Here is a 144,179-nt window from a genome sequence, read left to right on the forward strand (position 1 = left end):
AAGAGGATCAGGAGCCGGGTTACTGTAATAAGAGGTTACAGGGTAATAAGAGGATCAGGAGTCGGGTTACTGTAATAAGAGGTTACAGGGGTAATAAGAGGTTACTGGGGTAATAAGAGGATCAGGAGTCGGGTTACTGTAATAAGAGGTTACAGGGGTAATAGGAGGATCAGGAGCCGGGTTACTGTAGTAAGAGGTTACATGGGTAATAAGAGGATCAGGAGCTGGGTTACTGTAGTAAGAGGTTACATGGGTAATAAGAGGATCAGGAGCCGAGTTACTGTAATAAGAGGTTACAGGGGTAATAAGGGGATCAGGAGTCGGGTTACTGTAATAAGAGGTTACAGGGGTAATTAGGGGATCAGGAGCCGGGTTACTGTAATAAGAGGTTACAGGGTAATAAGAGGATCAGGAGCCGGGTTACTGTAATAAGAGGTTACAGGGTAATAAGAGGATCAGGAGTCGGGTTACTGTAATAAGAGGTTACAGGGGTAATAAGGGGATCTGGAGCCGGGTTACTGTAATAAGAGGTTACAGGGGTAATAAGGGGATCAGGAGCCGGGTTACTGTAATAAGAGGTTACAGGGTAATAAGAGGATCAGGAGCCGGGTTACTGTAATAAGAGGTTACAGGGGTAATAAGAGGATCAGGAGCCGGGTTACTGTAATAAGAGGTTACAGGGTAATAAGAGGATCAGGAGCCGGGTTACTGTAATAAGAGGTTACAGGGGTAATAAGAGGATCAGGAGCCGGGTTACTGTAATAAGAGGTTACAGGGGTAATAAGAGGATCAGGAGCAGGGTTACGGTAATAAAAGGTTACAGGGGTAATAAGAGGATCAGGAGCCGGGTTACTGTAATAAGAGGTTACAGGGGTAATAAGAGGATCAGGAGCAGGGTTACGGTAATAAAAGGTTACAGGGGTAATAAGAGGATCAGGAGCCGGGTTACTGTAATAAGAGGTTACAGGGTAATAAGAGGATCAGGAGCCGGGTTACTGTAATAAGAGGCTGTGAGGACGGTTTCAGTAAGTACAGGAGAGATGTGTAGCTGAGGTACTATTATAAGATGGATTATAACACTTGAAAGTTGCCCGTAGATCTTTTCCCCTCAGTGAAGTAAAATAAATAAAGATGTATATAATAGGGCCATATGGGGAATTCCAGACATATACTCTCCTTATAAGTCCAGATCTTTATATACAGATATGTATTTGAAGTGTGGATGAGACGCGATCCTGGATGTGTGGGATCTGGAGCTGGCTGTGGAGGTTGGGACAGGATGTGACTTGTGCTGCGGCGCTGACAGTCTGCTCCTTTATTCTCTATGTTGGTAGCACATCGTCCGCCTTCGTTGTGTTGTCAGTGCTGATTAGCTGTCATTTAGCTCAGTAACTTCTCGTATTTATGATTTCTCGCCCCGTCTTTCCCTCCTGCCTTGATTTAACCCTTTCATCATCTGATCCTATTACGTTACGCGCCTTCGCTCCCCATTCCCTATCTTCATTTTTCAGTCCTCAGTCTGGCTTTCTCTCTTCCCCCGCCCTCGTTCCCTCTCTCTCTGCCATCATCAGTCCAAAAAATTCCAAAGTTGGAAAATCTGACACAGTCCTGATATATCTCACTGTATAAATATATATATATTTCATTTTTTTTTTTTAATACCAACATGTTGACATCACAGGGAACAGCGCTCTACAATTGGCCACACACTGAGCCAATCCCCAGCCCCTCCACAGACACACGGCTCCCGGAGAATGGGACATTTAAAAAGTTGAAGGGAAGATTTTAAGAGCATCTTCTGAAGGAGCGAGGCTACAGGACAGATCAACATGGCTGCTGCTCACTTCGTCAGGGGCCCGGCCTATGGACTCAGTGCAGAGGTTAAGAACAAGGTGAGGAGCTCGTCCCAAGAGCGTGCAATCAAAATCCGAATGTGTAGAGCGGTCACCACGGAAGCCAACGAGTCCTTCCATTATATTTTCATATCCTATAATGCCATGGACTTGTCACAAGTATCTGTATCTGTCCGCAGAGCTGACGCTCCGTATCTGTATCTCTGTGTCTGACCGCGGAGCTGACGCTCCGTATCTATATCTCTGTGTCTGACCGCGGAGCTGACGCTCCATATCTGTATCTCTGTGTCTGGTCTGCAGAGCTGACGCTCCGTATCTGTATCTCTGTGTCTGGTCTGCAGAGCTGACGCTCCGTATCTGTATCTCTGTGTCTGGTCTGCAGAGCTGACGCTCCGTATCTGTATCTCTGTGTCTGGTCCGCAGAGCTGACGCTCCGTATCTGTATCTCTGTGTCTGACCGCGGAGCTGACGCTCCATATCTGTATCTCTGTGTCTGGTCTGCAGAGCTGAAGCTCCATATTTGTATCTCTGTGTCTGGTCTGCAGAGCTGACGCTCCGTATCTGTATCTCTGTGTCTGACCGCGGAGCTGACGCTCCGTATCTATATCTCTGTGTCTGACCGCGGAGCTGACGCTCCATATCTGTATCTCTGTGTCTGGTCTGCAGAGCTGACGCTCCGTATCTGTATCTCTGTGTCTGGTCTGCAGAGCTGACGCTCCGTATCTGTATCTCTGTGTCTGGTCTGCAGAGCTGACGCTCCGTATCTGTATCTCTGTGTCTGGTCCGCAGAGCTGACGCTCCGTATCTGTATCTCTGTGTCTGGTCTGCAGAGCTGACGCTCCGTATCTGTATCTCTGTGTCTGGTCCGCAGAGCTGAAGCTCCATATTTGTATCTCTGTGTCTGGTCTGCAGAGCTGACGCTCCGTATCTGTATCTCTGTGTCTGGTCCGCAGAGCTGAAGCTCCATATTTGTATCTCTGTGTCTGGTCCGCAGAGCTGACGTTTCATATCTGTATCTCTGTCTGATCTGCGGAGCTGACACTCCATATCTGTATCTCTGTGTCTGGTCTGCAGAGCTGACGCTCCGTATCTGTATCTCTGTGTCTGGTCTGCAGAGCTGACGCTCCGTATCTGTATCTCTGTGTCTGGTCTGCAGAGCTGACGCTCCGTATCTGTATCTCTGTGTCTGGTCCGCAGAGCTGACGCTCCGTATCTGTATCTCTGTGTCTGGTCTGCAGAGCTGACGCTCCGTATCTGTATCTCTGTGTCTGGTCCGCAGAGCTGAAGCTCCATATTTGTATCTCTGTGTCTGGTCTGCAGAGCTGACGCTCCGTATCTGTATCTCTGTGTCTGGTCCGCAGAGCTGACGCTCCATATTTGTATCTCTGTGTCTGGTCCGCAGAGCTGACGTTTCATATCTGTATCTCTGTCTGATCTGCGGAGCTGACACTCCATATCTGTATCTCTGTGTCTGGTCTGCAGAGCTGACGCTCCGTATCTGTATCTCTGTGTCTGGTCTGCAGAGCTGACGCTCCGTATCTGTATCTCTGTGTCTGGTCTGCAGAGCTGACGCTCCGTATCTGTATCTCTGTGTCTGGTCCGCAGAGCTGACGCTCCGTATCTGTATCTCTGTGTCTGGTCTGCAGAGCTGACGCTCCGTATCTGTATCTCTGTGTCTGGTCCGCAGAGCTGAAGCTCCATATTTGTATCTCTGTGTCTGGTCTGCAGAGCTGACGCTCCGTATCTGTATCTCTGTGTCTGACCGCGGAGCTGACGCTCCGTATCTATATCTCTGTGTCTGACCGCGGAGCTGACGCTCCGTATCTATATCTCTGTGTCTGGTCCGCAGAGCTGATGCTCCGTATCTATATCTCTGTGTCTGACCGCGGAGCTGACGCTCCATATCTGTATCTCTGTGTCTGGCCTGCGGAGCTGACGCTCCGTATCTGTATCTCTGTGTCTGACCGCAGAGCTGACGCTCCATATCTGTATCTCTGTGTCTTGTCCACAGAGCTGACGCTCCATATCTGTATCTCTGTGTCTGGTCCGCAGAGCTGACGCTCCGTATCTATATCTCTGTGTCTGACCGCGGAGCTGACGCTCCATATCTGTATCTCTGTGTCTGGTCCGCAGAGCTGACGCTCCGTATCTGTATCTCTGTGTCTGGCCTGCGGAGCTGACGCTCCGTATCTGTATCTCTGTGTCTGACCGCAGAGCTGACGCTCTGTATCTGCATCTCTGTGTCTGACCGCGGAGCTGATGCTCTGTATCTATATCTCTGTGTCTGGAACGCAGAGCTGACGCTCTGTTTCTGTATCTCTGTGTCTGGTCCGCTGAGCTGACGCTCCTTATCTGCTGGGTTGTGGTAGATTTTGGATGGGATGTGAAGAGCTGACAGTCTAAGGGTATGTGCACACACGTCTTTCTGAGGCGCAGTAATGTTGAAATGACTTGCCTTTCATTTATTCCGTTATTTTGCGCTTCCTTTAACCTCTTTAGGTTTCGTAAGTTATGAAGGACGGGACTTCTCCATTCTTGTGCGATTTGGACGGTTATAGACATAGTTAAAAAAAAAATAAAAAGTTGCTGATGTCTATTAGATGTGTGTACATACTCTTACAGGTCTTCCATCAGTCTTTTAGTAAATGTTAGTGTCATTATTTTGCACACCAAGCATCAATGTCATTATCCTGTACCCCAAGTGTCAGTGTCATTATCCTGTACCCCAAGTGTCAGTGTCATTATCATGTACCCCAAGTGTCATTATCCTGTACCCTAGTGTCATTATCCTGTACCCCAAGTGTCACTGTCATTATCCTGTACCCCGTGTGTCAGTGTCATTATCCTGTACCCCAAGTGTCAGTGCCATTATCCTGTACCCCAACTGTCATTATCCTGTACCCCAGTGTCATTATCCTGTAACCCCAGTGTCATTATCCTGTACCCCAAGTGTCAGTGCCATTATCCTGTACCCCAAGTATCAGTGCCATTATCCCGTACCCCAAGTGTCAGTGTCATTATCCTGTACCGCAAGTGTCAGTGCCATTATCCTGTACCCCAAGTGTCAGTGTCATTATCCTGTACCCCAAGTGTCAGTGCCATTATCCTGTACCCCAAGTGTCATTATCCTGTACCCTAGTGTCATTATCCTGTACCCCAAGCATCAATGTCATTATCCTGTACCCCGTGTGTCAGTGTCATTATCCTGTACCCCGTGTGTCAGTGTCATTATCCTGTACCCCAAGTGTCAGTGCCATTATCCTGTACCCCAAGTGTCATTATCCTGTACTCCAGTGTCATTATCCTGTAACCCCAGTGTCATTATCCTGTACCCCAAGTGTCAGTGCCATTATCCTGTACCCCAAGTATCAGTGCCATTATCCCGTACCCCAAGTGTCAGTGTCATTATCCTGTACCGCAAGTGTCAGTGCCATTATCCTGTACCCCTAAATTCAGTGCCATTATCCTGTACCCCAGTGTCATTATCCTGTACCCCAAGTGTCAGTGTCATTACCCCCAGTGTCATTATCCTCTACCCCGTGTCATTATCCTGTACCCCAGTGTCAGTATCCCGAGTGCCGGTGTGTAATTCTTCACTCTACATCCCAGCACTGGTTCTCCCCTTTGATGTCGGTTAGTGATACTTTGCCCGTGGAGCTTGCACTCTTCTGCCCTCTGTGCAGCACTTCGTCTCTCCGCCGGATTCTCGTTATGTGATGATCGCTCTCACAACAGAGGAATACAATTGCTTGATGACAGATTGTTGAATCCACTTGAGAGTGCGTCTGATGCTACTGCTGTCTGCTCCTCTATAGCGGGCGCTGTGGTCCTGTCTACACCGAGCTGCGCGTCATTCATTCGTTGGCATCAGATATGCAGAACCTCTAATAAGTGTTATCTGCTGCGACCTCTTATGGGCTTATGGGGACAGTAATGGAAGATTTACCAATTTATCTCATCCTCAGGCTCAATCATAGTTTAAGGCAAGAGTCAGGCTAAGGAGTTTTTCTTTTTTTTTAAACCACTGTTGACAAAAATTTAAGGGATATGGACACTTTAAGTACAATTCTTTTTTCTTAAATGCAAGTATTTTTGTCTAAAAATTAATTTGCACTTTGGTTTAATTAAAAATGTAGTGCCACTTGCTTTCAATAGTCTCTGCTCTGGCTGCAGAATGAGTTAACTGAGAAACCATTGGTGAGCTCATTGTGAATGGAGCGCTTGTAACTCCTTATCTGTCTTTTTCCAAGTTCCTCTCTGCTGATTCCTGACTACATAAAAGTACAGTTCAACTTACATGTGGTCTGTGATTATAAATCAGCAAATGAAGAGCTAAAAAAAAGAAAAGACAGATAAGGAGTTACAAGTCAGAATGACCTTACTAAACTTATTCCAAAGGCAAAATATAGATAACACATCACAGAGGCTATAGAAGGAAAATGGTGCAACATTTTTAATGAGGCTCAATTGGAAAAATAATTTTTAGGCAAAAAAATAGCATGTATTTAAATGGGTGGTCTTATAAAAACAAATTATCACCTGTTCACAGGATAGGTGATGACTTGCTGATCGGTGGATGTCTGACCACTGGGATCTGCACTAATTGGCAGAACGGGGAATTTTTATCCTTGTAAGAATGAAGCAGCAGTGAGTATGTGCGACCTGTGCTCCCGTAACAAGGAAGCGGCAGAGAGCATGTGCGACCTGTACAAATGAAGCAGCAGTAAGCATGTGCGACCTGTGCTCCTGTAAGAATGAAGCTGCAGAGAGCATGTGCAACCTGTGCTCCTGTAAGAATGAAGCGGCAGGGAGCATGTGCAACCTTGTGCTCCTATAGGAATGAAGCAGCAGTGAGCATGTGCGACCTTGTGCTCCTATAAGAATGAAGCAGCAGTGAGCATGTGCAACCTGTGCTCCGGTAAGAATGAAGCAGCAGTGAGCTTGTGCGACCTGTGCTCCTATAAGAATGAAGCGGCATTGAGCATGTGTGACCTGTGCTCCTGAAAGAATGAAGCAGCAGTGAGCATGTGCGACCTTGTGCTCCTGTAAGAATTTAGCTGCATTGAGCATGTGTGACCTGTGCTCCTGTAAGAATGAAGCAGCTGTGAGCATGTGTGACCTGTGCTCCGGTAAGAATGAAACGGCTGTGAGCATGTATGACCTGTGCTCCTGTAAGAATGAAGCGGTAGTGAGCATGTGCGACCTGTGCTCCTGTAAGAATGAAGCGGCTGTGAGAATGTGCGGCCTGTGCTCCTGTAAGAATGAAGCGGCAGTGAGCATGTGCGACCTGTACTCCTGTAAGAATGAAGCAGCAGTGAGTATGTGCGACCTATGCTCCTGTAAGAATGAAGCGGCAGTGAGCATGTGCGGCCTGTGCTCCTGTAAGAATGAAGCGGCAGTGAACATGTGTGGCCTGTGCTCCTGTAAGAATGAAGCGGCAGTGAGCATGTGCGACCTGTGCTCCTGTAAGAATGAAGCGGCAGTGAGCATGTGCGACCTGTGCTCCTGTAAGAATGAAGCGGCAGTGAGCATGTGCGACCTGTGATCCTATAAGAATGAAGCAGCAGTGAGCATGTGCGACCTGTGCTCCTGTAAGAATGAAGCGGCAGTGAGCATGTGCGGCCTGTGCTCCTGTAAGAATGAAGCGGCAGTGAGCATGTGTGACCTGTGCTCCTGTAAGAATGAAGCGGCAGTGAGCATGTGTGACCTGTGCTCCTGTAAGAATGAAGCGGCAGTAAGCATGTGCGACCTGTGCTCCTGTAAGAATGAAGCGGCAGTAAGCATGTGCGACCTGTGCTCCTGTAAGAATGAAGCGGCAGTGAGCATGTGCGGCCTGTGCTCCTGTAAGAATGAAGCAGCAGTGAGCATGTGTGGCCTGTGCTCCTGTAAGAATGAAGCGACAGTGAGCATGTGCGACCTGAAGTGGCAGTGAGCATGTGCGACCTGTGCTCTTATAAGAATGAAGCAGCAGTGAGCATGTGCGGCCTGTGCTCCTGTAAGAATGAAGCAGCAGTGAGCATGTGCGACCTGTGCTCCTGTAAGAATGAAGCAGCAGTGAGCATGTGCGACCTGTGCTCCTGTGAGAATGAAGCGACAGTGAGCATGTGCGACCTGAAGTGGCAGTGAGCATGTGCGACCTGTGCTCTTATAAGAATGAAGCAGCAGTGAGCATGTGCGGCCTGTGCTCCTGTAAGAATGAAGCAGCAGTGAGCATGTGCGACCTGTGCTCCTGTAAGAATGAAGCGACAGTGAGCATGTGCGACCTGAAGTGGCAGTGAGCATGTGCGACCTGTGCTCTTATAAGAATGAAGCAGCAGTGAGCATGTGCGGCCTGTGCTCCTGTAAGAATGAAGCGGCAGTGAGCATGTGCTGCCTGTGCTCCTGTAAGAATGAAGCGGCAGTGAGCATGTGCGACCTGTGCTCCTGTAAGAATGAAGCGGCAGTGAGCATGTGCGACCTGTGCTCCTGTAAGAATGAAGCGGCAGTGAGCATGTGCAACCTGTGCTCCTGTAAGAATGAAGCAGCAGTGAGCATGTGCGACCTGTGCTCCTGTGAGAATGAAGCAGCAGTGAGCATGTGCGACCTGTGCTCCTGTAAGAATGAAGCAGCAGTGAGCATGTGCGACCTGTGCTCCTGTAAGAATGAAGTGGCAGTGAGCATGTGTGACCCTGTACTTCATTTGTTTCCTATGGTGCTACTGAGACATTTGCTCGTCTTTTTCTGGCAGCCCCCAGAAAATGAATGGAGCCATGGTCAGGAGTCTCACCTGCATTAGAGCAGGGATACAAAGTTCCCTGATCAGTCTATTATTTGGGATCCCCACCATCCTCTGGATTTGTGATACCTTGTTTTAACCTGACAACTCCTTTAAGTAAAAAAAAGTCAGACGTGTCTATATTCTTTAAGAAGAATGGATTCTCTGTTTCCAGTGATATTTTTTGAGCTTTTTGGTAGTCTTTTTCGGTCACAAATATTTTTGCAGTACCAATAGTCACCTCTACCAGTGGCACATATTTTCCCATAGACAACAATGCAATAGCGCCCCCTCCAGTATGACTAACCAGAAAAATGATAAGTTGTGAGTGACAATTGTTTGGTATAGGCTGTCATAACTTGGAGGTGGTCATTGTTGGCAGAGCTAATTTAAGCACTGGGAATTTCGGGGATTACAGGCAGCAGCAGATGTGAGGATTTAGCCGATAATACAGATGGGATCGGGTCAGTGACAAAGCATCGAGGTGGGATAAGTTGGGTCGCCCTCCCAGGGCTGTGGGGTACTCGGTACCGGGCCGGTATCAGTGGGATGTGTCACAGCAGCGGTGACCCGGACCGTGGCCCTTGGCGCTCAAGTAATAGGAAAATGTGAATGGTGGAATGTAGTTAGATGAATAGTTCGTGACGCCACCTGTGGTGTTCAGCAAGGGAGGTGTTAAGCCGACGCTGCAGACAGATCCTCTGGGACTGATAGTATGGTTCACTAAAGATGTAAAAGCTCCCCACAGGTGAAGCTATAGTCCCAGGGCAGTGTAGATGTGGTTGGCACGGGGATGTAGTGGTTCCGGAATGGTAGGAAGCAGACAAAGACACAGCGGGGTGCAGTTTCTGTACCTTTACTTGGTAACTGCAGTCCAGGGTCCTGATTACAGATGGTACTGGAGCAGGCTAGCCTGGAAGCAACTCAGGGATTCTCTCTCAGCAGATGGGCTGTGCAGTCTCCTTCCTGGCGCTCACTTGAGGGACATCCAGTACTGTGTTACACTGACGTTCCTCCTAATTCTCTTCTCCTCACACTCCTCATATGGCAGACAGCTGTAGCCGCTATTCCTCTCTTGGCTCACTTCGTGCTGTTGTGCCCCGAGTCTTAGATGGGAGTAGTGCATTTACAGCCTCCTACTCCTCTGGTGTCTGTTGCAGGACCGTCAGTATCTGTACAACTGTGGAGACCAGGCTCCAGTTCATGCGCTCACGCTGGAGATGAGCCTTTCCTCTCTGCTCGATCTCCGCACTTCTCCACATCTGCACACTTCACCCTCCTCAGACTAACTAACCACTCCTTCCTCTTGGCCCTCAGAGAGCACTCCTCCGCTTAATTCTGGTTCAGAATCCCCCCTGCTGGCCTAGAGTGGAACTGTGTTGCATGTATAGGTTAACTGCGAGAGAGACCCTTCACTGCTTCCAAGCCTGGCATTACCCTCCCTGGAGGAAGGCAAAGCCACTGTGTGACGACCAGGAAGGTTACGTCTGAGAGTGGACCCTCTGGATTGCGGCACTGGAGCTCCCGGGGGCGAGCTATACAGGGGCCGTTAGGGGCAGACCCTCAGAAGACAGATGCCGCGACTGTTAGAACCAAGAGGGGCAGCTCAAAGGACTGAGTGAGAGGTACAGGACAGAGAATGGAATGCAGAACGGAGTATAGAATGGTGACACAGAGTACTGGGTGCTGGAGTACCGGACTGGGTACTGGAGTACAGGACAGAGACACGGGGGCCAGGACTGAGCACTGGAGTGTAGGACAGAGACACCGAGTACAGGACTGGGCACTGGAGTACAGGACGGAAGCACGGAGTACAGGACTGGGTACAGGAGTACAGGACGGAGACACGGAGTACAGGACGGAGGCATGGGGTACAGGACGGGGCACTGGAGTACAGGACGGAGGCACAGGAGTACAGGACGGGGCACAGGAGTACAGGACGGAGGCACTGGAGTACAGGACGGAGACACGGAGTACAGGACGGAGAGTGAAAAGGGGGAAACCCCTAAACACCTGGCCAGGATATCGCACGGGAAAGGCACACGATAATCAGGCGTCTCCACCATGTTGGAGACGCCTGATATACCACGTGCTGCCGGCTGACTGGGCGCTCAGGCTTCTGGGCGGGCGCTGCAGGCTTAAGAAACCAGCAGGGCGCGCGACCGCGGCCTAAGGCGCCCGCATGAAGCAGGCATGCGCCGAGCAGAGGCAGAGGGGAACGAGGAGGAGGAGGCGGACATAGTGTGGCATGGCAGGCGCCGGTGAGTATAGGCCATACTCCTGGGGGCTCCACATTAGCAGGGTATAGCTGGGGGACAGGGACAGCTGCACGCAAGGAACCCTTTAGAAATTAACTTCTAGGTCCTTAGCTATCTCTGCCATTCATTCAAGACCAAAGCTGGTACGAAAATGCCTATTTGACCCATTTCTATTCCTTCTGAACTCCGTCATACACATGCACACTCAGTTTAGACAAGCAGGCATGTCTCCTAAATGGGGAGAGGGGAATAATTTGCTGCCTCATCTCCATTGATGACAAAGTATCCTCTCTTCCTTTGACATGGGTCGAAAGAAAATTGGCCGAACTTCAAACGCACGATGACATTGGATTAAGGTTTGTCCACCTTAGTCCAACGTCATCGGCAACCTTAAAGATCTTACAATCCCAAAGGCTTCACTTGTCTTCTACAGATGCTTGAGCTTATGTATCTCTTCATTTTATGACAAAATGATAACTCTATAACTGTTAAAGATGGTTGTTGTCTACTTCCTGGACCAAGATATGAGAGGAAGACATCTTCAGGAGCATTTCTAGCTGACGTGTCTACCATGCAGTTTGGTGGACATGTTTTATCTGAACGTATGATCCTAAGAACAGTTTTTTTCTGATGGTCCGAAGGTAAAACAGCCCTTTCCTTTTCGTTATGTCCCATGTAGATCATCTGCCGAAGCCAGTATGGTTGAGTGATTTAGACCAAAAGGTGGTTGTCCAATTTCTAGGACCACATTTTACATTACATGTCCTACATCCAAAAGCTGAACATACTAATAAGAGCCATCAAAATCAGTTGTTTCAATCAACAGAAAAACCACTCTCTCCATTGTCTCCTACTCCCTGGAGGACCTTTTCTGTGGTCCTTCAGAGAGTAACTAGATTCTAGCTAATGTGGGTTGGTGGGATCTGAGTGGGTGATTCCTCCCACCTCCTACCCAATAACTAAATTTTCCTTAGAAGGCATCTGAAAAAGGTTTGTGCAGAGCAGACCTCCCATCAAATTCATGGGATGACTGACTAAATTTCATTCCAGGTTCGCATTACTCCTATCCAACCAACACGCTCCTCTAATCATTAGACAATGGCGTAGGTGGATGTATTGTGTCATAATGATTTCCGGAACGGGCACATGTGGTTTGGCAGCCTGTAGACATGTGGTTTACTGCAGTTTATGAATGACATATGTCATGTATAGCTGGCACAGGCAGAAGAATTGTATGGATGACTTAACAATGATACAGTATTGTATGGTGAAGACCAAAAAGAGTACAAGTTCTTCAGATAAGCCTTGTTCAACGTCAATGATGTAAATAATAGGGGTCAAATAGCTAGTTCTGCCATCTGCTCTGTCTCCTCAGTTCCCTCTCAACTTCCATTGACGGTTCAGCCAAGCGTGTGTGTTCTCTATAGGGAGAGGGGAGTAAGATGTTGCCTCACCATCTCTCATGGATGCTTGAAGATCCTCTAGTCATCTTTGACTGGACTCTTCTTTAGACTGAAGTTGACCAAAACTGCTGATTTTAGAAGGATAAACTGACCCCAATGAGAATGGGGGTCTCCCAACATTCCCTTCACAGAAGATGCCAGAGTTAAAAAGGAGTGGGCAGACGACATGCCCCATCCTTTGTGGCAGGAGATAAGATGCTGCCAGAATCCTCTGCCTACTGAATACATCTGCTCGCCTGGCTGAGCGTCTACACATATGGCAGATCAGACGGACATCCCACCGCCAATAGGTTTAATAGCCGGTTTAACCTGGGTATCTCCTGTATATAATTATATATGTACAGCTGGTATAACCTGGGTATCTCCTGTATATAATTATATATGTACAGCTGATATAACCTAGGTATCTCCTGTATATAATTATATATGTACAGCTGGTATAACCTGGGCATCTCCTGTATATGATTATATATGTACAGCTGGTATAACCTGGTCTTAAGCGCATGGAAGGCTCTTTATCTGGCAAAAATAGTATCTTGTTGTTTGCTGATGGCTGGTAAACGGTCTACGCATCCGGTAATCTCCATGACGCTAAAAATATGGAGTGAGTTATACAGCTTCTATGTAGTGATATAGGCCATACAGGTATAACCTGGGCATCTCCTGTAAATAATTATATACTGTATGCACAGCTGGTATAACCTGGGCATCTTCTGTATATAATTATATACGGTATGTACAGCTGGTATAACCTGGGTATCGTCTGTTTATAATTATATATGTACAGCTGGTATAACCTGGGTATCTCCTCTATATAATTATATATGTACAGCTGGTATAACCTGGGCATCTCCTGTATATAATTACATATGTACAGCTGCTATAACCTGGGCATCTTCTGTATATAATTATATACGGTATGTACAGCTGGTATAACCTGGGTATCGTCTGTTTATAATTATATATGTACAGCTGGTATAACCTGGGTATCTCCTCTATATAATTATATATGTACAGCTGGTATAACCTGGGCATCTCCTGTATATAATTACATATGTACAGCCGGTTTAACCTGGGTATCTCCTGTATATAATTATATATGTACAGCTGGTATAACCTGGGCATCTCCTGTATATGATTATATATGTACAGCTGGTATAACCTGGTCATCTCCTGTATATAATTATATATGTACAGCTGGTATAACCTGGGCATCTCCTGTATATAATTATATATGTACAGCTAGTATAACCTGAGCATCTCCTGTATATAATTATATATGTACAGCTGGTATAACCTGGGCATCTCCTGTATATAATTATATATGTACAGCTGGTATAACCTGGTCATCTCCTGTATATAATTATATATGTACAGCTGGTATAACCTGGGCATCTACTGTATATAATTATATATGTACATCTAGTATAACCTGGTCATGGGCTCCTGTATATAATTATATATGTACAGCTGGTATAATCTGGTCATCTCCTGTATATAATTATATATGTACAGCTGGTATAACCTGGGCATCTCCTGTATATAATTATATATGTACAGCTGGTATAACCTGGGCATCTCCTGTATTTAATTATATATGTACAGCTGGTATAACCTGGGTATCAGTCTGTTTATAATTATATATGTGAAGCTGGTATAACCTGGGTATCGTCTGTTTTTAAGTATATATGTGGAGCTGGTATAACCTAGGTATCGTCTGTTTATAATTATATATGTACAGTCAGCTGGTATAACCTGGGCATCTCCTGTATACAATTATATATGTACAGCCGGTATAACCTGGGCATCTTCTGTATATAATTATATATGCACAGCTGGTATAACCTGGGCATCTCCTGTATATAATTATATATGTACAGCTAGTATAACTTGGGCATCTCCTGTATATAATTATATAGGTACAGCTGGTATAACCTGGTCATCTCCTGTATATAATTATATATGTACAGCTGGTATAACCTGGGCATCTACTGTATATAATTATATATGTACATCTAGTATAACCTGGTCATGGGCTCCTGTATATAATTATATATGTACAGCTGGTATAATCTGGTCATCTCCTGTATATAATTATATATGTACAGCTGGTATAACCTGGGCATCTCCTGTATATAATTATATATGTACAGCTGGTATAACCTGGGCATCTCCTGTATTTAATTATATATGTACAGCTGGTATAACCTGGGTATCAGTCTGTTTATAATTATATATGTGAAGCTGGTATAACCTGGGTATCGTCTGTTTATAAGTATATATGTGGAGCTGGTATAACCTAGGTATCGTCTGTTTATAATTATATATGTACAGTCAGCTGGTATAACCTGGGCATCTCCTGTATACAATTATATATGTACATCCGGTATAACCTGGGCATCTCCTGTATATAATTATATATGCACAGCTGGTATAACCTGGGCATCTCCTGTATATAATTATATATGTACAGCTAGTATAACTTGGGCATCTCCTGTATATAATTATATAGGTACAGCTGGTATAACCTGGGCATCTCCTGTATATAATTATATATGTACAGCTGGTATAACCTGGTCATCTCCTGTATATAATTATATATGTACAGCTGGTATAACCTGGGGATCTCCTGTATATAATTATATATGTACATCTAGTATAACCTGGTCATGGGCTCCTGTATATAATTATATATGTACAGCTGGTATAATCTGGTCATCTCCTGTATATAATTATATATGTACAGCTGGTATAACCTGGGCATCTCCTGTATATAATTAGAATCATAGAATCATAGAATCGTTGAGTTGGAAGGGACCTCCTGGGCCATCTGGTCCAACCCCCTGCTCAAAGCAGGGTTCGCTAAATCATCCCAGTCAGATGTCTGTCCAGTCTCTGTTTGAAGACTTCCATTGAAGGAGAACTCACCACTTCTCGTGGCAGCCTGTTCCACTCATTGATCACTCTAACTGTCAAAAAGTTTTTTCTAATATCTAATCTGTGTATAGAATCATAATTATATATGTACAGCTGGTGTAACCTGGGCATCTCCTGTATATAATTATATATGTACAGCTGGTATAACCTGGTCATCTCCTGTATATAATTATATATGTACAGCTGGTATAACCTGGGGATCTCCTGTATATAATTATATATGTACATCTAGTATAACCTGGTCATGGGCTCCTGTATATAATTATATATGTACAGCTGGTATAATCTGGTCATCTCCTGTATATAATTATATATGTACAGCTGGTATAACCTGGGCATCTCCTGTATATAATTAGAATCATAGAATCGTTGAGTTGGAAGGGACCTCCTGGGCCATCTGGTCCAACCCCCTGCTCAAAGCAGGGTTCGCTAAATCATCCCAGTCAGATGTCTTTCCAGTCTCTGTTTGAAGACTTCCATTGAAGGAGAACTCACCACTTCTCGTGGCAGCCTGTTCCACTCATTGATCACTCTAACTGTCAAAAAGTTTTTTCTAATATCTAATCTGTGTATAGAATCATAATTATATATGTACAGCTGGTGTAACCTGGGCATCTTCTGTATATAATTATATATGCACAGCTGGTATAACCTGGGCATCTCCTGTATATAATTATATATGTACAGCTGGTATAACCTGGGCATCTCCTGTATATAATTATATATGTACAGCTGGTGTAACCTGGGCATCTTCTGTATATAATTATATATGCACAGCTGGTATAACCTGGGCATCTCCTGTATATAATTATATATTGTGGGGATGTGACTCGCTCAGGTGCAGCGGGAGACAATCAGGAGACCGGTTCTTCCAAAGTTCATGAGGTTTATTTCTGTCATAAACCATAAAACAGCGTATCACCAAAAATAGCCTCTAGCTTAGGCAAACAAAACATAAACCTTCGTGGTTGCAGACTCAGACCGCGAGTCTCAGCACATGCTGGGAGGTGTAGTCCTCCCCACATACAGCTCCCTGGTTCAGGAGCAGGTCACATTATAAGGCTGTAGCCACACCCACGTTCCCAGCAGCTGACTGGTCACATGACTGTGACCTCACCACAGGTCCTTCAAACAAAAACAAGAACAATATCTGGTATGCTTTACTTCTGCCTTACATTATGGAGATAAGCCATTTATGAGACACATATCTCCCATCAATTACACGACCCTTAGCCCTGCCACATACCTCCCCCCTCTGCCTAAAGCCGTGGGGCTTGGCACTTTCACCTACCAGGCAAGGGATTCTGGAGAGGGCATCGGCATTCCCATGTAGCTTCCCGGCCCTATGCTCTACATGGAAGCTGAAGTCTTGTAGGGCTAAGAACCAGCGGGTGACCCTAGCATTCTTGCCCTTGGTTTCCCTCATCCACCTGAGTGGGGCATGGTCGGATATTAACCTAAACTTCCGTCCCACCAGGTAGTACCGTAATGTGTCCACTGCCCATTTTATGGCCAAACACTCCTTCTCTACAACTGAGTAATTTCTCTCACAAGAAGTCAACTTCCTACTCAAGTAAAGAACAGGATGCTCCTCCCCACGTATCTCTTGGGAAAGGACTGCACCTACCCCGACATCTGAGGCATCTGTCTGGAGGACAAATTCACGTTTAAAGTCTGGGGCCACCAAAACGGGCTGCTTACAAAGAGCTCCCTTCATTTCTTGGAAGGCTGACTCTGCTTCTTCGGACCAGCTGACCATCTCTGACTTTGTCCCTTTAAGCAGATCAGTTAGAGGTGCAGCCATTGTGGCGAAGTTTGGGATAAACCTCCTGTAATATCCCACAATCCCCAGGAAGGCTTTAACTTCCTTCTTTGACAGAGGTCTCGGCCATGTTTGAATTGCCTCCACTTTATTGATTTGGGGTTTGATCTCGCCATGCCCCACTACATATCCGAGGTACTTGGCTTCTTCTCTCCCCAAGGCACACTTCTTCGGGTTTATTGTAAACCCCGCCTCTCTTAGAGCGTCAAACACTGCTTGGACCTTTTCCAGGTGAGTCTCCCAGTCCGGGGTAAAGATGACGATATCATCCAGGTATGCGGCAGCGTATAGCTTATGAGGTGCAAGGATTCTATCCATCGCCCTCTGGAAGGTTGCTGGAGCTCCCTGTAGGCCAAACGGCATCCGGACATACTGGAAGCACCCGTCTGGTGTGGAGAATGCCGTCTTCTCCTTGGCTTCCTGTGCCATGGGGATCTGCCAATATCCCTTGGTCAGATCCAAAGTGGTTATGTACCTGGCAGGTCCAAGTCTCTCGATGAGCTCATCAACGCGTGGCATGGGATAAGCGTCGAACTTGGAGACCTCATTCAGCTTCCGGTAATCGTTGCAGAACCTCCATTCACCATCAGGTTTTGGGACCAGGACAATCGGGCTCGACCAGCCGCTCTTGGATTCCTCAATGACCCCGAGCTTCAACATACGCTGCACCTCCTTGGAGATTACCTCTCGCCGGGCCTCAGGAATACGATATGGTTTCACGTTCACCCGCACATGTGGCTCGGTCAGAATTTCGTGCTCCACCACCTTCGTGCACCCCGGCAACTCTGAGAACAGGTCGCGGTTTTTCTGGAGTAACTCCCGGCACTGCTGCTTCTGGGCCTTCGATAGAGTCTCCGCTATGGTAACGGCTCCAACCTCCCCTTCTAGGTTGCCCAGCAAGCACGGAGTTACCGCTGGCTCTCTATCTTGCCACGGCTTGATAAGGTTAACATGGTAAACCTGGTATGGCTTCCGTCTTCCGGGTTGGTGGATCTTGTAGTTTACGTCTCCCAGTTTCTCCACCACCTCATATGGCCCTTGCCACTTGGCCAAGAACTTACTTTCCACCGTCGGTATTAGCACGAGAACTCGGTCTCCCGGATTGAACTGCCTCACTCTGGCTGAACAGTTGTAGACCCTGGCCTGAGCCTCTTGTGCCTGGCGGAGATGTTCTTTAACAATGGGCATCACCTTTGCAACCCTCTGCTGCATCAGTGCCACATGCTCAATGACGCTTCTGTGGGGCGTGACTTCGGCTTCCCAGGTTTCCTTGGCTATATCTAGGAGACCTCGCGGATGCCGGCCGTACAGAAGCTCGAAGGGGGAGAACCCCGTGGAGGCCTGGGGAACTTCACGGATAGAAAACAGTAAATACGGTAAGAGACAATCCCAGTCTCTATCATCTTCCTCTATGACTTTTCTCAGCATGCTCTTCAGGGTCTTGTTAAACCTCTCAACAAGGCCATCTGACTGTGGATGGTACACTGAAGTCCTCAGCTGGGAAATTTGCAAGACTCTGCACAATTCTCTCATCACCTTGCTCATAAAAGGTGTCCCCTGGTCGGTCAGGATCTCCTTCGGCAAACCCGTCCGGGAAAACACATGGACCAGATCACGGGCTATACTCTTCGCAGAGGAGTTTCTCAGGGGAATGGCCTCAGGATAGCGTGTGGCATAGTCCAGGATGACTAATATACACTCACTGGCCACTTTATTAGGTACACCTGTCCAACTGTGTGTTAAGACTTAATTTCTAATCAGCCAATCACATGGCGGCAACTCAGTGCATTTAGGCATGTAGACATGGTCAAGACAATCTCCTGCAGTTCAAACCGAGCATCAGTATGGGGAAGAAAGGTGATTTGAGTGCCTTTGAACGTGGCATGATTGTTGGTGCCAGAAGGGCTGGTCTGAGTATTTCAGAAACTGCTGATCTACTGGGATTTTCACGCACAACCATCTCTAGGGTTTACAGAGAATGGTCCGAAAAAGAAAAAAAATCCAGTGAGCGGCAGTTCTGTGGCCGGAAATGCCTTGTTGATGCCAGAGGTCAGAGGAGAATGGGCAGACTGGTTCGAGCTGATAGAAAGGCAACAGTGACTCAAATTGCCACCCGTTACAACCAAGGTAGGCAGAAGAGCATCTCTGAACGCACAGTGCGTCGAACTTTGAGGCAGATGGGCTACAGCAGCAGAAGACCACACTGGGTACCACTCCTCTCAGCTAAGAACAGGAAACTGAGGCTACAATTTGCACAAGCTCATCGAAATTGGACAGTAGAAGATTGGAAAAACGTTGCCTGGTCTGATGAGTCTCGATTTCTGCTGCGACATTCGGATGGTAGGGTCAGAATTTGGCGTAAACAACATGAAAGCATGGATCCATCCTGCCTTGTATCAACGGTTCAGGCTGGTGGTGGTGGTGTCATGGTGTGGGGAATTTTTTCTTGGCACTCTTTGGGCCCCTTGGTACCAATTGAGCATCGTTGCAACGCCACAGCCTACCTGAGTATTGTTGCTGACCATGTCCATCCCTTTATGACCACAATGTACCCAACATCTGATGGCTACTTTCAGCAGGATAATGCGCCATGTCATAAAGCTCGAATCATCTCAGATTGGTTTCTTGAACATGACAATGAGTTCACTGTACTCAAATGGCCTCCTCAGTCACCAGATCTCAATCCAATAGAGCATCTTTGGGATGTGGTGGAACGGGAGATTCGCATCAGGGAGCAGCCGACAAATCTGCGCCAACTGTGTGATGCCATCATGTCAATATGGTCCAAAATCTCTGAGGAATGCTTCCAGCACCTTGTTGAATCTCTGCCACGAAGAATTGAGGCAGTTCTGAAGGCAAAAGGGGGTCCAACCCCTTACTAGCATGGTGTACCTAATAAAGTGGCCAGTGAGTGTATACTGATGGCCCCGAGCTGATTTAACTAAGGGACCGACCAAGTCCATGGCAATTCTCTCAAATGGCACCTCAATAATGGGCAGTGGCACAAGAGGGTTCCGAAAATGAGATGTGGGGGCAGTTAACTGACATGTCGGGCAGGACCTGCAATAGTTTACTATTTCCCGGTGACACCCAGGCCAATAGAACCTCTGTACAATCCGTTCCTGGGTTTTTTCCACCCCCAGGTGTCCCCCCAAGATGTGTGAATGGGCCATGTCCAACACTTTTCGTCTATAGGGGCCTGGTACTATTAACTGCTCTGCCACCTCCTCCCTTATTTTTGTGACCCGGTACAACAATTCCCCACTCAACATAAAATGGGGAAACCTTGTGTCTGCTCCCGGCTCTTGTGCAACCCCATTAATGACGGTGACATTGTTAAAGGCTTCCCTTAGTGTGGGGTCCCTATGTTGGGCAGTCCCAAAATTCTCCCCGGCCACCCCTAACTCCGGGATGTCAGGTACAGGGGACCCTTCCTCTTCATCCCCAACAAGGACACATAAAGGGAACTCGTCTGCCTCTGGTGGTGGCGATACCTCAGTGGGGTGGATTGGTTCCCTGCTCTTGCTAGCACACTCAGAACCCATCCCCCACAGATCCCAAAACAGACAGAAATCCCGGCCAATAATTATGGGATGCAACAAGTCTCGAACAACGCCAACTTCATGCGACTCGGTGCCATGCGCCGTTTCAATCTTCACACTAGCCATAGGGTAGTCCTTTGCATCGCCATGTATGCACCGAACACCAATCTTTTTACCCGGGAGTATGTTTAGAGGAAAACTGGCCCTCACAAGGGTCACCAAGCTCCCGGAGTCCAGAAGCGCCATTACTGCTCGACCGTTCACCTTCACGGGACACGCTTGTGGCCCCTTGTTAGGTAGCGAGTTCACACTGCAAGCTGGATAAGCGTAGTATGAACTACGGCGTCCCATGCTGCAGTCCATCTGCTCGGTGGTCTGGGGACAACGGGCCGCTATATGTCCTGGCCCATGACACTTCCAGCAAATAACACCCGAGGGGACCTTGGGCACCGCCTCCCCCGCCCCTTTTGACCTTGGACGCACCACCCCTTTTTGTGACTCCGCCCCCTGCTGGGACCCCCAATATGGAATGGGCTGCTTCCCCAAGGAACCTTCCATCCCCTGGTATCTCTCGACCAGCCCAACCAGTTCATCAGCATTTTGGGGATCACCCTGGGCAACCCAAGTCTGTAGAGGTCTCGGCAGAGAATGCACAAACCGATCCATCACAACTCGCTCTACCATCTGTGTAGGGGAAGCCGACTCTGGCTGCAGCCATTTCTGGACCAGGTGCAACAGGTCAAACATTTGGGAGCGCGGGGGTTTGTCCCGGTGATAGGCCCAGCGATGAACTCGCTGTGCCCTGGTAGTCATTGTTACCCCCAAGCGGGCGAGAATTTTCGCTTTTAATTTGGGATACTCTCTGGCATCTTGTACCGTCAGGTCAAAGTACGCCTTCTGGGGCTCCCCTGTTAGGTAAGGGGCCAGTACCTCCGCCCACCGCTCTGGCTGAAGTTTTTCCCTCTCAGCCACCCTCTCAAACACCGTCAGGCAGGCCTCCACATCATCCTCAGGGGTCATTTTTTGTAATGCACGTCTTACCGCCTTCTCGACGTCGGTGGCATCAGCCCGACCTGGGGTTGGGGCGCTCGTCCTGCCCTCCTGGATGGTGGTTGCCAGAAGCTGCATCTGCTGCCGTTGTTCCTGCTGGCTCTGCTGGAACTGCTGCCGCTGCTCCTGCTGGCTTTGCTGGATCTGCTGTAACAACAGCTTGTTGGTTTCCTGCTGCAGTGCCTGGGACTGGACCAGGTGTTTCAGCAGGTCCTCCATGATTCCAGGCAATGCTTGTTGCCCCGCTGCAAACTTCACCCAGGACATGCAGCAACTGTCTCAAGTCTCTGCTGGGACCGCTGCCCGCACGTGTACCACCAATTGTGGGGATGTGACTCGCTCAGGTGCAGCGGGAGACAATCAGGAGACCGGTTCTTGCAAAGTTCATGAGGTTTATTTCTGTCATAAACCATAAAACAGCGTATCACCAAAAATAGCCTCTAGCTTAGGCAAACAAAACATAAACCTTCGTGGTTGCAGACTCAGACCGCGAGTCTCAGCACATGCTGGGAGGTGTAGTCCTCCCCACATACAGCTCCCTGGTTCAGGAGCAGGTCACATTATAAGGCTGTAGCCACACCCACGTTCCCAGCAGCTGACTGGTCACATGACTGTGACCTCACCACAGGTCCTTCAAACAAAAACAATAACAATATCTGGTACGCTTTACTTCTGCCTTACATTATGGAGATAAGCCATTTATGAGACACATATCTCCCATCAATTACACGACCCTTAGCCCTGCCACAGTATGTACAGCTGGTATAACCTGGGCATCTCCTGTATATAATTATGTACAGCCGGTATAACCTGGTCATCTCCTGTATATAATTATATATGCACAGCTGGTATAACCTGGGCATCTCCTGTATATAATTATGTACAGCCGGTATAACCTGGTCATCTCCTGTATATAATTATATATGCACAGCTGGTACAATCTGGGCATCTCCTGTATATAATTATATATGTACATCTGGTATAACCTGGTCATCTCCTGTATATAATTATATATGCACAGCTGGTATAACCTGGGGATCTCCTGTATATAATTATGTACAGCTGGTATAACCTGGTCATCTCCTGTATATAATTATATATGCACAGCTGGTACAATCTGGGCATCTCCTGTATATAATTATATATGTACATCTGGTATAACCTGGTCATCTCCTGTATATAATTATATATGCACAGCTGGTATAACCTGGGCATCTCCTGTATATAATTATGTACAGCTGGTATAACCTGGTCATCTCCTGTATATAATTATATATGCACAGCTGGTATAACCTGGGCATCTCCTGTATATAATTATGTACAGCCGGTATAACCTGGTCATCTCCTGTATATAATTATATATGCACAGCTGGTACAATCTGGGCATCTCCTGTATATAATTATATATGTACATCTGGTATAACCTGGGTATCGTCTGTTTATAATTATATATGTGAAGCTGGTATAACCTGGGTATCATCTGTTTATAATTATATATGTACAGTCAGCTGGTATAACCTGGGCATCTCCTGTATATAATTATATATGTACAGCTGGTATAACCTGGGCATCTCCTGTATATAATTATCTATGTACAGCCGGTATAACCTGGTCATCTCCTTTATATAATTATATATGCACAGCTGGTATAACCTGGGCATCTCCTGTATATAATTATATATGTACATCTGGTATAACCTGGGCGTCTCCTGTATATAATTATATATGTACAGCTGGTATAACCTGGTCACCTCCTGTATATAATTATATATGTACAGCTGGTATAACCTGGGCATCTCCTGTATATAATTATATATGTACAGCTGGTATAACCTGGTCATCTCCTGTATATAATTATATATGTACAGCTGGTATAACCTGGGCATCTCCTGTATATAATTATATATGTACATCTGGTATAACCTGGGTATCGTCTGTTTATAATTATATATGTGAAGCTGGTATAACCTGGGTATCATCTGTTTATAATTATATATGTACAGTCAGCTGGTATAACCTGGGCATCTCCTGTATATAATTATATATGTACAGCTGGTATAACCTGGGCATCTCCTGTATATAATTATGTACAGCTGGTATAACCTGGTCATCTCCTGTATATAATTATATATGCACAGCTGGTATAACCTGGGCATCTCCTGTATATAATTATGTACAGCCGGTATAACCTGGTCATCTCCTGTATATAATTATATATGCACAGCTGGTACAATCTGGGCATCTCCTGTATATAATTATATATGTACATCTGGTATAACCTGGGTATCGTCTGTTTATAATTATATATGTGAAGCTGGTATAACCTGGGTATCATCTGTTTATAATTATATATGTACAGTCAGCTGGTATAACCTGGGCATCTCCTGTATATAATTATATATGTACAGCTGGTATAACCTGGGCATCTCCTGTATATAATTATCTATGTACAGCCGGTATAACCTGGTCATCTCCTTTATATAATTATATATGCACAGCTGGTATAACCTGGGCATCTCCTGTATATAATTATATATGTACATCTGGTATAACCTGGGCGTCTCCTGTATATAATTATATATGTACAGCTGGTATAACCTGGTCACCTCCTGTATATAATTATATATGTACAGCTGGTATAACCTGGGCATCTCCTGTATATAATTATATATGTACAGCTGGTATAACCTGGTCATCTCCTGTATATAATTATATATGTACAGCTGGTATAACCTGGGTATCTCCTGTATATAATTATATATGTACAGCTGGTATAACCTGGTCATCTCCTGTATATAATTATATATGTACAGCTGGTATAACCTGGTCATCTCCTGTATATAATTATATATGTACAGCTGGTATAACCTGGTCATCTCCTGTATATAATTATATATGTACAGCTGGTATAACCTGGGCATCTCCTGTATATAATTATATATGTACAGCTGGTATAACCTGGGCATCTTCTGTATATAATTATATATGTACAGCTGGTATAACCTGGCCATCTCCTGCATATAATTATATATGTACAGCTGGTATAACCTGGTCATCTTCTGTATATAATTATATATGTACAGCTGGTATAACCTGGTCATCTCCTGCATATAATTGTATATGTACATCTGGTATAACCTGGTCATCTCCTGTATATAATTATACTAGCTGAAGAGCCCGACGCTGCCCGGGCATAGTAAGTAACTGTGGATAGTTATAACAAATTATAATTCTCCTCCATCCCATAGTCCCGTGCCCATATACATATCCGCCATCCCATAGTCATATGCCCATATACCCATCACATATCCTCCATCCCATAGTCCCGTGCCCATATACCCATCACACATCCTCCATCCCATAGTCCCGTGCCCATATACCCATCACACATCCTCCATCCCATAGTCCCATGCCCATATACCCATCATACATATTCGCCATCCCATAGTCGAGTGCCCATATACCCATCATACATCCTTCATCTCATAGTTCCGTGCCCTTTATACATATCCGCCATCCCATAGGCCTGTGCCCATATACCCATCATACATATCCGCCATCCCATAGTCCCGTGCCCATATACCCATACATATCCTCCATCCCATAGTTCCGTGCCCATATACCCATCACACATCATCCATCCCATAGTCCCGTGCCCATATACATATCCGCCATCCCATAGGCCCGTGCCCATATACCCATCATACATATCCTACATCCCATAGTCGAGTGCACATATACCCATCACACATCTTCCATCCCATAGTCATATGCCCATATACCCATCACAAATCCTCCATCCCATAGTCCCATGCCCATATACCCATCATACATATCCTCCATCCCATAGTCCCGTGCCCATATACCCATCATACACATCCTCCATCCCATAGTCGAGTGCCCATATACCCGACACACATCCTTCATCTCATAGTCCCGTGCCCATATACATATCCGCCATCCCATAGGCCCGTGCCCATATACCCCTCACACATCCTCCATCCCATAGTCATATGCCCATATACCCATCATACATATCCGCCATCCCATAGGCCCGTGCCCATATACCCATCATACATATCTTCTATCCCATAGTCCCGTGCCCATATACCCATCATACATATCCTCCATCCCATAGTCAAGTGCCCATATACCCGTCATACATATCCTCCATCCCATAGTCAAGTGCCCATATACCCATCACACATCCTCCATCCCATAGTCCTGTGCCCATATACCCATCATACATATCCTCCATCCCATAGGCCCGTGCCCATATACCCGTCATACATATCCTCCATCCCATAGCCCCGTGCCCATATACCCATCATACATATCCTCCATCCCATAGCCCCGTGCCCATATACCCATCATACATATCCTCCATCCCATAGTCCCGTGCCCATATACCCATCATACATATCCTCCATCCCATAGGCCCGTGGCCATATACCCATCATACATATCCTCCATCCCATAGTCCAGTGGCCATATACCCATCATACATATCCTCCATCCCATAGCCCCGTGCCCATATACCCATCATACATATCCTCCATCCCATAGTCCCGTGCCCATATACCCATCATACATATCCTCCATCCCATAGTCCCGTGCCCATATACCCATCATACATATCTTCTATCCCATAGTCCCGTGCCCTATATGTACAGCTAGTATAACCTGGGCATCTCCTGTATATAATTATATATGTACAGCTGGTATAACCTGCTATCTTCTATTCATAATATATGTACAGTTGGTATAACATGGGCATCTCCTGTATATAATTATATATGTACAGCTGGTATAACCTGGTCATCTCCTGTATATAATTATATATGTACAGCTGGTATAACCTGGGCATCTCCTGTATATAATTATATATGTACAGCTGGTATAACCTGGTCATCTCCTGTATGTAATAATATATGTACAGCTGTTATAACCTGGGCATCTTCTGTATATGATTATATATGTACATCTGGTATAACCTGGGAATCTACTGTATATCATTATATATGTACAGCTGGTATAACCTGGGCATCTCCTGTATATAATTATATATGTACAGCTGGTATAACCTGGTCATCTCCTGTATATAATAATATATGTACAGCTGGTATAACCTGGGCATCTTCTGTATATGATTATATATGTACATCTGGTATAACCTGGGCATCTCCTGTATATAATTATATATGTACAGCTGGTATAACCTGGGCATCTTCTGTATATGATTATATATGTACATCTGGTATAACCTGGGAATCTACTGTATATCATTATATATGTACAGCTGGTATAACCTGGGCATCTTCTGTATATGATTATATATGTACATCTGGTATAACCTGGGAATCTACTGTATATCATTATATATGTACAGCTGGTATAACCTGGTCATCTCCTGTATATAATTATATATGTACAGCTGGTATAACCTGGGCATCTCCTGTATATATTTATATATGTACAGCTGGTATAACCTGGGCATCTCCTGTATATAATTATATATGTACAGCTGGTATAACCTGGGCATCTCCTGTATATAATTATATATGTACAGCTGGTATAACCTGGTCATCTCCTGTATATAATAATATATGTACAGCTGGTATAACCTGGGCATCTTCTGTATATGATTATATATGTACATCTGGTATAACCTGGGCGTCTTTATTATATGATGAAACATATAGTGCGATGTCGATGTGCATCTAACAGGTAAAGGATTTTAATTCACATAAATTCTGTAGGAATAAATGTTAGGAATCACTAACAACACAAAGTGGGCAAAGCCTGGATGGTTTTATAGACCTGTCTAGTGCATCACATAAAAGTCTTGTTTTATAGGGAATTATTAATAACATGCAAAATTATTTGTTATTATGTGCAGTTGCGGCTGCTTCTCAGGTTCTGTACGGTGTCTGATGGCCTAAAGTACAAGGGAGGTAATTAAACACTTATTAAATAATATAGCAATTTCCTAGAGTCCCCCCTTCCCAACCCAGGAGGACACAAACAAGAGGGAGAAACCATATAATAGGCATATGGACCACCCTCTTATGGGCAAAAAAGACAGGAGGGAGCAGCTATGCCACTTGCAGTCTGGTCCTCCTACTTCAGGGTAATAAATTTAGAGGGAGGCGCTATGGGACATGGAGTCTGCTCCTCCCATCACAGGGTGACACAGTCAGGAGGGAGGAGCTATGTGACATGGAGTCTGCTTCTCCCACCACAGGGTGGCACAGTCAGGAGGGAGGAGCTATGTGACATGGGGTCTGCTCCTCCCATCACAGGGTGACAGTAGGGAGGAGCTATGTGACAGAGTCTGCTCCTCCCACCACAGGGTGACACAGTCAGGAGGGAGGAGCCATGTGATATGGAGTCTGCTCCTCCCACCACAGGGTGACACAGTCAGGAGGGAGGAGCTATGTGACATGGAGTCTGCTCCTCCCAGCACAGGGTGACACAGTCAGGAGGGAAGAGCTATGTGACATGGAGTCTGCTCCTCCCACCACAGGGTGATACAGTCAGAAGGGAGGAGCTATGTGACATGGAGTCTGCTCCTTCCACCACAGGGTGACACAGTCAGGAGGGAGGAGCTATGTGACATGGAGTCTGCTCCTCCCACCACAGGGTGATACAGTCAGAAGGGAGGAGCTATGTGACATGGAGTCTGCTCCTCCCACCACAGGGTGACACCGTCAGGAGGGAGGAGCTATGTGACATGGAGTCTGCTCCTCCCACCACAGGGTGATACAGTCAGAAGGGAGGAGCTATGTGACATGGAGTCTGCTCCTCCCAGCACAGGGTGACACAGTTAGAAGGGAGGAGCTATGTGACATGGAGTCTGCTCCTCCCAGCACAGGGTGACACAGTCAGGAGGGAGGAGCTATGTGACATGGAGTCTGCTCCTCCCAGCACAGGGTGACACAGTCAGGAGGGAGGAGCTATGTGACATGGAGTCTGCTCCTCCCATCCCAGGGTGACAAACGAGAGGGAGGAACTATGGGACATGGAGTCTGCCCCTCCCACCACAAGGTGATACAGTCAGGAGGGAGGAGCTATGTGACATGGAGTCTGCTCCTCCCACACAGGGTGATACAGTCAGAAGGGAGGAGCTATGTGACATGGAGTCTGCTCCTCCCACACAGGGTGACACAGGAGGGAGGAGCTATGTGACATGGCGCCTACTCCTCCCACCACAGGGTGATACAGTCAGGAGGGAGGAGCTATGTGACATGGAGTCTGCTCCTCCCACACAGGGTGATACAGTCAGAAGGGAGGAGCTATGTGACATGGCATCTGCTCCTCCCACACAGGGTGATACAGTCAGAAGGGAGGAGCTATGTGACATGGAGTCTGCCCCTCCCATCACAGGGTGATACAGTCAGAAGGGAGGAGCTATGTGACATGGAGTCTGCCCCTCCCATCACAGGGTGATACAGTCAGAAGGGAGGAGCTATGTGACATGGAGTCTGCTCCTCCCACACAGGGTGACACAGTCAGGAGGGAGGAGCTATGTGACATGGCGCCTATTCCTCCCACCACAGGGTGATACAGTCAGGAGGGAGGAGCTATGTGACATGGAGTCTGCTCCTCCCACACAGGGTGATACAGTCAGAAGGGAGGAGCTATGTGACATGGAGTCTGCTCCTCCCAGCACAGGGTGACACAGTCAGGAGGGAGGAGCTATGTGACATGGAGTCTGCTCCTCCCAGCACAGGGTGACACAGTCAGGAGGGAGGAGCTATGTGACATGGAGTCTGCTCCTCCCAGCACAGGGTGACACAGTCAGGAGGGAGGAGCTATGTGACATGGAGTCTGCTCCTCCCAGCACAGGGTGATACAGTCAGAAGGGAGGAGCTATGTGACATGGAGTCTGCTCCTCCCACACAGGGTGACACAGTCAGGAGGGAGGAGCTATGTGACATGGAGTCTGCTCCTCCCAGCACAGGGTGATACAGTCAGAAGGGAGGAGCTATGTGACATGGAGTCTGCTCCTCCCACACAGGGTGACACAGTCAGGAGGGAGGAGCTATGTGACATGGCGCCTACTCCTCCCACCACAGGGTGATACAGTCAGGAGGGAGGAGCTATGTGACATGGAGTCTGCTCCTCCCACACAGGGTGATACAGTCAGAAGGGAGGAGCTATGTGACATGGAGTCTGCTCCTCCCACACAGGGTGATACAGTCAGAAGGGAGGAGCTATGTGACATGGAGTCTACTCCTCCCAGCACAGGGTGACACAGTCAGGAGGGAGGAGCTATGTGACATGGAGTCTGCTCCTCCCAGCACAGGGTGACACAGTCAGGAGGGAGGAGCTATGTGACATGGAGTCTGCTCCTCCCAGCACAGGGTGACACAGTAGACATGCTATGGTGAGCGGCAGTGTGCTCCTCAGAGGACAGGGATCAGAGGCAGCCAGTATATAATACATGACATTTACCAGCTTGGAATCAGGCAATGACTAGCGGAGGATTTAACCCTGTGCGCTCCAGCAGGGAGCTGTGTACAGCCCAGGGGGAATGTGCCTTGGATGAGAGTGCAGACCATATAAGGCCGGCTGCTCTCACATGAGACGTCTCTACTATATAAGGGTATTGGTGAAATCCATAGCCCAGGTGTAAATTGACTCCGTCCTCGCCTGTCCCAGTTCCCTCACATCCCCCATTCATTGTGTCTGCCCTGTCTGTTAATTAGCAGCTGGCAGTGACATGTGGTGCTGGAGCCTGACATTCCTGCATGTGGGGTGCTCCGCCGCTGCCCCTGTCCTGCGCCCTGCGTCTTAGGACGCTGTCTCTTTTCTGGCGTAGGGCGATTGTGGGGGATATCTGGGCTCTCACAATGCATCTACCCAAAGGGACGGGCAATACGGAAACGTGCAGACCACAGGGGTATAGTGATGGGGGAAACAGCAGCACCCAGTATGTGCAGCACATGAGGGCTTTTTTAGACAGATCCGCCCCGTAACCCGCCTGAAAAAGCGCTACATAAATGCTAAAAAGAATGTTATGTGTGTTGTGGTGTACACATGTGCAGTCAATGAAAAAAATGGAAAAGACCAAAAAGCAGCAAAAAAAAAGTTGGTTCAGAACATAACGATGGCATGCCTTGAAGCGTCTTCCGCGTGAAAAACTTGCAGGGGTCTCGGACATCTAAAGGACAGCAATGTTGACATACCTTAAAAGTGAAGCTACCCTTTAGCTATAGTTAAGGCAACCATTCACATTAGACTAAAGTTGTCCAAATTGCCTGATATCAACAGGTATAGGGGCCTGTGACCCATAATGTCGGGGGAGATAAGGGTCCAGCAGGGCTGATTTTGGACTTCAGATCCTTTTGTTTTCTAAGTGATAAGCTACCGCCAGAGATTTCTATCAGCGCAGCTCTCTCACAGAGAACACAGGAGCGCTCTCGTAGTGAGTTGGATAAGATAGTAGGCAGCGAAATTATTGGAGAGCTGTCTATAGTTTATGGAGGCTTTATTCAAACATTTGTTCAGCTGACATATGGCCTCGTTCAGATGACTGTATTTTCAGTCCTGCACACTGACTCTATAATATCCTTTTATCATGTATAATACATTAAAGATTAATCTTTATAATAATAACAATAATCTTTATATAGCGCTAACATATTCCGCAGCGCTTTACAGTTTGCACACATTATCATCGCTACCCCCCATTGGGGCTCACAATCTAAATTCCCTATCAGTATGGTCTTTGGAATGTGGGAGGAAACCGGAGAACCCAGAGGAAACCCACGCAAACACCGGGAGAACATGCTGATGTTGTCCTTGGTGGGATTCGAACCCAGGACTCCAGCGCTACAAGGCTGCAGCGCTAACCACTGAGCCACCGTGCTGCCCTAAGATTACAACATTTACATTAATACAGGACCAAAATCACCATCAGTCCATGAACACAACACTAGTACTACCATTATAATGTACATGACTACATCACCAGAACCACCATCAGTACATGACTACAGCACCAGAACCACCATCAGTACATGACTACAGCACCAGAACCACCATCAGTACATGACTACAGCACCAGAACCACCATCAGTACATGACTACAGCACCAGAACCACCATCAGTACATGACTACAGCACCAGAACCACCATCAGTACATGACTACAGCACCAGAACCACCATCAGTACATGACTACATCAACAGAATCACCATCAGTCCATGAATACAGCACCAGAACCACCATGAGTACATGAATACAGCACCAGAATCACCATCAGTCCATGAACACAACACTAGTACTACCATTATAATGTACATGACTACAGCACCAGAACCACCATCAGTACATGACTACAGCACCAGAACCACCATCAGTACATGACTACAGCACCAGAACCACCATCAGTACATGACTACAGCACCAGAACCACCATCAGTACATGACTACAGCACCAGAACCACCATCAGTACATGACTACAGCACCAGAACCACCATCAGTACATGACTACATCAACAGAACCACCATCAGTCCATGAATACAGCACCAGAACCACCATGAGTACATGAATACAGCACCAGAATCACCATCAGTCCATGAACACAACACTAGTACTACCATTATAATGTACATGACTACAGCACCAGAACCACCATCAGTACATGACTACGTTACAGCGATCAATTGCAATGTCAGGTCAGCCTCGTATACCATTGTTTCCCCACGTTTCTAAGGGGCCATTTGAGTGACTGATAGGGATCTCAGGACCTGGTCCCAAATTGATCTGCTCAGAATAAACGGGCTTAAAACATATAAAAAAAAATTTCCCAAAAGTTTTGATACTAATCAAGGTGCTCTCTACCCAGGCTGTCAATCAATCACCTGATGCATCTGATGCGCAAGCAAAATACTCATTCATCGGGAGAAATGATTCTTAAGCTTACTTATATCTCATCGCTCTCTGCAGCTCATCGGGTAAATGTGATACCAAGAACAATGCTACTCTATGCGCACACAACGATGTCGTATGGTAAGCAATCGTCCTGGGCACATGAAAATGTGGTCAGCTTGTCTAAAAATGGCTATTAAGCGCCTGTCAATTGGCTTCATATAGCCAGTAGGCGGCTAATTAAGGCTGTGATTGTCCAGGGGAAATGCACCCATAGATGCAGGTATCTTATAGGTGACGTCTTCTCTGATTGGTGCTGCTCTCATCCCTTTCTTCTTCATCTGCTCCTGAGACTTTTCACAGCATCAGCTCGTCTCCGCAGACTTCCTTCTTCTCTAGCTTTCTGCAGCACATCCCGGCAAACAAAATAAACATATTATTGTAATGCTTGTATAAAAATAACCACGTATGCTGTGCAATAAATCCAGGAATAAATAATTGCCCCTCACTGTGCTCTCTGCACAAAAATGACCCCAGCAGTATCCCACTGATGATACCTAGTCTGAACTCTATCTTCTCCTATTTAATACTCCCAGTACACTGTCCTCCCTTATATACTACTAGATGTTGGCCGATTCTAAAGCATCGGGTATTCTAGAATCAACTTTTTACTATTGAGGCTGCCTATGCAGCCTCAATAGTAAAACATAGAATGTAAAAAAAATAAAAAAAAATAAAAAAAAGTATATTCTCACCTTCCGACGGCCCCCGATCTCCTCTCCATGCTCCCGGCATCTTCTGGTCCCAGTAATGCTAAGCACGGAGGACCGGAGATGACGTCACTCTCGCGAGAGCGCGACGTCATCAGCGGTATTTTGCACAAAGCATTACTGGGACCAGAAGATGCCGGGCGCGTAGTGAGAGGAGGGAAAGAGTCCGGGGGCCGTCGGAAGGCGAGTATATCACAATTTTTTATTTTAATTCTATTTTTTACAGGTTTATGGTACCCAGGGTCCGGAGGAGATTCTCCTCTCCTCCGGACCCTGGCTACCAACCGCACATTGGGCCGCGACCAATCAGTGATGCGGGATTTCTGTTACAGAAAGACAGACAGAATTAGACAATTATATAGTAGATGGCCACCACACCATCCTGCTGATATTTTATAACTGTCACACTGTCCGCCATTATACTAAGACCATCAAACCTTCCCCCTGCCGCTGTTCTATGACTGCCACACTGTCCGCCCTTATATACTAAGACCACCACACCATCCCCCTGCTATTCTGTAACTGCCACACTGTCCGCCCTTATGTACTATGACCACCAAACCAACTCCCTGCTGTTCTATAACTGCCAAACTACCCCATTATGAACTAGTTGTACCCACCACACATTCCTCCTTTATGAACTATGACCTCGACACTGTCCCCCCATGTTGCCCTTCTTGGCGCTGCCCCACAATGCTACTCCCCACTCCGAGAGACCACTTTTTATACTGTCAACAAACACCACCCCTTCTCCATACTTAGCTGTTTCTTCACACTTTCCCCTCCATGCCACCCCACTCCATAATTAGCCAACTCCTTGCACAGTCTCCCAACTCCATACTGAGCCACCTCTTAACATTGCTCCCCCACTCCATACTGAGCCACCTCTTCATATTGCCCCCACTCCATACTGAGCCACCTCTTCACATTGCTCCCACTCCATACTGAGCCACCTCTTCACATTTCCCCCACTCCATACTGAGCCACCGCTTCACATTGCCCCCACTCCATACTGAGCCACCTCTTCATATTGCCCCCACTCCATACTGAGCCACCTCTTCACATTGCTCCCACTCCATACTGAGCCACCTCTTCACATTGCCCCCACTCCATACTGAGCCACCTCTTCAATTGCCCCCACTCCATACTGAGCCACCTCTTCATATTGCCCCCACTTCATACTGAGCCACCTCTTCACGTTGCCCCCACTCCATACTGAGCCACCTCTTCATATTGCCCCCGCTCCATACTGAGCCACCTCTTCATATTGCCCCCACTCCATACTGAGCCACCTCTTCACATTGCTCCCACTCCATACTGAGCCACCTCTTCATATTGCTCCCACTCCATACTGAGCCACCTCTTCATATTGCCCCCACTCCATACTGAGCCACCTCTTCATATTGCCCCCACTCCATACTGAGCCACCTCTTCATATTGCCCCCACTCCATACTGAGCCACCTCTTCACATTGCTCCCACTCCATACTGAGCCACCTCTTCATATTGCCGCCACTCCATACTGAGCCACCTCTTCATATTGCCCCCACTCCATACTGAGCCACCTCTTCATATTGCCCCCACTCCATACTGAGCCACCTCTTCATATTGCCCCCACTCCATACCGAGCCACCTCTTCATATTGCCCCCACTCCATACTGAGCCACCTCTTCATATTGCCCCCACTCCATACTGAGCCACCTCTTCATATTGCCCCCACTCCATACTGAGCCACCTCTTCATATTGCCCCCACTCCATACTGAGCCACCTCTTCATATTGCCCCCACTCCATACTGAGCCACCTCTTCATATTGCCCCCACTCCATACTGAGCCAACTCTCCATATTGCCCCCACTCCATACTGAGCCACCTCTTCATATTGCCCCCACTCCATACTGAGCCACCTCTTCATATTGCCCCCACTCCATACTGAGCCACCTCTTCACATTGCCCCCACTCCATACTGAGCCACCTCTTCACATTGCTCCCACTCCATACTGAGCCACCTCTTCATATTGCCCCCACTACATACTGAGCCACCTCTCCATATTGCCCCCACTCCATACTGAGCCACCTCTTCATATTGCCCCCACTCCATACTGAGCCACCTCTTCATATTGCCCCCACTCCATACTGAGCCACCTCTTCATATTGCCCCCACTCCATACTGAGCCACCTCTTCATATTGCCCCCACTCCATACTGAGCCACCTCCTCACATTGTTCCCTCAATCCATACTGATCACCCTCTTCTTCAAACTGTCCTGTCACGAATTACATGAATAAAAATGAATGCAGTGATCCTCCAATCGTCCCCACCAGGGGACAGAGGGACTATTTAATATATATATATATATTTATTTTTCCTGGCAAGTCAGTGCCATCCTCTTCCACCTGCCACCCTAGTCATAGTTCCTCCATTGCCTAGTGGCAAATGCGTCCCTTCCCATGGCATACAGGGGTCCTGGTGTGGGATTTGTGCCCAGAATTTCTGGCTGTCCAATATAGGACTAGAGATGAGTAAATTTGTTCGGATTTGGTTCCGAATGCGTTCGGAATCGAATATTGTTTTTGCAATATTCGTCGAACACACAGGAACGTCATTGGGAGTAGAAATTACCGAATATGTTCAGAACCGAACATAAGACATATATTCGTCCCGAATAATGTTCGAACATGGCCCGAGTATGTAAAAAAGAGATTCGGGGCCAAAATCTGAACAAATTCGCTCATCTCTATATAGGATGTTCATTTCCTTACCATTTTCTAAGCCCGAGCTTGCTGTCGGCGAATAGGAACATACTTGTTTACATCCATCTTTTTTTTCAGGTTTTCTCCAAATATAGATGTGAACCTTTTCTTCCAATTCTTCACCATTTTTTAGAATCTCTAGACATTTAGTGGTAGCAGCAAACCTGTACATAACCCAGCCCTGCAACCAATGAAGAAGCAGATACAGTTATATCCAGACTAAGCAATACATCTCTCTGCTAGTTTGCTACAATGTATCAGTCTGGAATGTGGGATGTTTAGATCAGAGGGATGACTACATGGGATATAATTGTATCTGCTTCTCAGTCCATGGTTGGGTTCGCCTACCTTCACACGTGCAACAGAACCTTCTTCAGGGTCCTTAGTCACAAGATCCAACACCTTTACCGAAAAAAGTACAGAAAACTGCGCTCTTTTTCCAACAAAGTGACGGAAACTGCTATAGTGGGATCAATCTGGTGCTAATTGTATTTATCATAGAACACAAATATTTTGATATTTTTTTTCAGTTCCCTCTTTCTGTCCCAATAAAGTAAGAGAAAGACAGAAGTCCAAACACCAGTGTGATCCCGGCCCTAGTGAGATAAGTGTTTTCTACATCTGAATGGAAGGAGGAATGGTCTTATTCACTAAAGTGATGAAGAATGAAACATAAAGTATATTTGGTGTTGTCTGTTCGGGTTCTCACGTCGTAGAGCTGTCGTTTGGTGCTGTAATAATGGTGGTTGTTCTTTAATCAGCATTTGAAGTTTTGGTGTAATATGACTTTGGTACGTAGGGGCAGGACTGTGGGTAGGGTCTCCGATTCTTGTCCCAGGCCCTCGGCCTCCCTCTGGTGTGTGTATGACAGGTCACTGCTTTTAGAGTGATCGGCCTCCGGTTTGACATTTAATGTCGGCGCCGTCCTCGCGGCAGGCGGCACATGAGCAGACTGATCTCCCGGCAGTCTTCAAAAAGTGGCGACGGTGGCAGCACTTGTGCAAGTTGACCTCCCAGCAGTTTTCAATAAAATGGTGAAGGTGGTGGCGCATGCGCAGATTTATGTGCCACTTTACTGAAAAGTAGAGATTAATCTGCGCATGCGCTGCCACTTGTGCCACTTTATTGAAAAGTAGAGATCAATCTGCGCATGCGCCACCACTGGTGCCACTTTATTGAAAAGTAGAGATCAATCTGCGCATGCGCCGCCGCTGGTGCCACTTTATTGAAAAGTAGAGATCAATCTGTACATGCGCAACCACTGGTGCCACTTTAGTGAAAAATAGAGATCAATCTGCGCATGCGCCACCACTGGTACCACTTTATTGAAAAATAGAGATCAAACTGCGTGTGGTGCCACTTTATTGAAAAGTAGAGATTAATCTGCGTATGCGCCGCCACTGGTGCCACTTTATTGAAAAGTAGAGCTCAATCTGTAGATGCGCAACCACTGGTGCCACTTTAGTGACAAATAGAGATCAATCTGCACATGCGCCGCCGCTGGTGCCACTTTATTGAAAAGTAGAGATCAATCTGTACATGCGCAACCACTGGTGCCACTTTAGTGAAAAATAGAGATCAATCTGCGCATGCGCCACCACTGGTACCACTTTATTGAAAAATAGAGATCAATCTGCGTGTGTGCCGCTGCTGGTGCCACTTTATTGAAAAGTAGAGATCAATCTGCGTATGCGCCACCACTGGTGCCACTTTATTGGAAAGTAAAGATCAATCTGCGCATGTGCCACCCACAGCAGGGATGGCGCAACATTTTAAAGCACTAGGCAGGTTTTTGACAGTGCAGTGACCTGTCATACAGACACCAGAGGCAGGCGGAGAGGCTGGGGCAGGAGCCAAAGACCCTATCCACACATTCCTGCCCCTATGCACCAAAAGCTAATTGTCTGAAAATTTGAAACATGGATCAATGAACAACCACCATGCAGATTTCTTCACTAAAGGTATGGACATGATCAATATTACGGCACCATTATGGCCATGCCTTTACTTTACAATGCTAAATCATACTGACAGGTTCTCTAGAAAGGAAGTCTATCAGCAGGTTTTTGACACCTAATCTTTGAGCAAAAAAAAATAAATGCAGAGACAGAGACCTTGATTCCATCGATGTGTCATTTTCTGTTTGCTGTAATTTGAATATAATCCCTGTTTTGTCAATAGGAGATTATCACTAGAGGACGAGTAAACCTGCTGCCATGTAGTCCTCTACATTCATGAGCTCTGTATAACCCCGCCCCACCACTGATTGGTAGCTTTCTGCTTATGCACAGTGCACACAGAAAGCAGCCAATCAGTGGTGTGGGTGGGGTTACGTAGAGCTCGGCATTCAGAGAACTTCTATATCTGGGATTTTATCAAAGCTGCAGCCAGCAGCTCTGCAAGTGATACATTTTCAGAATCAGGATCTCTGCCCCTTCATTATGCTGCTCACAGCCAAAATCTGGTGACAGATTCCCTTTAAATCTAACAAAGGGGTGTTTTTTTATTTTTATGTATTTTTTTCTCTTTTTATTCTTTTACAAATACTACTAGCAATCATGTATCGCCACAAAGTGATGACATATGGCAGTGATCATATAATGTTGCAAGGGCGTGCCTAAATAATACAACTATATATTGCAAACCTAGTGGTGTCAAAGAGTGGGCTAAAAGACAACATACAACAACCAACATAAAAGTGCCATAGAATAAACAAGTATGAGCGCAGCCCAAGTAATAAGGCGCTAAAAAAAATAATGCAATGCCTAAAGAATCAGCTGAACATACCAAAAAAAAAAACAAGATATAAGACCCCCAAAACATGAAAACTCCCCTCATACCCCACTATAATAGCATGCCAGATAAAACTAACACATGAATAGTATACAGCGCAGACACAGGCGCAAGTGTTAATGTTATGGAAGGGTCCACTGATTTTAAGACAAAGCTAATTGCTCTCATTTTGCATTTTTTCAGACAGATCACAGTGTATACAGTGCAAACATATGTCATGTGCTGGGATCTGTCGGCCCAATGACTGCCATTGGCAAAACCAGGTACTGTGACATTAAATTACCTCCAGTGCCGAATACTTTCCGCCCCGCACCTAAAAATCAAGGTTTTGTATAGACGATGATTTGGTGACTATTCTGACCACCACAGTATCTGCCAGGAAAATACCGTACTATAACCTGTGTCACTTTTTCAATACAAAAAAAAAAATAATTTAAAAAAATAACATATTTAGTTTAAAGTTAATAAGTTAATAATTGTACGTGCTTCCATGGCCGGAGACTATAAAAATATTCAACTTTTTTTTTTTTCAAAGCGATTACAATGAAATAAACTCATGTTTTTATTATAATCCAGATTACTTCAAACAACCAATATCTCTCTCTCTCTCTCTATATTATAGAGTGCCTTGAAAAAGTATTCATGCCCCCGTGAACTTTTCCACATTTTGTCTCATTACACCCACAAACTTACATGTATTTTATGAAAGTTTTTGTAAAGTGTAAAAGGAAATGATGCAGGGTTTTCTAATTATTTTAAAAATGTAAAGCAAGGACCTCCAAGGTGGTATTTTCGGAAATACTTCCTGTGCCACGCCAGAGAGGCAACGGGAGATTAGGGAGGTTAATAAGTGGCTCAGGAATTGGTGTAGGAAGGAGGGGTTTGGGTTCCTACAGAACTGGGCCGACTTCTCAGTTGGCTACAGGTTCTACGCTAGGGACGGGCTGCACCTCAATGGGGAGGGTGCAGCTGTGCTGGGGGAGAAAATGGCTAGAAGGTTGGAGGAGTGTTTAAACTAGGGACGGGGGGAGGGTATTCCTTTTTTAGGAGGGGAAGACAGTGCAGATAGAGACCTGGGCACAAATAATGACATTGGGGGTGGGGGTGGCATGGGGGTGGGGTTAGAACAGTTAATAATTTAAGGAAGAATAGAGGTACAGAGAGATACATAAAGTGCATGTATACTAATGCCAGAAGCCTCGACAACAAAATTTAGGAATTGGAGTTAATGTTGTTGGAGCATAATTATGACATGGTGGGGATATCTGAGACATGGCTGGACGAGAGCCACGACTGGGCGGATAATTTACAGGGCTATAGTCTGTTCAGAAATGACCGTACAAATAAGCGAGGGGGAGGTGTGTGTTTATATGTAAAATCATCCTTAAAACCCATCCTTCGTGATAATATATATGAATCTAATGAAAATGTAGAGTCCCTCTGGGTAGAGATAAAGGCAGGGGGGAAAAATAATAAATTACTGATAGGGGTTTGTTATAAGTCTCCAAAAATAATGGAAGCAACAGAGAATTGTTGTGAGTTCATTCTCTGGTCCACCAGTAGTGAGTTCTCCTTCCAGACTCCCTCCGGTAGTAACAGGAAGTAGTGAGGCTGATTTAATACCACCTGATAATGAGGATGACGATTGGACCTCAGGAATCTTAGACTGGATTTAAGACAGCCGACGCCCTAAGTCAGTGCTGGTGATTGCTTCTGGCTTCTGAGGTCTTGGTTTTCAGCACTATTACAGCCTTTTCAAAGCTAAGTGTTTTTGCTAATGTTCACACTTGATTTTGTTGGTCTATTCAGTTTTTTGTGTGTTCAGCCAGTCCCGGCTGGGGCTGTGCTGAGTTTCCACTCTTATTTATCTGTATTTGCCAATTTGCTTTTTAGTCCCTTATTAGATTGGCCTCTTTTTTGCTCTGTCTCAGAATATTTCAGAGTGCTGATATAGTGGGTGAAGTCTAGTGACTTCAGGGTTAATTTTGTTATCAGACGTGTTGGACATTATTTTTGTAGGAGTTTTGGCAGATTGCAGACAGTGTCTTTCCTATCCTTTATAGTTAGTGTGGGCCCCATCGTTTGCTCAGCCTATTTTCCTGCCTGTGTTTTTGTTTTCATCTTTTTTCACCGTCAATACATGTGTGGGGGCTGTGTTATGATTGAGTCACTGTTGGAGGCAAAAACAAAAATGCTAGCTAAGTCCAGAAAACCAGAGAGGTTTGCAGCTATCGATTTGCAGACCCCTGATCCTATCACAACAACTAACAGTAGCCGTGGGGGGTTCCAACGATGCCCTAGACCCCTCGATCACAGCCGGAGAATTAAATAGGCCTAAAGAAAGAAAGGGGAAATCTAAACTGCCCCAGAGCAGACCCCAAAGCAATAGGCAGCCCCCAACATATAATGACGGTGAAGCAAGATGAAAACACTAACACAGACAGAAAGATAGACTGAGCAAAGACGGGGCCCAAACTACCTAGATAGGAAAGGACAGGAAGGCTGCTGTCTGCAATCCGTGAAAAACCCTATGAAGATAAGAGCCAACCGACTGACAGTGAAAAAGGCCCTGAAGACGCTAGGCTTCAAAAAAGCTATGTCAGTACTCAGGAATATTCTGAAGACAGAACAACCGGCAAAAGGAGATTCAGCTCATCCCAGCAGGGAATGGCAGAATCCAGAAAAGCAAGGAAAACAAACACAAAACATAAATGCAAACAGGCAAAGCAGAAACTTAGCTTTGGGGAAGCAGGAATCAGACTGGTGTCCTAGAAGTCCACAGAGAAATCACCCGCAGGGCAGAAGGGCGTCGGCAGCCTTATATCCAGTCAGTGACTCCACTCAGCCAGTCATCCTCATTAGACTCAGGTGCCTGATAATCAGGCTCATTACCTTCCTTTACCAGAATAGGGAGTTCACCAGACCTCAGTGACGAAGGGGAAAATGAACTCACAACAGTACCTCCCCCTTGAGGAGGGGTCACCGAACCCTCAACCACGCCACCAGGGCGATCAGGGTGAGCCCGATGAAAGGCACGCACCAATCTTTTGGCATGAATATCAGAGGCAGAGACCCAGGAATTATCCTCCTGACCATAACCCTTCCACTTAACCAAATACTGGAGTCTCCGTCTAGCCAGACGGGAATCCAGTATTTTCTCTACCTCATATTCCATGTTACCTTCAACCAATACAGGGTCTGGAGGTGCCACCCCAGGAACAACTGGTTCAACAAACCTCTTCAACAACGACTTATGGAACACATTATGGATTTTAAATGTGACAGGAAGATCCAAACGAAAAGAGACCGGATTAATAATCTCCAAGATCTTGTAAGGTCCAATAAATCTAGGCTTAAACTTAGGAGAAGCCACCTTCATAGCAATATTTTTTGAAGATAACCACACCATATCACCAATCTTAAACTGGGGACCAATGGTCCTATGTCGATTGGAAAACCGCTGGGCCTTTTCCTGGGAGAGAGATAACTTATCCATCACTTGGTCCCAGATCTGGTGCATTCTCTCCACCACAGTGTCAACACCTGGGCAGGCAGAAGGCTCCACCTGCCCTGAAGAAAATCGAGGATGAAACCCAAAGTTACAAAAAAAGGTGACATCAAAGTGGCAGAACTAGCTCTATTATTTAAAGCAAATTCGGCCAAGGGCAAAAATGAAACCCAATCATCCTGATCAGCGGAAATAAAACATCTAAAATACGACTCCAAGGTCTGGTTTGTTCTCTCTGTCTGCCCATTGGTCTGAGGGTGAAAAGCAGAGGAGAAGGACAACTGAATTCCCAGCTTGGAACAGAAAGTCCTCCAAAATCTAGACACAAACTGAACTCCTCTGTCAGATACAATGTTCTCAGGAATCCCGTGTAAGCGAACCACCTGTTGCAAAAACAGGGGCACCAACTCAGAGGAAGATGGCAACTTAGGGAGTGGTACAAGATGAACCATCTTAGAGAACCTATCACAAATCACCCAAATAACAGTCATTCTTTGAGAGACCGGCATATCAGAGATGAAATCCATTGAAATATGGGTCCATGGCCTCCTGGGGACCGGCAAAGGCATCAACAACCCACTAGAGCGAGAACAAGATTTAGACCGGGAGCAAGTCCCACAGGACTGCACAAAATTCCTGACATCATGAGACAAGGTGGGCCACCAAAAAGAGCGACTCACCAGATCTCTAGTACCAAAAATACCTGGATGACCAGCCAATGCAGAGCAATGAACTTCAGACATCACTCTCTTCTTCCACTGGTCAGGAACATACAACTTTCCACTGGGACAACGCTCAGGTTTGTCCTCCTGGAACTCTTGCAGAGCAAGTCTCAAATCGGGCGAGATGGCAGAAAGAATTACCCCTTCGCCTAAGATGGTAGCAGGCTTGGTCACCACAGGAGAATCAGCAAAGAAACTCCTAGAGAGGGCGTCTGCCTTGACATTCTTAGTTCCAGGAAGAAAAGAGACCACAAAATCAAAACATGTAAAAAACAAGGCCCACCTAGCCTGTCTAGGGTTCAAGCGTTTAGCCGACTCTAGGTAAATCAAATTCTTGTGGTCAATGAGGACCACAACTTGATGTTTAGCTCCCTCCAACCAATGTCTCCACTCCTCAAATGCCCATTTCATGGCCAACAGTTCCCGATTCCCCACATCATAGTTACGTTCAGATGGAGAGAACTTTCGGGAAAAGAAAGCACAGGGATTCATTTTAGATGTTACAGGATCCTTTTGGGACAAAACAGCTCCTGCACCAATCTCAGAAGCATCCACCTCTACCTGGAACGGGAGTGAGACATCCGGTTGTCGCAAAACCGGGGCAGAGGTAAATCTTCGCTTCAGCTCCTGAAAGGAAGCAACAGCCTCCGGAGACCAATTCAACACATCAGCACCCTTCTTAGTCAGATCAGTCAATGGTTTGGCAATACTAGAACATTTTGCTATAAATTTCCGATAAAAATTAGCAAACCCCAAAAACTTCTGGAGGGCCTTCAAAGAAGTGGGCTGAACCCAATCATAAATGGCCTGAACCTTGGCCGGGTCCATTTCAATAGTTGACGGAGACAAAATAAATCCCAAAAATGAAATCCTCTGTACTCCAAAAAGGCATTTCGATCCTTTGACATACAGGGAATTCTCCCTCAAGATCCGGAACACAGTCCGAATATGTTCCACATGAGAATCCCAATCCTTGGAGAAGATCAAAATATCATCCAGATAGATAATCAAAAATTTATCGATAAAGTCTCTGAAAATATCGTTCATGAAGCACTGGAAGACAGAAGGGGCATAAGTGAGCCCAAAAGACATCACCAGGTACTCAAAATGTCCCTCCGGAGTATTAAACGCCGTCTTCCATTCATCCCCCTGCTTAATGAGGATAAGATTATACGCCCCTCTGAGGTCAAGCTTGGTAAACCAGCAAGCACCTCTAACTCTAGAGAATAGATCCGAAATCAGGGGTAACGGATACTGATATTTAATAGTAATTTTATTGAGGGCACGATAATCAATACAAGGCCTTAAAGAACCATCCTTTTTGGCCACAAAAAAAACCCCGGCACCTAAGGGTGAAGAGGATGGTCTAATATGACCCTTCTCCAACGCCTCCTTAATATAGGACCGCATAGCCTCGTGCTCGGGTACAGATAAATTGAAGAGCCGACCCTTGGGAAATTTACACCCCGGGCTTAGTTCAATTGCACAGTCATAACTCCTATGAGGAGGCAAGGACGCAGACTCATTCTCACTAAATACATCATAAAAGTCCGCCAAATAGTCAGGAACATCATGCGACTGAGGAGAGGTGGAAAAAACCGGAGCCTCACTAAAGGCACACCGACAACCCCAACTCACCACAGACACAGACTTCCAATCCAAAACTGGATTATGAATTTGCAACCAGGGAAACCCCAGAACAACGGCATCATGCAAACCATGCAACACCAAAAATCTGCAATTTTCTTGATGGTCTGGGGCGACCCGCATGACCACCTGGGTCCAAAACTGAGGTTTATTTTTAGCCAAAGGAGTAGCATCAATCCCCCTCAAAGGGATGGGTGTCTGCAGAGGTGTCATCGGAAATCCACAACGTTTAGCAAAATCCAAGTCCATTAGGATTAGCGCTGCTCCCGAATCCACAAAAGCCTTGGCGGAAAATGTGGACGGGGAGCAGATCAGAGTAATTGCCAGAAGAAACTTAGGTTGAACACCACCAACAGAAAACGTGTGTGCAAAGCGTTTCTCTCGTTTAGGACAAGCAGAAATAATATGTGAGGCATCTCCACAGAAAAAACACAGCTTATTACGCCTTCTGAACTCCTGACGTTGCGCCTTAGACAAAACTCTATCACATTGCATAGGTTCAGACATTTGTTCAACAGGTGGCAACATCTCTCGTGTAGTTTTGCATTCACGTAAACGCCGATCCACCTGAATGGCTAATGACATAGAATCGTCAAGACCAGAGGGAACAGGAAATCCCACCATAGTATCTTTTACAGTTTCTGACAAACCCTTCCGAAAGAGGGCTGCCAAGGCACCATCATTCCAGGTAGTAAGGACCGCCCACTTTCGGAATTTTTGACAGTACAACTCTGCCGAATCCCGACCCTGGCTTAATGCCAACAGGGTCTTTTCAGCCTGATCAATAGCATTAGGTTCGTCATACAACAACCCCAAAGCTTGAAAGAATGCGTTCACATTAGTCAGAATAGGATCATCTGGTTTCAAAGAAAACGCCCAATCCTGGGGATCGCCACGCAGCAAAGAGATGACAATTTTAACCTGCTGCACGGAGCTCCCTGACGAGTTAGGCTTCAAGGCAAAAAATAATTTACAATTATTTTTGAAACTCAAAAATTTAGATCGATCCCCAAAAAATACATCAGGTGTAGGGATCTTTGGTTCAACAGCATGCGAACGAGCAAGGTAGGCAGAAATTTCCAGCACTTCCGCAGTGAGCTGCTCCACACGATCAGACAATTGCTTTATCTCCATTGAGAGAAAAAAAAATTCCCCCTACGGCCTCAGAGATATAGAGGAAAGAATATACACACACCTTTTTTTTTTTTTTAAACACAATTCTTTCCTGCTATTGAGTACCCTAGGATCTGCGGTATGGCGGGTGATTCTGTTATGATTGAGTCACCGTAGGAGGCAAAAACAAAAATGCTAGCTAAGTCCAGAAAACCAGAGAGGTTGGCAGCTATCGTATTGCAGACCCCTGATCCTATCACAACAACTAACAGTAGCCGTGGGGGGTTCCTACGATGCCCTAGACCCCTCGATCACAGCCAGAGAATTAAATAGGCCTAAAGAAAGAAAGGGGAAATCTAAACTGCCCCAGAGCAGACCCCAAAGCAATAGGCAGCCCCCAACATATAATGACGGTGAAGCAAGATGAAAACACTAACACAGACAGAAAGATAGACTGAGCAAAGACGGGGCCCAAACTACCTAGATAGGAAAGGACATGAAGGCTGCTGTCTGCAATCCATGAAAAACCCTATGAAAATAAGAGCCAACCGACTGACAGTGAAAAAGGCCCTGAAGACGCTAGGCTTCAAAAAAGCTATGTCAGTACTCAGGAATATTCTGAAGACAGAGCAACCGGCAAAAGGAGATTCAGCTCATCCCAGCAGGGAATGGCAGAATCCAGAAAAGCAAGGAAAACAAACACAAAACATAAATGCAAACCGGCAAAGCAGAAACTTAGCTTTAGGGAAGCAGGAATCAGACTGGTGTCCTAGAAGTCCACAGAGAAATCACCCGCAGGGCAGAAGGGCGTCGGCAGCCTTATATCCAGTCAGTGACTCCACTCAGCCAGTCATCCTCATTAGACTCAGGTGCCTGATAATCAGGCTCATTACCTTCCTTTACCAGAATAGGGAGTTCACCAGACCTCAGTGACGAAGGGGAAAATGAACTCACAACATGGCTGTCTATTCCTTTGGGGTCTGCTCTGGGGCAGTTAGTTTTCCCCTTTTCTTGCTTTAGGCTGATGTAGTCCTCCGGCGGTGACAAGGCGTCTAGGTCATCGTAGGAACGCTCCACTGATACTGCTAGTTGTGTGGATAGGATCTGGGATCTGCAATCTGCATAGTTACCAACTTCTCTGGTTTTCTGGGACTTGGCATTTTTTTGTCCTCCTCGGTGACCCATTCATAACAGAGAATATCCTCATAAAGCAAATAGATGAAGCTGCGACTCAAGGAGAAGTCATTATTATGGGGTACTTAAACTACCCTGAAATACATTGGGGAACCGAAACCTGCAGTTCCGGCAAAGGTAATGGGTGTCTGACAACTATGAGAGACAATTACCTTTCACAACTGGTTCAGGACCCAACAAGAGGGGGGGGCACTGCTAGACCTAATATTAACCAATAGGCCAGACCGCATATCAAATGTAAGGGTTGGGGGTCACTTGGGTAATAGTGATCACAAATTAATAAGTTATCAGGTGTCCTTTAATAAGATGTGTAGTAGAGGGGTTAGAAGGACACTAAACTTCAGGAAGGCAAATTTCCAACGGATGAGAGATGATCTTGGTTGTCACGGTCCATTTTGGAGCCGTGGCAGAATGTGGATTCTTATAGAAACCTTTTTCCTTTTTCCCCCGGTGGCCGCCAGGGTTACTACAACTGTAGTTGTTTTTGGTGCTGGTTTTGCCCCCGGTGGCCGCTGGGATTACTACACGTGTGAATTAACCAACAGGTGGTGGAAGTGTGCTGCAGGGGTCTGGAGTTCTCGAGTGATCGGGCTGTATCGGGTGTCGGCCATCCTCAGCCCGGGGACTTACCAGCTGGAGCTACCCCCAATAATGCCTATACACAACTTATTCCCCAGGCCGGCGCTGTGGAGAGTTGTGGTGCCTCCGGAGCATACATTGCCATTTCCATTTGCCCACGTTTTCCATAAACCTGCGAGTCAGGTGGTCGCTGAGGTAAACTCTGGTGGACCTAGGCGTCCGCACCATAGGTGTTCTTCGGGTGAGGTGCAGTGTTGAGGGTCCAGAGGCCCCTCATTGAAGGAGGGGTACTGTCACGGTCCATTTTGGAGCCATGGCAGAATGTGGATTCTTATAGAAACCTTTTTCCTTTTCCCCCCGGTGACCGCTGGGGTTTACTACAACTGTAGTTGTTTTTGGTGCTGGTTTTGCCCCCGTTGGCTGCTGGGATTACTACACGTGTGAATTAACCAACAGGTAATGACTACTCCCCCCTCCTTCCTATAAAAGGTCGTCATGTGCAGTAATCACTTTTGGTAATATTGTTCATTTGTTATCCAACCGTGGTGAAGACTGGACCTACCTGGTGGAGAGGGGGTTCAGCTTATCTGGAGCAGTGGAGTTGCTGCTGGATGCTGATCGGATCCTTACGCTGTTGCTTGGAGCATTTGCAGCAGAGCAAAGCTAAGTTTTGTGTGTTAGTTGCTTTAACCCTGTGGTGTCTGTTTTATTTTCCTTTGTGTGTTATTGGGTGCAGTTCACTTTATTCCCTGTCTCACCTCCTGGGGAGGGGGTTGGTGGTTTAGCTCAGGGCTAAATAGGAGATAGGGACAGGTCGGGGACTTGGGCTTCACTACCTTCAAGTGTACCCCCAAGTTAAGGAGAGTCAGGGCACCCCCTTAGCCTGAGGGGCAGTTCAGGGGCCCAGGTTCCACATCTCCTGCTTTTTTCCCTACTGCCCCGTGACATTGGTGCAATTAACTGGGACGATATCCTGAGACATAAAAATACACAAAGAAAATGGGAGACGTTTATTAGCATCCTGAATAGGACCTGTGCACAATATATACCGTATGGGAATAAACATGCTAGAAATAGGAGGAAACCACTATGGCTAAATAGAGCTGTAAGGGGCGCAATAAGAGATAAAAATAAAGCATTTAGAGAATTAAAGCAAGTAGGTAGTGATGAGGCATTAACTAAATACAGAAAATTCAATAAATTCTGTAAAAAGCAAATCAAGACAGCAAAGATTGAGACAGAGAGACTCATTGCCAGAGAAAGTAAAAATAATCCCAAAATATTCTTTAACTACATAAATAGTAAGAAGCTAAAAAATGATAGTGTTGGCCCCCTTAAAAATAGTCTGGGTGAAATGGTGGATGAGGATGAGGAAAAAGCCAATATTCTAAATGACTTTTTTTCAACAGTATTTACACAAGAAAATCCCATGACGGATAACATGATCAGGGATAAAAATTCTCCATTTAATGTCACCTGCTTAACCCAGCAGGAAGTACGGCGGCATCTAAAAATCACTAAAATTGACAAATCCTCGGGCCCGGATGGGATACACCCCGAGTACTGCAGGAATTAAGCACAGTCATAGATAGACCATTATTTTTAATCTTTAAAGATTCCATAATAACAGGGTCTGTACCACAGGAATGGCGTATAGCAAATGTGGTGCCAATATTCAAAAAGGGGACAAAAACTGAACTTGGAAATTATAGGCCAGTAAGTTTAACCTCAACTGTGCATAAATGTCATGATCCAACCTTTTTTTTTCCTAAGCTGTGCTTAAGGTTGGTTTTTGCACTCGGTGGCCATTAGGATTATTGCACTGTGATGTCGTTTGTTCTAAGTTTGCCCCCGGTGGTGGTGAGCGTCATTGCACTCTAGTTTCTAGTTAAGTGCCCATGATTATTATGCAGGTGTGATTGCTGGCTCTGCTATAAAAGAGTCACAGGTGTTACAATCAGTATTGGTGATAGTGTTCATTTCAACCATCCTTGGTGGAGGAAGGAGCTGGAGAGCGTTCCTTGCAGCACTGTCTTAGCCTGGTGTGAAAGGAGTCATATGGGATTTCCTTGTAGCTCTGTCAGAGCTTGGTGGACTCTGTTACCAGGAGCAAGTGCAACAGAGTAAAGCAGCGATTCAGGAGGCAAGCTGCATGCTGGTGGTGGACTCTTGCCAGGAGCAAGTGCAACAGAGTAAAGCTAAGTGGTGTCTCCCTGTTTGTGTTTTTCCTTAGTGTGTATTAGTACAGCAGTGGGGCCAGTGCCTGCGCCACCCAGTTCCCTAGCAAGGGATAGGTGTAGGGTGTGCTAGGGTGACAGGTTCCTGATTGGCGCCCATGCGGAACGGCATAGGGAACGTTAGGACTCAGGATCGTTAGGGACACTGACTCAGGGGAGTGCAGGAGGTCTCCACGTCCCCTTTCCCTATCGCAGGGCCCACCGTTGTAACTGTTTCCCTTCCCTTTGTCTTGTTGTTTTAGTTACCGGCCTGCGAGCCGTGTCACACAGGACAGTATCACGTGCCACGTCCTGTTGGTCGCATCACACAGGACGGGTCCATGTGACAGTAACATCCTGGAGGGTTTTCTAAGAGATACTATACTGGAGTATCTGGAGAAGAATAACCTCATGACCCAATATCAACATGGGTTTACAAGGGACCGTTCCTGTCAGACTAATCTGATAAGCTTTTATGAAGAGGTAAGTTCAGGACTGGACCAAGGGAATGCAGTGGACGTGGTGTACATGGACTTTTCAAAAGCTTTTGATACGGTGCCACACAAAAGGTTGATGCATAAAATGAGAACAATGGGGATAGGGGAAAATATGTGTAGGTGGGTTAAGATCTGGCTCAGGGATCGGAAACAAAGGTTGGTTATTAATGGAGCACACTCTGACTGGGTCACAGTTAGCAGTGGGGTGCCACAGGGGTCAGTTTTGGGCCCGCTTCTTTTTAACATATTTATTAATGACCTTGTAGGGGGCATAGAGAGTAGAATTTCAATATTTGCAGACGACACTAAACTCTGCAGGGTAATCAATACAGAGGAGGACAACTTTATATTACAGGAGGATTTATGTAAACTAGAAGCTTGGGCTGATAGATGGCAAATGAGCTGTAATGGGGATAAATGTAAGGTCATGCACTTGGGTAGAACGAACAAGATGTATAATTATGTGCTTAATTGTAAAACACTGGGCAAAACTGTCACTGAAAAAGACCCGGGTGTATGGGTGGACGACAAACTCACATTTAGTGGCCAGTGTCAGGCAACTGCTGCAAAGGCAAATAAAATAATGGGATGCATTAAAAGAGGCATAGATGCTCATGAGGAGAACATAATTTTGCCTCTATATAAGTCACTAGTGCGACCACACTTAGAATACTGTGTACAGTTCTGGTCTCCGGTGTATAAGAAAGATATAGCTGAACTGGAGCGGGTGCAGCGAAGAGCGACTAAGGTTATTAGGGAACTAGGGGGTCTGCAATACCAAGACAGGTTATTACACTTGGGGTTAATTAGTTTGGAGAATCGAAGGCTTAGGGGTGATCTTATTACAATGTATAAATATATGAGGGGACAATACAAAGACCTTTCTAATGATCTTTTTACTCTTAGACCTGTGACGGGGACAAGGGGGCATCCTCTACGTCTGGAGGAAAGAAGGTTTAAGCATACTCACAGACGCGGATTCTTTACTGTAAGAGCAGTGAGACTATGGAACTCTCTGCCATATGATGTTGTAATGAGTGATTCACTACTAAAATTTAAGAAGGGACTGGATGCCTTTCTTGAAAAGTATAATATTACAGGGTATATACACTAGTTTCCTTAATATTGCGTTGATCCAGGGAGCTAGTCTGATTGCCGTATGTGGAGTCGGGAAGGAATTTTTTTCCCCAATGTGAAGCTTACTGTTGCCACATGGGCTTTTTTTGCCTTCCTCTGGATCAACATTTTAGGGCAAGTTAGGATAGGATATGGGTTGAACTAGATGGACTTAGTCTTCCTTCAACCTTAATAACTATGTTACTATGTTACAAAATCTGAAAATTTTGCCATGCATTTGTATTCAGCAGCAAAATAGAAAAATCCAGCATTCGCAGGAAATGAGGTAAGTATATCAAAACCTTATTTTATTAGGAACATAGTTAAAAAAAAAAAGGGAAAAATTAAAAAGCAAAACTTATAAAGAGAATAAAAAGACAAGGGTCTGCGAGTTTTGACTAAGAGCAGTTATGCTCGAAACGCGTAGACCCGTGTGTTCTTTTATTCTCTTTGTAGGAGTTGATTTTTTTTTTAGCTATGTTGCCAATAAAATAATGTTTTTATATACTACCTCATTTCCTGCAGATGCTGGATTTTTCCATTTTTTTTGCTATATCTACACCCAGAAGTTGGTCTTGAGCCGTCATGCACCATACATCGATTCAAGGCATTTCAGCCCCTATTCAGTAAATACTTTGTAGGGCCACCTTTCGCCGCAATTACTGCTGCAGTCTTTTGAGGACTGTCTTTACCAGCTTTGCACATCTAGAGGTGACATTTCTAACCCTCCTAATTTGCACACTCACTGTCGCACAGCGAAGTTGGATGGAGGCGTCTGTGATCAGCAATTTTCAAGTTTTGTCACAGATTCTCAATGAGATCTAGGTCTGGACTGAGACACACACATGAATATGCCTTGATCTAAACCATCGATTGGAACTTCGGCAGTATGTTTAGGGTCATTGTCCAGCGGGAAACATGACCCTACTCCCCAGTTTCGAGTCTTTTACAGGCTCTTAGGCTGGTTTCACATTTGCGTTTTTTAGCGCTGGAAAAAAACGCTAACCTGCGCATGCGTTTTTTCCCCTATATTTAACATGGGTGCGCATACCTGCGCGCTTGTAAGCGCATGTATGCGATTTTCATGCGCTGCGTTTTTTTGGGGTGTGCGATTGGATTTTCCAGACGCATCATGTTGCATTTTTTGGCCCTGCAAAAAAGCGCATGCGCACATATGCGCACGTTTTGCGCTAAAAATGGCCATTATAGCCTATGGATGCGCATATGTGCGCACTGGCATGCTCATGTAAGCGTTTTTTTGCATATGCGTTTTTTTTTTTTAACCATGGAATTTAGGGGTTTGAGTTAGAGTTAGGGTTAGTTAAGGGGGTTTAGGGTTAGGGTTAGGGTCAGGGTTAGGGTTGGGTTTTGGGTCAGGGTTAGGGTTAAGTATGGTTTGGTTAAGGGTTAGGGTCAGGGTTAGGGTCAGGATTAGGGTTAAGTATGGTTTTGTTAAGGGTTAGGGTCAGGGTTAGGGTCAGGGTTAGGGTTAGGGTCAGGGTTAGGGTTAGGGTTAAGTATGGTTTTGTTAAGGATTAGGGTCAGGGTTAGGGTCAGGATTAGGGTTAAGTATGGTTTGGTTAAGGGTTAGGGTCAGGGTTAGGGTTAGGGTCAGGGTTAGGGTCAGGGTTAGGGTCAGGGTTAGGGTTAAGTATGGTTTTGTTAAGGATTAGGGTCAGGATTAAGGTTAAGTATGGTTTGGTTAAGGGTTAGGGTCAGGGTTAGGGTCAGGATTAGGGTTAGGGTGAGGGTTAGGGTGAGGGTTAGGGTTAAGTATGGTTTTGTTAAGGGTTAGGGTCAGGGTTAGGGTTAGGGTCAGGGTTAGGGTCAGGGTTAGGGTCAGGGTTAGGGTTAGGGTCAGGGTTAGGGTTAGGGTTAGTTAGGGTTTAGGGTTTGGGTTAGGGTTAAGTATGATTTGGTTAAGGGTTAGGGTCAGGGTTAGGGTTAGGGTCAGGGTTAGGGTCAGGGTTAGGGTTAGTAAAGTCATGGTTTGGGTAGTGTGAGGGGCCACCTAAAAATGTTGGAAAAAAACGCAAACGCGGTAAAAACGCGCTAAAAACGCATACAAACGCATAAAAACGCTGCGTTTTTTTCATGCATGCTCATAAAAATGCTTGAAAAAGACGCAGCAGTTGTATGCTTATGTATGCGTTTTTTCAATGCGTTTTTTTGCGGGAAAAACGCGCTGCAAAAAAAAGCAAGTGTGAAACTAGCCTTAGAGGTTTTCCTCCTGGATTTCCCTATATTTTCCCTGTCCCTACGGAAGAAAAGTCTCCCCACAGCATGATGCTGCAACCACCATGTGTGATGGTGTTTTCAGGGTGATGTGCAGTGTTAGTTTTCCCACACATCGCGTTTTACATTTAGCCCAAAAAGTTCTACTTTGGTCTGATCTTATCAGAGCTCCTTATTCCAGAAGCTTGCTGTGTCTCCCACATGGGGTTTTGCAAACTGTAAATGGGACCTCTTATGGCTTGCTTCAAAAAATGGCTTTCTTCTATCCACTCTTCCAAAAAAAAGGCCAAATTTGTGGAACATACGACTAATAGTTGTCCTGTTGACCGATTCTCCCTCCTGAGCTGTGGATCTCTGCAGCTCCTCCAGTGACCATTGGCCTCTTGGCTGCTTCTCTAATTAGTGCTCTCCTTGCTTGGGATGTCAGTTTAGGTGAACAGCCATGTCTTGGTAGGTTTGCAGTTGAGCCATACTCCTTCCATGGTTGGATGATGGATTGAGCAGTGTTCCGTGAGATGTTCAGAGCTTGGGCTATATTTTTATACCCTAACCCTGTTTTACTCTTCTCCATAACTTTATCCCTGACCTGTCTGGTGTGTTCCTTGGTTTTCATGATGCTGTCTGATCAGAACAGCTGTAGTTATATTGAGAATAAATTACACACTAATTATTAAAAATTATGTGACTACTGGAGGCAATTGGTCATTCAGGATTTTATTTAAGGGTGTCAGAATCGAGGGAGACAAAATACAACAGCACGTCACAATCTTCATATTTATATTTTTAAAATAATTAGAAAATCCTTTATCATTTCCTTTACAATTCACCAATACTGGCTACTTTGTGTTGGTATATCGCATAAAATATATTTAAGTTTGTGACTGTAATGTGGAGTGGAAAAGCTCACAGGGTATGAATAATATCGTTATACAGTGCAGTTATTTTTATTTTTAAAGCACCAATGAGTCCATGGTTCTGTACATGTGATAAGGGGTTACATACAAAATACAAAAATAAGCTTAAATGAACAGACCAACAATGACAGACTGGTACAGAGGGAGAGAGGGCCCTGCCCTTGTGGGCTTACAGTCTACAGGGTAATGGGGAAGGAGACAATAGGTTGGGGTTTGCCGTTGTTCCGGTGGTGGCGAGCTGGCTGTGGGTTCATTGCAGGCTGTAGCTTTCTTGAAGAGATGGGTTTTCAAGATCCATCTGAAAGTTCTGAATGTGATGGATAATCGGAGCACAGAATTCCAGAGGATGGGAAATACTCGGGAGAAGTCTTGCAGGCGATTGCGTGAGGAATATACAAGTGTGGAGGAGAGAAGGAGGTCTTGGGAGGACCGGAGATTGCATGTGGGAAGATATCGGGGGAATAGTTTGGAGATACTGTATATGGAGGAAACAGATTATGGATGGTAGCTGATTTAATTGGGGAATTGTGAGCGAATGAAGGGATGACTAGAAGCAGAGCTGTAGCAAAAGAGAGAGATGCATTAATGAGGCAGTAGAGTTAAGGACGGACTGGAGAGATGAGAGAATGTTGACTGGAAGGACACAGAGGAGTATATTGCAGAAGTTGAGGAGGCAGAAGATGAGGGCACTAACATTTTAGTAGATTTAGGGTTGAGAAAAGGACGGAATCTGGAAATATTTTTGAGCTTGAAGTGGCGGGAGGTGGCAAGGTCTTGGATGTGCCGTTTGAAGGACAGGGCAGAGTCAAGAGTTACTCTGAGGCAGCGGACCTCTGGAACAGTGCAAAGCATGATATCATCTATTGTGATAGTTAGATCTGGTAGGGGAGTGGAGTGGAATGGAGGAAAAATGATGAATTCGATTTTGGCCACATTGAGTTTTAGGAAGCAAGAGGAGAAAAAGAATGAGGATATGGCTGATAAGAGGCACCGACAAATAAAAGGCAGAACAGGGAGGTCATATGGGAATGGGAGACGCTAAATGTGTGGTCAGTGAGGTAAGAGGAGATCCAGGAGAGAACATAGGCAGCAGAAAGGTCTAGAAGAAGGGGTATAGAAAATTGTCTGTTAGCTTTGGTGGTAAGCAAGCCGTTAGTAATATTGGTTGGGTCAGTTTTGGTGGAGTGGTGGGGGAGAAAGCAAGATTATAGATTGTCGAAGAGAGGCTGGGTTCAAACGTGGCTTTTTTTCGCGTTTCCGCGGCTGTTTTAACCGCGTGATTTTGCCGCGAAAACGCGAAAAATAAGCATCCCATGCATTCCTATGGGATTCCGCAATGCTGTGCTAATGCTGCGGTTTTTACCGTGGCGGAATCGCTTCGCGGTAAAAACCGCAGCATGCTCATTAATTTGCGGAACCGCGGCGATCCCGCACCCATAGGAATGCATTGTTCCGCTTACTTCCCGCATGTGGCTGTGCACAACATGCGGAAAGTAAGCAGAACATTTGCGGATGGTACCCATGGTCCGGAGGCGAGGAGACTGTCCTCCAGGCACCATATCCCTGTAAAAAAAAGAATTTAAAAATAAAAAATATTGTTATTCTCACCCTCCGACGTCCCGCACAGTCTTTCCGCTTCTCTTCACGCTCCCGTTCCCAGTAGTCCTTTGCGAAAATGCCCGCGATGGCGTCCGATCTCGCGGCATCGCGAAGTCTCGCGGTCATTCGCGCGACGTCATCGCGAATTACCGCGAGACGTCGCGATCCCGCGAGAACTGACGTCATCGCGGGCATTTTCGCAAAGGACTACTGGGAACGGATGCGCGGGACGTCGGAGGGTAAGAATAACACTATTTTTTATTTTTTTTTTACATTTTATCTTTTACTACTGATGCTGCATAGGCGGCCTCAGTAGTAAAAAGTTGGTCACACTTGTCAAACACTATGTTTGACGAGTGTGACCAACCTGTCAATCAGTTCTCCAAGCGATGCTACAGATCGCTTGGAGAACGCTAGCATTTTGCAAGCTAATTACGCTTGCAAAATGCTAGTTTTTCCGCGGGAAAATCGCGGGAATTTAAAATGCGATTTTCCCGCGGACTGGAATTCCGGAATTCTCGCGGTAATTTCCGCGAGAGTTCCGGTACGTGTGCACTTAGCCTTAGTTGGATGAGAGGTGGGATGAAAATTCAATGTGAGTGTGCTGTTCAAGGAGTTTGGAAGTAAACGGGAGCACTGATACGGGATAGCTGGATGCTGAGGTCAGGTCCAGGAATGGTTTCTTCAGGGTAGGTGGGATTGTTGCATGTTTTAAATCACAAAAGAACGTGCCAGAAGTTAATGATAAGATGAAGAGATGTGATAGGGCTGTGATAAGTGTAGTAGAGAGGTTGGGGAGGAGGTGGAACGGGACCTGGTTAAGTTTACAAGTGGTGAGGTGCAATTTGGAGAGAGGATGAGTAAGCTTTCCTTCAGAGAGGGAAGGCCAGTGGTCTGTTATATATAGGGGTTGTGGTGGTCGATCCAATAAAGCAAATGGATAAAATATAACTTTTATTCGAAGGACTAAAAAAATTCACAAACAAACATCACACTTGTGACAGAATCAACCACAAAAAACGTAGACAAAGATAAAAAATACCCACAGGTGACCTGTGCAGTATTGGGTAAAGAGGCCTCCTTTAACAAAACGGTATGGCATATGTATAGTCAGGTATAATATGCATCACTTGGGTACCTTGCCCATTTAAAACTATCATTGGAGCAAGGTATAATTATTGCCACATATCAAAGTAGCGGCCACCAAGACTAATGTATGCGCACAATAGCCCTTTTCTGTGTCCCTATAAAGTGCTTAGCGCATCCTTTTACCCTTCATTGGGGAAATACTTAATATTGCACTGAATAAATAATCATTCATAACTGACACACGAATTTGCATTCCGTATATAACAATTGTGCATCTAACAATTACCATCCGTAGAGACCTGTGATAGAATCAACCAAATCTTAGCAGCAAAATAGGGAAGGCAAAATCGTGAGATCACTCTCTATATAGTCACAAAAACAGGACCCTGCTACCTCACTAATTCAGTGAGCGTTCCGAATGACCAACTTTTATATATACATTAATCATGCCGTATGCTCTCATGCCCTCACGGCTTTATATTGTCTGATCTCACCCGATTAGAGGAACCCCGTCGCTCCACATTCACTTGTCATGACCACGAGCCTGCAAAGTGTGAATGGTCGATATTGCCTCCCTCATATATTGTGTCTCCCGACGCGTTTCGTTATATTATTCACTCATCAGGGAAGTCTTTGCAAAGTTCTAGCTGCGTTACCGTTGTCCCCCGCTCCTGTGGTTCAAATACCTAATGCCGGGAGTCACGTCTGTCTAAGCCCCGCCCACGGCGTGTGACGCGCTTCCGGTGGGTGGACCTCATAGTACATGTTATGTCTGGACAGCTCGTGGAGCGCTTCTTGTCATCATGGTGACCGCTGAAGCAGAGGAAAAAAACTCCACACAAAAGCATGTCATATCAGAACATTTAAGTCTCGGTGAGGTCCACCACTGTTACCATTGCTAAAGCCACAATAAGCTAGATTGTAAGCCCTAGAGTATGCTAAACATAATAGGCTTTATCAGAAACGTACCTTATTGACACAGTAGCCCATATATTTGCATATAGCCCCCTAATGTGTAAATCTATCACAGGGGGAAGTCCAAACAGGCATGATTCAAAGTTCCTCACAACTCAGCATATCTCCAACCATGTGTGCATGGGACCAAGGAATGTAACCTAGATGATTCAAACCCAGATATGTTTTTTTGAAAAAATTCTTTTAGCGATTTTTTGCACAAAATATTCACCTGAAAAAACTTGTTTTATGGAAGAAAAAATATTAAATCAGGAGTGGACCTCTGGGGCCGTGCAGTGGATAACTGGGCGAGCTGACCACGTGATGACCACCCCCTGTACAGGGAGTGTTGGGGGCAGGCCCAGAAACTCAAAAACTACACGGCAACCTCCAAGAGTGCGGCTCCCAAAAATCCAACATATAGATTAAAAGTTGGGAAAATGGCAAAATATACCTGACCATTGTTAGTCGATGATGTAACCAGAAAAAATTCTTTGTGATGTATAGAAAAAAATTCAAAAAATCTATTTTAAAGAAAAATAAGGAGCGGGCCTCTGCTGCACTTTTGGAGGTTGCCGGTTAGTTTTTGAACATCTGGTTCTGCATCCAACACTCCCTGTATAGGGGTTGGCCATCATGTGTTTTACTTACCCAGCTACCCACTGCACGGCCCCAGAGGCCCGCTCCTTATTTTTCTTTAAAATAGATTTTTTGAATTTTTTCTACACATCACAAAGAATTTTTTCTGGTTACATCATCGACTAACAATGGTCAGGTATATATACAGGAGCGGGGGACAACGGTAACGCAGCTAGAACTTTGCAAAGACTCCCCTGATGAGTGAATAACATAACGAAATGCGTCGGGAGACGCCATATATAAGGGAGGCAATATCGGGCCATTCACACTTTGCAGGCTCGTGGTCATGACGTTTGAATGTGGAGCGACGGGGTTCCTCTAATCGGGTGAGATCAGACAATATAAAGCCGTGAGGGCATGAGAGCATACAGCATGATTAATGTATGTATAAAAATTGGTCATTTGGAACGCTCACTGAATTAGTGAGGCAGCAGGGTTCTGTTTTTGTGACTATATAGAGAGTGATCTCACGATTTTGCCTTCCCTATTTTGCTGCTAAGATTTGGTTGATTCTATCACAGGTCTCTACGGATGGTAATTGTTAGATGCACAATTGTTATATACAGAATGTATATTCGTATGTCAGTTATGAATGATTATTTATTCAGTGCAATAATAAGTATTTCCCCAATGAAGGGTAAAAGGATGCACTAAGCACTTTATTGAGACCCAGAAAAGGGCTACTGTGCGCATACATTAGTCTTGGTGGCCACTACTTTGATATGTGGCAATAATTATACCTCGCTCCAATGATAGTTTTAAATGGGCAAGGTACCCAAGTGATGCATATTATACCTGACTATACATATGCCATACCGTTTTGTTAAAGGAGGCCTCTTTACCCAATACTGCACAGGTCACCTGTGGGTATTTTTTATCTTTGTCTACGTTTTTTGTGGTTTGTGGTTGATTCTGTCACAAGTGTGATGTTTGTTTGTGGATTTTTTTAGTCCTTCGAATAAAAGTTATATTTTATCCATTTGCTTTATTGGATCTATATTGGTGGATAAAAAGTCCTGCTATCTATATGTTGTGGTGGTTGAGTAGGGTAGATTTGGCCAATTTTGTTTTTGAAATGTGCAGCAAAGTCTTCTGAGCTGATTCCTGACCTTTCTCAGAATCATCCTTACCCGATGAGGCGAGATCTTGCATGGAGCCCCAGACCGAGGAAAATTGACAATCATCTTGTGTTTCTTCCATTTTCTAATATTTGTGCCAGCAGTTGTTGCCCTCCCACCAAGCTGCTTGCCTATTGTCCTGTAACCCATCCCATCCTTGTGCAGGTCTACAATTTGTCCCTGGGGGATCGGCAGCGCTGGTGGAGCATGGTCACAAGGGGTGTTAGGTAGTCAGGCGATATGACTTCCATCCCACCCTGGTGTGGCAGGTTCGGCGGTGCTCTATGGTGCGGGAGGCTCCGCCGGCATTTTGTGAAAGCCCGAAAGCCCCCAGCACATCCATTGCTGTAATGTGGTGGCCTCCCTGCAATCCCATCCCAGACTAGTGCAGCAGGTTCGGCGGTGCTCTGTGGTTCGGTGGTGCTCTGTGTAGCGGGGGGCTCCACAAGCATTATGTGTAAGCCCGGAGGCCCCCCGCATATCCATTGCTGCGATGCGGTGGCCTCCAGGAAAATGGCCGCTGGGAGCCCCGGTGGCCATTTTCCCAGGGCCACTGCATCACAGCAATGGATATGCGGGGGGCCTCCGGGCTTTCACAAAATGCCAGCAGAGCCCCCCGCAACACAGAGCACCACCGAACCCGCCGCACCTGGGAAGGGAGTGTGGTCATCTCCCTGCAGCGTTTGACCGGGACCGCTGCAGAATCGCCCGACTCCTGCTCCTGCCACATCACTTGTAAATACTGTATATTCCGACTTTAAGATGCACCCCCATTTTTCCCCAAAAATTTTTAGGGAAAAAATTGCGTCTTATAGTTAGTAAAATATGGTATTTCATGCAATAAAATGCAGGTGAATTATTTAAAACTCATACAATGTGATTTTCTGTTTTTTTTGATTTTTAGATTCTGTCTCTCACAGTTGATGTGTACCTACGATACAAATTACAGACCTCTCCATTCTTTGTAAATGGGTAAAATTTCAAAATCAGCAGTGGATCAAATGCTTATTTTCCCCATTGATTTTCATCTTTTACATTTTAAAAATTACAAAAAGGAAAATGGGCAGATGCAAAAGTTTTTGGCACCCTGCATGCTTACTACCTAGTAGCACCCCATTTTGAAAGTATTACAGCTTGTAAAAGCTTTTTGTAGCCAGCGAAAAGTCTTTCAATTCTTGCTTAGACCCTTCACCCCGAAGCCTGTTTTCACATTCAATTTTTACAATTCTGACCACTGTCACTTTATGAGGTCATAACTCTAGAACGCTTCAACAGATCCCACTAATTCTGAGACTGTTTTCTCGTGACGTAAAATTTCTTCGATATGACTTGCGTTTATTTGTTAAAAAAATGCAATTTGGCGAAAATTTTGAAATTTCTCGCAATTTTCAAAGTTTTCATTTTTATGCCCTTAAATCAGAGAGTCAAATCGCAGAAAATAGTTAATAAATAACATTTCCCACATGTCTAATTTCCATCAGCACAATTTTATAAACATAATTTTTTTGTTAGGACGTTATAAGGGTTAAAAGTTGACCAGCGATTTCTCATTTTTACAACAAAATTTGCAAAACCATTATTTTTAGGGACCACCTCACATTTGAAGTCACTTTGAGGGGTCAATATGACAGAAAATACCCAAAAGTGACACCATTCTAAAAACTGCACCCCTCGAGGTGCTCAAAACCACATTCAAGAAGTTTATTAACCCTTCAGGTGCTTCACAAGAATTTTTGGAATGTGAAAGGAAAAAATAAACATTTACTTTTCTTTCACAAAAATTTTCCTTTAGACATAATTTTTTTTAACGTTTGCAAGGGTAACAGGAGAAAATGGACCATACATTTTGTTGTGTAATTTCTCTTGAGCATGCCGATACCCCATATGTTGGGGAAATGTACTGTTTGGGTCCACGGCAGAGCTCAGAAGGGAAGGAGCGCCATTTCACTTTTTGAATGTAAAATTTGCTGGAATAATGTCGCGTTTGGAGAGCTCCTGATGTGCCTAAACAGTGGAAACCCCCAGAAAGTGACACCATTTTCAAAACTAGACCACTTAGAGAACTTATCTAGATGCGTATTGAGAACCTTGAACCCCAGGCGCTTCACAGAAGTTTATAACGTTAAGCTGTGAAAAAAAAATCGCATTTCTCACAGATAAATCTTTTTTAGCTCCAAATTTTGCATTTTCATAAGGATAATAAGAGAAATTTCTCTATAAAATTTGTTGTGCAATTTTTTGTGAGTTTGCAGATACCCAAAATGTGGAGGAAAACAACTGTTTTGGCGCACGGCAGGGCTTGGAAGGGAAGGAGCGCCATTTGACTTTTTGAATGTAAAATATGCTGGAATAATTAGCGGATGCTATTTCGCGTTTGGAAAACCCCTGATGTGCCTAAACAGTGGAAACCCCCCTCAAGTGACCCCATTTTGGAAATTATACCCCTTTGGGAATTTATCTACAGATGTAGTGACGATTTTGACTCCATGGGTGTTTTCCAGAAACAGGCAGCAGTTGCTGAGTGAAAATTGTGAACTGCCGTTGTAGTGACCAGTATGTTATTTCTACCTCATGCTTCTGGAGATACACACCTGTAAATTAGGTGGGATCTCATCACTACAGAAATGCCAAACATGAGGGCACTTAATGTTGTTTAGGCACACTGGGGCTCAGAAGGGAGGAGGGCATTTGGATTTGGGAGTGGAGAATTTGCTGAATTTCTTTTGGCGAGTGAGGAACCATTTCTCTTTTCCAGAGCCTTTGTGCTACCATTAACGTGGAAGCCCCCTATATTTACGTTAACAGATGACAGACCTGAGTGGTGACTTGCTTTTTTTGTGGAGTGAGTTGACGCTTTTATTGGGAACATTTTACATAACGTTTGGGATCACATTTATCTGGCGCTTTATGCTGATCACTTACTTTGGGGTTTACATCTAAATCTCTGTGTAACATAACAGACAAAACCCCTGAGGGATCCATTTGCTATAACGAGGCAGCAGAGTTACTCTGGACTCCGTCTGGCCTGTGTTCAGAGGTGTCCTTTACAGAAGTGTACAAAACTGTGCAAGTAAAAACACGGACACCGCTGATCACAGGTTATATGGTGTCCACAGTGACTCCATCAGCCTCATTATAAGGAAATTTCCACCAGGGGTTCTGTCTGAATCACGTATTTCAGAGATTTACACAGAAACCCCGGTGTAAGCGCTCAGCACAGAGCGCAGGATAAATGTGCGCCAAGCCTTACTGCGATCTTTGGGAGGCAGAATGAAAAAAAAAACAGCATGTGAAGAATTGGTTTTATTTATGCCGTTCCTCATGCGGTATAAGTGATTAGGCGATTTTATTCTTCGGGTCGGTGCGATTACAGCGATACCAGATTTATATCAGGTTTTTATGTTTAGCTGCTGTCACACACTAAATACTCTTTATTGGGAAAACTAGTTTTGCATCACCATATTTTGAGAGCTATAATTTTTTCATATTTTGGTTGACAGAGTCATGTGAGGTTTTGGTTTTTGCAGGACGAGCTGATGTTTTTATTGGTACCATTTTCGGGCACATGACATTTTTTGATCGCTTTTTATTCCGATTTTCGAGGGACAGAACGATCAAAAACCAACAATTCAGGAATTGCTTGTTGTTGTGTTTTTATACTGTTCTGTGTGTGGTAAAATTGATAAGGCAGCTTTATCTTTTGGGTCAGTACGATTACAGCGATACCTCATTTATTTTTTTTGTTTTAGCGCTTTTAGGCTGAGTTCACATGTGGCGGTTAATTCGCTTTTCCGTGGCGGTTTTAACCGCGCGATTTTGCCGCGAAAAAGCGAAAAATAAGCATCCCATGCATTCCTATGGGATTCCGCAATGCTGTGCTAATGCTGCGGTTTTTACCGTGGCGGAATCGCTTCGTGGTAAAAAAACACAGCATGCTCATCAATTTCGCGGAATCGCGGCGATCCCGCACCCATAGGAATGCATTGTTCAGCTTAAGTAAGAACATTTGCGGATGGTACCCACAGTCCGGAGGAGAGGAGACTGTCCTCCGGGCTTTGGGTACCATATACCTGTAAAAAAGTCTTAGTTACTCACCGGTTAACGGTATTTTTCGGAGTCCATGACAGCACCACCTGAGAGAGGGGATCCGCCCTTCAGGAACAGGAAAACCTACAGATACAAAAGGGCGGCACCTCTCCCACGCATCAGTTGGATTACAGAGCACAGAGGACCACAATGGTTAATAGCATAACTTATATACAATACTATACACGACTATTTAAATTACCCGTGTACGTATAAGAGGAAGGAGTGCACACCCAAAATAGACTAAAAGGGAGGGAATATACGGGTGCTGTCATGGACTCCGAAAAATACCGTTAACCGGTGAGTAACTAAGACTTTATCGGTCGTCCATGACAGCACCACCTGAGAGAATTACAGAGAGTAATAACTATTTAGGGAGGGACTACAGCCTGCAGCACCCTTATACCAAAAGAGAGGTCTGTGGAAGCACCCAGGTCTAGCCTATAATGACTATAAAAGGTGCTCGGAGAGGACCAAGTAGCCGCCTTACATATCTGGTCGATGGAGACTTCTGATCTCTCGGCTCACGAGGTCGCCATGGCTCTGGTGGAATGCGCCCTCAGCTTCCCAGGTGGCGACCTGCCTTTTGAAGTGTATGCTACAGAAATTGCTTCTCTAATCCACCTGGCTAGTGTATTTTTTGACACTCTACAACCTTTCCTAGGGCCTTGGTGGGAAATAAATAGGGCATTATCTTTGTTCCAAGGATCGGTAGCTGCCAGATATTCTATGAGGCATTTCCTAACATCCAGGGTATGTAGTTTTTCTTCCTTCTCATTAGCTGGATTAGGGAGGAAGGATGGAAGGACTATTTCCTGAGTCCTATGAAAGTTAGAAACCACTTTAGGTAAGTACGCCGGATCAGGTCTGAGTATTACCCGTCCTAACCTGTATATAAGGAGGACGCCTAAATAATGCCTGGATGTCGCTTACTCTGCGAGCTGAGGTTAGAGCTACCAGGAAGGCTACTTTGAGGGACAGATTTTTAAAGGAAGCTGATGAAATAGGTTCGAATGGAGCTTCCGTCATGGCCGTAAGGACTAGATTCAAGTCCCATGGCATGAATCTATCCTTCACTACTGGCCTGGACCTACCTGCTGCCTTAATGAACCTACTGATCCAGTAATTACCTGCGATGTTGCAGCTAAAGAGAGCCCCCAAAGCTGATACTTGTACTTTAAGAGTACTAGTGGAAAGTCCCATATCCAGACCTTTCTGAAGAAACTCTAAGATTTGATTTATTGGAGTTGAACCCCCAGCAACTATTTCAGAGCGCTGCAGGAACCTCTTCCAAATTCTAGCATAGATCTTGGTAGTAATGGCCTTCCTATTCTTAAGTAGGGTGTTAATCAAGTCTGGGGAGAAGTCTTTTTCTTTTAAGAGTGCCCGCTCAAACTCCACGCCGTCAGATGTAGGCCAGCCACCTGAGGGTGGAAGACTGGGCCGTGGGATAGGAGATCCGGGATGTCCGGAAGAACCCAAGGATCGGACACCGACATGGTCCTGAGGCATGAGAACCATGCCCTCCTGGGCAAAAATGGAGCAATGACTATGACCCTTGCTCTGTCTCTCTTGATTTTTCTCAACACCAAGGGTAGTAGCGATAGGGGAGGGAAGGCGTATGCTAGCCTGAAGTCCCGCTTTATCAGAAAGGCATCTACCGCCAGGGGGTTCTCTCTGGGATTTAGGGAGCAGAATAGTCTTAATTTCCTGTTTTCCTTGGTGGCGAAGAGATCTACCTCTGGCTGTCTCCATTTTTGTATAATCAGGTCGAAGATCGAATTGTTTAGGGACCATTCTCCTTGTTTTAGTAGGTTGCGGCATTTATGTCAACAGGACAAGGGATTCCCAGCCAGTCTCCCATGCCGGTACTGGCCCGGCCTCAAGCTGCTTAACGGCTGCGCTCTGATGAGGGCATGCACATTCAGCTTAGAATGGCTGTTCTGCTAGTTGGAACAACCGTTCTGCCACATTCCTCAGGGGTTTGGAACGAGTCCCACCTTGGTGGTTGACATAAGCCACTGTGACCTGATTGTCGGAGAACACTCACACATGATGGCCCTGCAGATACATAAGTAACTTCTTAGCTGCCTGCTCTACTGCTGTCAGTTCTTTTCAAATTAGATGACATTTTTATCTGGTGATGGTCCCATAGGCCCTGGACTAGGACTTCACCCATATGAGCCCCCCAACCGGAAGGGCTAGCATCCGTAGTGACTATGGGGGATATGTCACACTCCCAGGGAACCCCTCTGGACAAATTATCCTTTTCTAGCCACCACTCTAGGGACTCCCTTGTGCTTCGGGACAAGGTTAGCTGGCCCTCCAAGTAACCTCCAAGGATTTTTTGATGCAGTAAGACCTCCCCTGTAGTGTTCTTAAATGAAACTGGGCCCACTGGACCGCCGGATACAGGAGGAAAGGGAACCCAGAAGGGACATGGCTTTCCTGAGGGATATGGTGGGGTTATTGGCAGCGTTTAGGATCTGATAGTGTAGGCGAACAAGCTTCTCCGGAGGCAGCCTGTTTCTCAGAATCTAGAATCAGGCCTAAAAATTGCTGAATTCTCATCGGCTGTAACCGAGATTTTTTGATATTAAGCAGCCAACCTAACCGCTCTAGGGCCGACATTGCCCTCTGTAGCTGTTCCTTACAATGTTTTGCCGTTTTCCCTATAATCAGGAAGTCATCTAAGTAGGGGACTACTAGAATGTTAGATTCACGTAGATGGGCCATAACTTCCGCCACCACTTTAGTAAACACCCGGGGAGCGACTGCCACCCCAAAGGGGGGGGGCCGCATATTGGAAATGTTCAACTGACCCATTTAACTGAACCGCTACTCTGAGGAAGCGCTGATGGGCTGTATGAATGGGTATATGGTAGTATGCATCTTTTAAATCTAACACCACCATAAAGCAGTTTTGAAACAACAACTTTATTGTTGAATTGATTGTTTCCATTTTGAACGGCCGTATAACCAAGAAATCGTTTGAGGGACTTGAGATTAATTATAGTCCTAAAGGAGCCGTCTGGCTTGCGGACCAGGAACAGAGGGGAGTAGAAACCTTTCCCCCTTTCTCCCTCTGGAACCATAGTCAGGACTTTCTTGTGGCAAAGCTCATGAACCTCGGCCTCCAGGGCAGCTTGTTCTGATGTGGAAGACCTGAGAGGGGTGACCTTAAATCGATCTAGGGGAACCCGGGTGAACTCTAGTCGTAAACCCGCAGCTATCACCCCCAGTATCCAGTTGCTGCTAGAGATCAGCGACCAGGCTGGGTAGAAGGCAGCTAGTCTCCCCCCACAGCATCTAGTCATTGGGGAGGTTTTTTAGTGTCACGTGATGGACATTCCTGGCGCCCCCCTCCTCCGAACATGAAACCTGTACCTCTCCTTCTTTTGTCGTCCCATCTGCCCTGATCTCTGGACGGCCTTCTATGGAAATATCCTTTCCTGGTGAAGGGGCGTCTATAAGAAGGATTCGGGAGGCTGGGGAACTTCTTTTTATCGTTCCCGGCTTTCTCTAAAAGTTCGTCCAGGACGGGGCCAAACAGATATTCCCCTCATATGGAATGGAGCAGAGTCGTGACCTGGCCTGGATATCTCCTGGCCAGCATTTTAACCAGAGGGCCCTTCGAGCTGTGTTTGATAACCCAGCTGATCTAGCCGCCATCCTTGCCGAGTCTGCTGAGGCATCAGCCAAGAAAGCCGCAGCACTCTGGATGATCGGTAGAGTTTTCCGACTGGATGCTCTTGGGGCTCCGTCCTTCAGATGGGAATCTAGTTGATCTAGCCAGACCATCACGAATCTGGCTATACAAGTGGCAGCTATCGCTGGTCTTAGGGCGCCTGCTGACATCTCCCATGTTCCCTTTAGAAAGGAATCCGCTTTTTTATCCAGCGGGTCTTTTAAGGAGGCCATATCATTGAACGGTATGGAGGACTTTTTGGAGGCTTTGGCTACTGCCGCGTCCAGCTTAGGGGCCTTATCCCATCTGTTTACCACTGGGTCATCAAATGGGTACCTCCGTTTGAAGGCAGGTGGTAAGGAGCCCCTTTTTTCGGGTCTCTTCCATTCCCTTTCTATCAGGCTCTGGACCTTATCATTTAATGGAAAAGCTTTGTGTTTCCTGGGATCTAGACCTCCGAACATTACCTGTGCCGAAAGCTCTGGCTTTGAGTCTGCTACTGCCATGGTGGACCTTATTGCTTTAACTAGCTTGTCCATCTGGTCTAATGGGAAGCAGAATCGGCTTGAGTCTTCATCCGAAGAGGATGAAGTGGAGGCAGGGGAATCCGAGGAGTAATTGTTCCTAGGGGCAGCTGAGGACTCCGACCCTGAGAAACTAAATTCTCTCCCCCTAGAAGAGTCCCTTTTAGATAGGGCTTTCATCTCTGTCCCTGTAAGGATGGGGGAGAGAGTGCAAGGGCCTGTCAGTCTATGCCTGGGCCCCCGTCCCCTTCCAACCCCTACCGTCTGTCGCACACATGGCTGACATAGTCTTTTGGGGTGGCCGTCTGGTAAGGGGCAACTACAGAGCGCGCATTCCCTGTGCTTCTGTTTTACCGTAGCTTTCCTCCCCTGCGAAACCAGCATAAGGGAACACTGCATCAGGGTACATTCACGGAGATCTCTTACCCATGCAGATGAGGCAGGTACCGGATCACGGAGGGAGGCAGGGGGAATCCTTTAGACTGGAGGAACTTCTGTGGCTCTGCTCACTCGTCCGCTTCCACTCGTATGAGGCTTCACCGAGGCCTCCTTCTGTGGGTGCTCCTGCACGTCCTGCTGCTCTATGGGGGGTTCTGTCATCCATCGCTGGGCCTTCAGAAGCACCCCGGCAGCATCACCTCCTGCCCTTTAAGGCCTCCCAGTATCCGGTCAGCAGGGCACTGGCGCGGCACCTCCCCCAGGAACCCTCCCGCGACCTTCCCCCGCATGAACCGTCCCCCCCCACCGCCTCGGGTACCGCGCGTCCCCCCGGATCGCCGCGCACATGCGGCGCACACTAGTAAGGCGGCCGGCACCCGACTTCCGGTTTTGGCGTTCCCGGCCCCGCCCCTTCCACCGCGTCACTTCCGCCGCGCGTCAGAGGCCGCGGGAGCGCGCGGAAAGGAGCCGGCACGGCGCCCCCGGCTCCGGTATGCCCGCTGCCCCCATGCACGCCAGCCTGCGCTAGGCGACCGGACGCAACCGCCGACCCGGCCGGAGGGGGTTTGAGACCGGACCCCGGGGGAAAACGCATCAGGAGGGGCCTGCATACATACCTGGTGCCCGCATTCTGGAGACGGCTGTCCACCGGACCCTTTGCTCCGCCTGCTCTAACCACTGCCGTGGCGACCTACCCGGCCCCACCGTGGCGCTTCCAGGTACACCGAGCTTGACCGAGGTAGGAGATCCCCCCGCTACCTGAGTCGGTCAGCCGGCCTGGGAATCCCTCGACGACTCCATGATGGACGATCTGAAGGAAGTCCCGTCCTCTAGGAACAGGAAACCAACTGATGCGTGGGAGAGGTGCCGCCCTTTTGTATCTGTAGGTTTCCTGTTCCTGAAGGGCGGATCCCCTCTCTCAGGTGGTGCTGTCATGGACGACCGATAAATAGAATTTAAAATAAAAAATATTGTTATTCTCACCTTCCGATGTCCCGCGCAGCCTTCCCGCCTCTCTCTCCTCGCTCCAGGTCCCAGGCCTTTGCGAGCGATGACATCCGTTCTCGCGGGATCACGAAGTCTCGCGGTCATTCGCGCAACGTCATCGAGAATGACCGCGAGACGTCGCGATCGCGGTAATTGTCGCAAAGGATTACTGGGACTGGGAGCGTGGAGAGAGGCGGGAAGGCTGCGCAGGACGTCGGAAGGTGAGAATAACAATATTTTTTTTTTTATTATTTTTTACATTCTATCTTTTACTATTGATGCCACATAGGCAGCCTCAATAGTAAAAAGTTGGTCACACTCGTCAAACACTATGTTTGACGAATGTGACCAACCTGTCAATCAGTTCTCCAAGCGATGCTACAGATCGCTTGGAAAACGCTAGCAATTCTGCAAGCTAATGACGCTTGCAAAATGCTAGTTTTTCCATAGGAAAATCGCGGGAATTTAAAATGCGATTTTCCAGCGGAATGGAATTCCGGAATTCTTGCGGTAATTTCCGCGAGAGTTCCGCTACGTGTGAACCCAGCCTTACACAATAAAAACTATTTTATAGAAAAAATAATTTTTTTTTGCATCGCTCTATTCTGAGAGCTTTAACTTTTTTTATTTTTCTGCTGATGGAGCTGTATGGTGGCTTGTTTTTTGCGGGACAAGATAACGTTTCCAGAGGTACCATTTTTATTTATATCCGTCTTTTTGATCGCGCTTTATTGCACTTTTTGCTCGGCGGTATGATGATAAAGCATTGTTTTTTGCCTCATTTTGTATTTTTTTTACTTTGTTCACTGAAAGGGTCGACTAGTGGGATAGTTTTATAGAGCAGGTCGTTACGGACGTGGAAATACCAAATATGTGTACTTTTATTGTTTTTTTTTATTTTCATAATAAATGTATTTATTGGGAAAATATATATGTTTTATTTTATTTAGGAATTTTGAAAAAAAAATATTTTTAAACACTATATTTTTTTTTACTTTTTACATTGTCCCAGTATGGGACATCACTATATTACATCAGATCGCTGATCTGAAACTTTGCACAGCAAAGTGTCCGATTAGCAATCTGGCAGGCAGAGGAGGCTTGCCGGCGCATGCTCTCACCAGGCACTCGCAAGCCACCTCACTTATGGACAGGGAAGTGCTAGCACCGATCAAGGTCATTGCTGTGGGGTGTCAGCTGTCAGAGAGGGGTTAAGGGATTTTCATCCATTCTTCCTTGGAAAATTCTTCCATATATGTGAGATTCCTGGGCCATCTTGGATGCGCTGCTATTTTGAGGTCTAGCCACAGATTTTCAATGATGTTCAAATCAGAGGACTGTGAGGGCCATTGTAAAACCTTCAGCTTGCGCCTTTTGAGGTCATCTATTGTGGATCTTGACGTGTGTTTAGGATCATTCTCCATTTGTAGAAGTCATCCTCTTCCTCTTTTCAACTTCAGTTTTTTTCCAGATAGTGTTATGTTTGCATCAATAATTTGTTGAAATTTCGTTGAATCCATTCTTCCCTTTACCTGTGAAATCTTCCCCATGCCATTGGCTGCAACACAACCTCAATGCATGATTTATCCAACCCCATGCTTAAAGGTTGGTGAGATGCTCTTTTTCTGAAATTCTGTGCCCTTTTTCCACACATACCTTTGGTCATTGTGGCCAAACACTTCTATTTTAACCTCATCGGTCCACAGGACTTGTTTCAAAAATGTATCAGGCTTGTTTAGATGTTCTTTTTAATACTTTTGACTCTGAATTTTATGGTGAGGATGCAGGAGAGGTGTTCTTCTGATGACTCTTCCATGAAGCCCATATTTGTGCAGGTGTCTCTGAACAGTAGAATAATGTACCACAAATTCAAAGTCTGCTAAATCTTTCTGAAGTTCTTTTGCAGTCCAGCAAGGGTTCTGATTTGCCTCTCTATCAATCCTATGAGCAGCTCTCACTGAAATTTTGCTTGGTCTTCCAGACCTTATCTTGACCTCCATTGTTCTTCTAGGCTGTCATTTCGTAATGACATTTCGAACTGAGAAAAGGGCAACTTGAAAATGTTTTGCTATCTTCTTATTGCCTTCTCCTCCATTTTCATTTTCAGAGTGCTAGGAAGCTGCTTAACCCCTTCACCCCCAAGGGTGGTTTGCACGTTCATGACCGGGCCAATTTTTACAATTCTGACCACTGTACCTTTATGAGGTCATAACTCTGGAACGCTTCCATGGATCCCGGTGATTCTGACATTGTTTTCTCGTGACATATTGTACTTCATGTTAGTGGTAAAATTTCATTCAAATAACTTGCGTTTATTTGTGAAAAAAATGGAAATTTGGCAAAAATTTTGAAAATTTCGCAATTTTCCAACTTTGAATTTTTATGCCCTTAAATCACAGAGATACGGCACACAAAAAACTTGATAACTAACATTTCCCACATGTTTACTTTACATCAGCACAATTTTGGAACCAAAATTTTTTTTGTTAGGAAGTTATAAGGGTTAAAAGTTGACCAGCGACTTCTCATTTTTACAGCACCATTTTATTTTTAGGACCACATCACATTTGAAGCCACTTTGAGGGGTCTATATGATAGAAAATACCCAAAAGTGACACCATTCTAAAAACTGCACCCCTTAAGGTGCTCAAAACCACATTCAAGAAGTTTATTAACCCTTTAGGTGCGTCACAGGAATTTTTTTGAATATTTAAAAAAAAAATGAACATCTAACTTTTTTTCACAAAAAAAATACTTCAGGTTCAATTTTTTTTATTTTACCAAGGGTAACAGGAGAAATTGGACTGCAAAAGATATTGTGCAATTTGTCCTGAGTACGCTGATACCTGATTTGTGGGGGGGAATGACTGTTTCGGCGCATGGCAGAGCTCAGAATGGAAGGAGCGCCATTTGACTTTTTCAATGCAAAATTGGCTGGAATTCAGATCAGACGCCATGTCACGTTTGGAGAGTCCCTGATGTACCTAAACAGTGGAAACCCCCTACAAGTGACCCCATTTTGGAAACTAGACCCCCCAAGGAACTTATCTAGATATGTGGTGAGAACTTTGAACCCACAAGGGCTTTACAGAAGTTTATAACATACAGCGGTACAATTAAAAAATCATATTTTTTCCACAAAAATGATCTTTTCACCCTCAATTCTTATTTTTCCAAGGGTAATAGGACCCTAAAAGTTATTGTGCAATTTGTCCTGAGAGCGCTGATACCCCACATGTGGGGGTAAACCACTATTTGGGCGCATGGCAGAGCTCGGAAGGGAAGCAGCGCCATTTGACGTTTTTGGCTGGAATTGAGATCGGACACCATGTCGCGATTGGAAATCCCCTGATGTACCTAAACAGTGGAAACCCCCCACAAATGACACCATTTTGTAAACTAGACCCCCCAAGGAACTTATCTAGATGTGTGGTGAGCACTTTGAACCCCCCAGTGCTTCACAGAAGTTTATAACGCCCGGGCGTGAAAATAAAAAATTCGTATTTTTTCCACAAACATGATCTTTTAGTCACCATTTTTTTATTTTCCCAAGGGTAACAGGAGAAATTGGACCCCAAAAGTTGTTGTCCAATTTGTCCTGAGTATGCTGATACCCCATATGTGGGAGAAAACTACTGTATGGGCACACGTCGGGGCTCGGAAGGGAAGTAGTGACGTTTTGGAATGCAGACTCTGATGGAATGGTCTGCGGGTGTCATGTGCGTTTGGAGAGCCCCTGATGTACCTAAACTATTGAAACTCCCCACAAGTGACCCCATTTTGGACACTAGACCCCCCACGGAACTTATCTAGATGTGTGGTGAGCACTTTGAACCCCCAAGTGCTTCACAGAAGTTTATAACGCTCGGACGTGAAAATAAAAAAATCATTTTTTTCCACAAAAATGATATTTTTGCCCCCAATTTTTTATTTTCCTAAGGGTAACAGGAGAAATTGGACCCCAAAAATTGTTTTGCAATTTGTCCTGAGTAGGCTGATACCCTACATGTGGGGGTAAAACACTGTTTGGGTGTATGGCAGAGCTTGGAAGGGAAGGAGCACCATTTGACTTTTTCACCTCAGAATTGGCTGGAATTGAGATCAGACGCCATGTTGCATTTGGAGAGCCCCTGATGTGCCCAAACAGTGGAAATCCCCAATTCTAACTCAAACCCTAACCCCAACACACCCCTAACCCTAATCTCAGCCCTAACCCTAGCCCTAACCCTAACCCTAATCTCAGCCCTAACCCTAGCCCTAACCCTAATGGAAAAATGGAAATAAATACATTTTTTTATTTTATTATTTTTCCCTAACTAAGGGGGTGATAACGGGGGGTTTGATTTACTATTTATGGCGGTTTTATATTTGGCATCTGTCACACGCGAAAAGACGCTTTTTATTGTAAAAATAGTTTTTGCATCACCACATATTGAGAGCTATAATTTTTCCGTATTTTGACCCACCGAGTCATGTGAGGTCTTATTTTTTGTGGGACGAGTTGACGTTTTTATTGGTACCATTTTCAGGCACGTGACATTTTTTGATCGCTTTTTATTCTGATTTTTGGGACGCAGAATGAACAAAAACCAGCGTTTCATGAATTTCTTTTGGGGGGGTGCGTTTACACCGTTCCGCGTGCTGTAAAATTGATAAAGCGGTTTTATTCTTCAGGTCAGTACGGTTACAGCGATACCTCATTTAGGTCTTTTTTTATGTTTTGTCGGTTTTATGCAATGAAAACTATTTTATATAAAAAATAATTATTTTTGCATCGCTTTATTCTGCGAGCTATAACTTTTTTATTTTTTCACTGATGATGCTGTATGGCGGCTCGTTTTTTGCGGAACAAGATGACATTTTCAGCGGTACCATGGATATTTATATGTGTCTTTTTGATCGCGCGTTATTGCACTTTTTGTTTGGCGGTATGATAATAAATCATTATTTTTTGCTTCGTTTTTTATTTTTATTTTTTAAGGGGTTCGCTAAAGGGGTTAACTAATGGGACAATGGTCGTTACGGACGCGGCGATACCTAATATGTGTACTTTTATTGTTTTTTTTTATTTCTAAAAAATGGATTTATTTGGGGGAACATTTATTTTTTTTTCTAATTTATTTGGCGATTTTTTTTTAATTATTTTAACACTTTTTTTTATTTTTTTTTTAACTTTATTAAATAGTCCCAGGTGGGACATTACTGTCCTGTGACAGATCGCTGATCTGTCACATCACAGATCACTGTGACAGATCAGCAATCTGTCACAGGCATTGAAGAAGACTTCCTCTTGCCTGCGCTTTGCAGGCACTGAGGAAGCCAGCTTCCTGCAGGCTCCCGAAGGCCCCCGTCGCCATCTTGGATTCGGGGGTCTGCAGGAAAGGAGTCCCCCGCAGCAGCGCTGCACATTGCGCTGCCGTGGGGGGCTCAGGGAAGCACGGAGGGAGCCCCCTCCCTGCCGATGCTTCCCTTTAACCCCCGGTACACCGCGATCGTGTTTGATCGCGGTGTGCAAGGGGTTAACGTGTCGGGGGCGGTCCGTGACCGCCCCTGACACATTGTGCCGGGTGTCAGCTGTAATAATCAGCTGACACCCGGCCGCAATCCGCGGCGCTCACCACGTGGGCGCCGCTGATCGCGGTAGACGTACTATCCCGTCCATGGGCATAGGGGCCCGGGTCCCATGGACGGGATAGTACGTCGGATGTCAGAAAGGGGTTAAAATAACCCTGGCTGCTGTTTTTTAGCGCAAGGTTAGTGAAGGCTGGGTTTTTATAAAGCTGGGAAATTTGCATCACTTAGCCTTTCCTAATGATTATGGTGAACGAGTCGTAACCGTAACAGGCCAATTAAGGTCTGAAAGCTTGGTCAAAGTTATTTGAGCACACAAATTTGCAAGGGTGTCCTATTTTCCTTTTTGCAATTTTTAAAATATAAAAAAGATGAAAATATTTTTTTCCCTAGAATATAAAGGAAATGTGTCATTTTTAACTTTAGGCCTTTTAGAGATCATTTCATCTTCAACTTGTTTAACTGTTCACAATGACAGTAATTTTGACCAGGGGTGCCCAAACTTTTACAAGCCACTGCAGATATATGCAGTGTGATTATTATCAGTACATAGATATATCATTATACAGTACTGTGTGATTATTAGTATAAATATATAGATATATCAATTTACAGTGCGGTGTGATTATTATCAGTATATATAGATATATCATTATACAGTGCGGTGTGATTATTATCAGTGTATATAGATATATCATTATACAGTGCGGTGTGATTATTATCAGTATATATAGATATATCATTATACAGTGCGGTGTGATTATTATCAGTGTATATAGATATATCATTATACAGTGCGGTGTGATTATTATCAGTATATATAGATATATCATTATACAGTGCGGTGTGATTATTATCAGTATATATAGATATATCATTATACAGTGCGGTGTGATTATTATCAGTATATATAGATATATCATTATACAGTGCGGTGTGATTATTATCAGTATATATAGATATATAGATATATAGAATGCCATAGACTGCGAGAAAGAGAACTCTGATATGCCATGGACTTCTATGGCACCCACCCTGGATATGCCCCAATCCCCCATCCACCTTCCCTATGCCATGGACTTCTATAGCCTCATCCTGGATCTGCCCCCATGCCGCCATCCACCTTCCCTATGCCATGGACTTCTATAGCCCCAACCTGGATCTGCCCCATCCACCTTTCCTACAGCCCCTTCCCAACATCCCTACAGTCCCTATCCCCTTCTGTACACCTGCTTTGGCAAAACTAATGTATATTTAGTCCTGCCAATAAAGCTTCTTTGAATCTTGAATCTTGAATCTATAGATATATCATTATACAGTGCGGTGTGATTATTATCAGTATATATAGATATATCATTATACAGTGCGGTGTGATTATTATCAGTGTATATAGATATATCATTATACAGTGCGGTGTGATTATTATCAGTGTATATAGATATATCATTATACAGTGCGGTGTGATTATTATCAGTATATATATATATATATATATATATATATATATATATATATATAGATATATCATTATACAGTGCGGTGTGATTATTATCAGTATATATAGATATATCATTATACAGTGCGGTGTGATTATTATCAGTGTATATAGATATATCATTATACAGTGCGGTGTGATTATTATCAGTATATATAGATATATCATTATACAGTGCGGTGTGATTATTATCAGTATATATAGATATATCATTATACAGTGCAGTGTGATTATTATCAGTATATATAGATATATCATTATACAGTGCGGTGTGATTATTATCAGTATATATAGATATATCAATTTACAGTGCGGTGTGATTATTATCAGTATATATAGATATATCATTATACAGTGCGGTGTGATTATTATCAGTGTATATAGATATATCATTATACAGTGCAGTGTGATTATTATCAGTGTATATAGATATATCATTATACAGTGCGGTGTGATTATTATCAGTATATATAGATATATCATTATACAGCGCGGTGTGATTATTATCAGTGTATATAGATATATCATTATACAGTGCGGTGTGATTATTATCAGTGTATATAGATATATCATTATACAGTGCGGTGTGATTATTATCAGTATATATAGATATATCAATTTACAGTGCGGTGTGATTATTATCAGTGTATATAGATATATCATTATACAGTGCAGTGTGATTATTATCAGTGTATATAGATATATCATTATACAGTGCAGTGTGATTATTATCAGTATATATAGATATATCATTATACAGCGCGGTGTGATTATTATCAGTGTATATAGATATATCATTATACAGTGCAGTGTGATTATTATCAGTATATATAGATATATCATTATACAGTGCGGTGTGATTATTATCAGTATATATAGATATATCAATTTACAGTGCGGTGTGATTATTATCAGTATATATAGATATATCATTATACAGAGCGGTGTGATTATTATCAGTATATATAGATATATCATACAGTGCGGTGTGATTATTATCAGTATATATAGATATATCATACAGTGCGGTGTGATTATTATCAGTGTATATAGATATATCATTATACAGTGCGGTGTGATTATTATCAGTATATATAGATATATCATTATACAGTGCGGTGTGATTATTATCAGTGTATATAGATATATCATTATACAGTGCGGTGTGATTATTATCAGTGTATATAGATATATCATTATACAGTGCGGTGTGATTATTATCAGTGTATATAGATATATCATTATACAGTGTGGTGTGATTATTATCAGTATATATAGATATATCATTATACAGTGCGGTGTGATTATTATCAGTATATATAGATATATCAATTTACAGTGCAGTGTGATTATTATCAGTATATATAGATATATCATTATACAGAGCGGTGTGATTATTATCAGTATATATAGATATATCATTATACAGTGCGGTGTGATTATTATCAGTATATATAGATATATCAATTTACAGTGCAGTGTGATTATTATCAGTATATATAGATATATCATTATACAGTGCAGTGTGATTATTATCAGTATATATAGATATATCATTATACAGTGCGGTGTGATTATTATCAGTATATATAGATATATCATTATACAGTGCGGTGTGATTATTATCAGTATATATAGATATATCAATTTACAGTGCAGTGTGATTATTATCAGTATATATAGATATATCATTATACAGAGCGGTGTGATTATTATCAGTATATATAGATATATCATTATACAGAGCGGTGTGATTATTATCAGTGTATATAGATATATCATTATACAGTACGGTGTGATTATTATCAGTATATATAGATATATCATTATACAGTGCAGTGTGATTATTATCAGTATATATAGATATATCATTATACAGTGCGGTGTGATTATTATCAGTATATATAGATATATCATTATACAGTGCGGTGTGATTATTATCAGTATATATAGATATATCATTATACAGTACGGTGTGATTATTATCAGTATATATAGATATATCATTATACAGAGCGGTGTGATTATTACCGGTATATATAGATATATCATTATACAGTGCGGTGTGATTATTATCAGTATATATAGATATATCATTATACAGTGCAGTGTGATTATTATCAGTATATATAGATATATCATTATACAGTGCGGTGTGATTATTATCAGTATATATAGATATATCATTATACAGAGCGGTGTGATTATTACCGGTATATATAGATATATCATTATACAGTGCGGTGTGATTATTATCAGTATATATAGATATATCATTATACAGTGCGGTGTGATTATTATCAGTGTATATAGATATATCATTATACAGTACGGTGTGATTATTATCAGTATATATAGATATATCATTATACAGTGCGGTGTGATTATTATCAGTATATATAGATATATCATTATACAGTGCGGTGTGATTATTATCAGTGTATATAGATATATCATTATACAGTGCGGTGTGATTATTATCAGTATATATAGATATATCATTATACAGTGCGGTGTGATTATTATCAGTGTATATAGATATATCATTATACAGTACGGTGTGATTATTATCAGTATATATAGATATATCATTATACAGTGCAGTGTGATTATTATCAGTATATATAGATATATCATTATACAGTGCGGTGTGATTATTATCAGTATATATAGATATATCATTATACAGTGCGGTGTGATTATTATCAGTATATATAGATATATCATTATACAGTGCGGTGTGGTTATTATCAGTATATATAGATATATCATTATACAGTGCGGTGTGATTATTATCAGTACATATAGATATATCATTATACAGTATGGTGTGATTATTATCAGTATATATAGATATATCATTATACAGTGCGGTGTGATTATTATCAGTATATATAGATATATCATTATACAGTGCAGTGTGATTATTATCAGTATATATAGATATATACACACAGTGCGGTGTGATTATTATCAGTATACACTACCGTTCGAAAGTTTGGGGTAACCCAGACAATATTGTGTTTTTCATGAAAACTTATACTTTTATTAATCAAATGAGTTGCCAAATGAATTTATAATCTAGTCCAGACATTGACACAGTTCGAAAAAAAGATTTTTATTTGAAATAATAATTTTCTCCTTCAAACTTTGCTCCCTTTGCAGCAATTACATCATTGCAGACCTTTGGCACTCTAGCAGTTAATTTGCTGAGGTAATCTGGAGACATTTCACCCCATGCTTCCAGAAGCCCCACCCACAAGTTGGTTTGGCTTGATGGGAACTTTTTGCGTACATACGGTCAAGCTGCTCCCACAATAGCTCAATGGGGTTGAGATCTGGTGACTGCGCTGGCCACTCCATTACAGATAGAGTACCAGCTGCCTGCTTCTTCCCTAAATAGTTCTTGCATAATTTGGAGGTGTGCTTTGGGTCATTGTCCTGTTGTAGGATGAAATTGGCTCTAATCAAGCGCTGTCCACAGGGTATGGCATAGCATTGCAAAATGGAGTGATAGCCTTCCTTATTCAAAATCCCTTTTACCTTGTACAAATCTCCCACTTTACCAGCACCAAAGCAACAACAGACCATCATATTACCTCCACCATGCTTGACAGATGGCGTCAGGCACTCTTCCAGCATCTTTTCAGTTGTTCTACATCTCACAAATGTTCTTCTGTGTGACCCAAACACCTCAAACTTGGATTTGTCTGTCCATAACACTTTTTTACAATCTTCCTCTGTCCAATGTCTGTGTTCTTTTGCTGATATTAATCTTTTCCTTTTATTAGCCAGTCTCAGATATGGCTTTTTCTTTGCCGCTCTGCCCTGAAGGCCAGCATCCCTGAGTCGCCTCTTCACTGTAGATGTTGACACTGGCGTTTTGCGTGTACTATTTAATGAAGCTGCCAGTTGAGGACCTGTGAGGTGTCGATTTCTCAAACTGCAGACTCTAATATACTTGTCTTGTTGCTCAGTTGTGCAGCAGGGCCTCCCACTTCTCTTTCTACTCTGGATAGAGCCTGTTTGTGCTCTCTTCTGAAGGGAGTAGTACACACCGTTGTAGGAAATCTTCAGTTTCTTGGCAATTTCTCACATGGAATAGCCTTCATTTCTAAGAGCAAGAATAGACTGACGAGTTTCACATGAAAGTTCTTTTTTTCTGGCCATTTTGAGAGTTTAATGGAACCAACAAATGTAATGCTCCAGATTCTCAACTAGATCAAAGGAAGGTCAGGTTTATAGATTCTTTAATCAGCCAAACTGTTTTCAGCTGTGCTAACATACTTGCACAAGGGTTTTCATGGGCATTCTAACTATCCATTAGCCTTCTTACACAGTTAGCAAACGCAAAGTACCATAAGAACACTGGAGTGATGGTTCTTGGAAATGGGCCTCTGTACACCTATGAAGATATTGCATTACAAACCAGATGTTTGCAGCTAGAATAGTCATTTACCACATTAACAATGTATAGAGTATATTTCCGAATCATTTAATGTTAGCTTCATTGGAAAAAAATGTGCTTTTCTTTCAAAAATAAGGAAATTTCTAAATGACTAAATTTTCGAACGGTAGTGTAGATATATCATTATGCAGTGCAGTGTGATTATTATCAGTATGTATAGATATATCATTATATAGTGCAGTGTGAATATTATTAGGGCATAGTGCACTAAAATATAACTTATATTTGTATCATAGAAAATTTTAATGTAAAGCCAACCATAAATCTACAGACAACCAGAACAGTGTATAAAGTGCTAGTGCTCAAGGTAACCAGTGCTCAAAATAAAAATTGGTTTAATCTCACCGGTGTTCAGGGTTGTTATTTCCAGCGCAGGATTTTGAGGCAAGAGCAGGATAAAAGATGGTGGGGGGGAGAAGGGGGAAAGTTTATTATCCTCTATCATTCCCTGTCGTGCCCCTGAATTGCTACTGCTGTCACAAGGGCAGTCCAAAAGTGTAAACCTGCTAAATTTTACCCATAAAAGGTATGTAGCCTCCCTACGTGTTTCCTCTTTCATTCGAGGGACTCATCTGGGGAGGTTAAAAGGTATAGGGGTATACAGATCTGGCAAAAATTATGAGACCACCACATCAGCCCAGTCTCCAGACCTGAACCCCATTGAAAACCTCTGGAATGTAATCAAAAGGAAGATAGATAGTCACAAGCCATCAAACAAAGAAGAGCTGCTTAAATGTTTGCGCCACAAGCAGTGTGAAAGACTGGTGGAAAGCATGCCAAGACACATGAAAGCTGTGATTAAAAATCATGGTTATTCTACAAAATATTGATTTCTGAACTCTTCCTGAGTTAAAAAATTAGTATTGTTATTTCTAAATGATTATGAACTTGTTTTCTTTGCATTATTTGCGGTCTCAAAGCACTAATGTTTTGTTTTTTTAATTTGGACCATTTTTCTTTGTCAGAAAAAAAATACAAAATTTATTGTTTGGAAATTTGGAGACATGTTGTCAGAAGTTTATAAACTAAAAGAACAATTTACTCAAAAATATACCTATAAAGAAAAAAATCAGACAAACTGAACATTTGAAAGTGGTCTCTTAATTTTTGCCAGAGATGTATATAAGAATAGGACTTTTGCAGTGGCAAGTAGTACCGTGCTGGGTCTGATAAGTTGTGTCAGTACCCATATGGGAGAATTGTCTATATTGGGTGCACTAGCACTTTATACACTGTTCTGGTTGTCTGTAAGTTTAGGGATGGCTTTACATTGTAATTTTATAGGATACAAAGAAAAGTTATATTTTAGCGTACTATGCCCTCTCCTTGCTGAATTCTATTGTACCTACTGGGAGGTTTTATAGAGGTCGGTTACAATTACCATATTGTGCTGAGCTTCTTTTTCACATTGTGATATTGAACCAATCCGATGGTCCACAAAAAAATGTAAGGGATATTTACATGAGTACATCAGCAGAACCAAGTTTTAAGTATTTGAGAAGTGTTTTGAGAGTTTCTGCTCCAAAAAAATCCATGTGAACACACTCAAACTTACCTTAAGTTTTTGGAGCAGAAACTCAACCAATTCCTCCTCATAATCTCAAAACAGAATTTTGATGATTTTTCAGTTTTAACATGAAGTGTGTTATGGATTGCTACATGAGCAGAATCACAGTCAGTACATGAAAGCAGTGCCAGAACAACCATCTGTACATGAAAGCAGTGCCAGAACCACTGTCAGTACATGAAAGCAGTGCCAGAACCACTGTCAGTACATGAAAGCAGTGCCAGAACAACCATCTGTACATGAGAGCAGTGCCAGAACCACTGCCTGTACATGAGAGCAGTGCCAGAACCACTGTCAGTACATGAAAGCAGTGCCAGAACCACTGTCAGTACATGAAAGCAGTGCCAGAACAACCATCTGTACATGAAAGCAGTGCCAGAACCACTGTCAGTACATGAAAGCAGTGCCAGAACCACTGTCAGTACATGAAAGCAGTGCCAGAACAACCATCTGTACATGAAAGCAGTGCCAGAACCACTGTCAGTACATGAAAGCAGTGCCAGAACCACTGTCAGTACATGAAAGCAGTGCCAGAACCACTTTCAGTACATGAGAGCAGTGCCAGAACCACTGTCAGTACATGAAAGCAGTGCCAGAACCACTGTCAGTACATGAAAGCAGTGCCAGAACCACTGTCAGTACATGAAAGCAGTGCCAGAACCACTGTCAGTACATGAAAGCAGTGCCAGAACCACTGTCAGTACACGAATACAACATCAAATTAAGTACAGTGATCAATTGCTGTTTCGGATCAGCCCCATATACACTTGTATCACGTAAACCTGCAACTCCCAGTATGTTCTTAACAATGGTAAGGAGATTCTGTGAGTATTTGTTACCAGCCACTATCAGACTGTGGACCCTGAGGAACCACAGCTCTGATGAGATGCAGGAAGAATACAAATAAACATTTACATCCCAGTAACTTATAGGTGACATCTTCTCTGATAGTTCCCATCCCTTTTGTCTTCATGTATTACAGGCCCCATCATGAGATTTCATGTCCAGAGATAGTCTCTGCAGACTTCCCTGTTCCGGTCTTCAGCAGCGCTTCCTATCACGGTGCCCTTAAACATAAAATTATCATTATACTGCCCCATAAATATACATATCTCCCATGATGCATCCCTGAATAAAAAATGCTCTTCAGTGTGTTTCCTGCACAAAATATCCTCCCCACAGGGCCTTTGTCTGTAAAGTCCCACCCACACTGCCCCTCTCCATAATATCCCCACACAGCTCTGCTCCATAATATTGCCCCCCCTGCTCCTCTCCATCATATTCTCCTTCACACACAGGTCCTCTCCATCATATTCCTACCAATAATGCTCGTCTCCATCATTTCCCCCTACACCCGTCCTCTCCATCACATTCCTCCCAATAATGCTCCTCTCCATCATTTCCCCTACATCCCTCCTCTCAGTCATATTCCTCCCGATAATGCTCCTCTCCATTATTCTCCCCCATACCCCTTCTCTCTGTCATATTCCTCCCGATAATGCTCCTCTCCATCATTTCCCACCCTACACCTCTCCTCTCCATCATTTTCCTCCCAATAATGCTCCTCTCTATCATTTCCCCCACACACAGCGTTCCTCTCAGCCTGTTACATTACTGGCGTAACACTGCTGGAATCCCGTGGCTGAAGGAGCACCAGCAGGAACAGCAAGTGGTAATAGAAGTCCTTGGAGATAAAAAGAAAGGATTAGTAGGAAACAAGCTGGAGATAAGTGAGAAGAGTCAGAGTAAAGGCCCCGTTACACATAACGATGTCCCAGCGATCCCACCAATGATCCGACATGGATGAGATCGCTGGGACATAGTTAGACAGACCCTCCAGCGATCAGGACCAGCAAGCAAGCTGGTATCCAGGGTAAACAGCGGGTATCTAAGAGCCGCACGGCTCTTAGTTACCCACTGTTTACCTTGGAAACCAGCGTCCAGCGTCGCTGATCGCTGGTCTCTCACTACAGCGATGCGCGCTGGCCGGCGGGAGGCCAACGATCAAAAAACGGCCCAGGACGATGGAGCGCGATCAGCGATACCCGGCAGGGGGGCCGGTCGCTGATCCATGTCACACACAGCGATATCGCTGGTGATATTGCTGTGTGTGACGGCCTTAAGACAGTTCAAATAGCTGAAGACTGGAACTAGACTAACAGCTAGACACAATACTCAAGCAATGAGTGAGAGATCCATACAGCTTTAAGTAGGCCCAAACAGGAAACAAAATTGATTCCACAGATTCAGAATCTGCCATCTTAGTAAAGGGCAATTGCAGAACACAACAGCAGCTTCCATTGGTAAGGAGTAAAATAGCAGCACAATTATCTAGGTGAACAATATCGGCCACTAGTGTAGGACAACAAGAATCCTCACATCGTCACATTCCCCCCAACACACACAGCTCTTCTCCATCATACTGCCCCCACACCGCTACTCTCCATTTTATTCACCCCCCACACTGCTCCTCTCTGAAATATTTCCTCATGGCTATTCCCCACACAGCACACCTCTCTGTAATATTCTCCCCACACAGCTTCTGTCTCACAGTACCATGGGACTATGGGAGCTAATTACATCCCTAGAACTAGGGGTGCCCTAGTCTATCCCTGTCCCCTGATTACTCCTGAAGGTGGAGGTGCCTGGGTTACATGCCTTGCTATGCTACTATATAAACCCTTATCTGTCCCCTCCCCCACCCAGGGAGGTGGGAAACTGAAGTGTATATGATAACACTAACCAGACAAAAAAGGGAAGATGGACTGGGATAAATGAAAATAACAATCATACAAAATATACTCACTAAATAACAGCACGGAAGACAAACCAAACTCCAGGCAACAATCTCCTGAACAAATCAGCAAATGCCAACTCCAACCACAAAAAACACCTCCAACTCCAAATCAGGCAGTAAGAACTAACACTGGCAACTCCTAAGTACCAGAGGTGAGTATATATAGCAGAAGGGAGTGGCCAACACAGATGATACAATCCAGAAGCTTCAACTGAACAGATTAACCCTTGCACTGCCAGCAAGGAAAACAACTGCACTGTTTAATAAATTATGAAGTACTTCTAACCAGTGCAGGAGTTTGTGAAATCAGATGCCATGATCTTCTGGCCTCTCTATATGTCGCAGTATACCCCATTACAGCTTCTTTCCAGAATATTCCCCCCAATACCACTCCTCTCTGTAATATTCCCTCACACACCCTACTTCTCTGCATAGAGTGCCTCCTTCATAGTCCTCTCAAAGTAATAACAACCTCCATCCGTTCTCCTATTATAGTATATGTAATCCTCAGCTCCTTCAGGAGCACTTATTTCTACAACGTGTCCTTGCCTCCTCTACACTGCGGCGTAGGAGACAGGAGCAGTGTTATATGGTCACAACGTGATGACCTCATCACGTTGCTGCATGGCGGGAGCTGACTTTGCTTGATTTGTATGAGAGACGTACAGGTGGTTTACATTTGTTTTCTCTTTTTCCATGCTTTTGGTTCTGTAATTTGAGTGCAGTTGTATCTGCTCACTCTTAGTGCTTGGGATTGCACTGACTTCAATTATTTGTTCAGAAATTGTCTGATCACTGTCAGATTTGTCTTTAGTTGGTGGTGCTGTTGTACCCTTGGATTCAATGCAGCATTCATTTACCACAGCACTTAAACAAGTGGCCACTACAAGATCCTTTGTCAGGTTCCATTTTTGCTCCATTACTCTTTTAAAAAGTAATTTTCATCCTCAATCCTTATCTATTTAATGCCATAATCAAATCTATTTTCTAATATACCTTAATTTAAAATTCCATTTCTTTCCTAAGTACACTATTTAACTGCTTTGTTTTTTTAACAACTTCCTTTTTGAGTATGCCTCATTTCAGTGTCACAGTATGCTCTAGGATTCTCAAACAAAGTGTCATCTGAGGGCAGGGCTGTGGTGACTGTTGCAGCCCCTGCCCCCTCTCTGAAACAAAGTGTCATTAGTGACCTTCATTTCAGGGGCTGGACTAGTCCCTGCTCTGTCATTGTGCGATGTACACAATAACAGTGCACTCTCTCACCAGCTCTGATGAGTAGTAACAAACCATCAACAGAGCGCACTGACAGTGAGCAATGTAAGAATATCTGGTATGCAGAGATCAGTGCTGCCCCACAAGTGACATGCAGGTATTTGTGTTACAAAGCTCACTTACAGTGCACTCTGTGTCCAGCTTGTTACTACTGATTGGAGTTGGTGAGAGTGCACTGTCATTGGGTACATCGCATAGTGACAGAGCCATGACTAGCCCAGCCCCTGAAACTAAGGTCACTGATGATGTTTTTTTCAGTTAGGGTACAGGGGCTTCCACAGTGACCACAGACTCTGCCCCCTGATGACATCTCATTTGAGTATCTCAGCATGCACTGCGGGTTCTTAAACAAAGCGTCATCAAAAAGGAAGTTGTAAGACAAAAAACAGATAGTGTAGGTAGAGAAGGATATTGATTTTTTTAATAAAAGTATAATAGAAAATAGATTATATTATGGCATTAAATAGATAGGAATTTAGGACGAAAATTAATTTCTATTTTGAATCACCCTTTTAATGCTTTTTACATGTTTGTTACTCAGGCATCAATGCTATATGTGGATATGGTAATTGTATGCATGTGTGCTAATTAATGAGATTGTATAAATGCTAATCCGCTTTAACAATGGCTATTACCTGGTTTCCATTCTGGATAGCACACTAATCACATTAGAATTTGCATTGCAGAGATATTTAGCACCTAATGAGTTAACTTTTGTTAAGTGCAAGTGGAAGTTATTGGATATTTTTCACTAGTGGTGTGTGGTCTCCTTGAATGCGTTACCCAATTATAAGCAGGCAGTAAAACAACAGAAAAATAACATGTCCATTTCATAGCATAGTATTCTGCCTGATCTGCTGGAAAATTAGAGCAAATATTATTCACACCTTTCAGATAAGGTCCTTGTGTGGGGGAAGAGCAGCACAGCTGAGTTTAGCAGTGTTACATTACAAACTCTTACATCAGCTCTCCTCTTCTCATAGAACTGTCAGCTCTGCTGTACTGCATCTTCCCCCACTTTTGCCACAATTCAATTCCTCCAAGCACAAATTACACAAGAGTGGGCAGTCATCAGTCTGGATTTGGCCCAGATGCTGATATTCAGCTGCTGTGGGACGAAGGGCTGAAGTCTTGAAAAATAAGGGACAACACTTCAAATACTGAATCTTTGCAGAAACTTGATGTATTTGTCAATAAAAGTTTATAAACTTATAAAATTCTGATCATTGAACTTCAGTAACCAGAGAAATATCCTACTAAAAGACTGAACTACACCAAAGCAGCAAACCTTGTAGAAACCAAAATTGTTTTCAGTCTCCAAACCTTTGGCCTTGGCTGTAATGGGTAAATTATGTTTTTGGTGTCCAGTGTGTAAAAGCTAATATCCAGGAAGTCTAGTAAGTAAATGATAATGTCCCTGGTGTCTAGTTGGTCAATTAAAATGTCATTGGGGTCTAGTGGGTTAATGATAATGTCCCTGGTGTCTAGTGGGTAAATATTAATATCCTTTACATCTTGTTGGCTAATAATATTGTCTGTGGTGTCTAGTTGGTAAATTATAATCTCCTTGGTTTTCTGATAGACTAATGAAATTGGCTCTGGTGTCTAGACGATAAATGATAGTGTCATTAGTGTTCAGTGGGTAAATGATAATGTCATTGGTGTTCAGTGGGTAAATGATAGTGTCATTAGTGTTCAGTGGGTAAATGATAATGTCATTGGTGTTCAGTGGGTAAATGATAATGTCATTGGTGTTCAGTGGGTAAATGATAATGTCATTGGTGTTCAGTGGGTAAATGATAATGTCATTGGTGTTCAGTGGGTAAATGATGTCATTGGTGTTCAGTGGGTAAATGATAATGTCATTGGTGTTCAGTGGGTAAATGATAGTGTCATTAGTGTTCAGTGGGTAAATGATAATGTCATTGGTGTTCAGTGGGTAAATGATAATGTCATTGGTGTTCAGTGGGTAAATGATAATGTCATTGGTGTTCAGTGGGTAAATGATAGTGTCATTAGTGTTCAGTGGGTAAATGATAATGTCATTGGTGTTCAGTGGGTAAATGATAATGTCATTGGTGTTCAGTGGGTAAATGATAATGTCATTGGTGTTCAGTGGGTAAATGATAATGCTCCTGGAGTCTAGTGAATAAACGATAATGTCTTTGGTGTCTAATGGACTAATACAAAATGTCCTTGGTGCTTAGTGGGTTGATGAATATGTTCTTGGTGTCTAGTTGTAAAATAATAATGTCCTGGTGCCTAGTGGGTAAATGATAATTTCCCTGGTTTCTAATGAAACTCTAGTGAGTCACTAAGAAACTTCCATGTCTCTTGTGTATATGATATTTATAATAGTGTCTCTGCTGTCGGGTGGATAAATAATAACAGTTCTATACCCTCTGCCCCACCAGGCCATAGAGTTGGGTCATAATTCTGTAAATCCTTGATTCTACTTGTGTTGTACTCATTTTCAGTTATGTGATGTTTTGTTATGAACATATGGTCTGATGCTAATTCCAGAATTCTTCAGGCTTTTTTTCTTTCTTTTTACCTACTACCAAAGAGATATTTTAGGATCTCAATGACGCCCCTGTCATCTGTCTGACATTGGGGTGGAGCAAAACTGCTGTCTGTTTCCGAGGACAATCAGGAGAAATGTGCTGTATGTGATATAGAGGAAATCATATGAAACAATTGATAATGAGAATCATGTTGAATCGTTTTTTTCCTTTTCTTCCAGCTGAAAATGTTTGTTGGGACACTACAGGTCATATAATTACCAGCAGATATATTTAGGTTTATGCAAGACCAAAAATAGGATATAAAAAGTCCAAGGTATTTTCAGAAATGTGGGAACTCAGATCGCTCGGGATTCCCTGGTTCACATCTATGTGACACAAGTGATTTTCTCCAGCCATTTATGTGAGCAGACGGTGATTTCTGAGGGCACTTGATCACTTGTGTGAACTTAAGAAGGTTTGCGCGCTACTTAGCTATTCGAGTATAACACTATTATGTGTGCGAGTAACGGGGCTGCTTGTGTTGCATGTAGGGTTCCTTTAAATATGGGATCCAGTAGCCCTTGGTGGTGGAGTGGTTGCCCACACTGGGGACAGCTCAAGGATATTTTACTCAAGAGAAGACAACAAGTTTGCTGGTTAGGATCTCCTAAAGAACATTGTACTTGATGGTTACAAAGTCACTTACATGGCACATACTTGGTAGTTACAAAGAGGAAACATTTTGCATAGAGGTAGATGATAGGCAAAAAAAAAGAATAGTAGACTGGTACTTGAGACTCTTTACACCACTTGCTGGCAAACACCTCAGCAGCTCCCAGCTTACTCTGACACAGTCTCACTTTTGCTCTTAAAAGGCATCACAGCTCCCTCTGCTGGTCACCTATCATGGCCGAAATGAACTGATGTAACATGTCGGCCAATCTTCCATACTTCTGTGGCCTCCTCTCATTACCCCATATCAGATACTCAAACTAAGGCGCCAGCCTCCTTTCTGTGTTTGTGGGGCCATACTTCTTCATGCACAGGTATCGGCAAACACACGCCTTCTGCTGTGGCTAGTCATCACACTAACCATAACTCTAATCACTCACATTGACAAGCCTCTCTGCTCCCTTCCGGACATCAATCCTCACCCTCTCTCTGTAATGGCAGTACTGTTTTGCAGGTGGTCCGGTCTCCTTCACCTAGGTCCTAGGACAAACTAAGGACAGCAGAACATACTGGAGCATCTTACTTTACCCCAACCCTGGTTTAATGTAATTATATAGCGAGTGCTGCTCACCCCTACTTCTAGATAGCTGTGATGTAGACTTTCTCAGCTATACTCTTTCTGCCAGGCTGTTTGTGTCTCTGACATCTACTGTCAGGAAACAGGACCTTTGTATGGACACTGTCACACTAGCAGAGGAGTGGCTGTGCAGTCTAATCCTGACACTCACGGTAGCTTCTGCCCTCGGATTACACAGACCATGATCATTTTAGTTTATGGTGTAAATGGAAAAGTTAAGGCTTTTACTACATGATACTGTCTGGTGAGCTTCTGTATCTAAGCCTATCATATGTGATTCTTTTTCTTGAACTGCTGTATCTAAGTCGAATATATTTTATATTATCTAAGTTTATGACGAGCCATCTTTCCTCCTCAGCCATTGTATCTAACCCTATCATGTGTCATACGGTCTTATAGATCTGGGCAGTACTGCACCCCCATCATTAAGTGGTCTTCATACAAGGTGGGTAAATGGGGTGTTCGCTGTTGGTGAAATGCTCTGCGGGCTCCTCTGTGTTATGCAGAGCATGAGATGGAGGATGAGCCCTTGTGTCTCCAGATATAGCAGAGCTGTGTCTGTGCCGTCTCTTGTCTGCTCCCTAGTTTGGTCAATTCCAGATCTGACAATGTTTGGGTTGGCAGAGCAGAGAGAATTTAGTGTCATCGATTGCATCAGCAGCATCCCCACCATCCCACCCTCCTCTGCTCCTCGCCTTTCCTGCTGAAGCTATACTCCATTACATCTGTCCCTGATCAATGCACTCTTTTATCAATCCTACTCCACTGTTCATCCTGATCTTCCTGGTTCCTCACCAGCCTCCCAATAGACCAGATCCTGTGATATTTAGGACCCTTTAGCTCTGACATTAGTAGGTTGTTTGCCTTTTGAGGAACCAATACAGCAGTCTCAGGTACTTTTGTAATTCTGTCATCTAATATGGAGAGAGCAGCTTTGGCCATAGTCTACATAGCGCGTGTCCTAGAGGTGCTGCTTTGTGGTCCTAGCTGTCTGGCATGCTGTGAACGCCGGCTGGCTCGCCTGGTGATTTCTCACATAGCTGACTGCATAGTTCCAGCTGAAATTTACTGGGTCACTGTTCTTTATATAAACCTCATAGACACCAGAATGATGCCCACGAGGGCTTAAAAATGCCCCCCTCCTCATGTGTGCTATGTAAATGCCCTGTGTCCGGTCCGATGGGCAGTGTTTCTTCTTCTTTTCTCCACACCATCCGTGGCCGACGTCCGCGATCTTTTCTGGAATTAGAGTAGTTCTCCTCCATATTTTGCGCGTACGGGCAAAGCCGAAAATCATTACTGCGCATGCGCCGGTACACTATGTCCCAGAACACAGCGAAATACTTCCGGACATAGTGTACCGGCGCATGCGCAGTAATGATTTTCGGCTTTGCCCGCAGTTGGGCAAAGCATATAGCGCGTGCGCGAGGCAAGATTGCTTTACACACTCGCAAAATATGGAGGAAAACTACTATAATTCTGGAAAATATCGCGGACGTCGGCCACGGATGGGGTGGAGAAAAGAAGAAACACCGCCCATCAGACACGACACAGTGCATTTACATAGCCCGCAAATTTCCGGTGACAGATTCCCTTTAACAGTATGGGTGTCTTCAGAACACCAATTCTGTTAAGAACATAGCAGACAAGGCAGCCCACGACCAGACAGGCCCTTCTGGCATTTGCCAGGATTGCCAGATGGCCAGTCCGGCTCTGCTTACCACCCATGCCCCCCTCCTACATTCCGCTCTGCCACCTCCCGCTTGGCATCAGGAACGAATGATACAAAAGATTTTGGGTGCACACTGAGTATTATTCGTGTTCCTATCTCTGGTACAGGTGGGCAAGGTCCAGAAGTCACATGATCTGACATACGCCCCAGGTGGGCAACTTTGCATGTGACATGACTTGCCTACTTCTCTGGGGTTGTCCTGATCACAGGGAGACCTCATGAAGTTCTGCAAATTGCTAATGTACTTTGTGCTCTGATTTCTCACCAATAACAAAGAAGTCGCTAATAAAAACATTTTTACTCCAGAAAAAAAAGTGGAAAAACAATCGTGAATCGGTTCTTGGCTGCTTCCATTCTCCTTGTCAATGAGCTGGGTCCCTTCACAGTCTGATGCTATTAAAGGGTTATCCCGTGCCGACAGCGAGTGAGCCCCATCTGTCCAGGGCCCCGGCATTGGCCCTCATGCGCCGGGTGGTGATGCGGGCTCTAGCCCTAGATCAGAGTTTCCCAGCCTTTTTTACTTTGAGAGCCACAATCAGCTCTGAGAGATGGTCATGAGCCACACGCTGCACAAACAAATCTTAGAAGCCCCCTGTGTTCCCATTTAAATTGACCACCTTTAAAGTAATAGTCACGAGTATAAAGTAATAATGTCACAAGTGTCCCCTTACAAAGTAATAATGGCCCTGTGCCCCCTTATAAAGTGCGTCTGCCCCAGTGCCCTCTGATCAAGTAATAATGCCCTCAGTGCTCCTGTATAAAGTAATGTCACGAGCGTCCCCTGACAAAGTAATAATGACCCCACTGCCCCCTTATAAATTACTCATGCCCCGAGTGCCCACTTATAGACAAAATCAGAGAACGGGGGCACCACCGAAATATCTAAAGGGATCCAACCCAGGCCTATATAACAATGTGACAATATAAGAGAAGAGAAAAGAAATAGGCCACAAACAAGGGATCACCCAAGGCAGGAAATAGCATAAAATTATTCAAACTTTATTTAACACAGAAAAGAAAAGCAAAAAAACATTTAGTTTTAGTGTTTTTTTGCTTGTCTTTTCTGTGTTAAATAGTTTGAATAATTTTATGCTATTTCCTGCCTTGGGTGATCCCTTGTTTGTGGCCTATTTCTTTTCTCTTCTCTTAGCGTGCCCACTTATAAGGTAATATTCCTGCGAGTACCCCCTTAAAAATTATCGGTGCCCACTTTTAATGTAATAATGCCCCGAGTACCCCCTGAAGAAGCAGTAAAGTAATCATGCCCCAAGTGTCCCCTTATCAAGTAATATTATGCTTTGTGCTCCCCAACAAGTATTACTGCTGCCTATGGACACTGACTGATACCGTGGCGTGGCACTCGCATGAAGTTACAGCCATAAGGCACACACATCAGGGGCTCACGTCTGGTTTGGGATCCATGCTCTTCTACTTGATAGGTGCTATGAGGGAGCACCAGTAAGCGAAACTGTATGGACCAGGGCATTTAGACAAAAAGCTAGAGTAAGAAATTGGATCTTTTCCACAATTCCAGATACCATTGTGCCCCCTGGGTGGCCTCCTCTCAGTCCTACAGCTCAGTGATCACCTAATTAACATATGCATAATTTTCATATAAACACATACTATACTCACATGTAAATTTGCCCTTCCTCAGGTGTTCTTACCAAGGGCCTCCATTTCTGGATGTAATTAAGAATCATCCCATTCACTGACAGCAAGCAGAGGTCCTAGAAATGTTGGGAAAATAAAGCACAAATTATATTAGAAGCACAACGTTTATCTGCAAGCCTGGAAAAGTATTAAAATATACCAAGTGACGCTATTAATGGGGGCATTCAAGGGGGCATAATTGGCATCTGAGGGCTTTCTGGCTGCACGTGTGTGCACTGCGTATGATCTGCACTGAGGATTTCATCTGCTTGGTTGCTGATGATGATAACGCCATATTTTCCTTTTGCGCCAACTTCAGTAAATCTAATCTTTTTCCATTTCGGCCAGATGTGACAACGCATTTCCCTGATTAATTACAACCCAGATGAACAAAGCCATAACTGGGCACACACCTGCCAACCTGCCGCCTGGTTGCAGGGAGATAGCTCCGCTTCTCTTCTCCACATTCGCCAATTGCTGAATTTGGTGACAATAAACAGACAAGAGAGGCCAGCGTTAAAGGGACAGTAACCTAAAAAAATGCGTCCATCGATTAATTATGTCTAACAGGCAAGGTGTACTTCAAGACATTGAGGGGATCTATCATTTAAAGGGCCAGCACCTATTATAAAATGACAACATGTAATGTGATCCGCTTAGTGTAAGTGGTCATAACACTGTATTTGGGGTAGAGGTGAAGAATTACACATTTTAGGCTTTTGGGGGATTTAGTTTGAAAATCTGGTATTGTTATGATGGGGAGATTTATCAAAGATGGCACAAAATGAGTAATTGCCCATAGCAAATAAAGTTTGACAAGTAGGCCCAATTCAGTCGTTGGTGAAATATGGTCCTTGTACGAGACGTGGTCCGTGTATGATACATGGTCTGTGTACGAGAAGTGGTCTGTGTATGATGCGTGGTCTGTGTATGAGAAGTGGTCCGTGTATGATGCGTGGTCTGTGTACGAGAAGAGGTCTGTGTATGATGCGTGGTCTGTGTATGATGCATGGTCTGTGTATGATGCGTGGTCTGTGTATGATGCGTGGTCTGTACGAGAAGTGGTCTGTGTATGATGCGTGGTCTGTGTACGAGAAGTGGTCTGTGTATGATGCATGGTCTGTGTATGATGCATGGTCTGTGTATGAGAAGTGGTCTGTGTATGATGCGTGGTCTGTGTACGAGAAGTGGTCTGTGTATGATGCGTGGTCTGTGTACGAGAAGTGGTCTGTGTATGATGCGTGGTCTGTGTATGAGAAGTGGTCCGTGTATGATGCGTGGTCTGTGTACGAGAAGTGGTCTGTGTATGATGCATGGTCTGTGTACGAGAAGTGGTCTGTGTATGATGCATGGTCTGTGTACGAGAAGTGGTCTGTGTATGATGCGTGGTCTGTGTATGATGCATGGTCTGTGTATGAGAAGTGGTCTGTGTATGATGCGTGGTCTGTGTACGAGAAGTGGTCTGTGTATGAGAAGTGGTCTGTGTATGATGCATGGTCTGTGTATGATGCATGGTCTGTGTATGAGAAGTGGTCTGTGTATTATGCGTGGTCTGTGTACGAGAAGTGGTCTGTGTATGATGCGTGGTCTGTGTACGAGAAGTGGTCTGTGTATGATGCATGGTCTGTGTACGAGAAGTGGTCTGTGTATGATGCATGGTCTGTGTACGAGAAGTGGTCTGTGTATGATGCATGGTCTGTGTATGAGAAGTGGTCTGTGTATGATGCGTGGTCTGTGTATGATGCGTGGTCTGTGTACGAGAAGTGGTCTGTGTATGATGCGTGGTCTGTGTATGATGCATGGTCTGTGTATGAGAAGTGGTCCGTGTATGATGCGTGGTCTGTGTACGAGAAGTGGTCTGTGTATGATGCATGGTCTGTGTACGAGAAGTGGTCTGTGTATGATGCATGGTCTGTGTACGAGAAGTGGTCTGTGTATGATGCGTGGTCTGTGTATGATGCATGGTCTGTGTATGAGAAGTGGTCCGTGTATGATGCGTGGTCTGTGTACGAGAAGTGGTCTGTGTATGATGCATGGTCTGTGTATGATGCGTGGTCTGTGTATGAGAAGTGGTCTGTGTATGATGCGTGGTCTGTGTACGAGAAGTGGTCTGTGTATGATGCATGGTCTGTGTACGAGAAGTGGTCTGTGTATGATGCGTGGTCTGTGTATGATGCATGGTCTGTGTATGAGAAGTGGTCCGTGTATGATGCGTGGTCTGTGTATGAGAAGTGGTCTGTGTATGATGCATGGTCTGTGTACGAGAAGTGGTCTGTGTATGATGCGTGGTCCGTGTACGAGAAGTGGTCTGTGTATGATGCGTGGTCTGTGTAGGAGAAGTGGTCTGTGTATGATGCGTGGTCTGTGTATGATGCGTGGTCTGTGTATGATGCATGGTCTGTGTACGAGAAGTGGTCTGTGTATGATGCATGGTCTGTGTACGAGACGTGGTCTGTGTATGATGCAGGATCTGTGTATGAGAAGTGGTCTGTGTATGATGCGTGGTCTGTGTACGAGAAGTGGTCTGTGTATGATGCGTGGTCCGTGTATGATGCGTGGTCTGTGTAGGAGAAGTGGTCTGTGTATGATGCGTGGTCTGTGTAGGAGAAGTGGTCTGTGTATGATGCGTGGTCTGTGTACGAGAAGTGGTCTGTGTATGATGCATGGTGTGTGTACGAGAAGTGGTCTGTGTATAATGCATGGTCTGTGTACGAGAAGTGGTCTGTGTATGATGCATGGTCTGTGTATGATGCATGGTCTGTGTATGATGCATGGTCTGTGTATGAGAAGTGGTCTGTGTATGAGAAGTGGTCTGTGTACGAGAAGTGGTCTGTGTATGATGCATGGTCTGTGTACGAGAAGTGGTCTGTGTATGATGCGTGGTCTGTGTATGATGCATGGTCTGTGTATGAGAAGTGGTCTGTGTATGAGAAGTGGTCTGTGTACGAGAAGTGGTCTGTGTATGATGCATGGTCTGTGTACGAGAAGTGGTCTGTGTATGATGCGTGGTCTGTGTATGATGCATGGTCTGTGTATGAGAAGTGGTCCGTGTATGATGCGTGGTCTGTGTACGAGAAGTGGTCTGTGTATGATGCATGGTCTGTGTACGAGAAGTGGTCTGTGTATGATGCGTGGTCTGTGTACGAGAAGTGGTCTGTGTATGATGCGTGGTCTGTGTAGGAGAAGTGGTCTGTGTATGATGCGTGGTCTGTGTATGATGCGTGGTCTGTGTATGATGCGTGGTCTGTGTACGAGAAGTGGTCTGTGTATGATGCATGGTCTGTGTACGAGACGTGGTCTGTGTATGATGCAGGATCTGTGTATGAGAAGTGGTCTGTGTATGATGCGTGGTCTGTGTACGTGAAGTGGTCTGTGTATGATGCGTGGTCCGTGTATGATGCATGGTCTGTGTACGAGAAGTGGTCTGTGTATGATGCATGGTCTGTGTACGAGACGTGGTCTGTGTATGATGCAGGATCTGTGTATGAGAAGTGGTCTGTGTATGATGCGTGGTCTGTGTACGAGAAGTGGTCTGTGTATGATGCATGGTGTGTGTACGAGAAGTGGTCTGTGTATAATGCATGGTCTGTGTACGAGAAGTGGTCTGTGTATGATGCATGGTCTGTGTATGATGCATGGTCTGTGTATGATGCATGGTCTGTGTATGAGAAGTGGTCTGTGTATGAGAAGTGGTCTGTGTACGAGAAGTGGTCTGTGTATGATGAATGGTCTGTGTATGAGAAGTGGTCCGTGTATGATGCGTGGTTTGTGTACGAGAAGTGGTCTGTGTATGATGCATGGTCTGTGTACGAGAAGTGGTCTGTGTATGATGCGTGGTCTGTGTAGGAGAAGTGGTCTGTGTATGATCCGTGGTCTGTGTATGATGCGTGGTCTGTGTATGATGCATGGTCTGTGTATGAGAAGTGGTCTGTGTATGAGAAGTGGTCTGTGTATGATGCGTGGTCTGTGTATGATGCATGGTCTGTGTATGAGAAGTGGTCCGTGTATGATGCGTGGTTTGTGTACGAGAAGTGGTCTGTGTATGATGCATGGTCTGTGTACGAGAAGTGGTCTGTGTATGATGCGTGGTCTGTGTAGGAGAAGTGGTCTGTGTATGATCCGTGGTCTGTGTATGATGCGTGGTCTGTGTATGATGCATGGTCTGTGTACGAGAAGTAGTCTGTGTATGATGCAGGATCTGTGTATGAGAAGTGGTCTGTGTATGATGCATGGTCTGTGTACGAGAAGTGGTCTGTGTATGATGCATGGTCTGTGTACGAGAAGTGGTCTGTGTAGGAGAAGTGGTCTGTGTATGATGCGTGGTCTGTGTAGGAGAAGTGGTCTGTGTATGATGCGTGGTCTGTGTACGAGAAGTGGTCTGTGTATGATACATGGTCTGTGTATGATACATGGTCTGTGTACGAGAAGTGGTCTGTGTATGATGCGTGGTCTGTGTATGATGCATGGTCTGTGTATGAGAAGTGGTCCGTGTATGATGCGTGGTCTGTGTACGAGAAGTGGTCTGTGTATGATGCGTGGTCTGTGTAGGAGAAGTGGTCTGTGTATGATGCGTGGTCTGTGTACGAGAAGTGGTCTGTGTATGATGCATGGTCTGTGTACGAGAAGTGGTCTGTGTATGATGCGTGGTCTGTGTATGATGCATGGTCTGTGTATGAGAAGTGGTCCGTGTATGATGCGTGGTCTGTGTACGAGAAGTGGTCTGTGTATGATGCATGGTCCGTGTACGAGAAGTGGTCTGTGTATGATGCATGGTCTGTGTACGAGACGTGGTCTGTGTATGATGCAGGATCTGTGTATGAGAAGTGGTCTGTGTATGATGCGTGGTCTGTGTACGAGAAGTGGTCTGTGTATGATGCATGGTCTGTGTACGAGAAGTGTTCTGTGTACGAGAAGTGGTCTGTGTATGATGCATGGTCTGTGTATGAGAAGTGGTCCGTGTATGATGCGTGGTCTGTGTACGAGAAGTGGTCTGTGTATGATGCATGGTCTGTGTACGAGAAGTGGTCTGTGTACGAGAAGTGGTCTGTGTATGATGCATGGTCTGTGTATGAGAAGTGGTCCATGTATGATGCGTGGTCTGTGTACGAAAAGTGGTCTGTGTATGATGCATGGTCTGTGTACGAGAAGTGGTCTGTGTATGATGCGTGGTCTGTGTACGAGAAGTGGTCTGTGTATGATGCGTGGTCTGTGTATGATGCGTGGTCTGTGTATGATGCATGGTCTGTGTATGATGTATGGTCTGTGTACGAGAAGTGGTCTGTGTATGATGCATGGTCTGTGTACGAGAAGTGGTCTGTGTATGATGCGTGGTCTGTGTACGAGAAGTGGTCTGTGTATGATGCGTGGTCTGTGTATGATGCGTGGTCTGTGTATGATGCATGGTCTGTGTATGATGCATGGTCTGTGTACGAGAAGTGGTCTGTGTATGATGCGTGGTCTGTGTATGATGCGTGGTCTGTGTATGATGCATGGTCTGTGTATGATGCATGGTCTGTGTACGAGAAGTGGTCTGTGTATGATGCGTGGTCTGTGTATGATGCGTGGTCTGTGTATGATGCATGGTCTGTGTATGATGCATGGTCTGTGTACGAGAAGTGGTCTGTGTATGATGCATGGTCTGTGTATGATGCGTGGTCTGTGTACGAGAAGTGGTCTGTGTATGATGCGTGGTCTGTGTACGAGAAGTGGTCTGTGTATGATACATGGTCTGTGTACGAGAACTTGTCTGTGTATGATGCATGGTCTGTGTATGATGCGTGGTCTGTGTACGAGAAGTGGTCTGTGTATGATGCGTGGTCTGTGTACGAGAAGTGGTCTGTGTATGATGCATGGTCTGTGTACGAGACGTGGTCTGTGTATGATGCATGGTCTGTGTATGATGCGTGGTCTGTGTACGAGAAGTGGTCTGTGTATGATGCGTGGTCTGTGTATGATGCATGGTCTGTGTATGATGCGTGGTCTGTGTACGAGAAGTGGTCTGTGTATGATGCATGGTCTGTGTACGAGAAGTGGTCTGTGTATGATGCGTGGTCTGTGTACGAGAAGTGGTCTGTGTATGATGCGTGGTCTGTGTATGATGCGTGGTCTGTGTATGATGCATGGTTTGTGTATGATGCATGGTCTGTGTACGAGAAGTGGTCTGTGTATGATGCGTGGTCTGTGTAGGAGAAGTGGTCTGTGTATGATGCATGGTCTGTGTATGATGCGTGGTCTGTGTACGAGAAGTGGTCTGTGTATGATGCGTGGTCTGTGTACGAGAAGTGGTCTGTGTATGATACATGGTCTGTGTACGAGAAGTGGTCTGTGTATGATGCATGGTCTGTGTATGATGCGTGGTCTGTGTACGAGAAGTGGTCTGTGTATGATGCGTGGTCTGTGTACGAGAAGTGGTCTGTGTATGATGCATGGTCTGTGTACGAGACGTGGTCTGTGTATGATGCATGGTCTGTGTACGAGACGTGGTCTGTGTATGATGCAGGATCTGTGTATGAGAAGTGGTCTGTGTATGATGCATGGTCTGTGTATGATGCGTGGTCTGTGTACGAGAAGTGGTCTGTGTATGATGCGTGGTCTGTGTACGAGAAGTGGTCTGTGTATGATGCATGGTCTGTGTACGAGACGTGGTCTGTGTATGATGCATGGTCTGTGTATGATGCGTGGTCTGTGTACGAGAAGTGGTCTGTGTATGATGCGTGGTCATAGAATCATAGAATCATAGAATCGTAGAGTTGGAAGGGACCTCCTGGGCCATCTGGTCCAACCCCCTGCTCAAAGCAGGATTCGCTAAATCATCCCAGTCAGATGTCTGTCCAGCCTCTGTTTGAAGACTTCCATTGAAGGAGAACTCACCACTTCTCGTGGCAGCCTGTTCCACTCATTGATCACTCTAACTGTCAAAAAGTTTTTTCTAATATCTAATCTGTGTCTCCTCCCATTCAGTTTCATCCCATTGCTTCTAGTCTTTCCTTGTGCAAATGAGAATAAAGTTGATCCTTCTACAATGTGACAGCCCTTTAGATATTTGTAGACAGCTATTAAGTCTCCTCTCAGTCTTCTCTTTTGCAAACTAAACATTCCCAAATCCTGCAACCTTTCCTCATAAGACAGGGTTTGCAGACCGGTCACCATTCTGGTCGCTCTTTTCTGAACTTGCTCCAGTTTGTTGATGTCTTTTTTAAAATGTGGTGCCCAAAACTGGACACAATATTCCAGATGAGGTCTGACCAAAGAGGAGTAGAGGGAAATAATGACTTCACGTGATCTAGACTGTATGCTTCTGTTAATACATCCTAGAATTGCATTTGCCTTTTTTGCTGCTGCATCACACTGTTGACTCATATTCAGTCTGTGATCTATTAGTATACCCAAGTCTTTTTCACATGTGCTGTCACTTAGCCCTATTCCTCCCATTCTATATATGCTTTTTCCATTTTTATTGCCCAGATGTAGTACTTTGCATTTCTCCCTGTTAAAAACCATTCTGTTAGTTGCTGCCCACTTCTCCAGTTTATTTAAATCTTTTTGAATCCTCTCTCTCTCTTCTCTAGTATTAGCTATCCCTCCTAGCTTTGTGTCATCAGCAAATTTAATCAGTTTACCCTCAATTCCTTCATCTAAATCGTTGATAAAGATGTTGAACAATACAGGGCCCAGGACAGAGCCCTGTGGTACCCCACTTGAGACATTCTTCCAACTGGATGTGCAGCCATTTACGACCACTCTTTGGGTCCGATCACTAAGCCAGTTATGAATCCACCTAACAGTTGCCTTGTCCATTCCATACTTAATCATTTTTTCAATAAGGATTGTATGAGAGACTTTGTCAAATGCTTTGCTGAAGTCAAGATATACTATATCTACAGCATTTCCTTGATCCACCCAATCAGTGATACCGTCATAGAAGGAAATTAAGTTAGTCTGACATGACTTATTAGTTACAAACCCATGCTGACTCTGTTTAATCACTTCATTCGTATCCAGGTATTGACATACATGTTGTTTAATAATTTGTTCAAAGATCTTTCCTGGTATAGAAGTCAGACTCACCGGCCTATAGTTACCTGGGTCCACCTTCTTCCCCTTTTTGAAGATAGGAACAACATTTGCTCTTCTCCAGTCTTCTGGCACTTCTCCTGTTCTCCAAGAATTTTCAAAGATTATAGAGAGGGGTTCAAAAATTTCTTCTGCTATCTCCTTCAGTACTCTGGGGTGTAATTCATCTGGACCTGGAGACTTGAATTCATTTAGGCTAGCTAAGTGTTTCCTCACTATCTTTCTGTTTATAGATATCCTGGATTCTTCTATTCCCTTAATAGGACAGTGAATAACAGTTGATGTTACATTTCCTTTCTGAGAGAAAACAGATGCAAAATAGGAATTTAAAAGTTCAGCCTTCTCAACATCCTGTCTTACCATTTCATCATTTTCATCCTGTAAAAATCCTATAGCATCTTTGACTTTTCTTTTACATTTGACATATCCCCAAAATCCTTTATTATTGCTTTTGACATCTCTTGCAAGCCTCAATTCATTTTCAGCTTTAGCTAATCTGATTTGTGCCCTGCAGGTTCTGCAGACAGCATTATATTCTTCTTTAGATATGCCTCCCTCTTTCCATTTTATAAACATTTTTTTCTTCCTTTTTAGCATGTGCTTAAGTTCTGTGTTCATCCAGGTCTGTGTATGATGCATGGTCTGTGTATGATGCGTGGTCTGTGTACGAGAAGTGGTCTGTGTATGATGCATGGTCTGTGTACGAGAAGTGGTCTGTGTATGATGCGTGGTCTGTGTACGAGAAGTGGTCTGTGTATGATGCGTGGTCTGTGTATGATGCGTGGTCTGTGTATGATGCATGGTCTGTGTATGATGCATGGTCTGTGTACGAGAAGTGGTCTGTGTATGATGCGTGGTCTGTGTAGGAGAAGTGGTCTGTGTATGATGCATGGTCTGTGTATGATGCGTGGTCTGTGTACGAGAAGTGGTCTGTGTATGATGCGTGGTCTGTGTACGAGAAGTGGTCTGTGTATGATACATGGTCTGTGTACGAGAAGTGGTCTGTGTATGATGCATGGTCTGTGTATGATGCGTGGTCTGTGTACGAGAAGTGGTCTGTGTATGATGCGTGGTCTGTGTACGAGAAGTGGTCTGTGTATGATGCGTGGTCTGTGTACGAGAAGTGGTCTGTGTATGATGCATGGTCTGTGTACGAGACGTGGTCTGTGTATGATGCATGGTCTGTGTACGAGATGTGGTCTGTGTATGATGCAGGATCTGTGTATGAGAAGTGGTCTGTGTATGATGCATGGTCTGTGTATGATGCGTGGTCTGTGTACGAGAAGTGGTCTGTGTATGATGCATGGTCTGTGTACGAGAAGTGGTCTGTGTATGATGCATGGTCTGTGTACGAGACGTGGTCTGTGTATGATGCATGGTCTGTGTATGATGCGTGGTCTGTGTACGAGAAGTGGTCTGTGTATGATGCGTGGTCTGTGTACGAGAAGTGGTCTGTGTATGATGCATGGTCTGTGTACGAGAAGTGGTCTGTGTATGATGCGTGGTCTGTGTACGAGAAGTGGTCTGTGTATGATGCGTGGTCTGTGTATGATGCGTGGTCTGTGTACGAGAAGTGGTCTGTGTATGATGCGTGGTCTGTGTAGGAGAAGTGGTCTGTGTATGATGCATGGTCTGTGTATGATGCGTGGTCTGTGTACGAGAAGTGGTCTGTGTATGATGCGTGGTCTGTGTACGAGAAGTGGTCTGTGTATGATACATGGTCTGTGTACGAGAAGTGGTCTGTGTATGATGCATGGTCTGTGTATGATGCGTGGTCTGTGTACGAGAAGTGGTCTGTGTATGATGCGTGGTCTGTGTACGAGAAGTGGTCTGTGTATGATGCATGGTCTGTGTACGAGACGTGGTCTGTGTATGATGCATGGTCTGTGTACGAGACGTGGTCTGTGTATGATGCAGGATCTGTGTATGATGCATGGTCTGTGTATGATGCATGGTCTGTGTATGATGCGTGGTCTGTGTACGAGAAGTGGTCTGTGTATGATGCATGGTCTGTGTATGATGCGTGGTCTGTGTATGATGCGTGGTCTGTGTACGAGAAGTGGTCTGTGTATGATGCATGGTCTGTGTACGAGAAGTGGTCTGTGTATGATGCATGGTCTGTGTATGATGCGTGGTCTGTGTACGAGAAGTGGTCTGTGTATGATGCATGGTCTGTGTATGATGCGTGGTCTGTGTACGAGAAGTGGTCTGTGTATGATGCGTGGTCTGTGTACGAGACGTGGTCTGTGTATGATGCAGGATCTGTGTATGAGAAGTGGTCTGTGTATGATGCATGGTCTGTGTATGATGCATGGTCTGTGTATGATGCATGGTCTGTGTACGAGACATGGTCTGTGTATGATGCATGGTCTGTGTACGAGAAGTGGTCTGTGTATGATGCAGGATCTGTGTATGAGAAGTGGTCTGTGTATGATGCAGGATCTGTGTATGAGAAGTGGTCTGTGTATGATGCATGGTCTGTGTATGATGCATGGTCTGTGTACGAGACGTGGTCTGTGTATGATGCGTGGTCTGTGTACGAGAAGTGGTCTGTGTATGATGCATGGTCTGTGTATGAGAAGTGGTCTGTGTACGAGAAGTGGTCTGTGTATGATGCATGGTCTGTGTACGAGAAGTGGTCTGTGTATGATGCATGGTCTGTGTATGATGCATGGTCTGTGTACGAGACGTGGTCTGTGTATGATGCAGGATCTGTGTATGAGAAGTGGTCTGTGTATGAGAAGTGGTCTGTGTATGATGCGTGGTCTGTGTACGAGAAGTGGTCTGTGTATGAAACATGGTCCGTGTACAAATCGTGGTCAGTGTACAAAACGTGGTACGTGTATGGGACACGGTCCGTGTATGGGACATGATCCATGTACGAGACGTAGTTGTACAAGACGTGGTCTGTGTGCAAATCGTGATCAGTGTGCGAAACATGGTACATGTACGAAACGTGGACAATGTAAAAGATGTGGTCTGTGTATGAGACGTGGTCCATGTATGAACCAGCTGCGCGCTGTGATATCCAGACCGGCTGTTGAATTCTTGTCAAGAAACCTGAGGCTTCAAGATTGTCTGAATTCGGCCTGAACTGATCGTCGCTATGTGCAATTACTCCCAATTTCCTTTGTCCCCATTCTGACACATCTTCCCCATTACCCGTTACCACAGGAGGTTCATGTAATTATATTTTTGATAATGAGCCCCATTTTCTTGTGAAGATTAAACATTATTCATTTTTGAGTGAATTTCCTAAACATTAGGCCTCTTCAAATCTGTCTAAAAGATAAATGGAGCCTTGGTTGCCCATAGCAACCAATCAGATCACAGCTTTCATTTTACCGGAGCAGTCTATGCAATGAAAGCTGACCTCTAATTGGCTGCATTCGGGAAACAACAAGGCCTAGTAAACACTTGTGATAAATGAGTCCTTCAGGCCAACGTCTGTACATCAGTCGCGTTTCCGGGGTCCTCTGTCTCCCACGTAAGAGGGGTAGAAATGTCCTATGATTTTGGAGGCTCATTGGTACAGATTTTAGTCTTTGGTAATTTTTACGTGAATTTTGGGGCAGATTCTGTTCCAAAATCCAAATGAAAAACCTCTTCAGTTACTCGGAATAAGCGTCTAGGCCTGTTTCACACATCAGTTTTTTTGTGTCAGTTAAAATCCGCCAAAATGGCGGAAAGCGGATCCGTTGGTAACTGATGTGAACGGATGGCACCGGACCGTTTTTTTGACAGATCCACCGAATGAAGAATTTTAAAGGAACCGCTGCTGAGAGAGAGAGAATTTTTTCTGAATCATGCTGCTCCGTGGTCTTAAGCTGCAATACTAGAGACAACCTATATATAGGAGTGGCGCTGTTTTGGGAAAAAAGTTTTTTTTTTCCCCAATTTTGGGCAATCTCTTTATGCTAAATGACTGTACCATAGAACCATGCTGCTCGTGAGTCATTTATATCCTTCTTATGTAGAAAATGGAGACCCCCACCAGCACCTTGCCACCGCACCTGTGTGTGGACTCTATGAAATGCGCTCCTACTGGTGCAGTAGTTACAAGCACCGCTTCTGACACTCTGCTTTTACTACTTTTAGTTGGCCTCAAAGTATGACCCCCACCTGGAGGCTGAGCTGAGGGAGTGGATAGAAAGCACAACCGGAAGGAAGATCGGAAACAAGTTCATGGAGTCACTGAAAGATGGCGCCATCCTGTGCGAGTGAGTACATTGTACAGGAGGGGGTCATCGGAAACTGTACGGCTTAGTTAGTGCAGACTATTATATTTTTCTCATTCTTTCTCCCACAGTTTAATTAATAAGCTGCAGCCTGGATCCGTCAAGAAGATCAATGAGTCTACACAAAACTGGCATCAGGTAAGTGAAATAGACAGTGTCGGCTTTCCTGCACCCTGCTGACACTGAGCACTATAGTTTTAGCACTGTTGACACTTGCTCCTTAGCGACAGACTACAATCTGACTACAGACTACAAAGGATTTTTTTCTAGGATTTAAGGGGAATCTGTAATGATGATTTTACTACTGAAGCCAGTGGTGTGGCTGTAACTATTGGTTTGATGTTGGACTGGTCCACCGGACTACTGGAGAATCCTCCGGTGGGCCCTCTTTCAGTTTATCTCATATATACCAGTAGATCTTGAGTCGGTGAGAAGTCGGCGCCATCATCTGGATATCACTGGTAGACGAGCGAATCAGCAAGCAGTGTCTAATCCTAACATTGTACTTATAAATATGACCAATCAGTAAGATACAGTGCCTGACGAAAATTAGCACAGGTCCAAAAAAAAACCCTTAAATGATATTGCATTCGTTTTGTAAAAATGAAAGGTGGGCTCTCGGAAACAGATCTTCTGTTGGGCCCAATGGTTCTTCAGTCTGACGCTGGTTTGACACGTACCAATACTTACATTAGTAAAATGGTTCTGGCGGATTCTTCTTAACCCTTTCGCACTCCCTAATACAATAAACATACATCACAAAGTGCACATATATGCACAAAGGGAAAAAAAACTATCGCTTTAATGAAGACTTTTCGCAAAGTGATAGTTTTTAGCCTATTGCAAGTCACAAGCTGAATGTTCCAATTTAAAGCCATACTCAAGGATTAGAAAAACTTGACTACTTTTTTTTCTAAAACAGTGCCCCCCTTTATACAGGATGTTTGTGGTACTGCGACTAGGTACAATCCATGGAAGGATGCAGAAATGTATTTTTCAACCCCTTTAAGGAATATTTTTCCCATGATCATATTTTTCTGCTCTTTTGTCTCTGCAGCTGGAAAACATTGGAAACTTCATTAAGGCCATCACAGCGTACGGACTCAGACCACACGATATATTTGAAGCAAATGACCTATTTGAGAACACCAACCTGACGCAAGTCCAGTCCACACTGCTCGCCCTGGCCAGCATGGTACGATGCTGTAGTCAGATCACGTCATTAAGAATCTATATATCAATCAGGATATATCTTGGGATCAGGACAGGAAAAGTGATCCCCTTATCCTGCACTGATCCTGAGTTACATCCTATATTATACTCAAGAGCTACACTCACTATTCTGCTGGTGCACTCACTGTGTACATACATTACATTACTGATCGTGAGTTACATCCTATATTATACTCAAGAGCTACACTCACTATTCTGCTGGTGCACTCACTGTGTACATACATTACATTACTGATCCTGAGTTACATCCTGTATTATACTCCAGAGCTGCACTCACTATTCTGCTGATGCAGTCACTGTGTACATACATTACATTACTGATCCTGAGTTACATCCTGTATTATACCCCAGAGCTGCACTCACTATTCTGCTGATGCAGTCACTGTGTACATACATTACATTACTGATCCTGAGTTACATCCTGTATTATACTCCAGAGCTGCACTCACTATTCTGCTGGTGCAGTCACTGTGTACATACATTACAGTACTGATCCTGAGTTACATCCTGTATTGTACTCAAGAGCTACACTCACTATTCTGCTGGTGCACTCACTGTGTACATACATTACATTACTGATCCTGAGTTACATCCTATATTATACTCAAGAGCTACACTCACTATTCTGCTGGTGCACTCACTGTGTACATACATTACATTACTGATCCTGAGTTACATCCTATATTATACTCAAGAGCTACACTCACTATTCTGCTGGTGCACTCACTGTGTACATACATTACATTACTGATCCTGAGTTACATCATGTATTATACTCCAGAGCTGCACTCACTATTCTGCTGATGCAGTCACTGTGTACATACATTACATTACTGATCCTGAGTTACATCCTGTATTATACCCCAGAGCTGCACTCACTATTCTGCTGATGCAGTCACTGTGTACATACATTACATTACTGATCCTGAGTTACATCCTGTATTATACTCCAGAGCTGCACTCACTATTCTGCTGGTGCAGTCACTGTGTACATACATTACAGTACTGATCCTGAGTTACATCCTGTATTGTACTCAAGAGCTACACTCACTATTCTGCTGGTGCACTCACTGTGTACATACATTACATTACTGATCCTGAGTTACATCCTGTATTATACTCCAGAGCAGCACTCACTATTCTGCTGGTGCAGTCACTGTGTACATACATTACAGTACTGATCCTGAGTTACATCCTGTATTATACTCCAGAGCTGCACTCACTATTCTGCTGATGCAGTCACTGTGTACATACATTACATTACTGATCCTGAGTTACATCCTGTATTATACCCCAGAGCTGCACTCACTATTCTGCTGGTGCAGTCATTGTGTACATACATTACATTACTGATCCTGAGTTACATCCTGTATTATACTCCAGAGCTGCACTCACTATTCTGCTGGTGCAGTCACTGTGTACATACATTACATTACTGATCCTGAGTTACATCTTGTATTATACCCCAGAGCTGCACTCACTATTCTGCTGGTGCAGTCACTGTATACATATGTTACATTACTGATCCTGAGTTACATCCTGTATTATACTTCAGAGCTGCACTCACTATTCAGCTGGTGCAGTCACTGTGTACATACATTACATTACTGATCCTGAGTTACATCCTGTATTATACTCCAGAGCTGCACTCACTATTCTGCTGGTGGAGTCACTGTGTACATACATTACATTACTGATCCTGAGTTACATCCTGTATTATACCCCAGAGCTGCACTAACTATTCTGCTGGTGCAGTCACTGTGTACATACATTACATTACTGATCCTGAGTTACATCCTGTATTATACTTCAGAGCTGCACTCACTATTCAGCTGGTGCAGTCACTGTGTACATACATTACATTACTGATCCTGAGTTACATCCTGTATTATACTCCAGAGCTACACTCACTATTCTGCTGGTGGAGTCACTGTGTACATACATTACATTACTGATCCTGAGTTATATCCTATATTATACCCCAGAGCTGCACTCACTATTCTGTTGGTCCAGTCACTGTGTACATACATTACATTACTGATCCTGAGTTACATCCTGTATTATACTTCAGAGCTGCACTCACTATTCTGCTGGTGCACTCACTGTGTACATACATTACATTACTGATTCTGAGTTACATCCTGTATCATACTCCAGAGCTGCACTCACTATTCTGCTGATGCAGTCACTGTGTACATACATTACATTACTGATCCTGAGTTACATCCTGTATTATACCCCAGAGCTGCACTCACTATTCTGCTGGTGCAGTCACTGTGTACATACATTACATTACTGATCCTGAGGTACATCCTGTATTATACTCCAGAGCTGCACTCACTATTCTGCTGGTGGAGTCACTGTGTACATACATTACATTACTGATCCTGAGTTACATCCTGTATTATACCCCAGAGCTGCACTCACTATTCTGCTGCTGCAGTCACTGTGTACATACATTACATTACTGATCCTGAGTTACATCCTGTATTATACCCCAGAGCTGCACTCACTATTCTGCTGGTGGAGTCACTGTGTACATACATTACATTACTGATCCTGAGTTACATCCTGTATTATACTCCAGAGCTGCACTCACTATTCTGCTGGTGCAGTCACTGTGTACACACATTACATTACTGATCCTGAGTTACATCCTGTATTATACACCAGAGCTGCACTCACTATTCTGCTGGTGCAGTCACTGTGTACATACATTACATTACTGATCCTGAGTTATATCCTATATTATACCCCAGAGCTGCACTCACTATTCTGTTGGTCCAGTCACTGTGTACATACATTAACATTACTGATCCTGAGTTACATCCTGTATTATACTTCAGAGCTGCACTCACTATTCTGCTGGTGCAGTCACTGTGTACATACATTACATTACTGATTCTGAGTTACATCCTGTATTATACTCCAGAGCTGCACTCACTATTCTGCTGGTGCATAGAATCATAGAATCATAGAATCATAGAATCGTAGAGTTGGAAGGGACCTCCTGGGCCATCTGGTCCAACCCCCTGCTCAAAGCAGGATTCGCTAAATCATCCCAGTCAGATGTCTGTCCAGCCTCTGTTTGAAGACTTCCATTGAAGGAGAACTCACCACTTCTCGTGGCAGCCTGTTCCACTCATTGATCACTCTAACTGTCAAAAAGTTTTTTCTAATATCTAATCTGTGTCTCTTCCCATTCAGTTTCATCCCATTGCTTCTAGTCTTTCCTTGTGCAAATGAGAATAAAGTTGATCCTTCTACAATGTGACAGCCCTTTAGATATTTGTAGACAGCTATTAAGTCTCCTCTCAGTCTTCTCTTTTGCAAACTAAACATTCCCAAATCCTGCAACCTTTCCTCATAAGACAGGGTTTGCAGACCGGTCACCATTCTGGTCACTCTTTTCTGAACTTGCTCCAGTTTGTTGATGTCTTTTTTAAAATGTGGTGCCCAAAACTGGACACAATATTCCAGATGAGGTCTGACCAAAGAGGAGTAGAGGGAAATAATGACTTCACGTGATCTAGACTGTATGCTTCTGTTAATACATCCTAGAATTGCATTTGCCTTTTTTGCTGCTGCATCACACTGTTGACTCATATTCAGTCTGTGATCTATTAGTATACCCAAGTCTTTTTCACATGTGCTGTCACTTAGCCCTATTCCTCCCATTCTATATATGCTTTTTTCATTTTTATTGCCCAGATGTAGTACTTTGCATTTCTCCCTGTTAAAAACCATTCTGTTAGTTGCTGCCCACTTCTCCAGTTTATTTAAATCTTTTTGAATCCTCTCTCTCTCTTCTCTAGTATTAGCTATCCCTCCTAGCTTTGTGTCATCAGCAAATTTAATCAGTTTACCCTCAATTCCTTCATCTAAATCGTTGATAAAGATGTTGAACAATACAGGGCCCAGGACAGAGCCCTGTGGTACCCCACTTGAGACATTCTTCCAACTGGATGTGCAGCCATTTACGACCACTCTTTGGGTCCGATCACTAAGCCAGTTATGAATCCACCTAACATCCAGTGCAGTCACTGACAGTGTACATACATTACTGATCCTGAGTTACATCCTGTATTATACTTCAGAGCTGCACTCACTATTCTGCTGGTGCAGTCACTGTGTACATACATTACATTACTGATTCTGAGTTACATCCTGTATTATACCCCAGAGCTGCACTCACTATTCTGCTGGTGGAGTCACTGTGTACATACATTACATTACTGATCCTGAGTTACATCCTGTATTATACTCCAGAGCTGCACTCACTATTCTGCTGGTGCAGTCACTGTGTACACACATTACATTACTGATCCTGAGTTACATCCTGTATTATACACCAGAGCTGCACTCACTATTCTGCTGGTGCAGTCACTGTGTACATACATTACATTACTGATCCTGAGTTATATCCTATATTATACCCCAGAGCTGCACTCACTATTCTGTTGGTCCAGTCACTGTGTACATACATTACATTACTGATTCTGAGTTACATCCTGTATTATACTCCAGAGCTGCACTCACTATTCTGCTGGTGCAGTCACTGACAGTGTACATACATTACTGATCCTGAGTTACATCCTGTATTATACTTCAGAGCTGCACTCACTATTCTGCTGGTGCAGTCACTGTGTACATACATTACATTACTGATTCTGAGTTACATCCTGTATTATACCCCAGAGCTGCACTCACTATTCTGCTGGTGGAGTCACTGTGTACATACATTACATTACTGATCCTGAGTTACATCCTGTATTATACTCCAGAGCTGCACTCACTATTCTGCTGGTGCAGTCACTGTGTACACACATTACATTACTGATCCTGAGTTACATCCTGTATTATACACCAGAGCTGCACTCACTATTCTGCTTGTGCAGTCACTGTGTACACACATTACATTACTGATCCTGAGTTACATCCTGTATTATACTCCAGAGCTGCACTCACTATTCTGCTGGTGCAGTCACTGTGTACATACATTACATTACTGATCCTGAGTTACAGTGCCTTGCGAAAGTATTTGGCCCCCTGGAACTTTTCAGCCTTTTCCCACATATCACGCTTCAAACATAAAGATACCAAATGTAAATTTTTGGTGAAGAATCAACAAGTGGGACACAGTTGTGAAGTTGAATGAAATTTATTGGTTATTTTAAATTTTTGTGGAAAGTCAAAAACTGAAAAGTGGAGCGTGCAATATTATTCGGCCCCTTTACTTTCAGTGCAGCAAACTCACTCCAGAAGTTCATTGCAAATCAAGAAAAGCTCATCCAGCCCATGAATGGCAGCGCTTCCCAGGACTCACATCCAAAGATTATATTTCATATTTTTTTATTTGATAAGTTAAAAAAGAGGAGATACAATGCGTTTCGGATACAGTATATATCCTTCATCAGGTATCATAAAAACACAGTACAAATCCTAATAGTATATACTATATATATATATATATATATATATATATATATATATATATATATATATATATATATATATATATAGTATATACAGAAGTTCATTGTGGATCTCTGAAAGATCCAATGTTGTCCTAAATGACTAACGATGATAAATATAATCCACCTGTGTGTAGTCAAGTCTCGGTATAAATGCTCCTGCTCTGTGATAGTCTCAGGGTTCTGGTTGAAGCACAGAGCATCATAAAGACCAAGGAACACAACAGGCAGGTCCGTGATACTGTTGTGGAGAAATTTAAAGACTGATTTGGATACAAAATGATTTCCAAAACTTTAAACATCCCAAGGAGCACTGTGCGAGCAATCATATTGAAATGGCAGGAGTATCATACCACTGCAAATCTACCAAGACCCGGCCGTCCCTCTAAACTTTCATCTCAAACAAGGAGAAGACTGATCAGAGATGCAGCCAAGAGGCCCATGATCACTCTGGATGAACTGCAGAGATCTACAGCTGAGGTGGGACAGTCTGTTCATAGGACAACAATCAGTCGTACACCGCACAAATCTGGCCTTTATGGAAGAGTGGCAAGAAGAAAGCCATTTCTCACAGATATCCATAAGAAGTGTCGTATAAGGTTTGCAACAAGCCACCTGGGAGACACACCAAACATGTGGAAGAAGGTGCTCTGGTCAGATGAAACCAAAATCGAACTTTTTGGCCGTAATGCTAAACGATATGTTTGGTGTAAAGGCAACAGCTCATCACCCTGAACACACCATCCCCACTGTCAAACATGTTGGTAGCAGCTTCATGTTTTGTGGCTGCTTTTCTTCAGCAGGGACAGGGAAGATGGTGAAGATGGATGGAGCCAAATACAGGACCATGCTTGAAGAAAACCTGTTGGAGTCTGCAAAAGACCTGAGACTGGTATGGAGATTTGTCTTCCAATAAGACAATGATCACAAACATAAAGCAAAATCTACAGTGGAACGGGTCACAAATAAACGTATCCAGGTGTTAGAATGGCCAAGTCAAAGTCCAGACCTGAATCCAATCGAGAATCTGTGGAAAGAGCTGAAAACTGCTGTTCACAAACGATCTCCACCAAACCTCACTGAGCTCGAGCTGTTTGCCAAAGAAGAATGGGCAAGAATTTCAGTCTCTCGATGTACAAAACTGATAGAGACATACTCCAAGTGACTTGCAGCTGTAATCGCAGCAAAAGGTGGCGCAACAAAGTATTAAGTTAAAGGGGCCGAATAATATTGCACGCCCCACGTTTCAGTTTTTCAATTTCCCAAAAATTTTTAAATAACCAATAAATTTCGTTCAATTTCACACTTGTGTCCCACTTGTTGTTGATTCTTCACCAAAAAAATATATTTGGTATCTTTATGTTTGAAGCACGATATGTGGGAAAAGGCTGAAAAGTTCCAGGGGGACGAATACTTTTGCAAGGCACTGTACATCCTGTATTATACTCCGGAGCTGCACTCTCTATTCAGCAGATTTCAGAGCTGAAATCTTCCAGCATTCTTGCCGGTTCAGTGTCTGTGAGCAGTGATGTCCATAGGTATGAGAGAGAAATCTGCAGTGCAGAGTATATCTTATCCTATGAATATTATGCTCCCTGCGGGCCGGACCCGGGGAGTGCTCGTCACCTGCCGTGATCTGACTGCACCCTGCAGAGTAGGATATGACATAAGACAGACACATGAGTCAGAGCGTCTGTATCAGTGATCACAGTATGACTGCAGGGCTTCACTATACCGGATACGCGAGCCTCCATTACACAAGCCCCAATCGTGGCCCATTGTGTCATGTTTAGATCCTGTGGGGTAAAATCCCTATATATGAGAATCACAGCCAAATAAAAAGGCACAAAATATTAGGAGTATAGTTTCCTTGTGCCACCTGGTGGCCAATACGGGCAATGCAACCTGATGGAAAATCTAGTTTTTGTGATATTTGATTTCGCATTGACAGTATGATCTGAGATTTTAGGAGCCTCTACATGTGATTGTAGAAGAGCATAATGTAATTCTACACATGCACCGACTTTCTGATATGTTTCAGCTTATACACAGCAAAAAAATATGAATGAGTATTGCTGCAGTGCAAAGCATGGGGGAATGAGAGAACAACCTTGTGTGAGGCAGGAGATGAATTTCAGCCTACTATAGGCTCCAAGTGACAATGCAGCTAACATGGAGTCACCGATCATACCTCTGTCCGGAACGTAACCGAACGTGTAATGGAATATGCATCAGTACAGCACTGAAGGGGTTAATGCTTACATATATCCTCTAATAACTCAGGCCAAGTCAAAAGGAGCCAAAGTGAACCTTGGCGTTAAGTATGCCGATCGACAGGAGAGGAAATTCAACCCTGAAAAACTTAGAGAAGGAAGAAATATCATAGGACTTCAGGTGAGTTTCGGTTATGTGCATTCTCATCTGATACCAGCAGGGGGAGCTGTGGGTGCTGAAGTAAAGCAATGCAGGTATTGGGGGAAAAGTGTGAATCTCTGGAGCAGGTCATACAGCCTGCGTCTGCTGATGGGTCTGCAGGAAAATACATAATGAAAGGAAATTGTACCTTTTGGGTAAGGTAAAAATAGAAATTTATTGTGATATACCAGCGTTCCCCACAAGGTGGCAGCAGAGTAATAATTTAGAGAAAGGCATGAGCTCAGTCCATATCTAGTAAGATCATGGGTGCAACTAATGCCCCCTTTACCACATAAAAAAGATACCCCGCGTGGTAGTACGGGCCCCTGTTATGAATTTTGCATTGGGACCCAGGAGCTTTATATCCAAGGACTTTCTTTTATTATTAAAACCTATGATTTTCTTGTAGATGGGAACCAACAAGTTTGCCAGTCAAAAAGGGATGACATCCTATGGCACCCGTAGACATCTGTATGACCCCAAACTGGGCACAGACCAGCCGCTGGACCAAGCCACCATCAGCTTACAAATGGGCACCAATAAAGGGGCATCCCAGGTGAGTGTAAACGTCTCCCCCCGGTATCCGTAACGCACCACGCATTCAGTTACTGCACCGCAAAATGGTACATGTTTATTGTGGACAGCGATGCGGTTATCGGCTGCACAGTTTCTATATGTAAAACATGTTTAATAAAAAGTGTAAGGAGACGGGAACCACTGGAGAATGTTTTGTTTTGTTTTTTATTAAAAATGTTACGTTTTGACTTCTACATCATTTACGTATCATTGTACATAACAGACTTTGGGATGAGCTCTTATCTCTCTTCTCCTGTGCCATCTGGTCTTATAAATCAGCTTAGAAGATGATTCAGAGGAAGAGAGGTAAGAGTTACAGACCCTGCCCTCAGACCACGCTCACAGGTAACTATGTACAGTGACTCATAAAGGATGTAGAAGCTGATGAATTTTGATTGTTAAAATAATTATTGGCATAAAAAAAGTTTTATAATAAAAAAAAATGCCCTAGACGTGTCCATATTTAATCGTAAAAACCATAACTACATTGCAAATACTTTCCACAAAGTGTAAGTCCAGCCTACATATATTCTTGGTACTCGTTTAATCTGTACGCACGGATCACAATCTTGTGTACTCTCCCGGATTGTGGAAGTTTCCCATAAATAATTTCTGTCTGACACCACTAGAGGGAGCGCTCTGCATGAGTATCTGTATACATATGTCTGCTGTGCGCTCCCCCTAGTGGTGACTGCAAGATAGGCAGAATTGTAGTCCTTTATTTCATGGCAGTGGGAAGCAACTAGGGGCAGATTTTCTGGTCCTCTTATTGGGTGGGGGGCTAGTTTAGTTTATAGGTGGGCACTCTGATGGTGTTATATTCCAATTTTGTTTTTTACCTTAAAAAGAGCTTATTTGAGATAAATATGGAGGCGATCCCTAAGGTTCCACCGGTTAACGCTATACCCTGTTTCCTCAGGCTGGCATGACGGCTCCAGGCACCAAGCGCCAGATCTTCGAGCAGAAGCTCGGCATGGAGCACTGCGACACCCAGACCATACCTTTACAAATGGGAACAAACAAGGGGGCATCTCAGCAAGGCATGACCGTGTACGGCCTCCCACGCCAGGTCTTCGACGCCAAGTACTGCGGAGATCCCAACATGCTCCTGATCCCCGACGAGGACGGGCACTACGACAACAGCCATCAGTATTACAACTCCGAGTAGACAGCGTCCATTCCCCCCAGATAACCCATACACCACCCTCTTCCGCGCCAGTGTGTGCCTGCTACTGTGGCAGAGAACGGAGTTCACGCTGCCCATTCGATGCCAGTGTGTGCTAGTCGCTCCGGCAAAGGGGGGTTAAACGCTACCCACTATCCGTGTTTGCTCTTGCAAAAGGAAGAAATAGATGATGCCCGCTCTGTGCCAGCCTGCCTTCTGGCAACTAGATTACTGCCCGTCCCATACCTGCTGTTCTGGCAGAGAATGATGTTCATCCTACCCACTTTCTGCTCTCCTGGCAGAAAAGGGGTAAAGCTTCCCATTCTGTGCCAGCTTGTGCTTTGGCAGTAAAGACATAAACCCGTCCCCTCTGCGCCTGACACCACCTTACTAGAGACTGACAATGAGCGTCACATTTCCTCTTTTTTTTTTTATCCTCTCATTTTGCTCAGGTGGACGTCTGCAGAGCATTGCTCCGCGTCTCGGGATGTCAGGTGGACGTCTGCAGAGCATTGCTCCGCGTCTCGGGATGTCAGGTGGACGTCTGCAGAGCATTGCTCCTCGTCTCTCTCGGGATGTCAGGTGGATGTCTGCAGAGCATTGCTCCGCGACTCGGGATGTCAGGTGGACGTCTGCAAAACATTGCTCCACATCTCGGGATGTCAGGTGGACGTCTGCAGAGCATTGCTCCACGTCTCGAGATGTCAGGTGGACGTCTGCAGAGCATTGCTCTGCATCTCGGGATGTCAGGTGGACGTCTGCAGAGCATTGCTCTGCATCTCGGGATGTCAGGTGGACGTCTGCAGAGCATTGCTCTGCATCTCGGGATGTCAGGTGGACGTCTGAAGAGCATTGCTCCGCATCTCGGGATGTCAGGTGGACGTCTGCAGAGCATTGCTCTGCATCTCGGGATGTCAGGTGGACGTCTGAAGAGCATTGCTCCGCATCTTGGGATGTCAGGTGGTCGTCTGCAGAGCATTGCTCCACGTCTCGGGATGTCAGGTGGACGTCTGCAGAGCATTGCTCTGCGTCTCGGGATGTCAGGTGGACGTCTACAGAGCATTGCTCCATGTCTCGGGATGTCAGGTGGACGTCTGCAGAGCATTGCTCTGCGTCTCGGGATGTCAGGTGGACGTCTACAGAGCATTGCTCCACATCTCGGGATGTCAGGTGGACGTCTGCAGAGCATTGCTCCACGTCTCGGGATGTCAGGTGGACGTCTGCAGAGCATTGCTCCGCATCTCGGGATGTCAGGTGGACGTCTGCAGAGCATTGCTCTGCATCTCGGGATGTCAGGTGGACGTCTGAAGAGCATTGCTCCGCATCTTGGGATGTCAGGTGGTCGTCTGCAGAGCATTGCTCCACGTCTCGGGATGTCAGGTGGACGTCTGAAGAGCATTGCTCCGCATCTCGGGATGTCAGGTGGACGTCTGCAGAGCATTGCTCTGCATCTCGGGATGTCAGGTGGACGTCTGAAGAGCATTGCTCCGCATCTTGGGATGTCAGGTGGTCGTCTGCAGAGCATTGCTCCACGTCTCGGGATGTCAGGTGGACGTCTGCAGAGCATTGCTCTGCGTCTCGGGATGTCAGGTGGACGTCTACAGAGCATTGCTCCATGTCTCGGGATGTCAGGTGGACGTCTGCAGAGCATTGCTCTGCGTCTCGGGATGTCAGGTGGACGTCTACAGAGCATTGCTCCACATCTCGGGATGTCAGGTGGACGTCTGCAGAGCATTGCTCCACGTCTCGGGATGTCAGGTGGACGTCTGCAGAGCATTGCTCCGCGTCTCGGGATGTTTACAGAGCATCAGAAATTTTTTTTTTCTCACAAGTTCACAAACCTTAGATTTTACGGGAAACAGGGGGATAAACTATTTTATTAATTTTATTTAAGGAGGGGGGTCACACCGCGACTTTATAATCAGAATATCGCGCCCCTAAACCACAACTGATGGGGAATGTGGTCGCGACACTCGACACGTCATAACCGCGATGACAAGTCAGTCGGCAAAGCGCTGAAACGTTTGGGTTTCGCCGCCGTCGTTCTCACTAGATGCCATTCAGCTCCGCGCCAAAGTCAACATGTAGCCCTAGCCTAGGTAGGAGCCATGACAGCCTTCGGGGGGCACGGAGAGAGATCAGCTACACATCACAACCCTCCCCCTGTGCTGAACACTGCTACCTTTCTAGATCAACAACTGAGTCCGCAGAGTGAAGCTGCTGAGGTGGGCAGGGGACGGTCAGGGCGGCGATGCTCTGCGGCTTTCCTGACTGACGATGGAGCTCCTGAGGGGATGGGACAGGTTTCTGATGGGAGGGTGTGGGGAGGGTGGCACTTACAAGAAAAAGTTCTGGCAGGTGAGAGGTTAATAGGGTTAAGACAAAGCACCGAGATGGGTGCAATGCTCTGCAGACGACAGCGTGATGAATGACTTGCCTGGCTACGTTTTTTGTGCATGTCCTTCGCTCCCCCTCTCCCCGTTCCTCCACCTTTTCCTCTCGTCACCGCAGTAATCGACACCTCACTTCTGCTCTGTTCAAGAAATGACAGCAAATATATTTCTAGATCTATATTTCTACATGGGCTCCGTGTGGTTTATTTCTGTGCGCCGTAATGCCACGAGGAACTGAGGGGCGGAGAGTGGGAGCTACTGCCAATGACGGGGTTAATGGCAGTGGTGTAACAAAATTTGGACTTGGGCCCCACATGCATATTGATCAGACGCATGGGCCCTTGTAGTGTTCTAGATCCTATAAACACAAATGTGTTCACACACCCCATGGAAAAATGTCCTCCATCTTGTCTCCTTGTAATCTTGCCCTATCCAGTAATAATGTCCCCCTTCCTAGTATAATGTCCACCATACTGGCCCATTCCAGTAATAATGTTCCTCCATCTTGTCTCCTTGTAATCTTGCCCTATCCAGTAATAATGTCCCCCTTCCTAGTATAATGTCCACCATACTGGCCCATTCCAGTAATAATGTTCCCTGGCCTCTTCCTGGTATAATGTCCCCGATCTTGGTCCCCTTTCAGTAATAATATCCCTCTCCTGTCATAATGTACCCTACCTTCCCTGGCCTGTTTCTGGTATAATGTTCTCCTCCTGGTCCTTTCCTGTAATAATGCCCCCTGCCTTCCCAGGCCTCTTCCTGGTATAATATCACCCATCCTGGGCCATTTCCTGGTATAATTCTCTCCATCCTGGGCACCATCCTGATTTAATATCCCCCATCCTGAGCCCCTTTCAGTAATAATATCCTCTACCTTCCCTAGCCTCTTCCTCGTATAATGTCCCCCTCCTTGTCCCTTCTTGTAATAATACCCTCCGGCTTCCCGGGCCTCTTCATGGTATAATGTCACCCTCCTCGTCCTTTCCTGTAATAATGTCCCCTACCTTCCCTAGCCTCTTCCTGGTACAACGTCCCCCTCCTCGTCCTTTCCTGTAATAATGCCCCCTACCCTCCCTATCCTCTTCCTGGTATAATGTCCCCCTCCTCGTCCCTTCTTTTAATAATGCCCCTCGCCTTCCCAAGACTCTTCCTGGTATAATGTCCCCATCCTGGGCCAATTCCTGGTATAATGCTCTCCATCCTGGGCACATCCTGATATAATGTCCCCCATCCTGAGCTCCTTTCAGTAATAATGTCCCCTACCTTCACTAGCCTCTTCCTGGTATAATGTCCCCCTCCTTGTGCTTTCTTGCAATAATGCCACCTGCCTTCCCTGGCCTCTACCTGGTATAATGTCCCCCTCCTCGCCTTTTCCTGTAATAATGTCCCCTACCTTCACTAGCCTCTTCCTGGTATAATGTCCCCCTCCTTGTGCTTTCTTGCAATAATGCCCCTCGCCTTCCCGGGCCTCTTCCTGGCATAATGTCCCCCCTTGTCCCCCTCCTCGTCCCTTCTTGTAACAGTTTTACACACCCACTGCGAGCTAGCCATACCGTACAGAAATAAAAGGGCTAGGAACAGGAGAACACCAATGTGGCTAAATAAGGATGTAAAAAGGGCAATAAATAACAAGAACAAGGCATTTAGGAAGCTAAAACAAGAAGGCAATGAAGAAGTATTAAAAAGTTATAGAGAAAAAAGTAAAATGTGTAAAAAACAAATACATTTAGCAAAAGTGGAAACTGAGAGACTCATTGCTAAGGAAAGGAAGACAAACCCCAAACTATTCTTTAATTATATAAACAGTAAAATGATTAAAATTGATGGTGTCGGCCCTTTAAAGAGCAATGAGGGTGAAATCATAGAGAGCGATGTGGGAAAAGCAAATGTTTTAAATACTTTTTTCTCAACAGTGTTCACACAGGAAAAGGATTTGCCAGGGGAAATGCAGAGTGATAATGTAAACTCCCCATTAAGTATTACCTGCCTAACCCAGGAAGAAGTGCAGAACCGCCTTAGTAAGATTAAAATTGACAAATCACCAGGCTCTGATGGCATTCACCCTCGGGTATTAAGGGAGTTAAGTAATGTGATAGACAGGCCTCTATTCCTTATATTTAAAGACTCTATAGAAACAGCGTCTGTTCCTTTTGATTGGCGGCAAGCAAATGTGGTACCAATATTCAAAAAGGGGTGTAAAAGGGAACCTGGAAACTATAGGTCGGTAAGCTTAACATCTGTTGTGGGTAAAATTTTTGAAGGGTTTCTAAGGGATACCATTATGGAATATCTCAATGTTAATAAATGTTTAACTCCATATCAACATGGATTTATGAAGGATCGCTCCTGTCAAACTAATCTGATCAGCTTCTATGAGGATGTAAGCTCCCAAATGGACCAAGGAGAATCATTGGATGTCATTTATCTCGACTTCTCTAAAGCATTTGACACTGTCCCACATAAAAGATTGGTAAGTAAGATGAGAAAGCTTGGGCTAGGGGAAAATGTGTGTAGATGGGTAGGAAGCTGGCTTAGTGATAGCAAACAAAGAGTGGTTATTAATGGTGCATACTCAGATTGGGCCAGGGTTACTAGTGGAGTACCACAGGGTTCTGTATTGGGCCCTCTACTATTTAATATATTTATTAATGATCTAGTGGATGGCTTACACAGTAAAATATCAGTATTTGCAGATGATACAAAACTATGTAAGGTAGTTAACACAAAGGAGGACAGTTTGCAACTACAGACAGATTTGAGTAAATTGGAGAATTGGGCTGAAAAATGGCAAATGAGGTTTAAGACAGATAAGTGTAAGGTTATGCACATGGGAAGGAGAAACAGATGCTACAATTACTTACTAAATGGGAAACTGCTGGGGAAATCAGACATGGAAAAAGACTTAGGCATCTTAGTCAATAAGAAGCTAAATTGGAGTGCCCAGTGTCAGGCAGCTGCCACCAAAGCAAATAGGGTCATGGGGTGCATTAGAAGAGGTCTGGGGACACGAGATGAAAACATAATTCTCCCTCTGTACAAATCACTCGTCAGACCACACTTGGAGTATTGTGGGCAATTTTGGACGCCGATGCTCAAGAAAGACATTACTGACCTTGAAAGGGTTCAAAGGCGGTCTACTAAAATGATAAATGGAGTTGGTTCACTACAATACCCAGAAAGGTTATCAAAATTAGGTCTATTTACTCTAGAAAAGAGAAGACTTAGGGGAGACCTAATATATATGTACAAGTATATCAGAGGGCAATACAGAGATCTCTCCAATGAACTGTTTGTACCAAGGACTGTGACAAGAACAAGGGGGCATGCTCTTCGTTTGGAGGAAAGACAATTTCTGCACCAGCATAGAAGAGGGTTCTTCACGGTAAGAGCAGTGAGGCTCTGGAATTCTCTTCCTGAGGAAGTGGTGATGGCCAACTCACTGAATGAATTTAAGAAAGGAATGGAGGCTTTTCTTGTAACAGTATAGAAGGTTACGAATAACAGAATATTATAGGTAGATGGCTGACCCAGCTTAGGAGAAGGAATTTTTTTCCCTATGGAGAAAATTGGCTTCTACTCTGTGGGTTTTTTGCCTTCCCCAGGATCAACAATGCAGAACAGCTGCACTAATAATAGGCTGAACTAGATGGACATAAGGTCTTCCTTCAGCCTTCAAAACTATGTTACTAAGTTCAAAACTATGTTAATAATGCCCCCCGCCTTCCCAGGCCTCTTCATGGTATAATGTCCCCCTCCTCGTCCCTTCTTGTAATAATGCCCCTCGCCTTCCCAGGCCCCTTCCTGGTATGTCCCCCATAGCGGCGCATTCCAGTAATAATGTCCCTCATTCTTCAACTCATTTTAAAAATAAACAAATGACTATTCTTACCTTCTCCCACTCCCACGACGTGCGGTGTCCTCTTCTATAGCCACACAGAAGCCGGCAGTTGACTTCAGTGTGCCGACAGACAAGATGACGTCAGCTGCCGGCTTCTGATTGGTCGGCAGCGTGTATTGCAGTGCAGGGAACACTGTTGGGTCTCTGCGCCACAGTACAGTTCAGTTGAATGGGTGTCCGAGGAAGAACACCCAGTTGAAATAGTCACTGGCATTGGCGGATCCCTTCGCACAGACACAGTTGCACTCTCTGCACCTAGTTAAAGGGTTTGTTCAGGTTTGGCACAAACTGCGGACTTGTGAATCCTCACAGTGCATGATGTCAGGGTTTTCCTGTGCCATGAGTGAAACTGGGCAATCATATGATCGCAATTATGACTAGATGTGTCCGACCTCACATAATTGGGGTCACATGACCACTGGGTCCTGGCGCAGGTGAATCCTGACAGTGCACAATGTGCGTGTTGTGAAGATTTACACCTTACATAGGGTGACTGCAGACTTTCCTGACAAACCTGGACCACTCTTGGATCTGTACTTTTTTTTTTTTTTTTTAGAATAATGCAGTGTTTTGGGCTAAAAATATTTTTTATTTTTTTAGCAATATGGTTTTATTCAAAATTTTGCCCTGTTTGGCTTTTACAGGTTCTTGTTTCCCTGCTCATTGCTTTGCTGCAGAATGAGAATTAGGGACTGTAGTTCAAAGTTCAGTTCAGTATCCGAACATGAACAAGAACCCAACAGAATACTATGGTGACCCGAATGTCAGTGCTTTAAAATTGCTGTAACATGGTAAAATGGGGGGATGCAAAAGGAAACAAAATAGGGACAAGAGCAGGACAATTGCCCTTTTATGCACCCAAAGGAAACCCCTTCCTCTGGTGCACGCATGCGACACGACGTTCTGTGTAATTTCATAGGCCCGAGTACCGCTGGATGAATGGTGAGGCCAGAACAAGTACAGGCGATTTTAGATTGGCTGAGAATGTCTTCATTTCCTTCGCTTTGTCTTCCACCCGGTTCTGTTAAAAGCTGAGTTTGCACCTGCGGCCCACGAGCATCTGTCTTCCATCTCACCCCTTTGAAAATCAGGTATCAGTCTGAGCCCCAAGTCATGCAGCAGTCACTTGTGCTTTTAGATGACTCCGCTGGATGTGGTTCCGTGGGCCATCCACCACCCTGACCCACAAGTGGAAGATATTGAGTGCACTGATGCCCAACCACTTGTTCTGTTGGAGGATGAGTATGTGGGACGGGTAGTGGAACCGGTCAGCGGACCACCGCAGCACATCTCTGATGATGATGAAACACAGGTGGCAACTGCACAGATTTCTGCTGTGTGTAGTCCAACAAAGAGGGCAGGGGTGAGGACTGAGAGGAACACCATGGAGAGAATTATTATTATTTTTAACATCATTGATTCCATGGTGCTGTACATGAAGAGGGGTTAGGTACAAAATACAGATATAAATTACAATGAACAACATAATAGTGACAGACAGGTACAGAGGGGAGAGGACCCTGCCCTTGTGGCCTTACATTCTACAGGATAATGGGGAAGGAGACAGTAGGTTCAGGGGCTACAACAGCAACGGTGTTGGTGAGTTGGCAGCTCTGGTGTTGGTGAGGTGGCAACTCTGGTGTAGGTAAGGTGGCAGCTCTGGTGTAGGTAAGGTGGCAGATCTGGTGTAGGTGAGGTGGCAACTCTGGTGTAGGTGAGGTGGCAACTCTGGTGTAGGTGAGGTGGCAACTCTGGTGTAGGTAAGGTGGCAACTCTGGTGTAGGTAAGGTGGCAGCTCTGGTGTAGGTGAGGTGGCAGATCTGGTGTAGGTGAGGTGGCAACTCTGGTGTAGGTGAGGGGGCAGATCTGGTGTAGGTAAGGTGGCAGCTCTGGTGTAGGTGAGGGGGCAGATCTGGTGTAGGTGAGGTGGCAACTCTGGTGTAGGTGAGGTGGCAGCTCTGGTGTAGGTGAGGGGGCAGATCTGGTGTAGGTGAGGTGGCAACTCTGGTGTAGGTGAGGTGGCAACTCTGGTGTAGGTAAGGTGGCAGCTCTGGTGTAGGTGAGGGGGCAGATCTGGTGTAGGTGAGGTGGCAGCTCTGGTGTAGGTGAGGGGGCAGATCTGGTGTAGGTGAGGTGGCAACTCTGGTGTAGGTGAGGGGGCAACTCTGGTGTTGGTGAGGGGGCAGCTCTGGTGTAGGTGAGGTGGCAGCTCTGGTGTGAGGTGGCAACTTTGGTGTTGGTGAGGTGGCAGCTCTGGTGTAGGTGTGGTGGCAGTTCTGGTGTAGGTGAGGTGGCAGCTCCGTTGTTGGTGAGGTGGCAGCTCCGGTGTAGGTGAGGTGGTAGCGGGGTCACTGCAAGCTGTTCTAAAGAGATGGGTTTTCAAGTTCTGGCTGAAAGTTCCGAATGTGGTAGATAATCGGACGTGTTGGGGCACAGAATTAGAGGATGGGGGGCATACTCGGGAGGTCTTGCTGTCGATTGGATGAGGAACATACGATTCTGGAGGAGGAGGTCTTGGGAGGACCACAGATAATGTAGTGGAAGATATCGGGAGTAGATGTGGCGCCCCCAGGAGTACGGTCGCCACACTGGCTTTGCCTTCCTCCAGGGGAGGGTAATGTCAGGCTTGGAGGCAATGATGGGACTCTCTCACAGCCAATCCATGCATACAACACAGTTCCACTCCTGGCCAGAGGAGTGATCTCTGTGTGGCCAGGAGGAAGTAGGGGTTAGTTAGTCTGCGGAGGGTGAAGTGTGCAGACGTGGAATGGGAAGCTGGAGCCGGCGAGCTCCCTCAGCTTGAGAGCGCACTGGGTCTCCACGGTGGTACGGGTACTAATGGCCCTGCCACAGATACCCGAGGAGTAGGAGGCTGTAGATGCCCTGCTCCCATCAAAGACTTGAGGCACAACAGCGAAACGGATCGAGAGCCGGGGATTCAGAGTGAGAGGAGTCTCAGAGATTGTATACACTAAAAGGTTGAGACAAGAGCGCAAATAGGGTCTTATCTGGGTAAAACGTATAAATGAAAAGGTATTTATACTCACCTTTTCAAAGAAAAAGTAAAGCCTGTATAGTATGTCAGCCTGCTGCACGTCCAACGGTCCACAGCGGTGACCGCAACAAAGATTCTTAGGCCGGGGTCACACTGGCGAGGAATACGGGAGAGTGAGAGGCGCAAAAAGCACGCATTAGCCACGGACCAATGATTTTCTATGGGGTCCCTCGCACCAGGCGTATATTTCTCCTCAGTATCCTACGCTCCGTGCCACTCGCAGCATGCTGCGATTGTCAGCGTACTACGGCCGTAATACGCCAATGCAAGTCTATGGGTGCGCAAAAAATACGGATTACACACGGACCACACATGTGACTTGCGAGAAATATGCACCAGGTGTCTTTTAGAAACCCTGTCATAGGGCTCCATCATATGTCCATTTTGTAAGCCTGCGAGAAAATCTCGCCATACGGATGCCATACGGATTACATACGGATGCTGACATGCGCAAAATACGCCACCACACCTTGATTACGGATGACATACGGAGCACTATTTAGGGGTCTGTCATCCGTATTACGCATGTAAAATACTGACCGTATTTTGTGCAGGTTAGGCTGGTTTCACATTTGCGTTTTTTTGCGCTGGAAAAAAACGCATACGTGCGCATGCGTTTTTCCCCCTATATTTAACATGGGTGCGCATACCTGCGCGCTGGTAAGCGCATGTATGCGATTTTCATGCGCTGCGTTTTTTTGGGGTGTGCGTTGGTATTTTCCAGACGCAGCATGTTGCATTTTTTGGCCCTGGAAAAAAGCGCATGCGCACGTATGCGCACGTTTTGCGCTAAAAATGGCCATTATAGCCTATGGATGCGCATACGTGCGCACTGGCATGCGCATGTATGCGTTTTTTTAGCGCTGCGTTTTTTTGGTGGTGTCCACTTGTCCTAGTTATAATCTTCTAAAGTAAAAAAAAAAAAGTCTATATAAAGGAGGTGCCTGCCAAAACTCTGCCACTACTACACTGACAGATTGAAGAGCAGACAGTCAACCAAGAACCCATTATATCAGCGAAGAATGTGAGTATATTACATTATATGCCTGTCCTTTTAAATTATGTATGTACTAATGATTTTTATTATTTTTACATGCAGTATGTCTTCAGAATCCGAGTATTCCCCATCGCGGCAGGAATTGGCGCAAGCAGACCGTGAGGTGATTATTTTCGTGCATCTGGTAAGTATATCTGCTGCTTCTCCAAATCTCTTACGTTTTTTTCAACTTTTTTAAGACATCGTCATCATCATCTTCTGCGGACGGGACTAGTGAGGGCGAAGAGCAGGAGCAGCGAAGCCAAGTCCCGGTGGTGATACGGAATGTAAGTATCAAATGATTTGTAATGTTCTTTATTTTTTATCTTCTATTTTTACTCTTTTTTATGTTTCTTTTTTTGTAACTTTTTATTCAATTTAAATTTGATTATTCTAATGAATGTGTTTTGTCTAGGTTCCACAACGGGATGAAGACGTCTACCTGGATAATGAGCAGCTCATCAGCCTGGTCCAGGAGCGTTCGCCGTTGTGGGACAGCCGTGACCGGCTGCACAAGGACATTGTGGTGACCCGGCGGCTATGGAATGAGGTGGCCGCAGCGTTGATGGATGGCTGGGACAGCGCCACAGCATCCTCCAAAAAGGCGTTTAGTGAGTATTTCCCTGCTCTGTATTGTGCCGCAGTGACTGTTGTCCTTGACGGCACTGCTGGGTTTCGTGCTAGGCATATTCTAGCAGGAAACCCAACAGTGTAATCGGGGTCTACAGTGACTGCTTTGAGTATTGTATTGCTACATTGTGCCGCAGTGACTGTTGTCCTTGACGGCACTGTTGGGTTTCGTGCTAGGTGTATTCTAGCACGAAACCCAACAGTGTCATCGGGGTCTACAGTGACTGCTTTGAGTATTGTATTGCTACATTGTGCCGCAGTGACTGTTGTCCTTGACGGCACTGTTGGGTTTCGTGCTAGGCGTATTCTAGCAGGAAACCCAACAGTGTCATCGGGGTCTACAGTGACTGCTTTGAGTATTGTATTGCTACATTGTGCCGCAGTGACTGTTGTCCTTGACGGCACTGTTGGGTTTCGTGCTAGGTGTATTCTAGCAGGAAACCCAACAGTGTCATCGGGGTCTACAGTGACTGCTTTGAGTATTGTATTGCTACATTGTGCCGCAGTGACTGTTGTCCTTGACGGCACTGTTGGGTTTCGTGCTAGGCGTATTCTAGCAGGAAACCCAACAGTGTCATCGGGGTCTACAGTGACTGCTTTGAGTATTGTATTGCTACATTGTGCCGCAGTGACTGTTGTCCTTGACGGCACTGTTGGGTTTCGTGCTAGGCGTATTCTAGCAGGAAACCCAACAGTGTCATCGGTGTCTACAGTGACTGCTTTGAGTATTGTATTGCTACATTGTGCCGCAGTGACTGTTGTCCTTGACGGCACTGTTGGGTTTCGTGCTAGGTGTATTCTAGCAGGAAACCCAACAGTGTCATCGGGGTCTACAGTGACTGCTTTGAGTATTGTATTGCTACATTGTGCCGCAGTGACTGTTGTCCTTGACGGCACTGTTTTTTTTTTATCAACAGTGGACAAAGTCCGAACACGTTGGCGTTCGATCAAGGACCGCTTCAACAGTGATGTTCGTGCTGAGGGCCAGGTTCGCAGTGGATCTGCGTCAAGGACCAGAACTAGATACCGTCACTATCACGCATTGCAGTTCCTAAGACCGGTCCTTGCCACGAGATCGTAAGTATTATAAATTTTGGGTTTTTATTTTTATTAATCTGTGTTTTTCTAATCCACAGCTGATGCTTCTTGTAAAGGCATGGTAGTAATGATTTTCCTTTCTTCCACAGCACCTGGAGCAGCACCCTGCAACCTGGCCCTGGAGCGGTCCTTCCTCGGACGTCCTCTGACCCGTCCCAGCCATCCGACAGCCAGGAAGCACCTTGCAGGTCAACCACACACACAGCTGGTGACCAGGAAGCTGGGCCATCAGGTGTTCCCCTGTCCCAGGTCTCTGCCACTGGTTATGCGGGCACTACCCGCCAGCGGCAGAGGGCCTTGGACAGGAATGTCTTGCCCGAGTTTATGCATTTGAGCGAGACATTTAATTCCAGCCTCAAGTCACTGTCCGACAGAGTTGAAAGCGGTTTTGCACTCATGGAACGTGGTTTTAACCACTTTGAACACCGCTTCAATTCTGTAGAACAGCGCCTTGACCGTCTGGAGGCCGACCTCAACAGACCAGCACACCATTTTTTTAGTAAGATTGAAAAGGGCATGGCGGAACACCTTAGTCCTGATCAACAGCTGAATGTGCTGCAGGCCTGCAACAATGCTTTCTTGCAGGCTATGCAGCATAATCGGTACGGTCAGCAGTCAGTGGTGTCCTTTCCACCTGTGCCACCATTGACTCGCTTCACCTCACTACCGACTTGTGCTGCATACCACTGCACGGACACCTCTATTCAAAGCCAGGACACCCACCGTTACACCACCACAAGTCTGAGTGCAGCTGGTCACTTCACCGACACCACCATGGCAAGCGCTGCTCCTGTCTGGAGCACCACCGCCACTCCCATGCATGCGTGGAGCTCAGCCACCACTAGGCAAACATGGAACAGCCCTGCCGCTACAACAACATGTAGTAGCCCTGCCACCACCACTCTGCAAACCTGGACCATCACTGCCGCCACCAGTCCTCCTGCAAGGACGAGCACTGACAACGAAGAGCAGCAGCAGCAGCCACCTCAGCAGCAGCAGCCACCTCAGCAGCAGCCACCTCAGCAGCAGCAGCAGCCACCTCAGCAGCAGCAGCCACCTCAGCAGCAGCAGCAACCACCTCAGCAGCAGCAACCACCTCAGCAGCAGCAGCCACCTCAGCAGCAGCCGCCACCTCAGCAGCAGCCGCCACCTCAGCAGCAGCAGCCGCCACCTCAGCAGCAGCAGCAGCCATACCAGCAGACGGGGGACCTACATTCAATATTTGCCCCTAGTTCAAGGCGAAATCTATCAAGGCGGGCATTGGGCCAAAGTCGGTCCAGGCACACAAGCCTACGGCGACATGCCATTACAACTAATGTACCTGAACAGATTTCCTCTCCTCCAAGTGTTCCTAGTTTAATTCCCTTAACTGGACTACCTTCCCCCACAAGTTTTGTTGCCCCTTCCCCTCAAACACCGTCTTCAACTGCAAGTGTTGCATATTCCCTGCACACCCCCAAATTGAAACCATCTGCCCCCAAACGCCGGAAAAAATAATTTTTTGGTTTATTTTTGTGATAAAAAATAAATTTACATTTGTGGTTCACCATTACTAAGTTTCATTAATGTTGTTTGCGCCGCTCACACACACTGATGGGTAAATACATGTTAAAAACCAACCCAAGGCCTAGTATAGTCATATGTGAAATAACACGGACTAGTATAGTCATACCAAGGCCTAGTGTAATAACTCGAGTTTTACCAACTTGGATCTGGTTTCATGAAAAACAAACTGTTGAAACTTGTCTTAAAAATAAGTTTCTTTCTAGTTTCACCAGTTTGTTTTTTGTGAAACAAGATGCTAGTTGTTAAAAATCGAGTTATTACAGTAGGCCTTGGTATGACTATACTAGGCCGTGGTATTTCACATATTACTATACTACTAGCCCCAAGGCCTACTATACTCATATTTGAAATACCACGGCCTAGTATAGTCATTACAAGGCCTAGTGTAATAACTCTAGTTTCACCAACTAGAATCTGGTTTCATGAAAAAAAAACTGTTGAAACTTGTCTTAAAAATAAGTTTCTTTCTAGTTTCACCAGTTTGTTTTTTGTGAAACAAGATGCTAGTTGTTAAAAATCGAGTTATTACAGTAGGCCTTGGTATGACTATACTAGGCCGTGGTATTTCACATATTACTATACTACAAGCCGCAAGGCATACTATACTCATATTTGAAATACCACGGCCTAGTGTAGTCATTACAAGGCCTAGTGTAATAACTCTATTTTTACCAACTAGAATCTGGTTTCATGAAAAACAAACTGTTGAAACTTGTCAAGTTTCACCCGTTTGTTTTTCGTGAAACAAGATCCTAGTTGGCAAAAATCGAGTAGGCCTTGGTATGACTATACTAGGCCGTGGTATTTCACATATGACTATACTAGTAGGCCCAAGGCCTACTATACTCATATTTGAAATACCACGGCCTAGTATAGTCATTCCAAGGCCTAGTGTAATAACTTGTAAGTTGGAATGGAGCAGATTACATTCATCCACTCAATGCTGACTTGTATTCCCCATGGACTTTCATTGGGGTTGGTTTTTGAGGGTTGTGTTTTGAGAAAATCACATACTTTGTTTTCAACTAGTTGCACAATTTTCTCTTGAAAAAAAATGGTTTCCTGATTCATGGCCTGCAGCTTTGCTCGTTCCAATATATTTCACGCAGACTAGCAATGCTGCATTTTAACTCATATGTGTATTTACCTGCCCAGGTGTGTGAACATCAAAAAATTCAGTTATACATGGGAAGTTTTTTATTTAATTGGAGTTTAAAAAATATAGTGCACTCAGTAATGGTATCAAATAAGGTTTTTTATTACCATAAACAAACAAAAACATTACACCATTTCATCTTGCCAGTGCACCCGTCCTACATCAGAAATAAAGTAGGCCGCAAATTGGTCCCTCATTTGGCCAACTTCAACGGATGACCTGAGAGTGTGCTGAGTGAATTCAGGCAATGGGTTAGGAGCATCATCGTCCAGTTCAAAGGTCGGGTGCTCTTTAGCCATCACAAAGTTATGTAGAACCACACAGGCCTTCACCACCTCATCGACTGTTTCAAGTTTAAGATTAATGGCCGTGCCCAGAATTCGCCATCTGGAGACAAGAATCCCAAAAGCACACTCGACAGTTCTTCTGGCCCTGGTCAGCCTGTAATTAAATATTTTTTTGGTGTGGTCCAAGTCCCGGCTGGAGTAGGGTTTCAGTAAGTTTCCGCACATTTGAAAAGCCTCATCGCCAACCATTACAAAGGGCAGTGGCGGAGCTTCGGTGTGAGGAAGAGGCCGTGGCATAGGGAAATTAAATTGGTTGCCATACAACCTCCGGCCCATGTCTGAGTTTTTAAAAGCCTGTGAGTCATTACCACGGCCAAATGCTCCAATGTCCACTGCTACAAACATACATCCGGCATCCGCAATCGCAATGAGTACTATTGAAAAGTACTTTTTGTAATTATAGTACTCAGATCCCGTTCTTTGGGGTTTGATGATCCGTATGTGTTTACCATCAACAGCTCCCAAACAGTTGGGAAAATTGCATACTGTCCAGAATTTGTCAGCAATTTCCATCCACTTTTCAGCGGTGGGCAGGGGCATAAATTCTGGGCAAAGAACATTCCAGAGAGCCCGGCAGGTGTCAGCAACAATTCCAGACAAGGTAGAGATTCCAATACGGTACTGGAAGTGTAGTGAAGATAGGGTTTCTCCAGTCGCCAGGAATCTGTGAACAGACAAAGAAGTAAAATTAATATTTATGTATATTATTTTAAAAAACTATAAAATAAAATATTAGTACATTCACGAAAACTAATTACCCAAGGTTTTGAATACTAAATTTAAAAAAAACCCATCAGACCGCACCCCTTGGTTTTTAAAACATACCGTAATGTCACCAGTAGCCGTTCCTCAGGAGGAATCGCACGACGGAGCTGTGTGTCCTGTCTCCGGATGGATTGTTGGACACGAGCAAGCAAATCCATGAAACTTTCGTGGGACTTCCTGATATAATCTGTAAATTTCTCCGGGTTTGCCTGTAGCTCGCTGTAGAGGGTGTGGTATGCCCCACGGCTCTCCCGGAGTTCAACAATCGGATGTATCCACATACGCCGCCGTCTTCGCTGCCTCTCTCTTCCTTTGTTCATGGCAAGCAACTGCATACGCCTGAGCCATCGCGATGTCCAAATCCAAGTTGAAGTGAAAACTCTTCCAGCGCAGATCCATGGTCACGAGAAGAATCAAGCAAATGTGAAGAATACTGTAGACAGGGTCTATATATTAACATACCACACCCACAATGAAGTCCCATTGGTCTTGTGTGTTGTTGAATGGTTGTTTTTTCATTTTTGTGGGGTTTTTCCAAAATCTGTAAAAAAACGCAAACGCACAAAAAACGCATACAAACGCGCAAAAACGCTGCGTTTTTTTCCTGCATGCGCATAAAAATGCTTGAAAAAAACGCAGCGTTTGTATGCATTTGTAAGCGTTTTTTTAATGCGTTTTTTTGCGGGAAAAACGCGCTGCAAAAAAAAGCAAGTGTGAAACTAGCCTAAGTGTGACTCCAGCCTTAGGGATAAATTCTTGGACTTTAGGTGCGCTGCCAGACAAATTCCATAGCCACACAAGGTTAAAAAGTTAACCCTTTTATCCCTACGCGTTGTTTCGAAGCATAACACTTCTTCAGGGGTTGACACATGAATACAGAGAGCTGTCTCCACATTTATACATGCAGGATTTAAATTTGGCGCCATGAAAGACATGTGATGCGCCACAAAGGTCAAAGATCAGAATAGTTCAAGTGTCATAGAAAGGTCATAAAAGTTAACTCATCTATGATTAATAAAATCAATTGTACATTTATTTTATTTTGCAGATAAAAATTAAAAGGAATGAAAAGAGAAAAAGAAGAAAAAGGAAAAAAAGAAAAATGAACCCACATCGTGGGGAAAAAAACGAAAGGACCGCAGTCCAACAAACACACCACCACACCAGTGTCAACCCCTGAAGAAGTGTTATGCTTCGAAACGCGTAGGGATTAAAGGGTTAACTTTTTAACCTTGTGTGGCTATGGAATTTGTCTGGCAGCGCACCTAAAGTCCAAGAATTTATCCCTAAGAATCCAGGAGTCTCAGAGAGAGAGAGGCTACAGCTGTCTGACATGCAAGTGGAAGTCTAGGAACATTTGACAGGAGGAACTTCAGAGTAACTAAGGACTGGAGTGCTTCACACTACACAGCGCTAGTAGGAGACTGCACAGCCCGTCTGTGAGAGAGAATCCCTGAGTTGCTTCCAGGCTAGCCTGCTCCAGTACCATCTGTAATCAGGACCCTGGAATGCAGTTACCAAGTAAAGGTACAGAAATTGCACCCCGCTGTGTCGTGTCTGCTTCCTAACCAGTCGGCACGGCTACATCCCCGTGCCAACCACCTATACACTGCCCTGGGGTTACAGCTTAACCTGTGACGAGCTACACCATCTAAGCTGCGACACACTATCAGCCCCAGAGGATCTGCACGCAGCGTTGGCTAACATCTCACTTGCCAAACACCATGGGTGGCGTCACGAACTTTACATTACAAACATCCCCGCCATTGATATTGGGGCCCAGGGCCACGGACCGGGTCACCGCTACTGTGACACATCATCCCCTGACACCGGCCCGGTACCGAGTACCCCACAGCCCTGGGTGAAGCGAGGGCGACCCATATAGATGGGCAAATCCGAACAGTAAAGTTTGGGGTCGGTACCGAACACCTACTGTTCTGGTTCAGCACCCTGAACATTGGGTATTTCCCATGCTGTCATCTGCATGACAGCGTGAGAAACACTGCTGGCTGATTGGCGGTAAGATTATTACCGCCAGTCAGAGCACCAGTACTACTCCCATCAACCTACGTCTACTGCCGCTAATTACAGCGGGAGCAAGCAGAGGCTGATGGGAGTATTCATCAGCAGGCATCTGCACTATAAAAGAAAAAAATAAAAATGGCGTGGGTTCCCCTTTATTTTTGATAACCAGCATGGCATATTTAGGGTGGAGCTTGGTTATTACATGACTGAGCATATTCAGGATGGAGCTCGGTTATCACATGACTGAGCATATTCAAGGTGCAGCTCAGTTATCACATGACAGCATATTCAGGGTGGCGCTCGGTTATCACATGACTGAGCATATTTAGGGTGCAGCTCGGTTATCACATGACTGAGTATATTCAGGGTGCAGCTCGGTTATCACATGACTGAGCATATTCAGTGTGGAGCTCGGGTGTCACATGACTGAGCATATTGACGGCAGAGCTTGGGTGGCACAAAATTGAGCATATTAGAATCATAGAATCATAGAATCATAGAATCGTAGAGTTGGAAGGGACCTCCTGGGCCATCTGGTCCAACCCCCTGCTCAAAGCAGGATTCGCTAAATCATCCCAGTCAGATGTCTGTCCAGCCTCTGTTTGAAGACTTCCATTGAAGGAGAACTCACCACTTCTCGTGGCAGCCTGTTCCACTCATTGATCACTCTAACTGTCAAAAAGTTTTTCTAATATCTAATCTGTGTCTCCTCCCATTCAGTTTCATCCCATTGCTTCTAGTCTTTCCTTGTGCAAATGAGAATAAAGTTGATCCTTCTACAATGTGACAGCCCTTTAGATATTTGTAGACAGCTATTAAGTCTCCTCTCAGTCTTCTCTTTTGCAAACTAAACATTCCCAAATCCTGCAACCTTTCCTCATAAGACAGGGTTTGCAGACCGGTCACCATTCTGGTCGCTCTTTTCTGAACTTGCTCCAGTTTGTTGATGTCTTTTTTAAAATGTGGTGCCCAAAACTGGACACAATATTCCAGATGAGGTCTGACCAAAGAGGAGTAGAGGGAAATAATGACTTCACGTGATCTAGACTGTATGCTTCTGTTAATACATCCTAGAATTGCATTTGCCTTTTTTGCTGCTGCATCACACTGTTGACTCATATTCAGTCTGTGATCTATTAGTATACCCAAGTCTTTTTCACATGTGCTGTCACTTAGCCCTATTCCTCCCATTCTATATATGCTTTTTCCATTTTTATTGCCCAGATGTAGTACTTTGCATTTCTCCCTGTTAAAAACCATTCTGTTTGTTGCTGCCCACTTCTCCAGTTTATTTAAATCTTTTTGAATCCTCTCTCTCTCTTCTCTAGTATTAGCTATCCCTCCTAGCTTTGTGTCATCAGCAAATTTAATCAGTTTACCCTCAATTCCTTCATCTAAATCGTTGATAAAGATGTTGAACAATACAGGGCCCAGGACAGAGCCCTGTGGTACCCCACTTGAGACATTCTTCCAACTGGATGTGCAGCCATTTACGACCACTCTTTGGGTCCGATCACTAAGCCAGTTATGAATCCACCTAACAGTTGCCTTGTCCATTCCATACTTAATCATTTTTTTAATAAGGATTGTATGAGAGACTTTGTCAAATGCTTTGCTGAAGTCAAGATATACTATATCTACAGCATTTCCTTGATCCACCCAATCAGTGATACCGTCATAGAAGGAAATTAAGTTAGTCTGACATGACTTATTAGTTACAAACCCATGCTGACTCTGTTTAATCACTTCATTCTTATCCAGGTATTGACATACATGTTGTTTAATAATTTGTTCAAAGATCTTTCCTGGTATAGAAGTCAGACTCACCGGCCTATAGTTACCTGGGTCCACCTTCTTCCCCTTTTTGAAGATAGGAACAACATTTGCTCTTCTCCAGTCTTCTGGCACTTCTCCTGTTCTCCAAGAATTTTCAAAGATTATAGAGAGGGGTTCAAAAATTTCTTCTGCTATCTCCTTCAGTACTCTGGGGTGTAATTCATCTGGACCTGGAGACTTGAATTCATTTAGGCTAGCTAAGTGTTTCCTCACTATCTTTCTGTTTATAGATATCCTGGATTCTTCTATTCCCTTAATAGGACAGTGAATAACAGTTGATGTTACATTTCCTTTCTGAGAGAAAAACAGATGCAAAATAGGAATTTAAAAGTTCAGCCTTCTCAACATCCTGTCTTACCATTTCATCATTTTCATCCTGTAAAAATCCTATAGCATCTTTGACTTTTCTTTTACTTTTGACATATCCCCAAAATCCTTTATTATTGCTTTTGACATCTCTTGCAAGCCTCAATTCATTTTCAGCTTTAGATAATCTGATTTGTGCCCTGCAAGTTCTGCAGACAGCATTATATTCTTCTTTAGATATGCCTCCCTCTTTCCATTTTATAAACATTTTTTTCTTCCTTTTTAGCATGTGCTTAAGTTCTGTGTTCATCCATCCTGGTTTCCTTAACTGCTTCCTATTCTTCCCTCTTTTCGGAATTGTTAACAACTGTGCTTTGAGAATTTCATTTTTCAAGATTTCCCATCCTTCCTGGACATTTTTGTCTTTAAGGATATCCAGCCATTGGATTCCTCCAATTCTCTTTCTGAATCCCTTAAAATCTGCCTTTCTGAAATCTAACCTTGACGTCTGAGTCTTCACAGGTCTTCCGCCTCTAGTTATCCAAAATTCTAAAATAGCATGGTCGCTACCTCCTAGGGTCCCAGCCACTTTTACCTCCTCAACCATTTCCTCCCTGTTTATAAGGATTAGATCCAAGGTAGCAGTTCCCCTTGTTTTCTCCCTTACCTTTTGGAAGATAAAGTTGTCAGCAAGAGAGGATAAGAATTTCCTTGACCTGTTAGTTTTGCCTGAGAGAGATTCCCAACAAATGTCTGGATAGTTGAAATCTCCCATGACAACTATGTCATATTTTTTGGAGAACTTGGCCATTTGATGCATAAAGAGTTCATCCATAGCTTCAGCTTGCACAGGCGGCCTGTAGTAAATGCCTACAATGGTGTCCTTTCCATTGTTCTGTCCTTGTATTCTTACCCAAACAGTTTCCACAGAACTCCCAGTCTCTGAAGCTTCAATCTCTGTGCAGATATACGCGTTTCTAACATACAATGCGACACCCCCTCCTCGTTTATCAAGTCTGTTTCTTGCAAATAAGTTGTATCCTTCTAGTCTTGTATTCCAATCATGTGTATTGTCCCACCAAGTTTCAGTGATTCCAATGACATCATATTTCTTTTCCTGTGTTAGTAGTTCCAATTCTCCTTGTTTGTTGCCCATGCTTTGTGCATTAGTATAGAAACATTTTAGTTTGTGATTGGTTTCTATTTCTCCAATATTTTTATTAATTAGATTCTTTCGTCTTTGTTCTTCCTTTCCACTTCTAATAGCAGAGTTCTCAATAGCATTTGTCAGGTGTATGGCTTTTTCTGGTCTTTTGCTTCCCTTCCCATGTTGTTCTAGTTTAAAGCTCTCCTTACAAGTGTAGCAAGGCGACTTCCAAATACATGCTTACCAGTCTTCGTAAGGTGCACCCCATCTCTAGCAAGTAGTCCATCGTATAAGTAGTTCACTCCGTGATCCAGAAATCCAAATCGTTGCTGACGGCACCATCGACGTAGCCAGTTGTTCACCTGCAGAATCTTATTCCACCTCCTTGTTCCATGGCCATCCACTGGGAGGATGGAAGAGAAGACCACCTGTGCTCCCAGTTCTTTCACTTTCTTGCCTAAGTCTTCAAAGTCTCTGCAGATGGTTTCCAGGTCATTTCTTGCGGTGTCATTTGTCCCCACATGTAGTAGCAGGAATGGGTAGTCATCTGTAGGTCTGAAGAGTCCTGATATCCTGTCAGACACATCTTTAATTTTTGCACCTGGAAGACAGCACATTTCTCTTGAAGTTATATCCGGTCTGCAGATAGCGGCCTCTGTTCCTCTCAACAGGGAATCCCCCATGACCACCACTCTCCGTTTCTTCTTCACAACATTTTTCTTTCTCCATCCAGGAGGACTCTGAAGGCGTACAAGGTTGCTGCTTGTTGGTAAAGTCTTATCCTGATGTATTTCTTCATTGTTTTCCTGCGTGAGAGCCTGGTACTGGTTCCTGAGCAGTATGGGTGCTGACTGCCTCCTGATCCTCCTGCTTCTCTGGGTCACATGTCTCCATTCCTCTGTTTCTTCAGGTGCACTTCGAATTTCTTCTCTTTCTGTAACATGAAGAGATAATTCTGCTCTGTCCAAGAACTCTTCACCTTCCTTAATGATCTTCAACGTAGCTAACCTCTCTTCGAGATTTTGCAACTTTTCCTCCAACAGGGACACAAGCTTGCATTTGTGGCATGTGAAGTTTGGCTTTTCCACTGGTAAGTCTGTGAACATGTAGCAAGAAATGCAGCTCACCAAATGGCTCCTGGCCTCTTCCATCTTGAGATTTCTTAAAAACGATGAAAGATGAGCCCAAATTTTTCCGATTTCCTCTTTTCAGCTGCAACGGCCAAAACCCAGTGATCGTTGAGCTCGCGGAGACTCTTCACTTATCCCAGAAGGCACTGGGAATATGCAAATGATCTCCTCAAGACTCTTCCCCTGGTTTTCCGATTTCCTCTTTTCAGCTGCAACGGCCAAAACCCAGTGATCGTTGAGCTCGCGGAGACTCTTCACTTATCCCAGAAGGCACTGGGAATATGCAAATGATCTCCTCAAGACTCTTCCCCTGGTTTTCCGATTTCCTCTTTTCAGCTGCAACGGCCAAAACCCAGTGATCGTTGAGCTCGCGGAGACTCTTCACTTATCCCAGAAGGCACTGGGAATATGCAAATGATCTCCTCAAGACTCTTCCCCTGGTTGAGGGGAAGGGTGGAGCTTGGTTATTACATGACTGAGCATATTCAGGATGGAGCTTGGTTATCACATTACTGAGCATATTCAGGGTGGAGCTCGGGTGTCACATGACTGAGCATATTCAGGGTGGCGCTCGGTTATCACATGACTGAGTATATTCAGTGTGGAGCTCGGTTATCACATGACTGAGTATATTCAGGGTGCAGCTCGGTTATCACATGACTGAGCATATTCAGTGTGGAGCTCGGATGTCACATGACTGAGCATATTCAGGGTGGCGCTCGGTTATCACATGACTGAGTATATTCAGGGTGGCGCTCGGTTATCACATGACTGAGCATATTCAAGGTGCAGCTCGGTTATCACATGACTGAGCATATTCAAGGTGCAGCTCGGTTATCACATGACTGAGCATATTCAAGGTGCAGCTCGGTTATCACATGACAGCATATTCAGGGTGGCGCTCGGTTATCACATGACTGAGCATATACAAGGTGCAGCTCGGTTATCACATGACTGAGTATATTCAGGGTGCAGCTCAGTTATCACATGACTGAGCATATTCAGTGTGGAGCTCGGGTGTCACATGACTGAGCATATTGACGGCAGAGCTTGGGTGGCACAAAATTGAGCATATTCACGGTGGAGCTTGGTTATTACATGACTGAGCATATTCAGGATGGAGCTTGGTTATCACGACTGAGCATATTCAGTGTGGCGCTCGGGTGTCACATGACTGAGCATATTGACGGCAGAGCTTGGGTGGCACAAAATTGAGCATATTCACGGTGGAGCTTGGTTATTACATGTTAAATATTAATAATCCGTTAATTTCTTATTACACCCAGTTCTGTAGAATGCTTTAGCTTACATGACATAGGCTATTTTTAAGCTTGGCTCATGGTAGAAATGTCAGCTCACTACATATTTAAGTTTAGCCTTGAGGTAAATGTCAAACTCCATATATACCGAGATCACGTGTTTCAAGAGACGTATATAATTCATGGCTAACTGTAGAGGGTGCTGTCTTCTTCCCTCACCATCATGAGAGACAGACGCAAGATGACATGACATAACAGCTGGTATATTACTTGACGGCGATGTGAGAAGCCGAACTGAGACACAGCAGCAATTTGCTATTCAGGATCTCGGAGAGAAGAAGAATACATGTTGCTTTTGCCATTTGGGATCTCAGAGCATGATCTAATGGACAATTTCTCTTTCACCTATTTTTATTCACCTGTTTTTCTGTAATAACCTTTCTTTGATGGAAGAAACCAAATAAACCACTATATTTTTATCTGGTAACTAGTCCTGAGTATTTTACAGGATATGCATTATTTTACATTGGAGAGCCAGCCAGATCTGAATTTTTGTACTTTTTTGCGGATTTCCTTCAACTTGCACACACGGGGGATTGGACTTTGCTAACGTCAAATCATATGTGCAAGTTATCGGGAATTCCACTACTTACAAGAATCACATAGAACCTAGAAGTAAGAAGTACCAGATAGATTGAGAAGTACTACAAGTGCCAAAAGTACCAGACGTAAGCCAGACGTGTAAAGACAGGAACCCAGCGTTGTCCATCAAAGGGAACAAGCTGAGACATTTCAAGGTAAGAGAAATGGATGTCATTAATTGTCTTGCTAAGCAGAGTAAATTGAAATTTAAGTCTGTAGACAATTCTAATTCAGAAGTTTTATGGTTAAGTTTATATGCCGAGTGTGAACTCGAGAATCAAAGGTTAGATTCTAAGTTTTTCAATAGAGAAAGAGAGAGATTAAAAAATATTCTACAGATGGTAGATATATTTCATAGATCTGTGTCAGAGAAATCTAAAAATGATTGTGTAGAGGATAGTGATATTCCCGAGATTCACTGTAATGTGGAGAAACAGTTACAAGTAGTAGCAGCTATTGAAGGTGACCTTGCAGACGTGGAACATGATGGAGAAGTAGGAGGAGACTTCAGAACTGACGTAGAGGACGTACAAGGGAAAGACGTACCACTAAAAATAGAAGACTCACAGGCCCAAATCCGAAGTAGCGTGAGGAAGAATTTGATAAAAATATGCCAAATAATTCCTGCTTATGACAACAAAATAGATGTTTATAGAAACTCTGAGATCTTTGAAAGTTGTACTGATAACTTTGATTTATCTAACGAGGAGAAGAATCAGTTGTTCAAAATGTGGATCCCTGTAAATTTTGCTAGGAGATTGACTTTAAAGTTATCTGGTGAAACACATGAGAATTTAACTGATAAGGACAGATTAAAAATTCTCATTTTTTGTTCATCAAATGAAAATCATCCAGATATTGATATTCTTCAAAAATTAAGGATTGGTCGGAAGGAATGTATTTTTACGTTCATGTCCATATATGAACGTTTGTATAGAATGCTGAGTGAGAATGTCAAAACACCGTCCCTCATAAGGAGTTTTGTAAGCAAATTTTGGTTTCTAAATCCTGCATCTCGTGTTATTGCGTCCCAAAAAGATTCTTTGTTTGAATGTGCGCAATTCCTTGATTTTGCCAGAAAACACGAGAATCGTGAGAGGAAAGTAAATTGTGCTAATTTTGTAAAGACAGGCAGAGTAAAATCTTATCAGAAGCCGGTATTAGCAAAACCTTCTAAAATGAGTTTTCCCCAAAATCAAATCTACGAAGAAAGAAAAAGAAAATCACATGTTTGTTATAAACCATATGGAATGATGCAAAAGAACACCGAAAAGACACAAATTGAATTAAGAAAAATGATGAGTTCTGATTTTCTTTCTGTAACAAAGATGGCCGAATTTAACAGACAGAAACAGGTGGTGAGTGACATCATGGCCTGTAAACTGAATACTCTGCTCCAAGAATCTATCAGCTTTAAAATGGCAAGAACTTTTCAGGATATTTTTTGCAGAGAAATAAGTATGGGTGTAGGAATTGGCTAGAAAAAGTAATTATATATATATATATTGTGTAACAGTGTTATACAATTAGTGAGTTATATGTAATTATTTTATAGAGTATAATCCTGTAGTTTTATGGTTTGTGGATATATACATAGTCATACAGTATATATAGAGTGTTTGTAGAAGTAGAAATAGTAGAACTGTATTTTTTAATGAAAATTAAAATCTACATCAGTAATAATATTTAGAATATGAATATGATATTAACCTTATTTTTTTGTTTCCTTAGAATTTTCATTTCAAAGCAGGACTTAATCGAGAAAAATTCTCTTCCAAGGATTTATGCCTTTATTTACACAGGAAGTTGCAATATTGCATGATTTTATATATCTAACCCTTAAAAGGAAATAACCAATTGCTTTTTAAAATGTTCTGGGTGTGTGCTTTTTTACTGCATGGTTTGAATGACAACCACAGCAGGGGAATTTGAACCTTGTTCTAATAATACAAGTATACCAGTATGCTATGTCCCTGTTCCTTAGGAAAAGAATTTTAAAGGGGGTCTCAACTTTTGCAAAGCAATGGAATTTTTTTTTCCAGGCCTAAATGTCAAGTATAGCTATACATATATATTTATGTCATGTGTATTTGGGGAATATTCAAAGAAATATTAAGAGACTAAATTGAAATAGTTTACAATGCATTGATAATTAGGATAATTTGGGTTAAAATACGTGTATTCATCACACTTTCATATGTGAGGTATTTGGTTTAAACTTAATATGTGACACAGTCTGAGTGACAGTGACTGAGTGTATGAGCAGCTGCTGAGCGAGTAATGTGATACGTTTGTGAGACCTCAGGATCCTGAATGCATGAGAGAAAAAAAAAAAAAAACCCCCAAAGCTTTTATCTTTAGGAAATTATTAGAATATTAAGATACATAATGAAATATTATCTATACAAACATATATTTCTATATTTCTATAGTAATTATTATTTCTTGATTTAGTTAATTGTGGATAAGTGCAATCGCACAACAAAATAGAAAATAGTTTAGGAAGAAAATCTATTCTTTCCTTATCAGCTTTAGCTCTTTTAAACAGGCACCAGCACAGAGCCTGGTATTCACCAGCTGCATCTGGGAATAGTGGACCTTCCTTCTCTG

The 144,179-nt window shown here is 44.4% G+C and overlaps 2 protein-coding genes across 2 annotated transcripts; both read left to right on the forward strand.

Moving 5' to 3' along the window:
- The first annotated feature begins 1,737 nt into the window (after positions 1 to 1,737).
- Positions 1,738 to 119,859, forward strand: CNN1 (calponin 1). The gene is made up of 7 exons (XM_073587468.1): positions 1,738 to 1,892; positions 106,278 to 106,399; positions 106,489 to 106,555; positions 107,475 to 107,612; positions 115,408 to 115,518; positions 115,949 to 116,095; positions 117,035 to 119,859. The coding sequence occupies exons 1-7, from the start codon at positions 1,830 to 1,832 to the stop codon at positions 117,281 to 117,283; spliced, it is 897 nt and encodes a 298-aa protein (XP_073443569.1). The 5' UTR covers positions 1,738 to 1,829; the 3' UTR covers positions 117,284 to 119,859.
- Positions 119,860 to 128,925: 9,066 nt separating this feature from the next.
- LOC141099333 (uncharacterized) lies at positions 128,926 to 131,063 on the forward strand. Its single transcript, XM_073587584.1, has 2 exons — positions 128,926 to 129,369; positions 129,480 to 131,063. Exon 2 carries the CDS (start codon positions 129,715 to 129,717, stop codon positions 130,885 to 130,887), a length of 1,173 nt encoding a protein of 390 aa, XP_073443685.1. The 5' UTR covers positions 128,926 to 129,369; positions 129,480 to 129,714; the 3' UTR covers positions 130,888 to 131,063.
- The last annotated feature ends 13,116 nt before the right edge of the window (positions 131,064 to 144,179 follow it).

Source organism: Dendrobates tinctorius, unplaced genomic scaffold (assembly GCF_039654945.1).
Source record: "Dendrobates tinctorius isolate UK_male_01 unplaced genomic scaffold, ASM3965494v1 ptg000099l, whole genome shotgun sequence".
NCBI lineage: Eukaryota > Metazoa > Chordata > Amphibia > Anura > Dendrobatidae > Dendrobates > Dendrobates tinctorius.

Excerpts from the sequence above, each read along its gene's own strand:
- CNN1 (XM_073587468.1), top strand. The coding sequence starts at position 1,830 with ATGGCTGCTGCTCACTTCGTCAGGGGCCCGGCCTATGGACTCAGTGCA. Across the intron at positions 1,893-106,277 it reads GTGCAGAGGTTAAGAACAAG|TTGGCCTCAAAGTATGACCC; the intron begins GTGAGGAGCTCG and ends TACTACTTTTAG. Across the intron at positions 106,400-106,488 it reads GATGGCGCCATCCTGTGCGA|TTTAATTAATAAGCTGCAGC; the intron begins GTGAGTACATTG and ends TTTCTCCCACAG.
- LOC141099333 (XM_073587584.1), top strand. The coding sequence starts at position 129,715 with ATGCATTTGAGCGAGACATTTAATTCCAGCCTCAAGTCACTGTCCGAC.